The following is a 144,179-nucleotide window of genomic DNA, read 5'->3' as shown; positions in this document are numbered from 1 at the left end:
ATCACTTTATTTATTTGCATTACCATAGTTTGACACCCAATAGCCGATGTATTTTTCGTGCTGGGGTGTCGTTAAACATTCATTCATTTCCCACAGACAGGACAGCACATACCACAGCCTTTGATATACCTGTGGTACACTGGTTGTGACTAAAAAAACAACAATCCGAGAATGGTGGTCGTGGGGAAAAATAAAGTTGCAAGGGATCCTTTATATGGATAGAACAGTACATACCATGGCATTTAATATAGCAGTCATGGGGCCCTAGTTGGGATTAGGGAAATAATCACAGAGTCTATAGAGTTTTGATCCCATGACTAATCACATCTCTAGATTGTCTTTCCATGACAGTGGGTTAGTTGTTAATTCGTTAGTAAGTGAGAAGTTGGTGTAGTGGTCTTACACCTACCCACTGAGTGGGAGACTGAGTGGGAGACTACCGGGAAGTGAACCCAGTATCTGCCAGCCTTAGGTCAGATGGCTTAACCACTACACAACCAGGGCCTGTTGCTCCTTGACAGCAAGGGGTCATATTTCTATACAGGTAAAATGTTCCTTCTGTACACCAGTTTGCCGTACCTAGATACCTACTCCAACCTGAGTACAAAGGCCACCTATTTCGCTTTTCATTCTGTTATCTATTATATGGTTACACATTTAAAAAATGGTTTGCCTGTCACATTAGGTTACATGTCAATTCATATATTTAACATCAGGCAGAATGTTGTTGTTTTTTAATGCTAGCACTAAGTAAGGACAGTCCTATGGTAAAAAAAAAAAAAAAAAAAAAAAAAAAATAAATATATATATATATATATATATATATATATATATATATATATATATATATATATATATATATCAGCACAAAAGCAAGATGGTCACAAAAGGTCAGGCATGTCACCTGGCCTGAATACCTGTCTTAGATGTAGGTAGGTAGCAGACCGACAAATACCTGTCCACACCTGTGAACTAAACACCAAGAAAAATGAGCACAGTGTGATACCTGACCCCAGGTACAAAGTTTAATTGTTTTTACCACCAAATGACAGCAGGTCTTGCACCAGGCTTTTAACGGCATGTTCAAGCCGCACCACACCTTTCAGGAGAGACGAAAGAAAAATAATTGCTATTTCCCCCCTGCAAATTGCCAGTATAAATCAATGACCTGCCTCCAAACTGGGAGCGTTATGCATGCGTTTGTGCTCCAGCCACGCGCATGCAGAGAAAGGCCTTTTTATGCAGTTGATTACTTTACCGCAGCATGGCGTCCATGGGTCCGGGTTGAGATTATTCAAATTTTATCTCCTCACTCACAGCTTGTCTATTTATTTTCTCTCCAAGCCAAAATTATTAATTAACTTGAACATAAGCTCACACGTCTCAAAAATGGCTTATCTTACAGCATAAAAAATGCATGTATATTCATTATTTATACACTTGATTTGTTTTGAATTGGGGGGGGGGGGGGTTCCTAGCTCAGTCGGTAGAGTGCTCAGTGTACCCATTCTCAGGGGAAGGGAGGAGGGTTTCGGTCCCAAGCAGTGCCCCATGACTGGTATGTGCTGTCCTGTTTATTGCAAAGTGCAAATAAAAGACCCCTTGTTAATGGAAAATGTAGTGGTTTTCTATAAAACTCCATGTTAGTCAGAATTATTAAATTTTTGACATCCAATAGCCGCTGTGCTCTAGTGGTGTTGATAAACAAAATTAAACTTTATTCTGAATGGTATTGAAGATACCATGTAATTTTGCTAAATGTGGCTGAAATAACTGGATGGACTACATTCTCTCGGATTATGTTTTCCCCCATCCCATGTATTATCCCGTATATAAGCCCTAATCTTGCCGGGTTATTGACAGTAGTGACAGCTTGCTGTAATATTTTGAATCTGATCGAATTTAAAAAAACAAAAATCACACAACAGGTGTCTAGACACTGACTTGTCTGATTGGTGTAACAAAGGTTGTGGTATGTACTGTCCTGTCTGAGGGATGCTGCATATAAAAGATCCCTTGTTGCTAATAGGAAAGAATAGTCCATTGTGTGGCAGAAAGCAGGTTTCTCTCATCAAGCGTATGTTCCTTAACCAAATGTCTGACGCCACATAACCATGTTAAAAATGTAGTTCCTCAAGTGCGTTGTTAAATAAAATATTCTTTCCTTCCTTCCCGACTTGTTCTGTGTCATAGGTCACTTGACACATTGTTGGTCCATTGTTTTTCTTTGATGCCAGACTGTAGATCAATGCATGTCGCCAGTCAAGTGTCTTGTTTCTCGGTCAGATTCATTTCAGTAGTGCAAAAACATACTACAGTGAAACCTGTCAAAACTGGACCCTCTGTAAACCGGAATTCCACCAAAACCGGACTTTTTCCACAGTCCTTTTTTAAAAATCAGTATAGAAAACAACCTCTCTAAAAACGGATACCTCTTAAACCAGACATTTTACTTGGCTCTGAGGGTGTCCAGTTTAGAGGGGTTTCACTATACTTATTACTTTCATTTTAACATAATGACTGGATCCAACGATTAACAGACAGATGAACAAACATTTAGAATTTTTGTCAGTAACATTAATTTTTAAAAACAATTGTGTATGTACATGTAACTTACCTTTCACCAGTTTCAATTAGTGTTGGGAATTGGTTGACATTCCATCATCAGTTATAATCAGTTTGCACCAATTGATCAACTTTCAATTACATAGTCGATTAGATTTATATGAACGTAAAGAAGGATTTTAATTATAAGGACCACGCACCAATTGCTGCGTTCACTAAGATACAGACCCTACCTTCAAAAGGCTAATTTTACGTAACATCAATAACTAACATTACACATAAAAACAAACACTGGTCAATCCCAACACATACAGTAATTCCATCATCTTAACTGGAGGAATAGTTAGTTAACATTTTCCACGACAATCGAGCATGGCTTTTTATACTGGCATAGGAAGTGTGTGTGTGTGTGGGGGGGGGGGGGGGGGGGGGGGGGGGGGAGCAGCAGTAATGGTTTTATATATTTATATATATTTTTGTGTATGCCCCCCCCCCCCCACTTTTCAGCACCTTCCTACGCCCATGTTTTATAATCGATCATCACATAGGTAGAGTCTATTTAATATAATTTTTATTATAATCGATTATTGGAAATATCACTAGAGTTGTATTTCAGTCTTATTACAGGCTAACAAGAACATGTAAATGTACATACACTACACATTTCAGTTTTGTTAGAACATTCTCTCTTTTTTTTCTTTCTCCAGCACATACACAAACATTGATGTCTTTTTGGCAATTACTTTTCATACACCGTTCATAAAAGGAGGGATTTACCCGAGAACAAAACCTGTAAAAAGTGGCTGTTTGTACAGAGATGTAGTACAATCCGGCCATCGGTGCTCGGAGCATGATCTCTCCATTAACAAAAGACCATTTTCCAATCTTGTCTATCTTGGCCATCAAAGCCATCTCGCATACAGCAAACAAACAGCAAATCAAGTCTTTCATACACAACCAAAGAACGTCTCTGCACTTTTGGTGGACATTTTTGTTGTATATTCAGCTAGAGATGGTTAATACAGTTTTAAAAGAAATTCGAACTCTTTTGTGTAAACATTGTGTGTTTGTAGATTCACATACACAAGTGCATACTGCATGGTGTTATTCACATTTAGCTTGTATTACAACTGCAATGTTCAGGCACATGTACGAGTCCATACACATTTAAACAAAACAAATAAATTACAATTTCAGGCCATAGATTTTAAACTTCATGGGAAACACTTTTTCGGTTCTGTGCCTTGTGATCATGGGAACCCATCGGAAACTGTATATATTATTTTTGTTGAATAGTCGTACACAATATAATAATCATGGGAAACGAAATTTTGGTTCCGTGATTTTGCCGACACGGTAACGGAAACAATAATTTCGGTGAAATCCGAGGGCCTGAATTCGTGTAGATGTATACATGTATGTATAAAGCATGTTGTTTGGCACATTTTGTGTAGATTTAACAATTATATAGAGGATAATAAACAAGTTACCAGTTATTATCAAATTTATGTCCCGAGTGAAAATTATTTCACGAGGGACATAAATTTGATAATAACTGGTATCAAGTTTTTTATTCTATTTATTACCCCAGCTATTTGGGTTTTTTTTAAAAAAGCTTTTATTTTCGATATTGCCTACATCGGTTACACATCCATGTATATAGAAATGATGCAAACTACTTTATTGTTTTGGGTATTGCTTTAACGTTGTATTTTATTCACGGTTCACAGATAATTTTCAAAACCCAAAGTTCTATATATTCTGTAAAAAAAAAAACCTATAATGAATTGCATTAAACTACCATTTTATTACAAGTTTAACACTGAAACCAGAAAGATGTAAACACAAACGTTTTAAACTATGTGACGTCATTGTATGTCTTTTGCCAAATCGTGATGACGTTATATTTAGTACCGACAAGGTGATTGGTTTGTTGGCGTCAAATCGTCCAATAGTAGTGTACGTTAAAACAATTATGATTTTTATTTTCCCCGTTATGAGTGCCTGTTGGGGTAATAAATAGTGTTATTACACAGATAATTCAGAACAAATGTCATAGCCTAATAATAGATAGATACTAATCATTTAAATACTTTCAATATACAAATGAACACAGTAAAACTGTGCACAGACTAAATGAGTTTATATAAGACTGCTCACTGGCTATTACATGTAGATTGCTCCTAGTCAAGTCCCTTGCCCAGTAACGTGATGCTTGAACATTCAGTTAATGTAAGTATTTACATAAGTATATGTCAAAGGATTAAATTATAGATGGATTAGACTGTTAGTTTATCCACCATCCAGTTTGATATTCTATACTCCGAGTATGTGATTATTATCTTTACTTTGCTGTTGAAAGAATTGTAACAGCGATATTTTAGTAATGAGTGCTTAAACTTGTATATATAATTATGCATTTGCTCTTTTTTTCCCAGTAGACAGACAAAATTAATGTTGTTATGCTGAAATATCTAACATTCAGTAACACTTCAGTAACAGAGTAAATAAAAACCCAGATGCAAAACAATTCATGTATACTTACTTAATAACGATCACCTGCAGATCCGACCCACTCTCCAGAATGACGGGCACCTCAAACTTCGATCCGGGATAAACCTGATCCGTCGGTATTCTGAACACAATGTTTTTATCCCGCCGCTCGTCAAACTTATTCTCCGTCGGCAACAAACCCACCGTCGCGATGTACTTTTTCCTACTGTTCGACGAGTTCGAAATTGACCGGGCTGGCACTATTGAGTTCGACGCACTGGCACACTCCTGATTCTGCTCCACCCGTGAAATGTCGTAAAACACGGACACGTCGCTGACGTTGGGGTGCCACCATTCCTGGGGCAGGTCAATTCCCGTCACGCAGGTCTTGTCCTTCTCACTCAGCACGCACACCGATGACAACTGCTGATCCCCATTCTCCACGAACAGCTGTCCACACCATCGCTGGTCATAACCGTCGCCGCCAAAATCCTTGCTCTTCCGCCCAATCGGGTGCGCGTGAATCAGCAACTGCAGCAGCGAACTTTTCGGCGTCAGCTTGTCCGTGACTATGTGAGCACTGACATCCATGTTGAATAGAATCTGGCGATGCATGAGGTTCTGACCGTCGTTATATTCGGTGTGTACAAACAAGTTCGGAACTGCTTCGTAGTCCTCAAACGGCCCGTAGCTGGCCCGCAGTTTGTACAGCTCAGCCGGGTGGGTGAGGATAAATGCCTCCTTCTCTCGAGTACGGTCCATGGGCTTAAACTTTCGGTAGGCCGACTTGAGAAAGAATCCATCCTGCGGGTCATTGAAAGAAATCTTCACCCCATCAACACATCCTGAAAAAACCCAGATATAATAATATAATAATTGCTGATTAACAATATAAATTACTATTACCGTACTAATATGTTATCCCCAAAATAGATCTATACATGTTTATAAGAAATGCATAATTTAATGTGATAATATAAATCACAGAGATATTGTTAATATATAAACAGCTGAAAATAAACAAATGACTTGACTTACATGCAATAATGAATTTATGATAAACGTTACTGAGATAAATTCAAGATGGCATAACACAAAGGAACCACCTACAAAGGGCACCATGTATAACAGCCATCAGTCTCAGGGCACCATGTATAACAATCACCTGTCTAAGGGCATCATATATAGCAACCACATGTCTATCAAGGGCAAATTTAAATTGTTTTTGTTTCATGAATAATATCTAGACTATTGCAAAGTTTGTCAGCTGTTTTATTCCATGAGCGAGGAAGTCATTTGCAGGGCTCACCCTGTCCATTGCCAATTTAGTCAATTGCTAATTTGTATTCAAAGTGGCTACAACATTTAGTCTGGCCTCTAATCATTTTCTACATGAAAATACTCTATATATCTGAAAATTGGCTAAACCACAATTTATTCCAGAGTGAACCCTGCTTTATTCAATGACACCAAGAACACTGCTCATTAAAAACCAATTCTCAATCTGATGTCATCGTTTGTTGAGGAAAATCAATTGTAATTGCAATCTTCACACAGATCTGTTGAATCTGGTGCATCAGGTGTTATTGTAATTTGTCCTCTTCCAGCCATCGTCATTCACAATTGGATGAGTCATGATGAAAGGGGCATTTTGCCATAACAGTGTCCAGCATTTTAACAACGTCAACTAATTTCACAGCTCATCAAATCACGATGGTTACAGACATGGACTTGATTATTTCACGTTACTGACAGACGTGCACTTAATGTTTTCACATTGGTGGCAGTCAGAGAGATGATTTAGGTGTCCGAATTTATTGAAAGCTCTTAAAGCTCCGATTTGCACAAGATTGGCAAAAAGTTAAGGAGAATGACAGCCACTTTGTAGCATGGGATTGAAATGAAATGGAAAAAAAGAGAGGAAAACACTCTAAGGTTTTTGATACAAAAAGGTTCAGAGAAATGGTTGGTAACAGGAGATTAAGGCATTAATGAAACCATAGTATGGAAAAAAAAACTGTTTAACAGTAACTTGGCACCTTTTATTTTAAATAAATTGTTATTATTATTAAAAGTTTGTTTTGTTTAATGACACCATTAGAGCACATTGATTTATTAATCATTGGCTATTGGATGTCAAACATTTGGTGATTTTGACATTTAGTCTTAGAGAGGAAAGGCGCTACATTTTTCCTTTAGTAGCAAGGGATATTTTATATGCACCATCCCACAGACAGGATAGCACATACCATGACCTTTGATATACCAGTCGTGGAACGAGTTATGATTATTACATATCAAACTGGTACTGATGACACTTGGTATAGCAAAAGCCATAGGAAGCAATAAGACTGGTCAGGCCAGAAATTTATCCTGGTGGGTTTTTATTTAGCTTTTAAACCATACTGCATGTTGTTGTCAATCCTCTTGTCATCAATCCAGTTGAAATAATTCTCACTGGACTAACAAGCTAAGTAAGTAATATTTATTTTATTACTTTTCGTTTACACGTTTACATTACTGTTTGTTCTTATGGGAATTGCTGATACATTTCACCTTAAAATGCCCCCAGAATGAAGGAAATGTTTTATTTAACAACGCACTCAACACATTTTATTTATGGTTATATTGCGTCAGAGCCCCCAGAATGAGGCAAAAAGCACTTACATGTCATGGGCGTACATAGGATTTTGAAAAGGGGGGTTCCAAAATAGATTGCAGATAATGGGCATATATTTCTATGTTGAGTAAATATAATAATGTCAGATATCAATGTCAGATATATTAAATTATTAAAAAAGCGATTTGGGGGGGGTTCGGTCATCGAACCCATCGAACTCCCCCTATGTACGCCCATGCATGTTTGCCTTGCCTGCAGTGTGTTCACAAGTGGTACTGTAAAAATAGACCCGTATCAATTTAATGTTTTGCTTCCTATGAACCTGTGTAGAATCGTAAAAAAGAAACCCTTGTGCTGTAAAATCAGCAGTGCTCATTTTTCTGTTCATTATAGACAGCTAGGATGGCATATAGCTCAACTAACCTAAAATTATCTGGTGCAATTATCTATGGACAAATGCATAGAATGATGAACACGGTCAATTTTAAAGTTTCATGGTCAGTTTTACAATTCCTTTCTGATATACTGCCTGAAATAATGGGCAGACGTAAGACAGGAAAATGTAACATGGAGTTCAAACCAACATTTCTATGTAAAATATGACAAGACAAAAGATAAATGAATGAATGGATGAATGAATGAATGAATGAATGGATGAATGAATGAATGAAATGAATGAATGATTAAACTGTTTTAACAACACTCTAGCACAAAAGTTCACATCGCCTATTTGGTGTCAAAACAAAGGTAGGTATATGAACAGAATTATTAGTAGATGGCAATAAACTAAAATATTTTATACTTATATTTAGAGAAAATAAAACATGGTCTAAAATATTGGAATTTTTAAAACTGTAATTCAAGGTTGTGTGAAAGTACATATCGTACACCCAATATAGTCTAAGGTCTCACTACACAGTTCACGTCTGGGTGAGAGTTCATTCATCACGTTCCACTATAGTTCCTAATTGTGACACATGTTGTGGTTCACATATTCACTTCTAGGAATTGAGAAAGAATTAAAACAATATTTATGTTTAATGGTAAGCCTTCTGGCTGTATTTTGCCCTATTTTTTTGTAATATTGTGCATTGATTTTTGGGGACATGGGTGTATAGTGCAAGAGACAGCCAGAGTGAATCGGTTAATGAACCACCTGTTCGGACCGGTACTACAGCCAGATGTGGTCATATAGCAAAAACCTGAGACGGAAATGTTCTCAATTTTTTAATCTCAATTTTGGAGTAAAAATAAATACTTATATAAAGTATGTTCTCAATGGTGTATGTTGTTAGTGCCAACGAGAATCCGTTCTATTGGCAATTTTCATTTTAAGTTGGGCAATTTAACACAGATTTCAATGGCAGATGACATCTGTGAGACCTAAGGGCTAAAATGAAGAAGGTGAAAAAAATAAATGTTTCTGGCCACTGACTGTACATAATACACCATGTCAATGTTACTGACTCTGCAAACCAATATTTCTTTGTACCTGAACGATATGTTTTATTCATATGCCATAAAACCTGACCCAGGGGACATCTTCACACGCTGGAGTTTCATACAGCCAGTACCGTACATCCATGTATAATACAACCACCAACATGGCTGGGCACAACTTGCGGGCCGCAGACTGCTATAAGAGAGGTTTATTGATTGGCTGGTGACTTTTTCTCTGGAGATCTCATCACGAGTGTTATAAATCTTGTTGTGCCTGACATCAAAGCAACATGGCTGACAGTTCAATACCAAGTTTGTGGAAGATGAATGGGATAAGATGGCCAACTAATGAACAGCGAATCACATGAGAAGACACCATGCATACAGACAAATTACAAAGATGTCCACATTTTATACCTTGTTTTCGTCTTTCTGAACATTAGCCAGAACAGATGAGTGGGAAAATTATCAGGATAAATATTAAAGTAATTCTGAACGAAGCTCTCCTTAGACAAAAGTAAAGCTTATTTGCTGTAATCTGACCAAATCATGAAAACACAGCAATTCATTAGCACAGGTGGGTTTTTTCGCTTTTAAAAAAAAAAAAATTCTCCACCTGCTCAATATTTTCTTCATTTTCTTTGTGTTTAATTATCTATTTTGGCTGTAGTTTCTTTTCAGATAATTAAATATATAATTAAAGTAAGAAAGATAGTGTACATATTATGTACATGACACATGTATATAAATAATAGGAAATTATTTTAAAATAAAAATACAAATAAATCAAAATAACAAGTAAAATGAAGTTTACAACAAACATCTGTTAAAAAAACACAAAAAAACTTTGACATTTTTTTCTTTTACATACATGTTTTTCATTTTATTTCAACTTATTTTCGTGCTTATATCCAATTAAGGTTCAAGCATGCTGTCCTGGACACACACCTCAGCTATCTGGGATGTCTGTCTAGGACAGTGGGTTAGTTGTTAGTTGGTTTGTGGTTAGTGAGAGAGAAGAGGGTGTAGTGGCCTTACACCTACCCATTGAGCCCTTAAGAAGTCGCTCTGGGTTGGAGCCGGTACCGGGCTGCGAACCCTGTACCTACCAGCCTGTAGTTTGATGGCTTAACCACTGTGCCACTGAGGCCGGTACATGTATGTAAGGATTTATTAAAATGACATTTACAACACAGCAATTTAATAATAACGAGTCTTTAAAGGCGCAGATCTTAGTTTTAACACTGAGTTACAAGCCTGTAATTCATTTGGATAACATTACAATAGAGTGAAAGAAGAGTCTGTGATGTTAAAACAGGAAATATCCTTAAACATAGACTAGAACTTGAATCAATAAACCGCTACTGCTGAGACGCGTTTTTAAAAATATGAAAAATGCTATTTTTGGTACTACAAACACCAGGATGACCAGAAACACTTCGGTTCTACGGAAATGAATAAGCTAAAGAATAAAATATAAGTAATGTTTGATTTCAGTGATCATAAACGGCTCTAATAGTGAAAAATATGCTGTAGTGTTTAAAAACTAGGGTCTGTCCATGTAAGCTTTTTTATAGTACAAATGTACAGCAAAATAACAAAAGTTAAAGAAATTCTAGAAAAAATAACTCCAGAACTATGGTTTTTAAATAGAATATTTTATGCCTGAAAAAAAGGATAGCATTCTAGTATTATTTGTCTCCTTTGTAAATAAAAGATTCATACAATTTTTATTAAATGTTACTATATTTTCATTGAATAAACCTAATATTTTAAAAACAAATTCACTTACACACACACACACACACACACACACACACACACACACACACACACACTGTAATATTGAAAAGTTTCTATAATTTCATTTTTTTTCATAAAATCACTCCCTGCAAAATGTATAAGGCGGAAGGCATTACCATCAACACACTATACACTATAGCACTCTGGTCTATAAAGGGTAATTAAATTTTGCATGCAGTGTATAGGGAACTCAATTTTATTTGTGCTACAAAAATAAATTATTCATGATCTACCGAAAGAGGCAAATTCATAAACTGCAGTGTGCTGTTGGTCGCTAATGAGCTTTCCGGCGAAAAACCATTTCACAGTCAAACACATCCAACGTGCAGGTCAAACACAGTCTGCGTCTCGTTTTAAAGGCCTGGAATGAAGCGAGTTTACTAACATTCAGCGTACCTGGGTGATACAAAAGCATCAAAGCTGAATAGAAAACGTCAAGCACAACCGCAAGTGAATAGCAAGGGTAAGATCCATTACACCTTGTTATGGTATATTGAAAACTCGCACACAAAAGAACGGGTACTGAACCAGGCCCGAGAATACCATGGCGAATGAACCATCGATCAGGTCGTCTCGGTGGTTACCTTGGTTCTCTTTACCACAACCATGATTTAGAGACAACAGCAAGTCATCAATATATGTCTGGTACATGGACAAACTAAAACAGTTTACCTGAGGGTGGAATCTGGCTTAGTAGGTAGAGTACTTGCCTGGGGTGCTTTGGTCACAGGATCGAAACCTCCTTGGTGGTCCCATTCTCCGACTGGTTTCCCCCCCCCCCCCCCCCCCCCCCCCCCCCATCCCAACCAGTGCCCCAAGCCTGGTATGACTTTAATTTCAGAAAGTGTAATTGGACACCATATATGTAACTGGCATTTTGCATGAATTTAAAGCTGCATAACCGATGTGCAAACAGAATGTTTTTTTGTGAAATATTCTGCCCTGAGGCTTCAAAGGCTGAGAAGACCTCAGAGTGATGTAAGCTATCCCAGAGTGATGTAAACCACCCCAAAGTCATGTAAACCATCCCAGAGTGATGTAAACCACCCTAGAGTGATGTAAGCCACCCCAAAGTGATGTAAGCCATCCTAGAGTGATGTAAACCACCCCAGAGTGATGTAAACCACCCAAGAGTGATGTAAACCACCCCAGAGTGACAAAAATAACCCCAGAGTAATGAACACTACCCCAGAGTGACGAAAACATCTCAGAGTGATGTAAACCATTTTTTATACCAGTTGATCAATAATCATTAACTATTTTAAATTATCAACATTCAGTAAAAACGCAACATATATTAAACAGTACTGCAGATGAAAAACCTTTTAGAAATCTTCTCTTTACAAAAGAGAGGCACATAATATACAGGCATACATATTCTCTTTAATTTTAATGCCCAACAGAACTGAACATTACATCATTGATTCTGATCCCAAACATAACATTAGAGCAGCACAGCCTCATTGATTATCAACTCCACTGATTGACAGCAATTCAGCAAGACAAGCAATACACATTAAGGGACTATCGGATGGAGAGAAAAAAAAGGTGGAAACACTGCCACATGCCAACCAAATATCTCAATGACTGGGCAACTGTGGCAATCCATAAACATCTTAACGAAGAAACCAAATAATTTCAGTCCAAAGACGGCCATTTAAGCAGAAGTAATGCTCCATGGAGTTGATCAATTTAGTTCTTTGTCGCAGACAGGCAGTGGGTCTATCGCGACTCTTTTGTGTTGTGGGTAGGAAGTGGTGTGGCTGGTATGAATGGCCCTTTGATGTTAATACACTGCAGGAACACAGGGTGAAAGAATAACACTATAATTTGTATGTGCAGTGGTGGTGGTGGTCGTTGTCGAAAAGAAAATCGTTACTTTATGTCAAATTCAGATTTGAAAGATTGTCATGAAATAAATAAATAAATATAAAAAAAAATATATATATATATATATATATATATATATATATATATATATATACACACACACACACACACACACACATACATACACACACACACATTCATTATTCAATATTAGAATAATAAAAATAATTAAAAATTGTGTTTTCTCTCAAAGAAAGTTAAAGTTTGTTTTGTTTAATGGCACCACTAGGGCACATTGATTAATTAATCATTGGCTATTGAATGTCAAACATTTGGTAATTCTAACACGTAATCATCAGAGGAAACCCACAACATTTTTCTTAATGCAACAAGGGATCTTTTATATGCACTTTCCCACATACAGAAAGTACATACCACGGCCGTTGACTAGTTGTGGTGCACTGGCTGGAATGAGAAAAAAACCAATCAGTTGAATGGATCCACCGAGGTGGTTCGATCCTGCAATGCAAACACCTCAAGTGGGCACTCAACCAACTGAGCTAAATCCTGCCCCTCTCACGAAGAAAATATTACACATTTTTCAAACATACCGTATTATCCTACTCTAGGTGGGTTGTCATCTACTGACCAATGACCATGTCAGTATGACTATTATATACATGCGAGACATAACAATTTGTCACATGCTAATATCTGAAGAACACGTCTTTAATACTAGTCTGTTTCTAATGTTAAACTGCTAACACAATGGTATTATATATGTTTGGCATCAACTGTTGTATTTATCTCCATGTTACTGGGCTCACCCTGTCCAAAGAAAGAAATGTTTTATTTAACGACACACATTTTATTTACGGTTATATGGCGTCAGACATATGGTTATGGACCACACAGATTTTGAAAGGAAACCCGCTGTCGCCACTACATGGGCTACTCTTCCAATTAGCAGCAAGGGATCTTTTATTGGCACTTCCCACAGGCAGGATAGCACAAACCATGGCCTTTGTTGAACCAGTTATGGATCACTGGTTAGTGCAAGTGGTTTACACCTACCCATTGAGCCTTGCGGAGCACTCACTCAGGGTTTGAAGTCGGTATCTGGATTAAAAATCCCATGCCTCGACTGGCATCCGAACCCAGTACCTACCAGCCTGTAGACCGATGGCCTACCACGATTCAGTCAAACTCAAGTCATAAATTTCTGTTTAAAATGTCTGAATACAACATAAAACAGTATATACTCTTACAATGACCCGCTATTGAATTCATATGACAATGACACTTTCAGTGTAAAATTACATGACAGACAGAAAACATGTGGCCATCGTTTCGCAAAGCTTCTTCAGTGCCTTTAACTGAAATTAATCTTGAGACAATTTAATACCGGGAATACTCCCATATAGTCTTTGCATGACTGGTTTTTATAGCAGCAATAACAAAAGGACCGAGATGTTAAGAACCTGCATGTGGCCAGTCTTTTCAGCCTGAGTTTCACCAACACTTTCTTGCAACAAAGCAACGAAACACAAATACATACAACTTGGTTCCATACTGGATATATATCTTCTTAAAGGCAGGTTATTTACTGTCTGTACCAGGTGGAACTCATAAATGAATGAGGGGTGGTGGTAGTTTTAGCTTATTAAACTTTAAAAGTCTGGCATCTACTTTTGTAGTTAAACACCCAGTCCATTGCCAAATTAGCTAATTGCTAATTTTTATAAATGTGGCTACAACATTTAAGTGTTTGGCTAATAAAATGTTCTTAAAATTTTGAATAATTTTGAAGTTAATGCCCTACATATATCTGAAAATTGGCTAAAAAAGGTTTGTTAAAGTTTGTTTTGTTTAACAACACCACTAAAGCAAATTGATTTTATTAATCATTGGCTATTGGATGTCAAATATTTGGTACAGTTTATGAGAGAAAAACCCACTACATTTTTCCATTAGTAGCAAAAGATATTTTATATGCACCATCCCAAACAAGATGGCACATACCACAGCTTTTGATATACCAGTTGTGGTGCGAGAAATAGCCCAATGGATCACCAACGGGGATTGATCTTACACTAACGTGCATCAGGCGAATGCTATACCACTGGGCTACACCCCATACAAAATAACTGGGGTGGCACTTTATAAAATGACATGAGGGACGGGATGCATACAAAACTAAAATAAAACAATATTTAAAGGTAGAGTAAACTCAAACAAGAGATTTATGTGTTGTAAAGATGCATACCCGGACCACCAACACATACTGACACTTTAACAAATGAAAAACGCATAATTTTCTAGTTAATAAAAAACCATGATTATTCCTGCTAACTGGGGGCAGCCATTTGTTTTGTTTTTGTGACGTCCGGTGGAATAGCTTGGGGCAAAGTGACGTCAGCTCCGTCCAGCTGCTCTATGCACAGTGTAAACAAATCCTCTAATTTACGACAAGGCGCTTCGCTTTCATCAACCTGACTTGTAAAACAACATAAATGACTTGATAGTATAATAAACTATTTAACTAAATATATTTCAATTTGCATTAATAGAGCGAAATGGAGTTATAGTATATTTCTTTTTTTTTAAATCCAAAGAAAGAAATGCATAGTATTAGGCCTATTGGTATGCTACGTTCGAGCAAAAACGACCACTCACGATACCCAAGTGATAATTTTCTTTTCTTTGGGACTACGTAATTGGTCAGTTTTATGATTTTAGATAAGAAAGTCTACTTAATCAAGGGTTTTACAGAATTACTTACAGTAATAAAACAGGACAGCTGATCGTTTACGATTAGAGGGGTGTCCGTGCAGTTAACAAACAATACCTGTGATCTTAATAAAAAGAGGCACATATTTTTAGTGTGTCTAGACACAGTGTCTGGGGATCGTCTAAATATACACATCACAGAATATTGCGATGCATCCGCAAAAATCAGGTATGTTTTGTTTCTTCAGTTTGAAGACTAATTCCTGGCGTGACACATTAGGTATTACGTAACCACCAGCTCGCCAGAGGGCGTATTCACTGGAATGATACAAAATGGCTGCGCCCGTTATATATAATAGCTGTCACATTTAACTGTTTTATTAATTAACTATACGATTATACTTGTTGATATTAAGCAATAATGTGCATTATATATTGTTGAATATGCATACCAGGTCAAATGCCTTGATTGTCCCTTCCTTGAATGACACCTCTTCACATTTAGGACTGTTCATCAATTACATAATGCTCTAGGGTAGGAGGTATCATGGGATGCATTACAAAATATTATTTTGGTGAGGGGGGAATATTTGTCAAATAGTTAAATAACATTTTCAAAAAGTGTCTAATTTTTTTTTTTTAATGAAGAAAAATTCATATTATTCATATTCAAATTCATATTATTAACAAATTATTTTCTATTTAGTATTACATACATGTATTACCAAACTAATCAAACATAAATACAAAGAACAAAATCCAATAACAATGGTCAATGATAGAGAAAGCTTGTGTGGGGGTGGGTGTGAGCAGTGTACTGACAAGCATTACAAAGGGGAGGAGTATAAAAATGGCAAATTATGTGCTATGTATCTGATAATTGTTGATCTGCCCTGTGTTCTTTTTTTTCTCTTTCTTATTTTTTTAACAAATATATGTATTAATGATAATTGCAAGAAACATTTGATGTATCGGACAAGTGGGCATGTCTATCTGTACAGCAACATGAACAGTGTTACCGCAGCCTAATATCTCTTCACATGGTCTTTAGGTATAGGGACCGGCCTCGGTGGCGTCATGGCAGGCCATCGGTCTACAGGTTGGTAGGTACTGGGTTCGGATCCCAGTCGAGGCATGGGATTTTTAATCCAGATACCGACTCCAAACCCTGAGTGAGTGCTCCGCAAGGCTCAATGGGTAGGTGTAAACCACTTGCACTGACCAGTGATCCATAACTGGTTCAACAAAGGCCATGGTTTGTGCTATCCTGCCTGTGGGAAGCGCAAATAAAAGATCCCTTGCTGCCTGTCGTAAAAAGAGTAGCCTATGTAGTGACAGTGGGTTTCCTCTAAAACAGTGTCAGAATGACCATATGTTTGACGTCCAATAGCCGATGATAAGATAAAAAATCAATGTGCTCTAGCGGCGGCGTTAAATAAAACAAACTTTTTTTTTAGGTATAGATGCACCAACATGTTACAGTTTATACACACCCTCCAGGATTAACATCAGAAGCTCTAGCTAAAAGACAAACGTACCGAAATCACACCTTAAATTCCCTGGTGCAGTGGTAATTTACACAAACAAGGAAAGGCACGGCTAAACCTTTTCCCCTGTAAAGATATCTTTGGGTCGCCAGCGATCTGGCCGTGGACACGCTGATGTCTGGAGAGACAAGATAAAAAGAAACCCTGTTCAAACAATCGGCTGGAAACTGTACAACTTAAAATCTCGCAGCCAAGTTCAGTCTCCAAGTGCGGCTAGACACTGGTTTACAATTCAGGGTCAAGTGAGAAAACACTCCAGGAACCTGGCGGTAACAATACCCACTCAAAGCTTACCAAAGAATAAACATGCAATAAAAAAATATCTAACTGAACAGCTATAAACATACCATTTAAACATACATTCTGACATATTAAAAATATTAAACTAGAAAAATAAACAGAAAAACCTTTTAGTGTGACATTAAAAAATATTACACTAATAAATTTAACATACATATATATATATACATACATACATACATACATACATACATACATACATACATACATACATACATACACACACACACACACACACATACATACATACATACATATATATATATATATATATATGCATACATACATACATACATAATACACACACACATACATACATACATACATACATACATACATACATACATACATATATATATATATATTAATACTTTTACACTGGTTAGTAAATTACCAGTACCATAAAATGTTGGATGTGACATATTAAATTAAAAACATTTAAGTTAACTACTAAATAAGCATGTAAATTTCCTTGGTACCATGTATATTTTAAAAATAATGCTTGGGGGAGAGACAAAACTTAAATGTAAGACATGGAAAAAATGAATTATTTAATTACTTTCAAGAGACCTCTGCACATAAAACATAACTGTGAAACTTGGTCTAGTATGTTAAGAAAGAAAAAAACAGCTGCCTCCATATATATTTTACATTTATAATATGCACTGCCCTTAAATAATACCTGTAGGGTAGCACATACCATAGTCTAAAATATCTCAGTAATGAAGAACTGGGTGGAAGAGAAAACCCAATAAATTTCTCAGTGTGGAGTGTAACTCAGTGGTAAAGCAATCTAGGATCGATCCCTGTCAGTGAACCCACTGAGCTATTTCTCGTTCCAGTGCACCATGACTGGTATATCAAAGGCTGGGGTATGTGCTATCATGTCTGAGGAATGGTACATGTATACAAAAGACCCCTTGCAGGTTTCTTTACTAAAACCATGTCAAAAGTACCAAATGTTTGAAATCCAATAGCCAATGATGAATAAATCAATGTGCTCTAGTTGTGTAAATACACAAAACTTTAACTTTTTTCTCTCAGTGGGGATAGAATCAACAGCCAAAGGCTTTTCAAATAAACATTGTAAACAAATATTTTTGAAAACCGTCTGAACTAGAATTTGTACAATTCAGATGTTCTGTCTATGAAGCAAGTGATTTAACAAACATATGGAATTCCGTTAGGCCATGAACACTATTATGTTCTTTACTGCAGCATATGGTCTAACGGCATGCCGTCACTTCCAAATGGATCCAGGCCAAAACCAATATATGATATCAGATCAAAACAAATCTACACCTTGTCCTTAGGCCAGCTTTTAAAACAAAGGTTGTGATAAGCCCACCAACTCATACATAACATGTAAATCTCACACTGAATTTCTACGAATATAATTTCTACTAAATCTACCCTGGTAAGATGGTGAATCATAGGTCATAGATACAAATATTTTAAATGATTGTCTACCTTGAAAAGAATACTCCCAAAACTTCAAATATTACATCTACTGGTATACAGTTAAAGTTTGATTTGTTTAAATAATGACACCACTAGAGCACATTGATTTATTTATCATCGGCTATTGGATGTCAAACATTTGGTAATTCTGACACATAGTCTTAGAGCTGAAAGCCGCTACATTTTTTTCATTAGTACTAGTAGCAAGGGATCTTTTATATGCACCATCCCACAGACACGATAGCACATACCACAGGCTTTGATATACCAGTCGAGGTGCACTGGCTGGAATGAACAATTTCCCTATGGTCCACCAGTGGGGATCGATCTTAGACTTACTGCACATCAAGCGATTACTTTATCATTTCATTTTATTTCAACTTATTTTCATGCTTATATCCAATTAAGGTCCAAGCACACTATCTTGGGCACACACACCTCAGCTATCTGGGCTATCTGTCCAGGACAGTGGGTTAGTTGTTAGATGGATAGTGGTTAGTGAGAGAGAAGGTGTAGTGGCCTTACACCTACCCACTGAGCCAATAAGAACTCGCCCTGGGTAGGAGCCTATACCGGGCTGCGAACCCTGTACCTACCAACCTATAGTCCGATGTCTTAACCACCATGCCACCAAGGCCGGTAGCACTTTATCACTGGGCTGGTATACAAAGCCATGCACATCAGTGATGCGTTTGTAGTTACAGAAAAAAACGTATTGTGAAATCCTTATTATAATGGCAAAAAATGCACATGTATATAATATATAACAACAACAACATGACGCAAATTATGAAGTTGTTGGGGGTGGGGAATTGATGGGTTTTTTTAGAAAAAAGCCCCCCCCCCACCCCACCCACCCCCCCACAAAAACAACCCCAACATGATTTGATGGATTGAAGGCAAACACTTAACTGTTTTCAACTCACTACCCCACTTCTTTTGGCTTGATTTTTGTGTTATAATGATGCTAAATATGTAAGTGCCTTAAAAAAATCCTGGGGAAAGGCCTGTATATGTAACAAAATGGGGATTAAATTGGGTAGAAAAGCTAGACAGCTGAACGGAGTAAATTAAATCTTCCTTGCCTAGAAGGTTTTCTCTTCCGGTTTCCAACAATTTGATCTGTCATTTTTAATTTACATGCATATATGACATATTTTTTATTATGTGTAGTGAAATCTCTCAAAACAGGACCCTCTGTAAACTGGAATTCCCTCAAAACTGGACATTTTACAGTCCCTTTTTAAAAATCAGTACAGAACTCAACCTCTCTAAGCCAGATCCCTCTTAAAACCAGACATTTTTCTTGATCAGAAGGATGCCCAGTTTAGAGGGGTTTCACTGAATAAGTAAATTCTTGAAAACAATATTGGATACTTTATGTGGATCATTATAATTTTCGGCTTAATCCACCTTTAGTGTGCAAGATCAGGTTTTGGGGTTGGGATTGTTTTTGTTTTTTTGCTTTAAGTTGTTTATCTTTATTAAACTTAAATTTAAGCATCTAATAATAATATATGAGCTACTATGTATATGTAGTACTGGATTAAGTCCACTTTGAAACAAATTTAGAATAAAAGGACAGGATTCAGCAATGAACCAACATTCGATTACAACTGGCCTCATGTTAAAAGAAGGGGTGGAATTTAGCTCAGTCGGTTAAGTTCTCGCTTGAGGTGCTTGCATCGCAGGATCAAACCACCTTAATGGATCCATTCAACTGATTGTTTTTTTTTCTTGTTTCAACCAGTGCACTACAACTGGTCAAAGGTCGTGATATATGCTTTCCTATCTGTGTGACTGTGCATATAAAAGATCCCTTGCTGCATAAGGAAAAATGTAGCGGATTTCCTCTCATGACTATGTGTCAGAATTACCAAATGTTTGACATCCAATAGCCAATGATTAATTAATCAATGTGCTCTAGTGGTATTGTTAAACAAAACAAAACCATGTTAAAAGACATATTGGGACTACTATATATACAAGTCACGATAGAGTAGACAGCTGGGTTTTCAAACATTTACAGTAATTTAAACTCGACGTATGTGATACAAAAGGTAAACATATTTCTTCAATCAGGAAAATCATGGGAAAATTAGCAAACAACGTGATAAATACTCATGAAAAGGCAACAGCAATCTCGCCCAGACCTGGGCAAACAAGACGGACTTCTTGCAGACTTTCAATATTAAACTTGGCCCGATGATCAAAGCGTGTGTCGGTGAGCCGATATCCCTGACAAAGACCCGAGATTACCCCACACTGCTGTATACCTTGTGCACGCAGCACACTGCTCATCGTGCCATTGGCCACTTTAGGTGCTACTTTCCAAACAAATCTTCCTCCTCGTATTAATTTAGTGAACTTCTGCGTAAAGACCAGAAATTTAAATTCTAGTATTTAAGACAAATAATTTAAGAATAAACGAATCGTCTAAATGTTCAGGTATTAATATTTAAAATACTTTTTTCTGTTAACAGAAAAATCTGATCATTTATAACATAAAACAAAATAATGTGTGGAAAGTTAAGAAAATTAATTTAAATGAGTTTTGTTTTGTTTTTTATTTAACAACACCACTAGAGCACATACTGATTAATTAATCATCTGCTATTGGATGTCAAACATTTTTCCTTAAGCAGCAAGGGATCTTTTATATGCACTTTCCCAGACAGGAAAGCACATACTATAGCCTTTGACCAGTTGTGGTGTACAGGATGGCACAAGAAAAATAAAATAAAAAATCAGTTGAATGGATCCATTGAGGTGGTTCGATCCTGTAATGCAAGCACCTCAAGCGAACACTCAACCGACTGAGCTAAATCCTGCCTGAAAGACTGAACAGCAATCTAGAAAAATTAATTAAAACACATTTTAATATTAAACTTCCAAATTTGTTTAGTTAAGGGACAAACAAAATATGCACTTTATTTTTAAAGTCAAAAGAATTATCAATTTAATATGATTTGATCAGCCAGTATTATTACAGCCATTATGTTAAATTTCAGAGTTCTAACTCTAAAACTCGCATACAGCTAGGGCAAATCGAGAAAACTTAGAATAAAAGTGACTACAAAGGGTTGAGTTTTGTTTAAAAGCACACCCTCTCCATTCTATATTCCATAAGTTTTATAAGAAGAGATTCACCCCCCCCCCCCCCCCCCCACCAACCTCCAGTTTTTTGTTTCTTTAAATTTCAAGATGAGCTGGGAGAAAACATCTCTATAACTGTTTCTAAACTGTCAAAATTAAGTTTCAAACATGTTGTCCTGGACATAGACCTTAGCTATCTGGGTTAGTGACTGGTGTTAGAAAGGTATAGTTGCCTTAAATACATGCCTACTTTTGATTAGCAGACGTTACTAACCAAATGCAAACTGATTGTCAAAGTTTTGTTTAACATTTCAATGTTTTTAGTGATCTCTCAGGGCTAGCTATGGGTGAACAAAACAATTTGCCAAATTATCTTCAAATATGCAATAATCCACTGTTATTTTTCAACAAAATACCAATTATTACATGAAATGTTTTCGCCAAATCAAAATAAAATTTGCCAATTGTTCCTGAAATTTGCAACTGGCGAATTTGGCGAGTGGCAGAGCTAGCCCTGTCTCTGAAACTTGCATTTAATGAATCGTGACACAATACTGAACACCGAAATGATTCCCGACACGTACCTCTCATATCTGAGACATTAAATTCACTTTGAGCGAGAGCTGTTACTGGGATGTGAACACAGTACCTGCCAGTCTTTTGAGTCTGATATTTTAACCACTCCACCAATGGGTCCATTTAGCACACTGTCCTGGGCAGTCTGACCAGCACAGCAGATGATGGATCACTATTAGTGTGAAAGGACACACATTACTGCCATATGAGTTAGTCTGACCACTTAGCACCAACAGCTAGCATATTCCGACAGCATATACCGGCCTCGGTGGCATCATGGTTAGGCCATCAGTCTACAGGCTGGTAGGTAATGGATTTGGATTCCAGTCGAGACATGGGATTTTTAATCCAGATACTGACTCCAAACCCTGAGTGAGTGCTCCGCAAGGCTCAGTGGGTAGGTGTAAACCACTTGCACTGACCAGTGATCCATAACTGGTTCAACAAAGGCCATGGTTTGTGCTATCCTGCCTGTGGGAAGCGCAAACAAAAGATCCCTTGCTGCTAATCGGAAAGAGTAGCCCATGTAGTGGCGACAGCAGGTTTCCTCTCAAAATCTGTGTGGTCCTTGGCCATATGTCTGACACCATATAACCGTAAATAAAATGTGTTGAGTGCGTCGTTAAATAGGGCATTTCTTTCTTTCTTTCAGACAGCATACCCACTGGTTATGAAGTGCTCAATGGTTGTCAACTTCACTGGGGGAAAAGGAAAGGAACGTTTGTTAATAACACCTTTACACAGGTAATTAGATACAACTGTTGACTAGCCTTGGTGGTGTAGTGGAGGTTAATGGGTACTGGGTTCACACCCCAGTACCACCTCCAACCCAGATCAAGTTTACTGACTCAGTGAGTTGGTATAAGGATACTGCACCCACTTCTCTCTCACTAATCACTAAACCACTGGTCCTAGACAGATAGCTGAGATGTGTGCTAAAGACAGTGTGTTTAAACCGTAATTGGATAATATCATATAAGCACATTTATAAGTTAAAGGGACAGACTCTAGTTTCAACCTGTGAAATTTAACACTAAGTTTAGTTAATCCACAAACCTGTAACACATTTGGATAAAGTTACAATTGAGTGAAACATAAGTCTGTGACTCTGAAATGGTGAAACAGACTAAAACTCGACTCCATAACTGTTACTTCTTAGACACACATGACATTTTAAAAATATGAGAAATGGATTTTGTAATATTAAAAACACCAGGAACACCAAAAACACTTCGAATAATCGAAGTAAAGTATGACTTCAGTTATCAAAAACAGCTCTAATAGTCAAAAATATGCCATAGTATTTAAAAGTTAAGATATGTCCCTTTTGAATTAATGAATTCAGTTGTAGCCCTCAAAATATGTGATGGAAGTCAGCAGTGCCACTACAAAAAGCTGTTGCAAAATTTATTTGTAATGGTATTTTTTATCATTATTGGGCATCTACTTTATTATCTGGACTAAATAGGCCATCACAAGTTGATCCAAATTTTCACTTTGTTAGTGAGATAGAAGTCAGAGTACAGCATCCTCACTGATTCATTAACATTCTTGTTGGGAGGTAGTACATGTGTGTGTACACCCCCCCCTTTTTGGCACCTATGACACTGAGCTACTCTTTTCAATTTAATTAGTACTAATAGTAGCAAGGTATCTTTTAGATGCACCATCCCAAAGACTGGAAAGAAAAATAGCCACATGGGTTCACCAATGAGGATTGATCCTAGACTGACTGTGTATTAGATGAACAATTTTACCACTTGGGCATCCATGCATGCAACACATTCACACTCACACAAACACACAGAGAAAGAAAGAAATGTTTTATTTAAGACCCACTCAACACATTTTATTTACGGTTATATGGCGTCAGACATATGTTTAAGGACCACACAGATATTGAGAGAGGAAACCCACTGTCGCCACTTCATGGGCTACTCTTTTTGATTAGCAGCAAGGGATCTTTTATATGCACCATCCCACAGACAGGGTGGTACATACTACAGCCTTTGATATACCAGTCGTGGTGCACTGGTTGGAACGAGAAATAGCACACACAGAGACACTAAAAACATTTCATTGCAAGGTGAAAATGTGATCAGTACTTGAATGGGCTAAGTTTGTAAAGCAAGAGAGTCTCTACAACAGGGTAACAGAAGCAGTGAGCAAACATATACTGTTATCCAAAAAGCAAATAAAGCGTTTGAAAGAGTAGCTGATCCACTTGTGTTGGCCACTTAGAGAGGGGTTGACAGCTCTCGCACCGAGAGTAACACACACGATTCCGAGTTTTAATTGGCAATGTTGTGCGAATAACCCTCACTTCCATCCCATTCTCACCTTAATCGGTCTACATTGATTTTGTCATATTTACCTGTGAACAACATATATACATAAATCTGTGTCCCATCAGGGTTTTTTATTTATTTTTCATCTGGTATAACTCTCTGGCAAAGTCAAAGGATGTGTTTATAACGGAAATGCTTGAACAGTGGCGTAGGAAGGTGCCAAAAAGTTTGGGGGGAGGGGCACACACACACACACACACATATCTATATATATACACCATCGTTGCTGCTACTGGATCAAGAAAAGTGCCCCCTACTTCCAACGCCAGTGTTGAACAATTCCCGGGTGAAAGCATGATAAAATATACTCACAGTATTTTTCAATGACATGGACAGAAATCCTATGTCATATGTAGCCACATGAAAGTATTAAGTTCAAAGCAGAATTAATTAATATCAGGGACTTTTATCTCACTAATTTGGGAAAAACAGGGTTTCTTATGTGTTCTCATCACAGAAAAGCCTTTTTTAGTGCTGAAATGTTACTAACAAGATTCTGAATGGTCGTAGATAACACAAAATGCATTTCAAGTTTCCACAACCTTCTGAGTACTGCAGGCGAAATATCTCGCCCGACGTCACGTCAGTCGACATACTGTACACTGTATACAGTGCATTCCCCAATTCATATTTCCTGCCGTTTTGCACACGACACACAGGAAACGGAAATATATAATAAAACAAAAAAGATTTTTTTTCAAAATGGTGGCTTTTGTTTTGATTTTTTTCAATTGAAAATACCTTGAAATTTTGAGTTCAAAAAGTAGTTTTCGGCAAGTATTTTCGCCTGACAACAATGGCGGCACGTCGCGGTAATTTTCAGGGATCGATAGCTGATTGTGACAGCTAATTTGATAATAAATTTGATCGTTTTACCAACAACGAAAATCACCAAATGAATCGTAGTTCGGTTTAAAAAAAAAAATTATGGTCAGAAAACCACTGTTATCGGGAATAATGGACATAAATACTGGACAGCTGGCCATAAATGCCCGTAAGTAAACGCAACTTTTTCGATTTTTTGCCTAATTTTAATCACCATTAACCGATCTAAAAATAATAAAAATTACAAAAAAGACACAAAAATAATACTTAACGATTCATATATGAACTTTATTTCATGTATTTATAAAATATTTAAGTGAATATATTTGAGTAAAAATTATAAACTTGTACCCACTCAACGTGTTTTTTGTTAAAAGTTAATCCAGTAGTCTAAAGGTTAATTAGATAGCTCAACATTTAATGAAGTCTATGGTTTACATGTATTTACATGCACATATACCTAGTCTCACAGAAATGTGCATGTGTCTGCAATGTCCTGAAGCATCGGAGCTTTGACGTCTACCAAATTAAACGCCCAAACCAAATGTTTGATAGTGCTGATATTAGCTATGTATAGTCAGATGTTACGTGAATCAGACACATATATATGTATATGTTTAAACACTGTCAATATGAGCCATATGTTTATTTTTACTCCCCCCACCCACCCACCCCACACACACACCCCACCCAAGTTATTTTAGGCTGGGTAAATCCTTACTCATTTCCATTTTACTATAATTTTGACATCCTAAATCAGTTAAAAGTTGGATTTTTTTCATGACACTGTGACCATTAGAGTACTGACATTGATTTTATAATCATGTCAAAGATTTAGTTGATTCTGACATTCAGAGAAAACTTGCTACATTTTTCCATGAGCAGTATTGACAGTAGTACTAGTATTGTAGGTAATCTGTTGGAATTCCGTCATCGATCATCAGCTATAATTAGCTTGCACCAACCGACCAACTTTTGATTACAAGATCAGTTAGAATCATATGAACATAAGAAGGCTTTGACTTACAAAGACCATGCACCGACGTACCCCAGTGGTAAAGCGTTCGCTTGATGCGCGGTCAGTCCAGGATCAATCCCCGTCGGTGGACCCACTGGGCTATTTCTCATTCCAGCCAGTGCTCCACAACTGGTGTAACAAAGGTCATGATATGTACTATCCTGTCTGTGGGATAGTGCCTATATATAAAAGATCCCTTGCTGCTAATCAAAAAGACTAGCTCATGAAGTGACGACAGTGGGTTTCCTCCCTCAATATATGTGTGGTCCTTAACCATATTATGTCCAACGCCATATAACCATAAATAAAATGTGTTGAGTGCATTGTTAAATAAAACATTTCCTTCCTTCCATGCACCTACTGTCGTGATCACCGAGACGTAGTCTCTACAAATGGCTAATAGCATCTATTTAATATGTTACTTCTTTATGTATCCATGAAAACAAACACCAACCCCAACATATTTATTATATCAAATCCATTATCTAAACTGGAGGAACAGTTACAGAACACATTTTCCCATACAACCGATTATGGATTTTTGTAACTGATCATCACATCAGAAGAGCCAAACTGATCAATATTCTATTACAGAATCAATTATCGGAACATCACTAATTAGCTGCAAGGGATCTTATGTGTGTCCGATTGCCTGTAAAATATAATGTATCACTCCAACTGTTGTAGGTCACTGGTTGAAATTGAAGAAAACCCAATTATGGATGGGACAATTATTCGATGAACATTACAGAGAACCTGTGCACCGTTTCCCAATTTGCAAGCCACGGTTCATTTCAATTTTGTTTTGTTTAAATGATACATGTATATAGGTGCCATTCGGATCCTGCACAGAACATGGGAATTTCTTGCTGGGACTGTAAAAATTGTAATATCCCAAAATAGGGACTGACCTCAGTGATTAATCCGCTGAGAGAATAAACATTTTTAGCATGTTTCGTCCCAATTGTCAAAATTTTAAAAAAGTAAAGACAAACGACCATTAAAATGTCTTGCTATTAAAATAGTTTTTAAAAATGTATGTATGATATTTGGCATACTTGTACAACTTGTAAAATACATCGTGAATAAATCGGACTGTGAATTAATCGAACTGTGGACCAAAAATCGAACCAAATTTTTTTTAAATGAACCGTCCCATCCCTAAACCCAACCATAGAACAGGTCCACATAGTGATTTGATCCTAGGAAACAAGCACCTCGGGAAAGCACACTCTGAGTTATACCCCACCCCCTATAACTTTGTATCTTTTCATGTACAGTAAACCGCAGGGCTCGACCTCAGTGGTAGCCCAGAGTATTTTGGCTACCCGTTTGGGCTACCAATGTCTAAACCCAGTAGTCCCCCGGGTTACTAGAGTTGTTTTGCACATCCAGTTACTTCGCAATCAACAAGACAATTAAATGACTAAAAAAAACCCCACATAAAATAGCATGTTTAAATAAAAATAAATGATATTGCTTTTTTCTCTCTTTTTTTAATTTATTAAAATTATAGAGCTACTAATTTTTACTGAGGACTATCAGCTTTTATAACCTGGTAGCCCATTTGGTCAAGACTTGAAAACTTTACTAAACCAGACCCTGAACAAACTGAATCCTGTCAAAACTAGACAAGTTTCATCATCCCAAATTTTCTAAATTCTAAAACGCCTCTCTCTCTTAACAGCTGCCCTTTAAAACAAGATCCTGTCTAAACTGGATAAATATTAGGTCCCTAGCGATCCAGTTTAGACAGGTTTCTCTATAAATGATTGGGGCAGCTCGACAACCATGCAACACAAAACAATGCATTTTCATACCTTGTCTGTCTGCTTCTAAAATTGCTAAATAATTGTCATCACCCTACCCTTCCCTGCTTATTCATCCCTATTTTTCAACAAAATACCAATTATTGCTTGAAATATGTTCGCCAAATTATCTTTAAACAGGCAAAACCACAGCTATTTTCAACAAAATACCAATTATTGCTTGAAATTTGTTCGCCAAATTATCTTTAAACAGGCAAAACCACAGCTATTTTCAACAAAATACCAATTATTGCTTGAAATTTGTTCGCCAAATTAAAATAAAATTCGCCTAAAATTTGCAATTGGCAAATTTGGTGAGTGCCAGAGCTAGCCCAGGTTGTGGGTTATATTTTTTTATCTGTGAAAATGTCCTTCACAGGTGAATTTGAAAGGAGAGTCTGGCAATCTTCAGCGTACCACTATGTTTTTTTACACTGTCACTGTGCCACCTTTGTATCTATAGCAGTGACTGTGTGGTCTGCATCACACTTGTTTTGTGTTAAACATGAAAGAAACTTGTTAAATGTATTTGTTTAAATGTAATACACTGTATTATTTTGTGCAATATCTTTACACATTAACATTGTAATAAGGTGGTGTTGTCATAAGGATTACATTCTAATATATATTTAGTATTAGTATTACTACTCAAATAACATATTAATTTACTGGCAATAATTACACACAGTGACACACACATTCCGAGGATATAGCATAACGATGCACTGTAGGTACAGTAAGCGGAACCCAGTAAGCACTCCGAGTTTGTATCATGTATGTACAGTTTGTGTACACTGTACCACATCATGGCACATGCCAATTGAATAACATCAAACAACATTCGATCAACTACTCGGCAATTAACACCTAGCTTTCTAATCCGCAGTTAATAAGTCTAATAACCGACTAGCAAACGCGATCGGTGTTGACGGAGGTTGCCGCCAATCAACAGGCTTGATCGATGTGTATCACCTATCAACTGAAATAGAGACGGGAACGTATATCGAGCCAGAAGATGCGAAATCGCTTTCTCACCTAGTATCATAACAAAGCCCAAGAACCACCAAAATCCTTCGCTCTTCGCCATCACTGGGACAATGTACATATCCAATAGAGTTCTACATGCGTATATCCTTCCCGATTATTGCACTATATCCAAATTCACCCGAAAAACACACGACTATCGGCGTTTCTGTCACCCATATTCCAACATCACCGTGCGGTAAACTCTTCCATGCTGAACATGGGAACTAATTTCCATATCACTCCGCGATCATTAAAAACAATCACAAACAGCTTTGGAGTAAAATGAAACCAAGCAAACGATTAAATAAAATTAACATCGACTATTTATTTCTTTATCATTGTTGTTTGTAGATATGTTACTGAAGTTTGAATTATATCCGCCGAATTATGTAGGACTATATTTTGAGTTCAGTCAATGTCTGGTAATGCATTCAACAGAGGCCATCCGATCTAATTATAGGTCGTGTGCTCTTGTGCGGGGAAATGAGATCGGTTTCAAAAGAAAGCAGTTACAAACAGTGGCCCACGGTTTCTGTTATTTTGATACAGGCCGCCGCTTCAACCACCTTGCGGTTGTGCTTCGACCTTATTCATATACTGCAATTATTTTTAAAAGTCGATAATCGGTATCGCTGGATTCAAAATGTGAATACTATAATAAAGTGATAGGGCGACCTGCAGGATTTTTCTAGCCCTGTCAAAAAAGGACATCTCTAAAAACAAAACAAAAAGGTTAAAATTTGTTTTGTTTAACGACATCACTAGAGCACATTTATTTATTTATTTATTATCGGATGTCAAACATTTGGTAATTCTGCCATAGTCTTAGAGAGGAAACCCGCTGCATTTTTTTTATTAGTAGCAATGATCTTTTATATGCACCATCACACAGATAGTATAATACTAATTGTCAAAGAAAGAAAGAAAGAAGTGTTTTATTTAACGACGCACTCAACACATTTTATTTACGGTTATATGGCGTCAGACATATGGTTAAGGACCACACAGATTTTTTTTAGAGGAAACCCGCTGTCGCCACATAGGCTACTCTTTTACGACAGGCAGCAAGGGATCTTTTATTTGCGCTTCCCACAGGCAGGATAGCACAAACCATGGCCTTTGTTGAACCAGTTATGGATCACTGGTCGGTGCAAGTGGTTTACACCTACCCAATGAGCCTTGCGGAGCACTCACTCAGGGTTTGGAGTCGGTATCTGGATTAAAAATCCCATGCCTCGACTGGGATCCGAACCCAGTACCTACCAGCCTGTAGACCGATGGCCTGCCACGACGCCACCGAGGCCGGTACTAATTGTCAAAGTCTATGATATAGCAGTCGTGGTGCGTGCACTAGCTGGAACGAGAAACCGCCACCGACGGGGATCAATTCTAGATCGACCATGCTTCAGCTTAGTGCTTTACCAATGTTATACATCCTGCTAAAAAAATAAAAAAAAAATAATAATTAAACAATAATAATAATAATAATAATAAATAATAATAATAATAATGAAACAATAATAATAATTAAAAAACCCTTCACAAAATAATAAAACTTGGTTGTTGTAATGTCTGTAAGTAGCCCAAACCGAATTTGGTCTCCCAATAATTACATACTTACGAAAAAATATATATTTGGAAATAAAATGAAGTTTGAACTCTTACAAACAACAGGACGAACAAAAATACGTTCCTTATACAGCCATAAATATGTTAAGCAGAATTTCTAGGGGTTTCTTCTTTTTTTTAATATACAATTTTAGCAATTAAAACGTTTATGTTACAGTGTTAGTCTGCAACAAACTCGGGACAGTCTGACTTTTTTTTGGGGGGTGGGGGGACTTGTAGTGTGAGGGGGTGGGTGCGCCTTAAAACATCTCCATGGATTTGCATCCGAAAATACTTAAATTACAAAATAATCGAAAGTGAAAAATTGTAGTTCAAATGAGACTGACGTTTTGCCTTTTATAGGCACTTGGCACGTATTGTTATAGACGGGGACATTTTAGTAATATATTTTGGTAAATGTATTTCCACTGTTTGCGTTTAATATCCAGATATGATATATTACTTTTGTTGTCTTTTAATATGTGTTTATTTATTGCATACATTTCATCCCTTCGACACAATCAATATTAATAGTGTCGAGGGAACGAAATTTAACTCAAAACAAATGCATGATAAATTACTATAAAAGTAATATATATATAGCGAGAGTAAACGTACATTTTATATCAGATTTAGGCTACCATATTTTACCTACAAACACTGTGCCTGTTCGTTAAGATTATTTACAATATTTTGACTGACCATAATAAAATAAAGTTTGTTTTGTTTAACGGCACCACTAGAGCACATTGATTAATTAATCATTGGCTATTGCATGTCAGACATTTGTTAATTATGACTCGTATAGTCATGAGAGGAAACCCGCCAAATTTTTCCATTAGCAGCAAGAGATCTTTTATATGCACTTTCTGAACTGAAGTGAACTTTACACTCTGGCAGTAATTCAACGGCATATGAGGTACATTGTAAAAATATAATTAAATAAATAAATAAATGACAAGATGGCACATTCGTCTTAATAATGTACATCAGATAAAACAAGTGTATATCTGTGGATTCATACTTGCATTTGAAGACATACACTGCATATACAAATAAAATGAAATTGTAAAAACAGATTTCAGCCATGGGACTTAAGAATATGCATAATTTGTTTACAGAAAACTGCTAGCTTTCTGAGAACACCAGTTTTTTTTTTTTACTGTCAAATAGCATTCTAAATTTACAAACATTTGGTCTAGACTGGCAACACTTTGGCAGAAGTCTTGTTCTTTCATCTTTAAAAAAAAGGACAACACATTATATAATGAAATTCATCACCAATTTCGTTATTTGTACACAGAAAGCATGTTCTATTTGTTAAAGACAGGAACGATAAAAAAAAAAAAAAAAAACCAACAAAACAATCTGCTGAATGGATCCACCGAGGTGGTTTGATTTTGCGACGCAAGTACCTCAGGCGAGCAATAATAAAATAAATGCGAAATTTCCATCCACATTTTTATTTTCAATTGAAGAAAAGGGAAAGAAAAAAACAAACAAATAAACAAACCAAACAACAAAACAAACCAGGGGCGGGCCTTTATTTTTAGGGCGAGGATGAAAAATCTAGGTTTTATTTAATTATGGCCTAACGTGTATTATTTATAGTGACTGACTTTCCCATATCATTTTTACCGTAACATTATTTATTTATTTATTTATTTATTTATTTATTTATTTATTTATTTGTGATCTAAACACGCTGCCTGGGCACGAATCCTACATGATCAGCAGGGCCTACATGTATGGGTTTGTAAAATAACTGTACTAATAACAGCAATCGCAACAAAATTTACCTGTTATATTACTGAATTGAATTTTAATATGTGTTAATATTTTAAAGTTATAACGACCACCGTGTCAATTTCAAAGAACGTAAAGACAAGAAAATCTATGACTCAATCATAATAGGTATTTTGCGCCAGGGTGAGATTGCTATTAGTTTTTTGATGTGCGGTCAAAACGGCCCCAGGATGAAACGGCCTTGAACATGCATGTCAAAACGGCCGAAGAAAAAAGTCAAAACGGCCAAAGGAAAAAGTCAAAACGGCCAAAGGAATAGTCAAAACGGCCAAAGCAAATAATTATCGTACCATAACACTAAATTAATTCTCATTACTAATAATGTTAACCGATATAAGCAGGCAGTCCCAAAATATATGTATAAAAACAAAAGTATCACTGGTGACACTTTAATACACGTTTCTAACAGAAACTGTATCACAATAACATTTTATTATACTAATTTACCACATAAATACTACTACTACTACTACTACTACTAATAATAAAAATATACACACACAACAGCTCATTATAAAGACATTTTGACTATAACGGCGAACGACTTAAAATTCAAACATACCCCCCTCCTCCCCACATTTTAAATAAATACTAGTAATCAAAATTTACTCCATAACATTAACTCTACCCTGGGTCAGGCCACTGGTCATACCAGCATAACGAGCTACGAGGTAATATCGTGTATCTTGCACGAGTGAACTGATGTTGTCCTTCTCGAGCCTTTGGCTTTTACACTTTGGCCGTTTTGACTTTTCTTAGGGGCCGTTTTGACTTTTACACTTTGGCCATTTTGACTTTTTGAGGGCCGTTTTGACCAATTATTGTTAGTGCCGTAACGTTTTGTACTGGGACCGTCATGACTATGATTCAGTTTTTCTCCTGCTTGGGGTATTCAAATATTTAAATTATTATTGTGTAGACAATACGCAATACTTTCACAAACATTAATATCTTTTAATTTCTTAATAGAGAATAAATAATAATACATGTAATTAAAAAATTCCACCTGTAGAAGATCATTGCTGTACACACTTCACATTATTTAGGTGTTTTTTGTTTGTTTGTTTCATGGGCGTACATGGGGGGGGGGGGGGTCGATGGGTTCGACCGAACCCCCCTGAAATCGCTTCTTTTTTTAAATTTAATATATCTGACATTGATATCTGACATTATTATATTTACTCAACATAGAAATATATGCCCAATATCTCTGCAATCTATTTTGGAACCCCCCTTTTCAAAATCCTATGTACGCCCAAGTGGGTTTTTTTTTTTTTTTTGTACAGTTCTTTACACAGTTTTTATTTAAATCTTGAATTCTTATATTGATGTTGATCATCACTTTATTTGTTGGCATTACCATAGTTTGACACCCAATAGCCGATGTATTTTTCGTACTGGGGTATCGTTAAGGTTGGACTATACCAATTCAAATCCCATAGGCGACCATGTTAACGTCTGCGTTTAAAAACACTATATGCAATATATCAACCAAACTGTGACCCATAAATATCAGTACTACAACCCCAACCTCAAAGTATTAACTGCAGAAAATGGTACCTTTCATGGCTCATTTTCGGTATAACCAGATGTTTCTGCAACACCCCTAGTTTCGCACAAAATTTTAGTACTTTTTTTTACAGGTACCCCATACATGTTCCAAGCACAAGGCTACTTGACACGGTGGTACTACATCAAATAAAATTGCATACATTTTTAGCCCAGATGAAACTCATTTTTTTTTACAACCAACACACTCACATTTATAACCAATCACAGGACTTGTGGTGTTAACTTCTCTATCAAAAGTCCGGTCCACCTCGAACTTCGACCCAGCCGGAAATTAATTGGTATAGTGCAACCTTAAACATTCATTCATTCATTTTTGTCCGTATGTCAGTCCCAGTTCGCGTTTGATAGAACTACTTCCGCATCATGTGATCAACGCATTCACGTGACAATAAGTTTGTCTTTAACCAGGAAGAGGAAATGTTTACGTTTTTTTGGTAGCCTATCCGAGACCAAAGCTTTAAATATAACTTTAGAGAGAATGTACGACTGTTTTTGTTTTGAGAGACATTTTTAAGACACTAGCGAAGATGGATGCCCAGGGAAGGCACGAAAGAAGTCCTCTTTTATCTCGAGTGCAAAATGAAAACGGAAGACCAAGAAGTCGTCATGGTCATAATAGTCACACTCACAGTTCCACCCGTAATACGTGCTCTGTGCGTTTAGCTGCCGGGGCGATTTTACTGTTTGTGGTTCTAGAACGCATCGCCTTCTATGGAATAGTTGGAAATCTAGTATTATTCTTGAATAAAGAACCATTTAATTGGGAATCGTTTCACGCAGTGACTGTCACGTTTTTCTTCTTTAGTGTCACTTACATCACTTCTTTATTTGGAGGTTGGCTGGCAGACTCCATACTTGGACGGTTTAAGACCATTGTTCTGTCACTGACTGTGTACATCATTGGGTATGTGATGCTACCCTTGTTATCCCTGCCACAAAGTGATAAAAAGAAGATACCAGCAATGTGTCATGCCCCCGGCATGATGAACACCACATCTCAAAATGACACCCCCATCAGTGATCCTGATAGGAACCCGTTTGATGAAAACTGTGCCTGGTTGATATTCCTAGTTTTTTTAATAATAGGAATTGGAACAGGATCAGCCAAAGCGAGCATGGCACCCTTTGGTGCTGATCAGGTACATGGATAATACGATGCATGTTTGCTTGAATTTGTATGCCAAACAAAATAAATTTCTGGTCTCTGGTCAGCTCGATTTTGACCTCATACGTCAACTTTAAACAAAAAAAGTCTTGTAATATGATGTCGATTTTTGTAAGAGTAACCTGTGGGTTGTACAGAACCCCACGTGCTACTGTTTAAGAAAATATTTAGGGTACCAAGGCAAAGGAGGGGGCACCATGCATGGTCATTGAGGATGAACCAAGGCAGACGAGGACAACATAAAAAACTAAATATACCAACCTTTTCTATGCAATCCATGCTTAAAAAATAAAATTAAACATGCATCGACACATTAATTCGTAAATTTTGGTCTGACTAGAGATCTTTTTTCCGCGGCCTTATGTAGTTTGGTGTACTCGTTCTATATTTGTTTTTCTCCTGCCTCATTTAGTATATATATTAAGGGCCACATAGTACCGGTATGTGCTTACCTTTCTGGAAAAGTGTATAGCAAATTTCCCTTTATGTTTAATTATGAAAGCATGTATCAAAGTTCCGCAGATGTCTGCCAGAATTATCAAATGTTTGACATCAAATAGTCTATGATTAATAAACCAATGTGCTCTATTGTCCGAACCAAATTGTTAACAACTACGAAAAATTACTCTCCTACCTTTAATTGCCGTTAGGTTTCCTCCAAAGTCTGTCCAGACAGAAATCTTGAAAAAACCATTACAATGACACAGATTCCACATACCAGATGATAACTATGTCACCTATATCGACTTCGCTGAGAGCGCATAGGGAAAAAAGCATGTAATTTTGTATCAGCTGCCATTTTGACTTTTTATGGAATATTCTTCAAGAGGGGTGAAAGGATAGGACTTAATCTAACAACGTCATAACATGTTATGATATAAAAGCAAACGCGATGACATCATATTATTATTATTATTATTATTATTATTTTTTTAATGATACCACTAGAGATAATTGATTTCATATTAATTGTGTCACATACTTTGGAGGCTTTCACCCCTCTTGAAGAGCATTCCATAAAAAAAAAACCATGGCAGACGGCAGAAAACTGCATATATTTTTCCGTATGCAATCTCAGCAAAGACGATATCGGCGACATCATTGCAGTCTCGGGTGGGGAATCTGTATACTTGTAGTGGTTTTTTTGCGATTTCTGTCTGGACAAACTTTGGAAGAAATCTAATGGCAATTAAAGGTAGGAGAGTAATTTTTCGTAGTTGTTAACAATTTGGTTCGGACAATAGGACAACCTTTAAAGTCACAGACCCTAGTTACAACTCGTATAAATGGACACTGAGTTTGGTTAATCACCATTGTAAGGTGTATGGAATAAAAAGAGAGTCTGATACGTTAAAACAGAGAAATACTCTTTTAAAAATAAAATAAGGCTTGTGTCCAGTAGTACTTCTACCATTACTTCTCTGAAGATGTATGTGCATTTTTTATATTTAAAAAAAAAAAAAAATGCATTTTGTGGTATTGGAAATATTAGGATCACCTAAAACACTTATAATGTATGGAAATGGATAATCTAAACAATAAATATCAAGTGATGTCTGATTTCAGTGAAACATTTGCTGTAGTGTTTAAAAACTAGGGTCTGTAACCATATATATTTGAACATCAAACTAAAGAAAAGCTGTGGACATATTCTAAAATAAGCATTTCTTTCCTTTTATTTGACTTTAAAATGACGATACAAGGTCTAAGTAAGCACTGAAAATTGCCTGAAAACTTAAAAGTTATATTTTTCATTATATAATTTACAAATGGCTTTATAATTTTAATTAAAACAATCCAGGGCTTGTAGAATTTTCATAAAAATCTTCTAGCCACGGGGTCAATGATTTTAAAACTTTACTAGTCACGATTGAAAATTAACTTTAAGTAAATATGATTTTACTAATAGTAATAATGTTACCTAAAGAGGAAGATGGAGCTTAAAAACCCTTTGATTGGAGGGTGGGGGTGGACAGGAATTTCACATTTACCAAATGGACTTAAATGTAGCATTTAACCAATTGTTTTTTCACTAGCCATCAGGCATGGTGATAGTAATTATTTACTAGCCCAACATTGAATATCACTAGCCATGGGAGTTGGGCTACCATAATCTAGAAGACCTGGATACACGATTTTGCCTAATAATAGTTATAAATATATGTCTTCTTTTTCCCTTCATTTACTAAGGTAGCTGTAGAAGGCCACCAAGCCACTCTGGGATTTTTCAACTGGTATTACTGGTGCATCAACCTGGGAGCGTTTATCAGTTTGTCGGCCATCACATGGGTGCAGCAACAAATCACCTTCTTCGACGGCTACCTTGCAGCTTGTGCCTGTCTTGCTGCTGGCGGATGTATTTTTCTTTTTGGTGAGTCTACTGTGCATCAGGGGTGACAAAAAATAAAATTGTCAATCGGTCCCACTCGATGTCATCACTACCGGGGGGGGGGGGGGGGGGGGGGATTATTATTATTTTATTTTTTTTAAACGATATTTGCCAAATATTTTTTTTTAAATCATAGTGATATTTGTATAGTTTTATCTTGAATCATGAATGCGAAACGATAAACATGAAAACATAAAAATAAATAAATAATAATAATCACATATGATCAGTGAAAACCCCCACAAATTGTATATATTTTACATAATAGAATAAATAATATAAAAAAGGAATAAAAGTTATGAATTTTAATTCCCATATATGTAAAAAAAAGTACGAGTATTCCGTACTGTATCTTGAAAATTAATAAAAGATGGCACCGTTGAAGCGTTTGACAGCCTGAGCTAGCACATGTTTAGACAAAGAGAGTAATAACGTCATCACTGATTGGATGAAATTTGACCTCCACTGGCTCTTGAGATAACAGTACATGTAGCTGTTCTGCTTACTCCCACTTGTTAAAAAAAAAAAGGTGGAAACCTTTTGTTAATTTTAAAATCCTTTATAATTATTGGATACACTACATTGAACAGTCAACAATAAATACATTTATAGATTATTTCATTATATTTTATGCTATTTTAAGCAGTTTGTATTGCACAAAAGCCTCTTGCTTCGGACTAGGACACTCGACCCGACAGAGCTCCGTACACAGGTTTTGACAGGTGTTGATTGTAACCAGTTGCAAATTCCGGGTCCTTTGTTTCAATTGGAGTGCAATACCTTGATGGCTCTCTAAACCAAGAATGGTGCTATCGTTAATGTATGTGTAATCTCTTGACCGACTCAGTGACTTTGACAAATGTCTAGCCTAGTGACAGTCGATTGACACTACTCAGCACTGTAGGTCCGACTTCAGTGACTGGCGATATACTTAGGCAGACATTAAAATCACAAACGTCTGAAACACCAGCCATATTAACCACTATTTATTTATTATTTTAAATCATGCACGAGATACCGATGTCTGGGCTGGTCGGTCCACTTGACCGATAGGAATTTGTTCCAATAATAGAAATGGACAGGTGCTTCGGACTGACAAGAATAACAAAAGTGGGACCGGCAAACGCGCGTTTTTAAAAAATAATTTCGGTCTCAGAGATCGAGAATCGGTCCCAGACCGGGAAAAAAGAGCTTTTCCCCACCCCTGCTGTGCATGATTTATTTATTGTGATGAATATCATTTTATTAATGCTGAAGTTAAATTTTGTTTGTTTTGTATAATGACACCACTAGAGCACATTGATTAATTAATCATTGGCTGTTGGATGTAAAACATTTGGTAATTCTCACATGTAGACATCAGAAAAAACCTGCTACCTTTTTTTTCCTTTAGCAGCAAGAGATTGTTTACCCCGTATATGCACTTTTCAACAGACAAAAATGGACACACCATTGACCAGTTGTGGTGCACTGGTTGGAACAAGAAAAACTCAATCAGTTCAATGGATCCACCGCTGTGGTTCGATCCTGTGATGCAAACACCTCGGGCAAGTACTCAACCAATTGAGCTAAAACCCCACCCCAGAACCAATTCTCAGATTTTTTTCTGCCCACCATTGTCATCATACTGGTATATCGAAGGCTGTGGTATGTGCTGTCTTTTTTGTAGGGAATGAAAGATCCCTTGCTGTAGATGGAAAAATTAACAGGTTTTTACTGAAGACTATTTGACACAATTACATGGCTCGTGCTTATAAAACTTAAAGTCTAGACTTTAATAAAGTCCAGACTTTAACGTCATGGCAACGCCATTCAAATAGCATTATGTTAAAGTCTGGACTTTATTAAAGTCTAGACTTTAAGTTTTATAAGCACAGGCCCATATGTTTGACATTCAGTAACCAATTGTGATTCATGTGCTCTAGTGGTAAAATTTTAAATCCTGAGGTTTGCTTTAGAAGACAAATATGTTTTTATAATACATAAGTGAAAACAGAATATTTGGATATAATAAATTGATTAGATGATATCACTAGAAAGTTGACCGACATTGAATTGATGTATCCATTCAACTAATTGGGTTTTTTCTCTCATTCCAACCACAGTGCACCACAACTGGACAAAGACTGTGGTATATGCTTTCCTGTCTGTGGGAAAGTACATATAAAAGAACCCTTGCTACTGCATTAAGAAAAATGTAGCGGGTTTCCTCTGATGACTGTCAGAATTACCAAATGTTTGACATCCAATAACCGATGATTAATTAATCAATGTGCTCTAGTGGTGTCGTTACACAACAAAGTTTAACTTTGAATTGATGAAAAAAGAAATATTTACAGTTCTACAAGACTGACACAATATTGACTTTGTTGATGTTTCTTTATACTACCAAGGGGCGAGATGTAGCCCAGTGGTAAAGAACTTGCTTGATGCGCGGTCAGTTTGGGATTGATTTCTCACTCCAGCCAGTGCACCACGACTGGTACATCAAAGGCCGTGGTATGTGCTGTCCCGTCTATGTGATTTGTGCATATAAAAGATCCCTTGCTGCTAATCGAAAAGAGTAGCCCATGGAGTGGCGACAGCAGGTTTCCTCCCTCAATATCTGTGTGGTCCTTAACCATATGTCCGATACCATATAACTGTAAATAAAATGTGTTGAGTGCATCGTTGAATAAACCATTTCCTTCCTATACTACCAGGGGACAGGATTTAGCTAAGCTGACTTGGTAGCGCTCACCTGACCTGCTTAATTAATCTATTGGTGTCATTAAGCCAAAAAATCCCACCCTTTTTAACTTCTAATTCTTTTTACTACCAGGGGCTTTTGTATTCATCAAGAAGCCTCCATCAGGCAGTGTACTGACCAACATCTTTCGCATTATCCGTGAGGCTTGTCGGAACAAACGGCGAATGAGGTCAAGAAAATACCAAATAACTGAAGCCGATCAACAAAGGTAGGTATTTACTTTCCTTTCCTTTCAACAGATCTGTGTTTCAGTGTTTTTCAACAGATCTGTGTTTCAGTGTTTTTCAACAGATCTGTGTTTCAGTGTTTTTCAACAGATCTGTGTTTCAGTGTTTTTCAACAGATCTGTGTTTCAGTGTTTTTCAACAGATCTGTTTCAGTGTTTTTCAACAGATCTGTGTTTCAGTGTTTTTCAACAGATCTGTGTTTCAGTGTTTTTCAACAGGTAGGCAATAGCTTAGTGGTATAGCAATTGATTGTGGTGTGACAGGCCGCAGGATCTAATGGCATTGATAGACTTTGGATTTCTCCCCATCCTAACCAGTACAGTATGGTATGTACTGGGCAAGCCTTTGAGATATTATATATAAATGATCCCTAACTGGGTGTTTTTAGAAGGTAGGGAGGCAGGGAGGTAAGTAGGTAGGTAGGTAGGTCAGTCAGCGTAATGACCATAATACCTCCCTGCTGAGTCGATAAAACTGACTGTGTTGGAGCCTGGGTGGGATCTAACTCGGTTGACTGAATACCTGAGGTTCTTTGATTGTATCAAACTCCCTCGGTTGACTGAATACTTACCTGATGTTCTTTGATTGTATCAAACTCCCTCGGTTGACTGAATACTTACCTGAGGTTCTTTGATTGTTTACCTGAGGTTCTTTGATTGTATCAAACTCCCTCAGTGGACTGAATGCTTACCTGAGGTTCTTTGATTGTATCAAACTCCCTCAGTGGACTGAATGCTTACCTGAGGTTCTTTGATTGTATCAAACTCCCTCAGTGGACTGAATGCTTACCTGAGGTTCTTTGATTGTTTACCTGAGGTTCTTTGATTGTATCAAACTCCCTCAGTTGACTGAATACTTACCAGATGTTCTTTGATTGCATCAAACTCCCTCGGTTGACTGAATACTTACCAGATGTTCTTTGATTGCATCAAACTCCCTCGGTTGATTGAATACTTACCTGATGTTCTTTGATTGCATCGAACTCCCTCGGTTGACTGAATACTTACCTGATGTTCTTTGATTGCATCAAACTCCCTCGGTAGACTGAATACTTACCTGATGTTCTTTGATTGCATCAAACTCCCTCGGTTGACTGAATACTTACCTGATGTTCTTTGATTGCATCAAACTCCCTCGGTAGACTGAATACTTACCTGAGGTTCTTTGATTGCATCAAACTCCCTCGGTAGACCCCTGCGTGTGCTGTAACCTCACCGTGGTGCAGGGGTGTAACATTCTCTTCGAGAATGGCCAATACAGCACAAATTGAAGTTTAGAATAAAAGTCAGTATCTGTCTGTGATATTTGTATTTGTATTTTTGCACAGTTCTTTACACTGTTTTTATTTATATCTTGAATTTTTCTATTGATGTTGATCATCACCTTGTTTGTTTCCATTACCATAGTTTGACACCCAATAGCCGATGTATTTTTCGTGCTGGGGTGTCGTTAAACATTCATTCATTCATTCATTCCCTCGGTAGACTGAATACTTACCTGATGTTCTTTGATTGCATCAAACTCCCTCGGTAGACTGAATACTTACCTGATGTTCTTTGATTGCATCAAACTCCCTCGGTAGACTGAATACTTACCTGATGTTCTTTGATTGCATCAAACTCCCTCGGTAGACTGAATACTTACCTGAGGTTCTTTGATTGGATCAAACTCCCTCGGTTGACTGAATACTTACCTGAGGTTCTTTGATTGCATCAAACTCCCTCGGTTGACTGAATACTTACCTGATGTTCTTTGATTGCATCAAACTCCCTCGGTTGACTGAATACTTAGCTGAGGTTCTTTGATTGCATCAAACTCCCTCGGTTGACTGAATACTTACCTGATGTTCTTTGATTGCATCAATCTCCCTCAGTGGACTGAATACTTACCTGAGGTTCTTTGATTGTATCAAACTCCCTCGGTTGACTGAATACTTACCTGATGTTCTTTGATTGCATCAAACTCCCTCGGTTGACTGAATACTTACCTGATGTTCTTTGATTGTTTACCTGAGGTTCTTTGATTGTATCAAACTCCCTTGGTAGACCCATTATCTGATTGGGGATTTCTTTCATTTTCCCATCCCAACCAGTGTCCCATGACTGGTATATCAAAGGCCGTGGTATGTGATGTCCTGTCTCTGGGAAAGTGCATATAAAAGATAACTTGCTACTAATAAACACAAAATTTACCTCTAAAACTATATGTTTGACATTCACTGATTAATAAATCAGTTTGCTCTTGTGATGTTGTTCAACATCAAACCAACTTTTAACTTGAACTGTGTTTCTGTTTTAGTCCTGTTGAATGTGTAGATGATTCGGGACCACACAATACTCGTGTGACGTTCCTCGACAATGCCAAGCACATGTACGGGGGAGCGTTCCACGACACTCTGGTGGAGGATGTGAAGAAACTGAAGAAAATCCTGTGTGTGTTCGCGGTCCTCATTCCATACTGGATCGTCTACTTCCAGGTAAAACACTGCTCCAGAACCCATCACACGACACTTGTGACACACACACACACACAGAGTAAAGTAGAGTGCTCTTACAACAAGCCGGAAGGGACCATGGTAGTTCATTATAGCAGTACTTGGTACCCATCTTGTCTCCCTCCCTCCCTCCCCCCCCCCCCCCCCCCCCCCCAGCTTTCTATGCCAGTATTTGCTATGGTTAACAACAGGCACATTTCGCACCCTTGTTTTGGGTTCTTACACAATAAATATTACATATTTTACTGTAATTTTAATTCCAATCTATATTTCTTTTCAACTTAACCTGTATGGTTGAGGTCCGGTTAAGTACTCATAAAAGAGAAAATGATCCAAGTAGTACAGTTTTTTTTTTAATTACGGTACACGTTTTTCTTTTCAAACACAAGACAGATGTATTTGTAATTTTCAAACAAAAATATTTTAATAGAAATTTTTCATTGGATCCTTTCCAGCGTTCTGAAAATAGAAATGTCATGCACCCAGTTTACTGTTATTGTCAGGAGATGCAAAATGATGTCATTAATAAAAAAAGAAGCTATATTATTCCAGTACTTCACCACATTAAAATAAAAACTAGTCGAGTTACCTTGCCCCCCACATTAAAATAAAAACCAGTCAAGTTACCTTGACCCCTACCAAAACAGTTCCTGGAAAATCAAAGGGTGTGGGGTTTATACCATTGGGTGAATTGACACAGAATGAATGACCTACCACTGGTATGGCTACTGAAGCTGCTTAGTGCTCTAAAGGCATTGTATAATAATTCCAGTTGAAATTTAGAGGGTTTTTGTTTTGCTTTAAAATATTGACGGGATCATCCTGCCTTGATCAGCATAGTGTTAGTTTGTACTACTGTGTAAACCCTTAAAACTGGACACCCTCAGTACCAAGTACAGAGTCTGGTTTTAAGGAGTTTTCCGTTTAGAAAGGTTCTGTTCTGTACTAATATTTAAAAAGTGAAAACGAACATGTCCAGTTTTCAGGGAATTCCAATTTACTAAGTGTCTGGGACCTAATTCGCTAAACTCTCGCATCTTTGCGATCTCGCAGTGCAATGCTAAAAGACTTGCAAAGAGGATGCTTTGTGGTCCAGCATAGCCTAAGAGAGTTTTGTGAATTAGGCCCCTGGTTTTGAGGGCTTCTCTGTACTTCTCACCTCATATGTCATCATTTGTTTTCAGATGCAAACCACATTCCTGGTGCAAGGTCTGCACATGAAACTCCTGTTCATGAATGAAACGAGTGACAAAAATCACGAAGAAAAACCCCAGGTTTGTACACATTAGCCTGGTTACCACACATTTACATGAAATTGTGTAAAAATGGGTTTAGTATCAAATGGGGGAAAATGAAGATCTACATCACAACCTGGTAGAGGACATGTATCGCTTTAGCAGTGGTTTCTGAATGCATGTTATTTTTTAAATAGATTTAGATTAATCATAATATTACATGACAAATATATATATTTTTTAATTAATATTTATTTTTACATCAAACCCGTTTATGGTAGATAAGACATTTTGTTACTTGGATTTATTGTTTACTGAACATTCTTGATTGACAAGGATAAAAATCCATATCCTGTGAAACACCTCTAAACCGGACATCCATGGGACTAAGTAAAAATATTTTTTTTTAGAGGTATCTGGTTTAGAGAGGTTCTGTTAAAGGGACCTTGAAAAACATCTGGCTTTGAAGGAATTGAGGTAATTCCAGTTTACAGAGGGTCCGGTTTCAAAAAGGTTTTGCTGTACACAAAATAATTCCTCTCTGCACACCCCAATTTTAAATTCTGTTCCTTTTGTTCAGATCGTTCCTGCCTGGTTTTCTTTATTCGATGTCATTGTTCTGATTCTACTTCTGCCATTGTTTGATCGTGTGATCTACCCGAGAATGGCTAAGGCAGGCTATCCGTTTTCCATGACCAAAAGGATTGGTTTAGGAATGGTGTTTGCGATAGCGGCCATGCTGGCAGCGGGCGTGGTAGAGCACTTCCGACTGAAAGCATTCTGGCCGCATTCTGGCAATAAACAGTGCACAAATGCTTCAATTAATCAGCATATAGGTAAGACAAGAGTTTAAATACAGTTACTGTATTAGTTGAACCATTTCAGATTCAATTTGACAAAAAAGTGCAGCCCAGGGGCCTAACTCACAAAGGTCTCTTAGGCTCTGCCAGACAACAAAGCATCCTCTTTGCAAGTCTTTTAGCATTGCACTGCGAGATCGCAAAGTTGTGAGAGTTTAGTAAATTAGGCCCCTGGCCTGGTGCTTATAAAACGTTTAGGTTTTAGATTCAAGACTTTGACACTAACGTCATGACAACACGGTACAAATTGCATGCGTATGACGTCATTAGAGATTGAGTCTGGACTCACATAGTTTTATAAGCACAGGCCCTGGGCTCAAAACAGTGTTCTGCAGAAAGAGAAAAATAGACTAAATAGTCCATATATTAGATTTAGCAGGTGAAGTAGAAAAATAGTCCATATATTAGATTTAGCAGGTGAAGTAGAAAAATAGTCCATATATTAGATTTAGCAGGTGAAGTAGAAAAATAGTCCATATATTAGATTTAGCAGGTGAAGTAGAAATTAACTGACTAAAACGACCAAAATCACAAGTCATTTTTAAAGAGATAGATGTATGTACGTACCATTATCTCAGACAAACACACACACACACAGACATACGGACATGGACACAAACACACATGCACAGACACACCCACCCACACCCACAGACATGGACACACACAGATACAGACACAGACACACGCCACACACACACGCCCACACACAGACACATACACACGCACACACAGCCACAGACACACGCACACACACACAGCCACACACACACGCAGGGTCGGTGGGTAGGGTTGGGTTTTAATATTTTTTAGCTATAACAGCATTTCAATGTATCAGTTGACGAAAACGGTGTTATGATGTTACAACCTGATAATAGGCTATTTGGTCCGAACGTCCACTATTAAATATTGAATAATGTAAACAGTGCATGTTTGTAATGCTGTTTTAGCCATACATTTAATTTTTGCTTCTGTTTAATCTATATAGCCATACATTTTAGTGCAGTTTGAGCCAATGCTAAGTTCCATTTTGTTCAGTTTGGTTCCGTCTTCATTTAGGACCGTTTTGGCATGGTTCCTTTTTCGCTATAACCCATTTCCGGAATGTCATGCTTGTGCAGTTCGGAACGCCGAAGTAGTCTATTGGCAATACAATTCAGAATGACGACGAAATTCACAACAATATATGAACCGTTTGTTTGAATGGTTAACTTTGAAATTCTGGCATGGCTGACACGGAGCCACGGATTCAATGCAAAATAATAAAATAAATAAATAAAATTACAATCGGTCAGAAAAAAACAGATCGCCCATCGGACTGGTTGTTGCATTTTTTAACTCCTCGTTCAGAATTTGGCGAGCGGGTGAGTATTTTCTGCACCCCTGATGTCATGGCTGTCAGGGTTTCTGCCAGAAAAAATTATTTGGGTACATAGTTATGAGTTTGTGATCACGCCTTATTGGGAAAGGTGTCATGGGGCCCTCCCCTCAAAAAAATGGAGAAGCAATTTCCCAGTATTTGGAGTTTGAAATCCAGGCCAGCTCATGGTGATATTTTCCATGTTTTGTAGGAGAATGAATGACAAATGTAACAGTCAGCAGGAAATTTGTAAACTTGCCTTCATCATTCGGTTTCACGTGTCGAGTACAACCCCCCCCCACCCTCCAAAAACCTCCAAATCTAGCAAACGTAAGCCACAAACGGTTGGCTGAAATTTAGCCAATGGGATCAGGTTAAAATGGAACCACTACAAAAAACAAACCATTTTCATTGGCGAAAATAACCGACTTGGCAAAAACATACCTCAAAGTATTGGCTCAGTATGGTTAAAACGATAGCCTACCTTTTAAACATATTCTTATTATTGCATATAATAAACAGGAACCATTCATAACTACTCATGTGCAGGTCTACGCCGAAATACAATTATTTAACATTTTAAACAAACTTCATTTTTATTTTTTATTTTACCCTAACCCAGACTGGTTACACTGGTACATTTGTCATGAACCCCCTCCCTCCCATACACTCTTTGCGTGTGATAGTCAACCCCTCCCATTCATAGCGCGTACATATTTTATTTAGATGTCCGATAACCTAATAACATCATAAAAATAACAACAAAAAGGTTTACAGCATCAATACATTGTATTTGTGTCATTAGTTTCATTTTACTTGGGGTTTTTTATGAAGAAAAAAAACAATCCTGGCCCATCAAGATAAAATACATTTCACATATAAACAAATGATAGAGAATCTATAAATTACATTTATTACTACAATATTTTTCACAAATATACAAAGTTGATCTTATGAAACCTACAGCTACTCGTACTTAATTATGGATTCATGTAATGAAATTACTACTGATAATGTATTAAGCACTCCAGGAAGACATAAGCATAATTATAAACATTTTTAATTAATTAATTTATTGTGGGTGTGGGGGGGGGGGGGGGGGATGTGTGTGTGAAGACATAAAAAAAAACCTTGTTTCCATTTTAGTCATAGATTTTGGTGCGGTTTCACTCAACGCTAGATTCCGTTTTGTCTAATGTTTACACTTGGAGCTGTTTTGGCACGTTTTCGTGTCCCAGTTGCACATCATGGACATCTTTTCACTTTGTATTTTTGTTCAAGAGAATGTGTTGTTTCAACAAAGGACATAGTTTTTCTCCAAGTCTTTGTTGAAGACTTAAAACCCCAAAGTGTGAGACTGATATGGACTGTATGGTGCAAAAAAAAAAGAAGGAAAAAAGGATTTATTTTGGGTACATAATTTTACCCTTTTACCCTGCTGGCAGAAACACTGGCCGTTATGGAAATGTGTTGAATAAAGCCAATTTGCTGTTTATTTAATAGAGTAGCTTCTTGGGTATCAGCTGGCTGGGATGTGTTCAGTACCGCGCAAACACCCACTAACAATTTAAGGTTCCCATCTTGTCACATTTATTTAACATTAAACACATGCACCAGTAAGACCCGAAGTTAGCAAGGATTTTGTAATGCCATGTAACGCGCCCATCGGCCGACTATGGGGCAGGTTTCCTATTACACCAGACCAGGTGTCACAATTGCCCCACATGTTTGACACCTAATATGTTAAGCATATAAGATTTTCTTTCTTTCCTGACCACAACTGGTCATTGGTCGTGGGGTGTGCTGTCCTGTGTGGGAAAGTGCATATAAAAGATCCCTTTCTGCATTAGGAAAAATGTAGCAGGTTTCCTCTGATGACTACATGTCAGAATGACCAAATGTTTGACATCCAATAGCTGATGATTAGTTAATCAATGTGCCCTAGTGGTGTTGTGAAAAAACCCAAACTTTAACATTTTAACTTATCACACCAGACAAGGTGACACAATCGCTCTATGTGTTTGACACCTAATGGGTTAAACATGTAAGATTTCTTTACTTTCCTGACCAACACAGTTTTCATAGAACTTATAAATCAATCTCATTCATTTTATTCATTTAAGGTTCTCATCTTGTCACATTTATTTAACATTAAACACATGCACCAGTAAGACCCGAAGCTAGCAAGGATTTTGTAATGCCATGTCCTGGATAGACAGCCCAGATAGCTGAGGTGTGTGCCCAGGACAGAGTGCTTGAACCTTAATTGGATATAAGCACGAAAAAGAACGATGTTTCAGCCAAATGGTTAGGTCGAATTATCCGATGGGTCGAACACTTTCTAAGGCACCGACAGGGTTCGAGCCAACGGGATTCAACTGTATTTGTAAGATTTGTTTGGAGACGAATTTACAATAAAGACTTTCAGTTGTATGTGTTATAATTTCAATAAACACTTGTTTCAGAACTCAGACCTGATTTGATGAATAAATTATAAAGACATGTGTTTTTTCCCCTCTCTCAGGTATTTCAGATTACGAAGCAGCGGATTTGAGTATCCTCTGGCAGATACCGCAGTACATTCTCATCGGCATCAGTGAAGTCTTCACAAGTGTTGCAGGTCGGTCAACTACATACATATACCAGAGTCACGGGACTTAATTGTTAAGCAGTTATACACACAAGTCAGAGACTGAATATAAGCATGTTAAAACCCTGTCTTGATCCAGCAACCATCAGTCGATCTATTTTAACATTGGTGGAAAATATGCACATGAAAAGTACCCCCTCAGTAAACTCCTAAATTATACAGCAAATACTGATACATAGAGTGTATTACAGTATCGTCAATATATATTAGGAATAAAAATTGTATTAAGCGAGCCTCTTATACATTATTTCTAATGTATGATATTGACGATACCGAAAAACACAAGGATAATAAACTCTTTATCATATAATTTCAAGCTTAATACAACATGTTTTTGTGAACTGTTCATGCATCTTTAATTCCAGTCCACCATTACTAGATATTCAAATGAATTAATAATATGTGGCGCGGTTTCATTTTGAATGGAAATGACGTCAAACTTGAATCAGATCATTTTGGATGTCCTTATATCAACATAAACTAGGATTAACGTTTTTTGTTTTCTGAATGCTGGACAGCTTTCAGTGTAAAACTGCTATTGAAATGTTTTTATTTGATGACTATGAATGCATACGCCAATTATGGAGTGTCACCCTAGTACATTTGCTTAAATGTTAATAAACCTAGTGCCATGACCTCGAATAATTTACATCTAATTTGCAAAGTTATCAAATTCTTAAAGTATGTGTGATCTGAAAAATATCACATACTTTGATTGCACTGAATATGTAAGATATTATATGATAAACTTACTTACTTACTTACTTACTAATGCCCATTGTCCTTCCTGGGGCATAGGCCATCGACAACCGCTCCCCAGAGTCTCCTGTCCTGGGCTCTTGTTTCCAGCTGTCTTTTTGATGGCCGATACACTAATAGCAATTTATTTGAAGCAAAACTATTTGTAAAACGTGGCCAACATACAGATGAAGGTAAAGATTGACAACTGGTGTTAACCTAATTTCACAACCAGTGCAAAGGGAATTATGTCCATTGTATATATAGTGACTCTAGTGTCTAATAGGAAAGTTTTTTTAATATTAAGATAACGAGAATGACAGGCAGAGGGTGATAGATGAGAAAGATGAATGAATGTGTTAGCCAGCTTTGACGGGATTTGAACCACTGATGTCGGCTAAATGAAGGTACTGGGTTTGCACCTCAGTACTGGGTTGTGAGTTGTACAGTCAGTTGTAATAGCTCATTAGCAGGACTAGCTCTGCCACTAGCCAAATTGGCCATTTGCGAATTTTAAACACAGATGGCAAATTTTATTTTAATTTGGCGAAATAATTTCATGTTGTAATTCATACAGTGTTGGAAAAAATAATGGTGGGTTTGTGCAATTTTTGAAGTTTCATGTCTAATTTGGCGAAATTGTCTGCACGCCCAGAGCTAGCCATGCTTAGTAGGGAGATGTGAGGCCATATCCTTTCTCACTAATCACTGAGAACAAAAGTTTGTTTTTGTTTAACGACACCACTAGAGCACATTGTTTTATCATCGGCTATTGGATGTCAAACATTTGGTAATTCTGAGGAAACCTGCTATACTTTTCCCAATGCAGCAAAGGATCTTTTATATGCAATTTTCCACAGACAGGAAAGCACATACCACAGCCTTTGACCAGTTGTGGTGCATTGGTTGGAACGAGAAAAACCCAGTCAGTTGAATGGATCCACTGAGGTGGTTTGATTCTGCGACACAAGCACCTCAGGTGAGCGCTCAACCGACTGAGCTAAATCCCTCTCCAACACTGATAACAAAACCATTAATCCATTGTCACTCACTAGACACAGCCACCCACTTTGAACAAGGTCACTCACTAGACACAGCCACCCACTTTGAACAAGCTGTCTCATATCTTAAAATACATTGCACACCCTGGTTTATGGATTTCGGCATTATGGTCACTAGGAGCTAAAAAAAAAAATTAAATGATGATCATCATGCATTATTTTCGATATGTGTATTTAAGTCATAAAAACAGACAAAATAAGACATGAATGCTCATGGTCAGACAATTGCATTTATTGATATTAAATGCACATGGCTGTTTAGGAACGTTACATGTGACTAAGGATAAAACACGTCATAAATTCAGCCCTGTAGTCCGTACCATTCTCCTACAAAAATGTTGGGTTTTTTGGTAAATAATTTCAGTTTGTTTTGACATAAGAAGAAAAGTAAAAGTGCTTTAGAAGTTACAAAACAATTGGCTCAGAAATAAATAACTTGTAGTAAATTCCATTGTATGAAAAAAGGTGTTCCTTGTGGGAAGAATTGCAGAAAACATTCGGTTTAGAAATAAATAACTTGTACTACTTGTAGTAAATTCCATAGTATGAAAAAAGGCGTTGCCTGTGGGGAGAATTATAAAAAACAATCGGTTTAGAAATAAATAACTTGTAGTAAATTCCATGATATGAAAAAAGGCGTTGCCTGTGGGGAGAATTATAGAAAACAGTCGGTTTAGAAATAAATAACTTGTAGTAATTTCCATAGTATGAATAAAGGCGTTCCCTGTCGAACAAACTATAACTGTTCATACTTTACACATTAATTAATAAAAACCATTGCCGGTACTTATTTTTCTTCTGTTCCAGGTCTGCAGTTTGCTTGCTCCGTGTCCCCGAATTCCATGAAGGGAATCATAATGGGGCTCTTCTACTTCTTCTCCGGTATTGGCAGTTTCCTGGGCACGGCCATCATCATGACCTTCAACAACATAGGTGTCTGGTTCCACAGCTTCGACGCGGGCAACATAAACTGCCGTATATCGTGCAAGAACGCCACCAGCACGTACACTCAAAAAAACGACTGCCATCTCGACTACTACTTCTACTTCCTAGGTGGTGTGGAGTTCGTTGGGCTCCTCCTGTTCATTGTCGTGGCAAAATTATTCTGTCTGGAAAAAGACCCCGAACGGCCGAAAGTTCTTCGAAGCGAATCCCTGAGGAATCCGTCTGCTCCAGTACCAAATGGACGTGGACTCATGGAAGGACTTAACTGAGGACATACGGTTGTGCTGGTTTTTTCCAAATCAACCAACGCAGGGCTTGAAATAGGAAGTAAAATATGACCCGATGGGTTTTTTTTTTGGTTTTTTAATAAATAGCAGACAAATAGAAATATGTCCTGCTAAGAAAAGAAAGAAAAAATCTGCTGAAAAGACAGCGTGAGGTAAAGGGTGGGTTTGGGACAGATGCATGGTTTCTTGAATGTTGGGGTGTCGTGTTTTTCCACTGTTTTACGAGTTACTGTATTCTGAATGGACAATGTGACTAAAAAACTGAATGTTGTCCTTCAATAAACCAAAAAAAGAAGAAGAAAAGAAGTCATTACGTAAAACAGCTTGTGGAAAGGACGTCAAAAACTGATTTACCCGTATGTGTATTTTTGACTAAATAAGCTGTGTTGTTTATATTTATAAAAAGTGTTTGTAATTTTTTGATGAATTTATTTATGTACGCAATGCAATTTTATCCTATTTGTGACTGTTATACATCGATAAATTCACACAAAAATTACAAACTATTCTTATATAAAAACTGTAGAGCAATGATGATCAGAAATTAGTATTAAAGTCACAAAACATAGTCAAGTGATGTTATGCAATTTTTGTTTACTGTTATATGTTGATCAATCTTGTACAACTAAAACAAAAATGGAGCTCAACTACAAACTGACTTGTCTTCTGTACATTTAAACTGGTGTCAGTGTTCTTGCTCAAATATATGTGTGAAAAGGTGAGGCCTATGTTAATCTCATAATACTATTGGATATGAAATTTGCGTTTAAAAACAGAGACGTTGTTGTGATGTTTTAACACATACTTTGATTATTTATGTCCATGCAAATGTATACACACATACTATAATTAGTGTTGCTTAATACTCTGTTGCACCATAAACTATGAATATGGTAGGTAAACAATGATGCAACTATTAATGCTCTGGGTTGTTTTGTATTGTGAACTATACAGAAGTGGTGTGAATTCAGAGAGGCTACATGGCAACCACAACAGTGTTATATGGCCTGTACCATGCTGCATGGCTACCATAACAATGCTACATGACTCCCATAACAATGCTACATGGCGGCCATAACAATGCTACATGGCAGCCATAACAATGCTACATGGCTCCCATAACAATGCTACATGGCTCCCATAACAATGCTACATGGCGGCCATAACAATGCTACATGGCTCCCATAACAATGCTACATGGCTACCATAACGATGCTACATGGCCCTCATAACGATGCTACATGGCTCCCATAACGATGCTACATGGCTCCCATAACGATGCTACATGGCTCCCATAACGATGCTACATGGCTCCCATAACGATGCTACATGGCTCCCATAACGATGCTACATGGCTCCCATAACGATGCTACATGGCTCCCATAACGATGCTACATGGCTCCCATAACGATGCTACATGGCTCCCATAACGATGCTTCATGGCTCCCATAACGATGCTACATGGCTCCCATAACGATGCTACATGGCTCCCATAACGATGCTACATGGCTCCCATAACGATGCTACATGGCTCCCATAACGATGCTACATGGCTCCCATAACGATGCTACATGGCTCCCATAACGATGCTACATGGCTCCCATAACGATCTACATGGCTCCCATAACGATGCTTCATGGCTACCATAACGATGCTACATGGCTCCCATAACGATGCTACATGGCTCCCATAACGATGCTACATGGCTCCCATAACAATGCTACATGGCTCCCATAACGATGCTACATGGCTCCCATAACGATGCTACATGGCTCCCATAACGATGCTACATGGCTCCCATAACGATCTACATGGCTCCCATAACGATGCTTCATGGCTACCATAACGATGCTACATGGCTCCCATAACGATGCTACATGGCTCCCATAACGATGCTACATGGCTCCCATAACGATGCTACATGGCTCCCATAACGATGCTACATGGCTCCCATAACGATGCTACATGGCTCCCATAACGATGCTACATGGCTCCCATAACGATGCTACATGGCTCCCATAACGATCTACATGGCTCCCATAACGATGCTTCATGGCTACCATAACGATGCTACATGGCTCCCATAACGATGCTACATGGCTCCCATAACGATGCTACATGGCTCCCATAACGATGCTTCATGGCTACCATAACGATGCTACATGGCTCCCATAACGATGCTACATGGCTCCCATAACGATGCTACATGGCTCCCATAACGATGCTACATGGCTCCCATAACGATGCTTCATGGCTACCATAACGATGCTACATGGCATTCAAACAAGACAACACATTTATTACTCTATGATCCTTACACAATTTAATTAAGTGTTTAGTTTTGTTCTCACGGTCTTGACTTAATGTAAACTAGGCTCAAATGTCATACAGATTGTATGCAGTTTTAATTGTGCTTGAATTCAATAAACTATATTGATGTTGTGATGCCAGACTGAAATGGTTTTATAAGCAGAGACAAAGTCAAAGACTGGTGTTGATTCAGTTGTAATAATGGTGATCCGTGTTCCAGTGTAATGTGTACTAATAATTGTGAAACCAATTTCATGTGCTGGATTTATGATGCCTGTTTTCCTCTAAATGCTGCTGTTTAAGCATTGTAAAGGTGTGTGTAGTTGCAAGATGAAAATAGTATTTTTAATTTCAGCCAATAAATTTATGTTTATTACATCAAACTGAAAGATGGATCATATTAGAGGTGAAAGAAAATTATTTATATGGATGTGAAATTATTTATTTTTGTACTGTTCATATTATAAAAAGTGTTTTTAAGTGTAGATTTATGTTATGCTTAAACTATTTTGTGAAACTAGTCTCTAGTATGGATTTTGTTTAAACAAACAAATTAAAATAAAATTCGCCAATTGTTTTTGAAATTTGCAATTGGTGAATTTGTCGAGTGTCAGAACTAGCCCTGACAAAGTAAAGGTTATCTTTGTTCCTGTTCAGGCCTGCATGGTGCTTATACTTTTAGAGTCTAGACTCAAGACTCTAACAGAGTCTGAGACAGTAATGCCATGACAACGCCACACAAAGTGTATGCATGTGACGTCATTAGAGATTGAGTCTGGACTCAATTTATAAGCATGGGCCCTGGTCTCAGTTGATTAACTGATCGTGACGGTGGTCCTTGTTCTATCGGTGTGTTCTGGTCTGTGTTGATTGATCGATCACAGTGGAATGACTCTTATTCCAGTTATATGATCTGATGATTCTAGTTTTGGTTTTCTTATTCACTGGTCATAGTGCTGATGATATTTGACTGTGACTGTATCCTGGATACTTTCTGATTCCAGTAGTCCAGTCAATTGACAATTGGGGCTGGTGTTTATTATAGAATTTATAAAAGTCCAAAGCCCTATTCCATGAAGCAGATCATATCCTGGATAATTCAGATTCCAGTCAGTTGGTAATTGGGGCTGGTGATTATTGTAGAATTTTAAAAGTCTAATGCCCTATTCGACGAAGCAGATTGTATCCTGGATAATTCTTATTCCAGTAGTCCAGTCAATTGGGGCTGGTGTTTATTATATAATTTTTAAAGTCCAAGGCCCCATTCCATGACACGATTTTACTCTTCACACTAAGATCGCCATACATGTAAATGCATCAGGTAATTATGCACTTAAAATGATATTATTGATATTAGTGATACGATCGCTTCATAAAACAGGGTCCAGTCTGAATTGCTGCATTCAGTTTGTATGGTGTTTCTATAATGTTGGAAGTCTCCACATATTAAGTCTAGTCTCCACATATTAAGTCTAACTTTTAAGAGTTTTTACAACTGGTCAGGTTGTGATCCAATGTATAATATCTGATGTGATATGTGTTAATATATTTATTGTTAGGCCAAACAAAATAAATTTCTGGTCAGGCTCCCATTCCACTAAGTGATCTTGGCCCTATCAACTTAAGTGCATAGGGTAGCTATGCGCTTAAGGTAATTTTAGGGCTAAGATAGCTTCATGGAATGGGGCCCTGGTCAGTGCTCACATCGATTTTGACCCTTGCACATCAACATTTGTGTTTTTTAAATTTCTCATGGTATGATTTCAATTTTTGCCAGGCTTTTCTTGCTGTGTTGTAAAACCGCATTTGGAGGCAAAATGCCATCGTGCATGAACTAGAACATGCATTCTGATTTCAATTTAAATATGTCCCTTATTTCGGTATCAAATATACCCACCTTTTCTGTGCAATCTATGCTTTAAAAAAAAAAAAAAAAAAAAAAAGGTCGCATTTCCGTATCAATTCTGGAACTTTGGTCTAAATTTATTTTTTGGCCTTACTGCCAAAACATGTCTTTTTAAAACAGTACGATTCTAGATGTCCACTTCCACACATTATAACAACGAGCATCACATTAACAAATAAAGCAAAATGATGAAAGGCAGTTGCAGATAGTAACCACTTTCAATTTTTTGGTGGATATGAAATCAAAAGATACCAGTACTGTGCTATTAATCTAGCAGGGCTTCTAGATTATGGTAGCCCCACTCCCATGGCTAGTGATATTCAATGTTGGGCTAGTAAATAACTACTATTGACATGCCCGACGGCTAGTGATTTTTTTTGACAAATGTTGCAGTTAAGTCTATTTTGTAAATATTAATATCCTGACCCCACCCCAACCCCCAATGTTAGTGTTTTTAAGCTCTGTCTCCCTCTTTAGATGACATATCTGATTATTACTATTATTTAGTAAAATTGTATTAACTTAAAAGTAAGGTAGGGCTAGTAAATGTTTAATCATGGTTAGTAAATTTAAAAAATCACTGATCCCATGGCTAGTGAATTAAAAACAAATTCTAGAAGCCCTGAATCTAGTGATTTATACTTCAGGCCAGACATGTTTGATATCTCACTTGGTGCCTAAGTAGTTAAGCGATCATGTTTAACGCTAGTAGGTGCTACGCTAGTAGGTGCTGGACCTGTATCCTATTAACAGCTTCATTCCATTGTGAATTCACAGCTCAGTGTGGAGGTATAAGACTTTCAAGTCGACTTCTCTCTCACTAACCACTAACGTCTATCTGAAAGTGACGTCTTAATTAAATGATACGAGGTGGGAGCCCACGACCAAAAGCTGTGTATATGCAGCACTGGGCCTAGGGATACTGTAGTTGCAACATTACACAAGTTTCAGACACTGTTTTAGTTTTATAAAATTATTTGCAACAAACAGAGTGTTGCGGATGGGACAAAAACAAGACCCTCTGTTCATGCTTCAAAATGGTTTCATCTGAATAACATCTTAATCATGATTTTATTTGTTTTACTTAATAGACTGATAGGGGGCGAGACGTAGCCCAGTGGTACAGCGCTCACTCGATATGCGGTCAGTGTGAGATTGATCCCCATCAGTGACACTATTGCGCTACTTCTTGTTCCAGCCAGTGCACCACAACTGGAATAACAAAGGGCGTGGTATGTACTACCCTGTCTGTGGGATGGTGCATATAAAAGATCCCTTGCTGTTAATTGAAAAGAGTAGCCCATAAAGTGGCGACAGCGGGTTTCCTCTCTCAGTATCTGTATGGTCCTTAACCATATGTCTGACGCCATATAACCGTAAATAAAATGTGTTGTTAAATAAAACATTTCTTTTTTACCTTTTTTTTAATAGACTGATACTAACAACATTTGTGCATATTTCATATTTTTCATTGATACCTGATTAACAGAAGTGTTCATACATGTAAACTTGTGTTTAATATTTGCTTATGATAATACATTTAAATATTGTAGTTTGTGATATCAGGAATAGAATTGAAGTGATTTTGAATTGTGATATGTGATAAAAATACAACTCCTTCTAAAATTGGTATTTGAAGAGTGAAATTATTTTATTCAGATCATGTACATAATAATTACCAAAGTAACAAATTGCACATGCAAATGTGAACATTTACTACCGGTATTCAAAATATTCAATACTGGTATTCAAAATATCTATTCCAAAATTTGTATCAATTGTTTTATGCTGTGTTCTATTTTTATAATCAATAATCTTTTCATCCTCCAGTTTTTTTATTTATGCACTATTTGTTAGGTTGTGAAGTCTGCTACCTCTGTACACTGTTTTCTTTATCTTTCTTTCTTGTTAAAAATCATAACTAACCCACTGTCCTGGACAGACAGTCCAGATAACTGAGGTATGTGTCCAGGACAGCAAACTTGAACCTTAGTTGGATATAAACATGAAAATAACTACCATATAAATTTAAAAAAAAAAAAAATTGCAGTTGCACATGAAATGTCTAATGTATATATTCAAGGAAAGAAGATTCATATATTTAAGAATAAAATAATAATAATATGCCTTTGAAAAAAAAAAAAATTGGAGAAATAAAAAAAGGCTGTTCCATTCAAACGGTTTTGAAACCGAGTCATTTTCACAAGATTTACTAATGAAACAAAACTGTTTCTGTAGTTATTTAGTTTTTTGAGGTTAGTGGTTTGCATGTATTTGGATGTAAGATAATGGAAATACTTCACAAAAATGGTTTTATAAAATGCGTTCCATAACACTTTAACACAAAGATCAACTGTTACGTTCATTTATATAAACAGTTCATTTATATAAACAATTGGTTATGTATTTGGAACAGTATATTTGTGATATATTCATATTATTTATGCATATAACTTTGGCTAACTATGAACATATTTGTGTTATCGTATTTATTCCTCAACAGATGGTTGAATTTCATGTGTCTCATTTTTATAGCCCATTTTAAAATTGACTTATTTAAAAAAAAATGTTTATATCATCATGTAATCTGTCTGTTAAAATTTATTTTTGTCTCAGTAGTACAACTTGAATGCCAAGTTTGGTAATATTTGTTTGTTTTCTTTTTGTTTTTTGCATAAAATGTTGCCAATGTCAAGTATTTCTTCAAGGCACATTTACACTTGGTAGTGTTGCGAGTATTGATACATCAGACATGCCACTTTTCTACTTACAGGTCTTGACATTAGGTTTTTTCAGTTATAAAATCTAGTAGCCCTCAGTAAAAATTGGCAGCCCATAACTTTATAAAAAAAAAAAAAAAAAGAGAAAAAAGGAAAATAATTTATTTTTATTTAAACATGTTGTTTTAAGGTGAATTTTTGTAAATCATAAGCATTTAGGCCTACTGTGAAATATAGACTTATTAAAACTACATAATAGCACCTAATGAACAATAACTTAGCAGTGTCTCATTAATAAGTCAAAGGGCCCATTGGGCTATTTCTAGCCAGTGTACCACAACTGATATATCAAAGGCCGTGGTATGTGTTATCCTGTCTGTTGGATGGTGCATATAAAAGATCCCTTGCTACTAATGGAAAAAAATGTAACGGATTTCCTCTCTAAGACTATGTCGAAATTACCAAATGTTTGACATCCAATAAATCAATGTGCTCTAGTGGTGTCATTAAACAAAACAAACTTTTTTCTTTTTAACTGAATAATAAATTGACAGTGCACCATTTTATAAGTGTGACAAAATTTTGAACTTACTGTTCACTTGTGTAGGAAATAGATACATGTATGAGTCATTGCTATGGTAACAGTGGTCATTACAACAAATAACAATAGGGTTTTTCTGAGGGAAGTAAATTTGTAATGACTAATGGGGCTTGATGCTCTTCCCAGGAAGAGTTTTAAAATGATGCATTTTGATACCTATTCCTGTTCAGGTTTCAAAAGCTGTGTAATTTTAAAATATTACAAATAGCACAGGAATACTAGAAAGATAAACTGAACAACAAAAGATATGCAAATATTATTATTTTTAATTTTTTTAAATTTATTTGATATAAAAATTTAAAAGAATTGTTTCTACTGAAACCACCTAAGTTAAAAGTATATAAAATTAATTGAAGTTTTGTTGGTAAAAAATCAATTAATTTATTTAAATTTATTAATTTTGGATCCCATTAAAATTAATGCCATGTGAATATTTTAAGCCCATTTTGACAGTAATAACTGAATTAATTTTATCATGAACAAAATACATTTTAAAATATTCACAGTTCTTTTGTTGTTCTGTATAGAATATATGCAAACAAAAATCCTTGAAACTTACAATATTAATAGTGGGTAGGATTTTTCTGATTAATTTTTTAAAAGTAATGTGTTGGCCAAGTAGTAAAAACAACTGATGCACAGTAACTATAAATGCATCAAATGTTTGTTTTTTGTACATAAAATCAGTGTGCTCTAGTGGCGTCGTTAAATAAAACAAACTTTACTTTTAACCTTTTTTGTACATAATCTAATACTCATATATAGCTAGATTTTATTTTTTAGACATTGAGACAAGTATGTAATTGTGATGTAACAACATTAATTAACCACAACAATGCCGAGGTGGCCAAAGCTTATATGTATTGGTTGTGAAAGTTACTGACCACATAGATATAATGAAATATTAGTTAGGGCTGTACGTAGTTGGTGGGCATGGGTGTGCAACTGGCCTCCATGACTAATGCCCCCCCCCCAAAATGAGAGAAAATAGCAAAAAATAGCACTTTTGGTTTTTTTTAAAAGAGCCCATTTTACATGTTTAAAAACCTCTTTATATTACAGTGCACTGATTCTCTCTCTCTCTCTCTCTGTCTGTCTCTCTCTCTCTCTGTCTGTCTCTCTCTCTCTCTCTCCCCTCCCCCCGTTTTTGGCTAGATAAGTCTTTGTAGTTGAACCATTCCACATCTAAATGCTTTTAGTTATTTTTGGCTTGCATGCAAAGTTGGTTGTTTGGCCATTTGACCAAGCAAACATTTTGTTGAAGTCAAGTTAAAGTTCAGTTAATGTTCATATACTATGACCACATTTCCACTTCTGCTTTAGTCCTTGATTTTACAGACATGTTTCTGATATACTTTGGATATATTTGCTCACACATTTGCAGAATTTTATTTAGGTTGAGTAGATTAATGTTTGTTAAAGTGTGGTTAAAGTTTGGTTGTGGTTTCTCGGATTGCCTTAACTTTTGAATTGTTTATTGGATGGCTTTTCTACTTGGCATGGCTGTTCACCATGTGATAGTCTTTTTACTGTACAACCAACACTCATAACATTGTGACCTCAGGGCAAAGTCATGGTCATTTAAAATTTGGTTAAAGTTTGGTAAACGTTTTATGGTTGCATTTATAAGTTATTAAATGGATGTTTAATGATATATTTGATGTAGATATTCACCAAATCACAATAAACATCCCCAGCCCCATAAATGTGGCCCCTTAGCAAGGTGAATGTTGTTTAGAATTTGGTTAAAGTTTTGTTACACTTTTTCTAATTGCAGTTCACAATTATCTAATACATTTCTTTCATTTGTATGGATGTTCACCAAATCATAGTGGACTCCCCCCCCCCCCCCCCCCCCATTACAAAAGGATTCTGGTGTTGGATTACTGCACCCTACCCACTTTAAAAATAAAAATAATAACTTCTCCCTATGTATTACAAAGTTTATATATTTCTGGTGTTAGATTAATAGTTAATACTCACATATGACAGACCAGTGATCATTGCTTTGCCGCTGTAAAATGTTAAACAATGTCTTTCATAAATGTTATATTTTTTTTTTTTTTTTTTTTTTTACTACATGCTGCATATCCAGTAGAATGCTGAGAACATTGTCTTTCATAAATAAATATCATATGTTGTACTAATCACTTTCTACATTATGTTAGGGGATGTTCGGAACTAACCTCTGTCACCAAATGTTTGACATCCAATAGCCAGTGATTAATAAATCAGTGTGCTCTAGTGGTGTCATTAAACAAAACAAACGTTTAACTATCACCTGTCTTCTGCAGCTTGTTGAGCCTTTTTTAATGATTAAGGAGTGGGACATAGCCCAGTGGTAAAGCACTTGCTTGATGCGCGGTTGGTGTGAGATCGATCCCCGTCGGTGGACCCATCAGGCTGTTTATCGTTCCAGCCAGTTCACCATGACTGGTATATCAAAGGCTGTGGTATGTGCCATCCTGTCTGTAGGATAATGCATATAAAAGAAGTCTTGCTACTAATGGAACAATTTAGCGGGTTTCCTTTCTAAAACTATATGTCAGAATGACCAAATGTTTGACATCCAATATCCGATGATTAATAAACCAATGTGCTTTAGTGGTGCCGTTGAACAAAACTAACTTCTTCTAATGATTAAAATTACATTTCAATTACATTTGTGTTTGTTTAGAATATGAGTGTCTGCTTTGAAATGTTAAATGGTAAAATCCAGTTTCAGTTATTACAGGAACACATTAGAGATACAAGCAGTGATATTCAAATGAAGAAAAGATAATTGGTATGTAAGTTTAATTCTTACATACGTTCAGTTAAATGGAAACATGTTAAAATGGCTGCTAATTCAGGAATAGCTCTTTATTGAATTATTTTTTACACTGTTTTATGCCACATTGAATGTATCAGTGCAAAACTTAGAATTCTTTAGTTTTTTTCACAACATTGTAAATATTTAATTTTAGGTGTAGGCCTATATTGTTATGTTCTAACAACAGAAATGCTGAAATAAATCGTATTTTAATATCAGACTGGATTGTTATGATTATATTTGTTACTTACACATCCATTGGTATGTTCTCTGCACTCATCCATAGTTTATGGATTGCCACATGCAGTATATCCTTTGACAGAGGCCTGCCTCGATTAGATGCCGGGTCTCAGAACATCATTAAAAAAAAAAAAGAGAAAAAAAAAGAGACCTGCCTTGAATAAAAGTCTACCTTCTAGGGTCTCCACAAGTACTCGAGTACTCGGGCACGGGCTGAGTTTAGCAAGACTCGAGTACTCGGGCACGGGCTGAGTTTAGCAAGACTCGAGTACTCGGGCACGGGCTGAGTTTAGCAAGACTCGAGTACTCGGGCACGGGCTGAGTTTAGCAAGACTCGAGTACTCGGGCACGGGCTGAGTTTAGCAAGACTCGAGATCATTTATAAGATTCGAGTACCAGTACAAGTGTAGGTCATGTATTCCAGCAGTAACTAATCGGCAATACAAGTTACGCGAGTGCGAATAATTTTTGCATGCTCATATACCACTAGAGTTTCGAGCATGTCCGTCCCGGGACCTGTCTCTGGATAGCCAGGGGCTTGTCCCTGGACAGAAAAAATTAAGCAGACAATTTTGAAATTTACATCCAAAAATTAAATAGTTGGCCTTTAAAATTTTGATGCACATTTCTAATTAATATAATTAATAAAGAAAATTCTACTCATTAAATTTGGTCGCTAGATTAGATCGGGTGGACAAGCTACACAATAATTATATGATCTCTTTTTAATCTGGTGCTCCGTCTGTCACAAAACTGAACGTATCAACCGGTTTCTAAGTGGAATACAATGACATGATTTGGTATTCATGTTCAGCACTGGAATTAAGATGTATAATGCAATTTTACTTCATTCCTCAGTCTTATAATCATTTAGTAAGGTCTAGTAAGTGTCGGGTACTTGGGTCCAGGTTGTGTTTAACCCTCTAGTACTCAAGTCCAAGACTTGTGGAGGCCCTACTGCCTTCTATAAAGACCAACGTCTGCAACTGTAGCTTTGTCAGGTTAATGACCACATTATACGTACTCGTCATTTCCATTGCATATCGTTGAAAGTTACAACCACATGGTGAGATCAGGAAAGGAGATGGGGGTTTTCATTTCTCAGTGAGATAGGGGGCGGGACGTAGCCCAGTGATAAAGCGTTCGCTTGATGTGCGGTCAGTCAGGGATCGATCCCCGTCGGTGGGCCCATTGGGCTATTTCTCACTTCAGCCAGTGCACCACGACTGGTATATCAAAGGCCATGGTATGTGTTATCCCGTCTGTGGGATGGTGCATATAAAAAGATCCCTTGCTGCCAATCGAAAAGAATAGCCCATGAAGTGACAACAACGGGTTTCTTCTCTCAATATCTGTGTGGTCCTTAACCATATGGCTGACACCATATAGCTGTAAATAACGTGTTGAGTGTGTCGTTAAATAAAACATTTCCTTCCTTCCTTCCTTCTCAGGGAGATAAGAGGTTTCCACTTGTACAAAAGAGTTTAGAAGCCTACATTAGAATATAAATGATCTAGAGTCTTGCTAAACTCAGCCCGTGCCTAAGTACTCAAGTACTAGTGGAGACCCTAGAAGATAGACTTGTATTCAAGGCAGGCCTCTATTATTTTATTTTATAAAAAAAAAATTGTGATGTTCTGAGACCCGACATCTACCCGAGGCAGGCCTCTATGCAAGGATTTACTGCATGTAGAAATCCCAAATGTTTGACATCCAATAGTCGATGATTAATAAATCAATGTGCCCTAGTGGTGTGGTTAAACAAAACAAACTTTACCTTTTTTTTGCTCCCCCAGCTCAAGCTATGCCACTAGATTTTAGAGGGCTACAAAATATAACATGAACAGAAAACATAAACAGAAAAACTCTGACTAATGTAACTGGATTATCAACAAAACCATTATCTTATTAGTGCTGACATCATCTTGATACACCGGCCTCGGTGGTGTCATGGTTAGGCCATTGGTCTACAGGCTGGTAGGTACTGGGTTCAGATCCCAGTTGAGGCATGGGATTTTTAATCCAGATACCGACTCCAAACCTTGAGTGAGTGCTCCGCAAGGCTCAATGGGTAGGTGTAAACCACAAGCGAGCACTTTATAACTGGGCTACGTCCTGCTCCTTATTAACAGGAGTCAGAAATGATGTAAGTGATTTGTATGTGACATACGGGTACATAAACAGAAGCTTACATTCATTGTTATAGAAATGAAACAACTGAATATGGTTTTGGTATATGGTATATGGTATTGGTATATGGTATATGGTAGCTGGTATTTAGTCGTATCCTGTGGTATTATTAGCAAGAAAAACAATACTGCAACTCTATTGTTTACAAAATAGTGGAGTAATAATAGCTTTCAATGGGATCTAGCTCAGTCGAAAGAGCATTCACCTGAGGTGCATGAGTTGAAGGACCGAACCCCCACAGTGGACCCATTTTTATTTATTTTTTTGTCCTAACAAGTGCCCCTTGAATGATATGTCAAATGTCATGGTATGTGCTGTCTTGTCTGGGAAAGTATCATATATATATAAGATCCCTTGCTGCTAATGAAAAAATGCAGCAGGTTTTCTCTATGACTTAGAATGATCAAATGTTTGACATCCAGTAGCCTTTGATTAATAAATTAATATGCTCTAGTAGTGTCGTTAAACAAAAAAAACCTTTTAACTTTAAGCTTTTTATAACTAATAATAAGGAGGTGGGGGTGTAGCCCAGTGGTAAAGCGCTCACCTGATGTGTGGTCTTTTTAGGATCGATTCATGTCAGTGAATCCATTGGGCTATTTCTTGTTCCAGTCAGTGCACCACGACTGCTATAGCAAAGGATGTGGTATATTATATAATGTGCTATCCTGTCTGTGGGATGGTGCATATGAAAGATCTTTTGCTATTAATGGAAAAATGTAGTAGGTTTCGTCTCTGAGACTATATGTCAGAATTATCAAATGTTTGACATCCAATAGCCGATGATTAATACATCAATATGCTCTAGTGGTGCTGAGGGATGAGGTGAATTCTCTCCTGGGATGCTTGCATTGCACCTTGGTGGATCCATCCATCTGATTGGGGTTTTCTCGTTCCAACCAGTGCACCACAACTGGTCAAAGGCCGTGGTATGTGCTTTTTTGTCTGTGGGAAAGTGCATATAAAAGATCCCTTGCTGCTGGTGAAAAAAATGTAGCAGGTTTCCTCTATTGAATTACAAGTCAGAATTACCAAATGTTTGACATCCAATAACTGATGATTAATTAATCAATGTGCTCTACTGGTGTCATTAAACAAAACAAACAAACAAACTAGTTGTGGTGTTAACACCTGGTGTTAAGCAGAACGACAGTTGTTATAGAATTACTGGTGCGCTCTTTTCGTACTGGAATTACCACTGATAAAAACAAGAACCTGAATGCGCCGGGTTAAAAGGTCCATTGTACATCAACCAACAATCAAGCATGGCGGACATGTGGGAAGAAGTGTCTGTTGTGAAGAAAGAAAACCGGCGAGAATTAACTCTGCACGGAGCTGAAATTAATGAAAAGATCAAAGCTAGCGGCTTAGATCCGAACATTTACAAGTTAACAAATCTCAATTTCTTGGCTATCACGAACTCGTGTCTTACATACGTTTCTGATTCTGTCGTTGGCCTCGTCAATTTGAGTTCCCTTGTGTTGCGCAACAATCAGCTGAAATCGTTACCATGCGAAATCGGTAAACTGAAAAAGTTGAAAATGCTTGATGTTTCAGTAAACAAGCTAGAATCTTTTCCACAGGAAATATCTGAGCTGGTTGAACTTCAGTCGCTGAATGCCAGCATGAATAAACTGTCAAGTTTTCCAGATGTTTCGGGAATGACAGCATTGCACATACTTAATTTATCGCATAATCAACTAGAAACTTTCCCAGATGGTATAACACATGATAATTTATGCCATTTAGCTGATGTCAACCTGTGCAACAATGCCATTGGAGAAATTCCAGTTGACATATCAAATTTGGTTCATTTGACAACTCTGAATTTATCGGAAAATACAATTAAAAATGTACCACTTGAGATTAGTCAGTGTCCGAAGCTAAAAGAGTTGGTTCTTACTGGTAACAAACTGAGTGACCGCAGACTTGGAAAAATGACCGAACAGTGTCCGACCAAGGTGGTGCTAGAATATTTGGCAAATGCTTTGCAGAAGCAGAGTGGAGAGAAAAAGGGGAAAAAAGATAAAGGAAAGAAAAAGAAATCTGGGAAAAAGGCTGATGATGTTGAAGAATTAGCCAAGAATTTTTTCAGTATTCTACATTTTGATGGCGATGATGGTTTGACCATACAAGTCAAACAAGAAGTCCTGGCAATTCGGCCATATTTTGTTAGCTGCATTGTGAGAAACCTCAACTTTAACAAGTCTCTTAACATGTTCAAAAGATTCATCAATCTTCAGGTATAATCATGGCAGCTTAATAAATCAGCTTTTATTTATTTTTATTTTTTTCGGGGGGGGGGGGGGACGTAGCCCAGTTGTAAAGTGCATGCTTGATGCACGGTCTGTTTGGGATCGATCACCATAGATGGGCTCATTGAGCTACTTCTCGTTCCAGCTAGTGCACCGAAGGCCATGGCATGTGCTTTCCTGTCTGTGGAATGGTGCATATAAAAGATCCCTTGCTACTAATGAAAAAATGTAGTAGGGAAGGTTTCCTCTCTAAGACTATTTGTCAAATTACAAAATGTTTGACTTCCAATAGCCGATGATTAATAAATCAATGTGCTCTAATCTAAGTGGTGTCATAAAAAGAACACCAAGCTTTATTTATCTAGATAGATTCATTATGGGAGAGGGTCGTTAAAATTGGGGTAAAAGCAAATGTCTGATTCTGCATTATGCTAATTTAATGTTGATCTTTGTGGCCATTAAACAATACGTAATGCAAAATCTATCATTTTTCTTACCCCATCCCTCGTGTAACGGTTTCTTACTGCTGAGACCACCCCCACTCCTACAAATATATTGCATAACGCTTAACATTCCCCGCCATCATGTCCCTATCAGTCGTGATGATTGCGAGATTTTCTTTTCATATTTTACTTTGGGATCTTTAGTAAAAACAAAACGGCCATGACTGGTTGCATTTTACTTTATGAATTAAAATTATGCTGCACAACTACAACCACCCCATTCTGCACCCCCCCCCCCCCCCCCTCCAAATTACGTTTTGTCACATATCCCATAATTCCCCCTCTCTTTGAGTGCACGTTGCTTAATTCTCAAATGGCCCCATTATTCAGTCGTAAATGATAAAGAAGTAATATACTGCTAGTCGGTAAATGTAAATTTTTGACCAGATCAACTTTATTAAGTTTTAGTATCTGTAAAACGCAATCTAATAATCTCCCAGCAGAACTATTACATTGTTACCATGTACAAACTCGCACATGCTGTTAGCCACATGATGTGACATTGGGTACGGCCATTACTTCAAAGGGAATGAGTAGCACATTTAAATTTTACTGTAGTAATATTTGTTTTTTTAATTACAAAATCCATACCAAAAATGATTTAAAAAATTAAAATATTTGAAGAAAAAAAATATGAAACATGTACTCATCTTTTTGCAAAATAAGATTGTCTACTTAAAACAGCACAGCAAATAGTAGTGCAGGGTGCACATAAAGTCAATACTTTACTTTCTACGTCTGTTTGAACTAAGCATATAGTGGATTGGACTTGTTGAGATATATCCCAAATATGTGTTGACGCAAATGGATGAATTAAAAAGTTGTATTCTTCTACCAAAAATGTACTATATCAGACAATGTAGGCATATTACTAAAAACTTAGATACTACAGACTATCGAAACAGGATACACCTAATTTGCATATCCAGGACAGACTTGTTTGTCATGTGATTCATAATTGATCGGAAAACCAAAATGTAACTTTTTCGGTGTCATTTTTTTGTTTAATCTACAATTAACTAAATTTGTAAAGAAAACACTTAGCATACCTCCTCCCATGCAGAACTCTATTCTGCCAATAGCACATCTACACACTATACCCAGTCATGCATAACAAAGGGTTGATGTCATCACTAGGCATTGTGGAATCAACACCAAATTACAAGATAAAAGAATTGCTCACAGAGGGGGATATGAAGGGGATTATGAGTTCCAAGTGATTACAATAGAGCAACTTTGGAAATCTTAATTGGGAACCTGTTGGGTTGTAACTGGGAAAAAGTTTGGTATTGGATTGGGAATTTACATTTGGGGAATGGGGCCGACCAACAGCCCCAAAATGTATAGTAGATTATACCCTGGATATGGCCGGACTAAAATGTGATGTTTCCTATTACATGCCTGGCTGTTAATTTAGTAGGAGTCTGTGCTTCTACGAATCCCAGATTTTGGATCAAAAACATTAGATTATGAAAATGAATCCCAAGATATCAATACTACATAATTTGCCTGTGTACTCATTTAAAACCAACAAGAATATAGTCAGCAGGATAAAATTAGGGTAGATTGGATAACCGTAAAAGAAGAAAACCAATTATGTTGCACCTAATCACTAAATGTTATCTTACAATATCATTACTCAGTACCTTGGATTGTAATTATTACTAGGAGTAATTCATTAAGCAACTTCAAGTAAAAAAACAAAAAACAATCTTTCTAACATCCTACAATAATTGCTGTTTATTTTATATGTACATTTATGAACTTACATTAATTTTTAAAATTTCAGACGAAGCTTCATGACACAGTTTGCCACAAGCGACAAGCTGCAACTATTGCCACCCACGACCTGAAACTGATTAAATCTCCAATGATTTATACAGCCCGTCCGCCAAAAGACATCAAGGTAAAATTCAATTTATAAATAAGAATCAATGAATGAATGTTTAACGACACTGCAGCACAAAAATAAAATAAAAATAGTACATTTAAAAGATCTTTTGCTGTCAATGAAAAAATATAGGTTTTCTGTGAAGTTATAAATACCAAATTAACATCCAATAGCTGATGATTCATTATCAACGTGGTGTAGTGGTGTCATTAAATAAACAAACTTTAAATTGAAGGTGAATGTTTGTTTTTTTAGATTATTCCTTTGTTCAAAACAAAAGAATCCACAGCAAGGGAGTTGGTTGCTGTGCTGAGGAAAGAAGCAGATGACCTGAGGAAGGAGAAGAAGAGGAACAATGTGGGTGGTGTGCACAAGTATGTGTAACTATTTATTATACATCGATAAATTACACGCCCCCCCAAAAAAAATTCTACATTTTATCGATGGATAACATTAACTATTTTAGTGATATCTAACCATGATTGAGTAAATCGTATAACAGCAAAAGGTTTGTAATTATATAGAGAATAACTAGTTAATGACGTCGAATATCTGCTTTATCCTGTGAAGGTAAGAATTTCTCATTCGACCTGAACAGAATAATGAATGAATGAATGTTTAAGGACACTCCAGCGTAAAAATATACATCGGCGATTGGGTGTCACAAATGGTAAGTATATGAACATATTACTTATATATAATTATGTAAGGAGCTATGAGGGGAAAATATAATACAATACATAAATCAAGGTCAGTATATTTTAAAGCTTTGTATAGTAGTCGGAAGTGTTTTTAAAAACTTTACAATTAATTCTGGATGGAATTTAAAAGATTCCAAAACATTTCTGTTGCCAAATATATAATTTCTCGTCGTCTTGAGATGATCACAATCCACCAAAATGTGGCGCCTAATCAGTGTACACTGACAGTGTTCACACTGAGGAGGAGGGTCCTTCTTTAAAATAAATGAAAGCGTCAAATATGTATGGCCGATTTGGGCATGGCACAAGACCACTTCATCCTTCCTGCACCGCCTGTAGGATGACTCCCACTCTCCAAGGACTAGCTTGACAGAATGAAGGTTCTTTGCAACCGCACCGTCCCAATCATCTTGCCAATGCAAGATAAAGCAGATATCCAATGTCATTAACTAGTTATTATCTTTATTCTACAGACCACAAAAATTAAGGGGAAAAGATATTATTTCTGCTATTTCAGCCACATTGTATGATGACCTAGAGGTCAAATAAGCGATTTTGTAATGTAGCTATGTGTGTGTGATGTCACATGAGTGACGTCAAAAGTCATATCCTGCTAATAACAGGATATGACTTTGCTTTATCCGTCATCATATTCTGTCATAAGAAAGGTGGTTGCAGGATAAAAGTGATTAATCATCCAACATAATAAATAAAAGTTCTGTTAAAAGTGCTAGCAGTAGCTGTAACAATTTCAACCACATCTTATCGAAAAATACTTTGTCACTAGTATGTTAAAACCATGATATATAATGAATTAAAACTTTTTTTTACTTTTAGTTACATTGCTGAACTTGCAGCTTAGTGTTTTCTATTCCAGATATCTTGACCTGCTCAAAGACAAGATGTTTTATCCCTGCCTGCTTGATGGAGAGAATCAAGTCATTTCCTTTCCACCTATCACGAATAGTGATAAAACAAAAGTAAGTAATGAAGCTTTGTGACAGATGTGTACATGTACAAACGTAATGATTACTTTGTATTTTGTAGGTGATATAGTTTAAGATTCAGTATTTGTGTAATCAAAGTTTCTTTTTCAAATGCAAAACACAAACAGTGGTTACTTATCTTAAGTTTTTTTTTATATTAAGATAATGAGAATGATAGGCAGAGGGTGATAGATGAAAGATGAATGATATTAATTCAGTTCTTAAAGATATTAAGCTGCAATTTTGTGCAATTTGTCATGTAGAACGTTGCAGGATAATTTAGACTTTACGGGTATTTTTTGACAAGAGTTATGGCCCTTAAACTTAAAATATATGGAAATTTGTTGGGTTCAGTAAGAGATATGTATTACTTTTAGCAGCGGTGGACCCATTGGGCTATATCTCGTTCCAGCCAGTGCTCCACAACTGGTGTTACAAAGGCCATGGTATGTACTATCCTGTCTGTGGCATGGTGCATATAAAAGATCCCTTGCTGCAAATCGAAAAGAGTAGAGTATGAAGTGGTGACAGCGGGTTTCCTCTCTCAATATCTGTGTGGTCCTTAACCATATGTCTGACGCCATATAACCATAAATTAAAAATGTGTTGAGTGCGTCATTAAATAAAACATTTCCTTTCCTTTACTTTTAGCTGTACTCTTGTGTTCTGTTTTACAGATCTCAAAAGACACCACTGAAATTCTAGTTGAAGTGACAAGCTCCAGCAATCTGGACGTATGTAAGGCTGTCATGGACGAGCTGTTGAAGGAAATGCTCGAGATGGGCGTGGGGGCTGCAGTAGAAGATGCAGCGGCTGGCGACCACAGTGAGGCTGTGGGTGGGGCTACAGAAGACGATGTCAGTTCTGCGGTGCCCGAGGCACTTACAGTGGAACAGGTTCGAGTGATAGATGAAGAGGGAGGCTTGAGAGTGGTGTACCCATCGAGAGCCGATTTGAAAGGGGACAGTTACGAAGTGAAGAGAGACTAGTGGAAACATTCAGTTACCCTCCAACGTCTTTTGTGCTAATGACTTCTTTTTATATGGCATGTTGCTGACAGGTTGCTGACAGGTTGCAATGTCACCATGTTAATTCGTTTTGTCTTCTTTCTTTTTTTTGTCATTTCTTTACAAGAGATTTGTGCATTTTGATTATGCCCTTGGTGGGTTATTAGTCATGTACTAATGTACATTATAATAATCATGTGTTAAACACTTCAAAAGTTTATAAAACAAAAACTTTACCTACCAGTTTATTGTAATTCTTCAAGCCACATAAAATATGTCTGGATTTCGGCTATTTTTTTAAAAAGAAAAACATTTATGCTTTGAATATTTGGTAAATATTAAAATGCATGTATCGCTTGCCCCTTTAAACTTGAAGTTCGTTATTGAAATCTAGCAATTAAATTTGCTTCCAAAATATCTCTTCCACTGGTTCTTAACATTTTTGGCCCAGCGTCCCCATTTCTTCCATTTGCATGGTGAGCCCTTCATGCCAACATTCTTTGCAGGCTAGTTGCCCCAAAAATGTTCCCATGCCCCTTCCATTTCATAACAACCAACATATGTATGTGTTAAGTGTCCTCGTTTACACTGGACTGTTCGAATATTGATTTTATCCAATCAGTTCCAATTAAATAGGTCTGTAATCAAGATTTGTTTGTTTTATTCTACACCCAAGAATACCATAATTATACGAGCTCGTTTTGTTCTATTCAGCTGTGGTTCAAGCATGCATCTGCTGCCTGTTGAGTGTAGCAGTTAATGTAATGAAAAGCCATGATTGTCCAAAAATAAATTTGTTAAAATAATTTTAATTATAAACTTTATGAAATCATAACATGGTAAAGCTTGTACCTCTAGCTATGAATTTCTTGTTCCAGGCAGTGCACCAAGACTGGTATAACAAAGGTTGTGGTATGTGGATATAAAAGATCTTGCTATGAATGGAAAATGTAGCAGTTTCCTCTCCGAGACTGTGAGAGTGCCAAATGTTTGACATCCAGTAGCTACGATTAATAAATCAATGTGCTCTAGTGGTGTCGTTAAACAAAAACTAACTTGATGTCTCTGCGTAATTGTCTTGAGATCATCAATGTGTGTTAGAAGCTGTGGAATTTCTTAATGGATTTGTGCTATTCGAATTAAATACTTGACAGCCTTTTAATAGCACGTCTACATGTTATGTAATTTCATCAAACATTTAAAAAAAATTTAAAAGCTGCTGCAAGAATGACCATGGTTTGAAACTCATTTGGTTTTCTTTATACATGTGTATTTGCATCACAAAATAAAAAACACAAAAAAGCGGAAGTGAAACAATATTCACATTTATTGAAAAAAAATGAGACCAACTTTGCAGACAACAACGGACCAAGTTAAAACCAGTAATAAGTACATGTAGCTGTATGAGCTGAATGGCACTATTATCATCCCATTCACATATCTACATCAGAGTGCTACACTAAAGCAGACAGCTGTTGTAAGAGTTGGACAAACACACACTCTCACACTAGATCCACAAACTCTCATTCAACATGTACACACAATGATTGTCAAACAATCCTCAGCACATACAAGACTATTAATACAATCTGTCCCACGAGCAGTGATGCAAACACACCCATCAGCTCCCCATCCCATCTGCATACTGGCCTCACCTGATAAATATAGCAGGGTATATTTTGCAAAAAACAACTGGTACATCCATGTAGGTTTCTATTTGGGGGGGGGATCTATTTACTTTTGATATAAAAGGCGACTTCTGGCTTAGAAATAAATCGTTGTTAAATTCAGATTTTCCCAGGTAAATGAACAAAAAGAGGGAAAATAATGCACTGAATTGAACATTAAATTGTTCGAGATTACCTAAATTGAGACCATGTCCTCGAGATGTCATCTTGCCAGATGCTTGAATAGTACAGAAGGATGGAAATTCATCTGGATGAACTAGAGTTGGGTAATAGTATTTATCTGAGGTCACTTGAAGGTGCTTAAATATCTAGACTGATTTGCCATATAGCCCTGTACTATGATTACATACATCAGCTTACTACTTGAATTCCATGAACATTGAACCCCTCCAACCCCCAAAACAAAGCCCAAAGCCTTATGAACTACATTTAGTGTATATTTTGCTTTTTATTTCTAAAAGCCAGATACCTTTTCCAGTTCAACAATGCTTAAATTGAACTTTATTTAAAAATGCATAGCTAATTATATACAATTTGTTGTAGCCAATGAAAACAAACACCTTAAATATGCTAATCATCAAACTAGCTTTCTGATGAATACATGTCTATTATGACACACTTTCCAACTTCAACTTGATTTTTTTTTTTTTAATCTGATGAACAGTATCTTTCACCATGTCTAACAACTGTCTGCACATTATAACAAGCATACTATATTCAACTGTACAGGATTACAAAATGATTGACAGAAGGAATGTTTAAAATTATGCTAACAATCACAACTACTAGTACAACACCAGGAATGTCATGCTAAACAAAAGTCGTAAAATATATCACACACACAAAAAACTGGAATGTCTCATAGTTATCTAGTTCTCAAAATCTTTACATTATAGTTCTCAAAATCTTTACATTCTAGTTCTCAAAATCTTTACATTATAGACCTAACACCTGTACTGTTTTATAGTTTGGAGTATAAGAATAAAAGGTGTGGAATTTTTTTTTAAATGCTAAAATATTAAAAACCGTGAAAGGTTAGCTCAGGCACTTACTAAATTTGCCAACTGCAAATTTTAAAAATAACTGACAAATTTGATTTCAATTTGGTATAATAATTTCATGTAATAATTGATATTTTGGAAGAAAGAGGGTTTTGCAATTTTTTTTGTAAGTTTAATAGATAATTTGACGTATTTTCCATTAACCTAGAGCTAGCTGTATGACTACAAGTGAATTTCACAAGCACTGGGGAAAAAAGTGACATATTGCTGGTGGATAATATAAACAAAATAAAAGCCAAATCTATATTATATAGATAATTATTTTATATTCACATAAACTATCTCTAGAAGCTATTAATACTGCCAAGATGACCATGGCAGTTTTGAAAGATGATGAATTTGGCTTTGAGTATCACAAATATGAACATCTTTCTTACATCTATATTTATATACTCGTGAAAAAAAGTTCCTGTGCACATATTGCACATGATAGGTCTATTAAATGGTATTGAAGGAAAAATCAAATTTGTTTTCAAAAAACTATTTATTGACCATTCATAAATATGAGATGATTTAATAATTATTATGATGTGTCCACACAAGTCACAATTTTCAGCCATTTTATTTTGTGCATGGGAACTTTTTTCACAAGTATATAAATGTGACTACACTGAAGTCAAAATCATGCTTAACATGTTACAAGTTTTAAAACATGTAGACGTGCACACAACATCCAAGTGTGGAACATCCTAACAAGATAAAGAACACTTTAAACAGTGGTCTCAGGACTTCTGGACGGACACTGTAGCCAACACGAAATACACCAATGGCAGCACAGATCTACATAATATACACCAATCAGATTTCTGTACTGAAAAATACTGCAGAGATCAGAAAAAACATACACCTTTAACCAAAATAATCTTCTATATTATAAAATTTCACGTTGTACAACACTGGAAGGAAGTGGGGTAAAACTAAGATAAAACTATGTTATTTAAATTCAGGGTATATACTTTTCTATCGTCTTTGTAATTTTGAATAGTTTTTAAAAAAACAAAACAATCAATGACTTGATACTAAAATTTAAATCAAATGTTCCAAAATAGTTTTCACTGCATTGAATTCAAAACCTAATTTTCACTCGGTACTGTTAAAAGTTCCACAGAATACACCAATTATTTTACCAAGTCTTATTTTTGCTGATAACAAAACTCCATGACAAACCTAATATAAATTTGAGTCAAACTGATATCATTGTCAGTTTGAGCAATTTGCTCACAAATTTATATACAGGCACTGTATTTGGCAATATATAGAGATTCTCTTTTTGTCTGTAAACAGGTATTATTCACAATAAAAAAAGCTATATAATTAAAGCAACAGTTTTGCAAGCAACAAACAATTTTTACGAACATCACACTAACCACTTTGATATATGTATATTTGTACAACTTATCGGCAACAATCACTAGATTTTTCTCTATCCATCCCATCCTGAAAACCCCCCAACCCAAACAAAAAACAATAAGCAATTTCTTCAAATTGGATACAGAATGTGTGTGAATTTGCTTGTTGTCGAGTGTTAAGAATGTAGTAAAACAAAAGTATTCTTTTTCATTATGAACCAAATTGAAGCAGCATAACAAAATGACGTACTTATATTTATTATGGCTCAAATGTAAGCAACAATTACCTTCCTTACAGTTGTGTCTAAGCCGAAGAACATAAAAAAGCCTTTAAAAATGGAAAATGTGGAGAAGGGTTTCTGTCATGTTTATGACTGGTCCATATATATTTTCTGAAGATTACAAGCCATTCAGTTAGTAATTGTTAAGATTATTATGACGAATTCAACCCATTCACACAGGTTTATTCTTCAGTCATTTTAATTTCAGCTGGAAACCAGCTGAAAACCTCGATGACAGTTCATTGACAAGTTAGTAATTATTCACAATATTCTCACTGAAACAAATTACACAGATATATACAAAACACATGATCAACTTTATACCAAAACAATGGTAAGAGGTTAAAACATTTACTAAAAAGAAAAACCCCACAATACATTTAAACAGAATTTCGACATTGCCGCTTTAAAAATATTTTATTTTGCTCCATTCACTGAATACATAACAATTGGGTAATGCAGTCAGTGCGGATCATAACAAAAAAACCCTACTCTAAACAGTTTGCAGTGTGTGTGAGTATTTACATAAAATAACATGTCTAGACTGAAGATCAAACATGACAATACCCAAGTGATAACTTCAGTACAATGTGCAACTGGTGTCATCTGTATTAAAACCATCCGAGTGAAAACAACACAAAATTGAAAATCAGCAGCCGACCATCAATATTAAACACTCAACACACTAGCCTATTTACTGATAATTATTCATTCCAATCAACATCTATCTTGTAAATGTTTGTCGGCCATATTAGTCCACATATGTGAAACAAAACAAGACAATAATATTCTAATCCAATGACTGAACATTTGTTTTGTTTTTATCTATAACTTGAGACCTACACTGGTGGAGTAATCAGGAGTCTTAACGGATACCCAAATTTAACCAAATAATAAACTAAACATAACTGCATCATAACGTATTCCTTGCACCACAAGATTGTATCTAGCTAAAACAAATGACCATTTCGACCTCCTATACTAACGTTAGTGGTGTACCAGTTGTATGCACAACTGCTGTAATTTTATCAATTCTGAAAAGATGTACTTTTTTTAAATTCCTTAACAATTAAACCACAAGAACACGGGACAACAAATCTGTACAAAAATGTCAGAATAAATGTACATTGTACATATGTGAAACATAAATTCAGGTGAATTAAAAATTGTAATTAGTACACATAACATGCATAATTATACCGGCCTCCCCCTCCCCATCTTTTACTATTATATGTGAATAACAATAAGGAGACATACTATTATTAACTGTCCTGGGCCCAATTTCACAAAACATCGTAAGCCTAGTTTTGCACGTAAACGTAAATCCACGACTAAACCACAATTCTTATTACTATTATAGTTCAACAAATATAGTTAGAAGAACACATATTTCATTTTCTTTCGTCTTTAAATTACTCCAGCCTCCGTAATGATGTAATTTTCTGCGTGAAATTGATGCCAAACACGTGTGAACGCACAACCGGTATAACTGCTAGTAGCAGACGTAACTTACGATGTTTAGTGAAATGGGCCCCTGGGCTTCGTTTCACAAAGCAAAATTAGCAAAATTAGCTCTAAGATCAACTACATTAACTAACTTATGCACTTAAGGTGATCTTAGCTTTAAGATCGCTTCGTGGAATGGGGCCCTGGTCCATTTCCCGACAAAAGATATTGTCTGTAATCCAAATGAACAAAAGCAACACAAAAACATGCTGTATATATAATGCATTTGAATATGAATTTGGACTACAATCCACAGAAAAGGTGAAAATATGCAAGAACAATGGCAAACATAGCTAAAGAGTGAACACCAACTAAAGAAAACAAACAAACAACAAAAAACCCAACCCTATAAATACAATTATTGAGCAGGTGCAACATTAAAGGTAGCTGCATTTGTTACAGTGATGAAATAGAGTAGAAAATTTGGAAATGAACCACGATTACAGGACATGACTATTAGGGGTAATGGCATTTAATACATTGCTCATTCTGACGAAAATAGCACATGTCAAGAGACTCCCAATTGGGAGAATCATAATTCTGATTTGCATAAATCATGAAGCAGTCCTAATTGGGGTTACTGTATGTGGAAATCGTACTTCGGTTTATTGTATATGCTGCTTAGTTGAATATATTTTTGTTGCATGAGGCACATCCAAATAAGTGGATTTGACTGTATTATAGGATATGACTATTATGGGTAATAACATTAAAAACGTTTGCTCATTAGGCATCTTTTAACACATGGCCACCGCAAAACAAAACTTAGTCTAAACATGAAACCAGTCTGGTTGAACCCTGCCATGTCAACATTTAGAACAAATTATCTAAGATGGATATGTGTTAACAAAACAGACTGACCGTGTGCTTCTAAAACTTTTAGATTCTAGACCCAAGACTCTAATGGAGTTTAACATCAAGGCAATGCCATACAAACAGAATGCACATGACGTCATTAACGATTGGAGTTCAGACTCTGAGACCATAGCATCACAACAATGCCATACAAACAGAATGCACATGACGTCATTAACGATTGGAGTTCAGACTCTGAGACCATAGCATCACAACAATGCCATACAAACAGAATGCACGTGATGTCATTAACGATTGGAGTTCAGACTCTGAGACCATAGCATCACAACAATGCCATACAAACAGAATGCACGTGACGTCATTAACGATTGGAGTTCAGACTCTGAGACCATAGCATCACAACAATGCCATACAAACAGAATGCACGTGATGTCATTGACGATTGGAGTTCAGACTCTGAGACCATAGCATCACAACAATGCCATACAAACTCCATACATGTCATTACATATTTGACATCACTCTAAAGTTGTATAAGCACGGGTCCACAAATGGATATGTACTGTAAAGTGTTGTGTGGTAACACACACTGGAATGTTGGTTACTTTGGTATAGCTGATAAAATCTACCTTTAGTTGGATGAAAATATTAATAGAACACACACAATAAATAGACAAAAACAAACTGAACTAACGCATGAAAGAACAAAATATGTTGCCAAAATTCACAAAGATGTTGCATATATGTTCTCCTGTATCACATTGCTGCATAAGTACAATCTCAAAAAGAGAAAAAATGTGCCTTCCCACCCAAAAATAAAATACACTAGAATATCAATATATATATATATATATATATATATATATATATATATATATATATATATATATATATATATATAACTTCTTGAAACCTGAGCCATTTCCAGGAATTCTTGTGACCAAATTAAGTTAAAACATACAAACACTAGAAAATTCCAAGGAATGTGTGTACATTTTAAATTAATTATAATGGATCTAAACTGTTACTTTTTTTCTTTTTAATTTCATGGAATAAAAAATGAGTTAAAGCAACAAGAAAAATAAATTAATTAACTACCAAATGATATGATGGTGCATTTACCTAATATAAAACTCACTTAGTTGGCAAAGGGTGTGCGTGAATAAAAAATACTAATGTTTTCGACTTTAGTATTTCTAGGTAAACGGGTTAATGGGGTAAGTGCTCATTGCAGTTTTAGCAATAGATATGCACATAGTATAGTCCTGAATTTTTTTTGAAATGGACGTCAGTAATATTGACTGCAATAGTCCTAAGATATCAAATCCTATTAGCTTTAGCTAATTAACCCTCATTATATATTTAAATTGGCACAACTTCCCACAAGGACAAAGACACATGACTTCACAACATAAATATCACAAAACACATAATTTTTAGTTAAATTACTATACTAATGACAAAATCATGGAATATATTGATAAGCCAATATACATATACAGAAAAATAAATAACTTTTATGAACATTGGTAATAAATTCCCATTTGTGGTAAAACTAAATAAAAATTGCATAACACTGTAACTCATAAAATGTTAGCAACCGTAAATTATAGCGATAGGTAACTTATTGATGTTTTAGTCATAGAAATACAACTAAGTCAGCATATCGAACATTAAAATAAAATGTAAAAAATTTGATGACAAATGTCATGACCTACTTCTGGTTGTAAATGGACGAAGAGAATTAACTGTACTCATTCATCTTTACTTTAAAACAAAAAACTGGGCAGCCACATTAATGCAAAATGTAACCCCCATCTCTTGCTACTATAAAGAGCTATAGCTGTTATAATTTACAAATTTTGGTAGAGTTTAAGAATTTCAAACTACTACTTAATTGCTTGTATTTTATGCTCACCAATATTTTCTGATTTACAGTATATATATATATTAATTTGTCTATTAGACTGCACATAAAAACAAAGATATATATTTACAGCATGGCAGAATGCCTTTAAATGTCTTGTTTTACTGTAATCCAAATCACTGTGATCGCTGTGAAATCCCTTTCAAACCGATAACCTTTCCAGAATCCAAATTATTGTAACATCCATTCCCCTTGCTAACAGTACACACATAATAAATATATATTACTGGAGGATTTTCACACCTAACATTAGATGAATGTGATACTACAGAAGACAATGATACCAGTATGGCAGTGCTTGGCCTCCCGAATAAGTGGTGAACTACCGCACGTTTCACCATTTCCTTTCCATGTAATGACATCTAAATAAAATGGAAAGTTGAGAGAATTGTAAAGATATTATACCTATTACTATCGTTTATTTAAAAGTCTGACCAAGATAAAGACATTAGCAATGTTTTTGATCTCGTATATTATATGCCCTATTACTCTGGCTTACATAAACATTTTTACTACATTTTTTTTTATATAACTGATGCTAAAAGGAAATATGACAAAATTATAAAGTGCTTATAAAAACGTTTTAAAAACCTAAACAGTAACACATGAAAAACATGTTTAATGTGTGCAATATCAACTTGAAAATCCGTTTTAAATGAAATTTGTACCAGTAATATACTTTTAAAAATAATATCTTATCAGTAAATTATTTTAATACCTTTCCTGTTAACATTAAATGAGCTAACAAATAAATTCAAAATTTGGATCTCCAAAGATTATTATCGAGTCACAAGTTATTACAATAAACACAAGAACATTATTGGGAATCAGATGAAACAGGTCTTTTTAGGCTTCCCCATTGTATGCGTAGTCTGCCTTATTGTGCATTATCAACTTCTCCTCCACGAAGTAGAAGCTGTCAGATTTTGTTTCATATGGATGATCAATCATATCTTGGACTGAAAGAAAAAGAACAAGAATCAATTAATTCATAAATCCTATCAAATTGGTTCAGGACACATTTTAAGACTAACGGATTTAAAACACATTTTAATTATTTTAAAAACAAATGGACTGGCCACAAGATTTCTGACTTACCAAGCCCTTCCCACAAAGCATATAAGGCAAAAAAAAAAAAAGTTGCTCTCTGGTCAGACCAAAGTTCCAGAATTGATGCAGCGATGCAGCTTTTTTTTTTTAAGCATGGATTGCACAGAAAATGTCGGTATATTTGATACCGAAATAAGGGACATATTAAACTGAAATCAGAATGCACATCCTAGTTCATGCGTGATGGCACTTTGGCTCCAAATACGATTTTATGTCTTTACATGAAAAGCCAACATTTTTAAAATGTCATACCGTAGGAAATAATAATTAAAAAATGTTGACGCATGTGTCGATCAGAGACCAGAAATTTATTCTGTTTGGCCAAATACTGGCAACAATGAAGATGCATTTATATATATTAACAGTATTAAATGTGTTTTTAACAATCTTAAAATGTTTTTTAAAGGGATATTTATCTTAAAAATTGTTTAAAGAGGTATTTACAACTTAGTAGCCAGTGTAAAATGTGTTTGGCTAGTAGCTTTTTTAACAATAAAACTTTCATATTCAGGGGACAATATTTCAAAATCTTTGGTACCCACAAGTCTGTTTATGTGACTGTTACCTCGGTAACTGATTATTCAGTTACACAAATTACACATTAGTAACCTATTCAAAAATTCACATTTTAATGACTGTATTTTTAGCCAAGATTGTAAGTATTAAAAGCAAAATAAACTATAAAATAAAATATTTTATTTCATTAAAGAACAGTTTCTTCGATACATGGTAAAGAACATGTGACAGTTTACTACAGTTCACATGAATTTAAATTTGTGTAACCAATACGCGAACGGAATGATTGTTCATGTGAAATATTTTGCCCCGATATTAATTCCATAATTTTTCTTAGGATATAAACAGTGCACAATTTTACGATGAGATTTGGAGCCCTGTACTGGCAGAAATCAGGTCCGACTCATTACCTTTAATAACATTTGACTTTGACGGTCTCCTGTAATTGGTCTAATAGTAATGTAATTTTTTTTTTCTTTTTTTTAAAAAGAGTCCTGCAGTCTTTGAAGTGACAAGGAGTAAACGAGTAGAAAACCACAGGAAATGGAAGGTAATGATTTCCCAGGAAAGCATTTCTAAGTTTGATCCACATCACAAAATTAGCTGAAAGGTTTTTGGGAGAAAGTTAAAAGTTTTATTGTATATTGTATTATGCTGATACGTTGTAAAAACATAAAGCAATAAAGAACTTGAACTTGCTACATCTGTACATTCATGAGTATTTATAGCCATGTAGGGTATTGGTTGGAATTTCATCACTGATCATGGATTATAATTGACTGGCACAAACTGAACAACTCTTAATTATACAAAATATAATTTAACAAAATTGATGGCAATCTAAAAAAATGTGGCTGCCCAGTTTTTGTTTTATAAATGTCTTTTATTCATTAAAAACCCTATTAATTGCTTATGATACATTTAATACCCATTCAATATGTTTTCTTTACGTACACAAGAAAACAAATCTATAGCCCAGCATATTTACATCAATTTCATCATTCAAACTCTGACAATCGAGTACAGATTTTTATAAACAATCACTGCATCGGCAAAGCCCAAGAGATCACTTTTGTTTTATTATAACTGATCATCGGAACATTGCTAATTTATGGCACTTCAAGTTTTCATTGTTAGACAACTTACTTTCATCAGGTGAGAGGTTTGGAAACTCGTATATGTGCTCTACGGTGTTCCGGCTTCGTGGGATGCAAAAACCGAACTCAAAATCAAAACATTTCAGCATTCTGTCACGAAAGTAGTGCTTCTCAATCATCCGAAACTTGTTGACTGCCTTGTTTCCAACCACAAACTCAACACTAAAAGAAAAAAAAAGTGGTACTTAAAGATCTGAGACATATATTTTAATATTACTCTCATTTGTCATATTGTTATTTGAGCAAAGCCTTTTAAAAAATTCTTCATCTCGGCAATAACAATAGCAAAAGTGCAAAACAATTCCTGCATGGATAAAAAAACTGATTGCTGATATTGCTAATTTATTCTACTCAAAAATACTTTGAATTTGACACAGAGAAATGGCTCTCCTAAATTATATCAGATCAGTTTAGCACAAAACCCGACAAACAATTCTTATATAACAGAGTAAATAAGGTAACAGTGTTCACAAAATCATATAGATTCCAGTTCGCAAGAGAGATTCTTTATGACTTTAGACAAGGATATTGAAAAATACTAAACATATTGCTGTCACATGTAAACCATTTTAATACTCAGCAAAATGATTTGAATGTGATTTGAATGCAACACATGACACTATACAACTAGTTAAAGGAAGACACATACGTAGCCCCAACACTTCTCAGTTTCAAGAACTGTGGTGTGAACTGGTATCGGACAAATCTGCCTGCGTTTGGGTCCATATCCTCTAGTTCATCTTCACCATCTTCATCATCTAAAACACAAGAGAAAAAAAATAAAAATAAAAATAATAATTGAAAAAGAAATAAAAATCATAGAAAAATTTAAACAAATAAATTCAGGCCTTGACCGTAACCTTTTTTAGGTGTACCAGGTTAAAAAATCTGGTAGCCCTCAGAAAAAAATGTGTAGCCCCATAATTTTAATTTTTTTAAAAAGAAGAGAAAAATTAATAATCCTACCACTGACATAAATACTCTTTTGCTTCATTAAATCATACTGTACAATCGTCACCTAAGGGTCAGACCAGAAGAGCAATTAACACCGTTAGAGCGACTCTTGGCAGCAGAGCACATACATGAAAGGTGGGATTTCAGACATTGAAGGATATGTTTTATTTAACAATGCATTTCAGACATTGATGAATTAAGTGTCTTGTTGATTGTGGAGTAACTGGACATTCAGAAAAAAGTCTAGTAACCCGGCTGACTACCGGGTTTAGACATTTGGTAGCCCCAGTTAAAAATCGGTAGTCAAAACACCCCAGGCCACCGCTAAGGTCGACCCCTGAAATTGAATACCAGTATACATAAATAAAACAAAAACTGTTCACAAGAGACAGGTTCTATTTGATCCAAAGGAACGGCAAGAACAAGAATATTTATTTGAATACTAACATATCCGTTGGGGAATTCACGTATATACACTGTAAATGAGGAAATGTTAGCGCGGTAATACAAGACGCTAATATTTCATGACACTAAATTTAAAGAGACATACAACAGACTGTTCCAAAAACCTTGTGTGCGATTGTTTTGTCTGTGATCAACTGAAGGCACAACAATGGTTACATGCTATGATTAAACCAAAAGGATGCACATTACTGCAATCTTGTACTAAGTTCAAGATGTCTGTAAGCTGCATAACATCAAGATTCGTCAAAAAAGATTTTCAGCTGATCCTACAACTTCAAGCTTATTAGTTTTTTAGTTTCTGATGATGACCTCATTAAAGTTCTATGTTGTTAATATGTGACCCATTTGGATTTCGCTGAATTTTAAGATCGTCAATATTTTATGATTTACAGTAATTCAATTGCATACAAACCTGAGATGTATTACAATTTACAGTCAACCATTAAATTTATATTGTAAATTGATGGTATGTCCTGTAACTTGAGTGGTCAATTACATTGTTTTCTGGGCATCAAATAGATAGACCGGCCTCGGTGGCGTCGTGGCAGGCCATCGGTCTACAGGCTGGTAGGTACTGGGTTCGGATCCCAGTCGAGGCATGGGATTTTTAATCCAGATACCGACTCCAAACCCTGAGTGAGTGCTCCGCAAGGCTCAATGGGTAGGTGTAAACCACTTACACCGACCAGTGATCCATAACTGGTTCAACAAAGGCCATGGTTTGTGCTATCCTGCCTGTGGGAAGCGCAAATAAAAGATCCCTTGCTGCTAATCGGAAGAGTAGCCCATGTAGTGGCGACAGCGGGTTTCCTCTCAAAATCTGTGTGGTCCTTAACCATATGTCTGACGCCATATAACCGTAAATAAAATGTGTTGAGTGCATCGTTAAATAAATCATTTCTTTCTTTCAAATAGATAACAACACCCACAAAGCTAATAATTCGATAAAAAATGACATTCATGGGCACCAAAGAAATTATATAAATACCAATTAAACAAAGTGCTGGGGTGTTAAACAAACATTCCTTTCATCTCATTACTAGGTAGTTAAGTAAGTATTGAAATCATGGATCTCAACTCACCAGACGGGGGCGGTTTGGCTACTTCAAAAAGCACTGTTTTCGTATCCATGTCTCGGAGTTTGAATCTTGTGAAATCAATCCCATATATGTTAGCTTCGGGGGAACAGAGATATTCTGAAACAAACAACAAATATTTTACCGGCTACAAATAAATAAGTTAAATACGGCAGGTGACTCCTTTTTGAAGCTGGAGTATCGGAGATGTCGAAAAACAACAACAACAACACACAACACAAAATGACTGCCCTCTTTTAGCAGAAATAATCATGGCTTTTTATTCAGGCTAAAACTAAGTAAAATGGCACGTTTTTCATTTGTTAAAATGTCAGCATGTGTTAGCATGTTTTTAACACAAAAGTCTCACATTAGACCTGATTATCACTTTAAATGATGTTAATTCAATGATGTAAATAGTTGGCATTGTAGGTGAAGTGTTGTATTTGTTTATTGTTATTAGTTATGTATTGGTGTTTTTCTGTAACCAACACTTTGATCAGCATTCTAGGTCCATTTAAAACAAAAAAATTTAAATGCTGGGGGATGTGTGTGTGTGTGTGTGTGTGTGTGTGTGTGTGTGTGTGTTTGCCACTCCCTTTGGGCCGATTTCATATGTCTCGGTTTCGTAACACCAGGTTATATGAAAACCTAGGTTTAACACTGGTTTACATAAAACACTGAACAACTTGACCAAGACCTACACCCGTGGTGCATTTCACGTGTGTGTTTTACCCGTGTTTATAAAACCACGCTTTTTGCATGGGTGACCCGCGGATCTGGAAAGGGACATAAGCGAGGGATAGCTTACACTTTATAACTGAAACACGTTACCGGTATATTATTAGCATTCACCTACGAGGTGGGGGATCAGTTACCTCCTCCCCCTCCTCCCCCAGTCTGGGGGCAAACCTTTATATTTGGCCAAAATAAGCTGGCCTGAAACCTTTTCACCGTGTATTTCGATCATTCTACTCACAATATTAGTTGTAATCCATGTAAAATGCATACAAAACCCTACATAGCTGTTGGTAATAATGCACAGATGAATAAACATTGTTACCCAGAATTGGGCATTTCCCTTTAATTGGGGCAAAAACCAGCCCCCCACCCACCCCCCACTCAAAACAAAAAAGGGATCTGTATGCCTGATGGTACTGAGAAAACGTTTTGTTAAATTTTCAAACATGTAGGCCTATCTCGCCTTTTTTCCCCCTTTATTAAGACGAGACAAACAAGACAGCATGTCATTATAAGACTGCAGTCTGCAGAATTTGCGTTCATGACTCATGTTTTTAGTGACCGGCCTCGGTGGCGTCGTGGTTAGGCCATTGGTCTACAGGCTGGTAGGTACTGGGTTCGGATCCCAGTCGAGGCATGGTATTTTAAAGCCAGATACCGACTCCAAACCCTGAGTGAGTGCTCCGCAAGGCTCAATGGGTAGGTGTAAACCACTTGCACCGACCAGATATCCATAACTGGTTCGACAAAGGCCATGGTTTGTGCTATCCTGCCTGTGGGAAGTACAAATAAAAGATCCCTTGCTGCTAATCGGAAAGACTAGCCCATGTAATGGCAATAGTGAGTTTCCTCTCAAAATCTGTGTGGTCCATAACCATATGTCTGATGCCATATAACCGTAAATAAAATGTTTTGAGTGCGTCATTAAATAAAACATTTCTTTCTTTCTGTTTTTAGTGTTAAATTTATAACAAAATGTAATTTTAATGCAATTCATTATATATATTTTTAGCAGACTAAAAATAACTTTTGTTTCTGAAAATTCTAAAATAATGCATTCGTGTCTGTTAGATACCATTTATATTACAACTTACAAACGTATCCAAATCGCTTTCGCTTGTTAGATATATTTTAAAACAACTTGCTGCAAGATAAATGGTATCTAACGGACACTCATGTATTATTCTCTATATAGTTTAAAAAAAAAAAATTAAAAGACAAAAGGGCATCTTGTGTAAAAGGGGGGTCGACCCCCCTGATCCCCAACCCTTTGTCTGCTACTGTAGTGCGTTAAAATGGTCTCTAAAAATACATTCACATGTTATGGCTCTTGAGATACTGATGTAAAACACCATTTTGCTGGCGAAATTATCTATGAAGAAATTACTTTGAGCAAACCCAGTGAAAAACCACCTCAAAGTCAGGTTTAAACAAGCAATACAATTATAACCCAATGTTAAACTAGGGTTATTGAAAACTAGACATGTGAAATGCACAGTAAACATCACCCTAGGTTTAACCTGTATGTTTTCCAAAACCCACCGATAACCCAGACATATGAAATCGGCCCTTTATGTTTAACTGCCCCGTTTATTTTTCTGTTCGACACTTTTTATCCTCCTCCTTTTGGCAAACTCAACATCACAGGAAACGAGTCTCTTGTCACATAGTTCCAGAATAGTTAACTTTCCAAGTCTCTAAATACCATCCTGGAAAGAGGGGTTCGTTAATATGTAGTCCACCTAAAAATGTCTAAGAAAATACAACATAATAGTGGTATACACAGAAATGCATTGGCCATATTTCAGTCTTTCATAATAATACAAGCAATATGCATTTTCACAGGAATTCGAGGCTAGTAGAAAAAAATAGGTATTTTGGAGAAAATGTAGGAAACATAGGACGGAGACAAAAAGTAGGAAAACCTAGGATCACTGGACAACCTGGTTGGCCCCCTAAAACACAAACATTTTTGGCTGCTTATTATATTTATCCATTAAAGGCTTTTGTAGGAAATATCGCTGGCACTATAATTTGCGATATAGTCAAATTTTAATCACAAGACATTATTTTGTTATGTCACTGTGTATATTTTAGTGACGTCATGCCATTGTCGTTCTGCTAGTTAAAATGAGTCTACTGCTCCCAAATATAGAGACATTCAACCCAAATTACTGACATTCAACCCAAATTACTGACATTGTTTACCCCCCTCATGTCTTGTGATATCATAATTTATCAGCACTTGTTGGTAAAAGTATAAAAATACTTGGCAAGCCTTGGATTTCATATTTTTACATCAACTCGTGCTGATAAATTATAATATCACAAGACACCTGGACAGTATCCTCTATATACTGGATAATCAGTCAATTGAATTATTATCAAAACTAATTTTTTGGTTCTTTTACAAACATTACTTTTTGGATATTCCGAAATAATATGTCGTAATGAATGTGCAAAATTTTGGTTGCCAGATGGGCAAATCACGATAAGGTTTTGACTCGCCCTATTTTTCCCCCACTCACATGGGGCGACCGTAAAATGCACACCCTGGAACAATAGATATAGTCCATTCAGAGCAACTGTAAATAATTTTGAGTGCATAAATGGTTTTAATTAAGAATTTATACGTCCATTCAAATGTTTTTATTTTACAAACTATTCACTGGTATGAACATAATGCCTATCTGTATTGACATCAAGTGTTGTTAGAGATCATGAGGGAAAACTGACTGCTCTTGAAAAACTGTATTTTTCCTTTTAAAACTTATTAATCAAAGTGTTCGTCCACTGTGCATATTTAAAAAAAACCCATATATTTTACCATGTAGTGGCTTTAAAAAAAGGAAGAAGTGACAAACTGTGCATGCGCAGAAAGGTTATTTTTCAAATACATGTGACTGAACGCAGTTAGAAACCATAACACTTTCGGAAAGACTTCCGAAAATTCCAGCATGCATGCTAATACTACAACTAACCCTAACCCTGAATGGTGGAATGTTTGGAATTCTTGCCACAGTTTCTTGTTTTCTGGATGGTGTTACACTTTTGTTTATGAGTAAAAGTGAGCTATTGTTTTAACTTTACAATTAGTGATTAAAATAAAAACATGTTGTCTTATGTACATGTATAGAACAAATCATATAACAAAGGTACCATAATGAGTAGTTCTTTGCATTGGGAGGCTGTACGTTTTAAATAAACAAGTAAACAGGGTAGGTAAAAACATCAAAGAATTAGCCGTATTGGGCATTAAATCCTCAAAACAAACAACAATCAAATTTTAAATGTCTTGTCTCTGATGTTTGGTGTTAGTAAGTGGGATTCTTAATTAGCAGACTTTCGTTTTTAAAAAACCCATGAGTGCTAAAAATCTCACTCCTCAAAATGCTTATGATGAGGGGGATGGAAATCACACTCCTCAAAATAATCAGAATTAGAAGCAAGAGACCAACAGGAATTGCATCTATGAACATGATTAAGTTTGAGGAGTACCATATTTGACCGGAAATAAGCCCAGGGGGCCAAGACAACTCATTGTGAGCTTAGCATGGGGTGGGCTTATTCCCAGACAAGGGGCCAGTTTTGTTGAGAATTTTTTTTTATAATAATTAAAATAAATAATAATAATTAAATGAACTAGGAAGAAAACAAAAAACGTTCAGTAGCATATCTATTAATTAGTGTTCCATTTGTTATTAATAAATAATAATTGTTTATTAATTAAATTGTTTTTTTTTTTTACTAGTATCTAATTATCAGAAACACACCTTCTATGTTACAATTACTTACCAGTGAGGTTTATTTACATCCAAAATTTAAGGCTGAGAAGACTTAAAACAACATCAATTAACAACAAACTCAATAGCGTATACACACGTTTCTGACACAGGCATCCAGCTTACACTACAAAAAATTGTCAATCTAAGGTCATTGTTCTTAGCCAATCAGAATATGGTATTTGCTTAATTAGCATTAACTGCGGACCCAGTGTGGTGGTAAAAATAGACATTAGTTTTTAGTTCATACTTGGGCTTGGATACTTCAAAGAAATACTGCAGGCATGAAATTGAAAACAATGTTACACACTGTTATTGTTAGACTGCTAAATCTCACTGGTGGTAAAATATTGTGTTACATTTGTGTTTAATTATCTGCAGGAGGTATGACCTTTTAAATGAACTTTGAGCAAACTTGCAATTTCGTGTTATTTATAAGGTGACGAAGTTGGGGGGGGGGGGGGGGGGGGGGGGGGGGCTTATTTAGAATGAGGGCCTAATTTCTTAAATGCTATCAAAACGGAGGGGGGCTTATTCAAAGACATGGTCTTATTTCAGGTCAAATACGGTAATAGTTTCTAAATTAAATATCTTAATTTAACTAATATGATGGTTGTTCTCAAAGATGGAAGGAATGGGTCATTGCAGTCTTACACAAGAAAAAGAAACATCATGAACACAACCATTGTCAATTTCTTATATATTATATGCATATCATGTTGCATTAAAATTCTGAATCATGATAATCTGTTGACTATTTATGAATAATTGAAACTGATTTGTTTGTGCTTATTCTGTTTTATTTAAACAAGTACAATAATTTTAGTTTTCATCGCAAAATGATGATTTCTCCATGGACACAAACCTGTGAACTGAATGTAAAAGTATAACAACAACATGGCACAGGGTTATCACATTTATCATGATATCATAATATACATGTTATGTACCTGCAAATTATCTAAATTAAAAATAATAAAAAAAATTAATCACAGAGAAAATGTCAACATGTACTGTTTTATACCCAAATATATCTTACTACAATTTTTATAAATATATATTTTTACAAACAGGATTAACTTTGATTATCGGTGTACTGTAGTTAACACGTCATTTATTATACTACTAACTCGAACCATAGCAACCCATATAAAATGTTTTTAAAAAAACCTAGTGTAATTTTATTTTAAAATATACATGCTTTTACTCTTGGTAAATTCGAATTACTGGGTTGAAATTAAATCGGTGTAGGTTTGTTTCAGGTGCCTGTCAACCGATTACATGTACTAGAAATCTGACTCTAACAAGGTCAACGTCCTTGGCTTTAAATCACGTGGCAGTATCATGAAACAGAAAGCAGAAATATCCGGAGTACGTCGCTATGCTATTAACGAAAACAAAACCTGCTTTACTAAATTACTTTTTGGTAGGTGTACGCGTTTAATGTGATATCAACATGTGTAAACATTATACACATCATAGAATTATTGGACAACACACCTACCGTATTATATTTTCTGTACGTGATCAAAACAACGATAGTGTAAAATATATTTTGCAATGTTACCTGCATTGTACGAAATTAAACACAACAAAACCGATGAGATCTTAATAATAAGTGAACTCCTAGCTGATTGGCTCAGTGTAAAGATAACCAACCAATCGTGTTTCAATTTATAAAAAGTATTCTAGGAAGTTCATTGTGAACAGAATGGAAAGGTTTGTAGCGTTGTGGATTGGACAAAAAGAAAGAAATGTTTTATTTAACGACACACTCAACACATTATTTTACGGTTATATGGCGTCAGACATATGGTTACGGACCACACAGACATTGAGAGGAAACCCGCTGTCGCCACTACATGGGCTACTCTTCCGATTAGCAGCAAGGGATCTTTTATTTGCACTTCCCACAGGCAGGATAGCACAAACCATGGCCTTTGTTGAACCAGTTATAGATCACTGGTTGGTGCAAGAGGTTTACACCTACCCATTGAGCCTTGCGGAGCACTGACTCAGGGTTTGGAGTCGGTATCTGGATTAAAAATCCCATGCCTCGACTGGGATCCGAACCCAGTACCTACCAGCCTGTAGACCAATGGCCTACCACGACGCCACTGAGGCCGGTCGTTGTGGATTGGATTCAATAAACAATAAAAAATTTGTGATTTGTTCAATTTAGGGGCACGTTATTTCACGCCCATCAGATTGAGTTGACGGGGGTTCATGAGCGTGATAGCGCTCGTGCCCTTCAAAAACGAGATTTAGTGGCCTCTTTGATTTAACATGGATATCCTTACTGGGCATTAAATCCTCAAAACAAGACAACAATCAAATTTAAATGTTTCTATGAATTTGTTATTATAAGCAAGATTTAGTAGCCTGTTTGATTTAACATGGATAAATATAAACTATATAAACCCAGAGAGGATTCATGAGAAAACACTAACAACTATGACTGATTTAAGACGAGACATCTGCATTTCCTGCCAGTGACCCATACTACTGAGACAAGAAGGCCTGAATTAGAAAATTTGTTTCTAATTTTCATTATTATTCATACTTACCTAGTGCTAGCACAACAAATATGCTATTCAACCTGAGTCATACCTACATACTGCAGAATTCTCTCCCTTGCCGGATATGCGCAATGCTATCCTTGCACGGGCTACCTGTAACTTCATTCTCGGTTCAAAGTCCACCCACCGAGGGAAAGCCTCATAGGGGTGGGTGGGAGGTATAGTTTGTTGTGCTAGCACTAGGTAAGTATGAATAATAATGAAAATTAGAAACAAATCTTCTAAGTCTTATTCAACTTACTGTGCTAGCACAACAAATATGCTATAACGGACGTGCAATGACACCGTTAGAGCACGTGAATTCAACATTAATGGGAGGAGGTAAGAAAATAGAGGACTTACCCGTACCCAAAAAGCTCCTTTGAAGTAATGACATGGAGATAGCACGAACCACGACATACGGTAACAAAAACTTTTGGGAATAAAAAGGGGCTTCCCAAAAGAAAAACTCATCCCCATGAAAGGGAGGAAAAACAGCTCCCCAGGGAGAGGAAACGTTAGACAACACTACAAAAAACCCCATCCCTCAGAAAAGGGTGGAGTGTTAAACATGTCCGAAGCGTGAATCGATGGCAGTCGGACGGAAAAGAGGTCGACCCCTTTCCGTTGCCCTGCGCACAGACACGACGTGTTGAGCCGCAATGACTGTCTGGATCCTACGCGTACCGTCAGGACCAACCGCCATATCCCGGAAATAGAAACGGTCAAAAGTGTGCCGTCCTTTCCAAACCCCTGCATTCATGACCTTTATAATATCTAAAGAGTCGTGAAAATTCAGGGAAGCAGAAATGGCTCGGATCTCATGTGGTTTAACAGAGAAATTCCGTAACACATGATCACCCGCCATCTCATATGCTAGCTTGATGGTAGCTGCTATCCATCAAGACAAAGCATTTTTTGTGACATCACCCGGCCTAATGGTATAAGAAATAAATAATCTCTTTTTACCCTGCCGCCGGTTTTTCGTACGCTCCAAATAATACTTCAATGCTCTCACTGGGCAAAGAAGTCTATCCGAGTTATCAGATGACAGTGTACGAGATAAACTGTGAATGACAGTAGGTGGAAACTCTTCCCCCGGAGACTGGTTTTTAGCAACAAAAATAGGGTCGGTACGTAAAGTGACAGACCCGTCCGAATTGTAATCAACCAAGTCATGCAAAAAAGCATGTATCTCACTGATCCGACGACAAGCTGCCACCAGAAAGACATTCCATTTCGGTAATATGGAAGGTGATTGAACCGTGGGATCCCGTAATGCGTTCGCCCAAATCGAACCCACAAGAAACCAGAAACAGAGTCTTCCACGTCAAGGCACGAAGACTAGCAAACTTCAACGGCTCATAAGGCGCACCCTTAAGAGCATGTAACACCAGAAAGACATTCCATTTCGGAATAATGGAAGGTCGTTCAACCGTGGATTGTAATGATTTAAGTAAATCATGCAACACCAAGTTGTAACACCATTGAAGTCTCCGATTTGGTTCCACCCCAACGATTGAGATATGCCACTACCGACGTATTGTCGCATCTCAACAGAATTCGACGGTGTCGAAGAACACACCGGAAATGAAGACAGGCATGATGAAATGTGTTGATCCAACAGATGCGCCCCGTACCCGTGCAGCGACGCATCCGTGAACAGGATCAGATCCGGAGCAGGGGGGTGCAATGGAACCGATAGGGACATGCACTTGTCCGACAGGCACTCCTGTATCGGATGAGTGAACCATGGGCCCAGAGGCACTATCGTGTCCCAATTGTGACCGTCCCACCGTGGGGACAAATGCCACTGGAGTGGTCGTTTCAATCGTCTGAACCGCACGATCAATGAGGCCAGAGATTCGAGGTGGCCCAACACCACGTGGAGAGATCGTACCGCAGTACTTTGCTCCCCCATCAAACGTCGCGCTGACGTTTGGAAATTGTGGATACGCACATCGGTGGGACGAACCGACGCTACCACAAGATCGAAGACCACTCCGAGATATGTGAAAATCCAATTGGAGGATCGTGTCCAAAACCAACCCGACATTGGTCTGACACTCCTGTTGCGACGAAGCTGGGATCAACCAATCGTCCAGATAGGTATGCATTCGAACCCCTAACAAATGAACATGACCTACCACCGCTTTTACCACACGTGTAAAAGCATGGGGACTCGTCGCCAAACCGAACGGGAGCACACGAAACTCGTACGCTTTCCCGTCGAACAGGAAGCGCAGAAACTTCCAAAACGCCTTGTGCACCGGGACATGGAGGTATGGGTCTTTCAGATCGATCGACGCAGCCCACTCCCCAATTTGACCGAACCGGACCGGACCGAATGAACCGTTTCCATTTTCATGGAAGGAACATCGACGTAGACGTTCAGTGGCTTCAAATTTAGGATTGGTCTCCATTCCCCATTTTTCTTCCGGGCGAAGAAAAGATGAGAATAAAATCCCGGAGTGTCCTGACTGACTCTCTGGATGGCCCCTTTGCCGAGAAACTCGGCAATCATACTCTCCACTAAAACGCGCCGATCCGCGGACGGTAACGGCGGCATTCTCGGAGTGGAAGTAAGAGAGGGGCTCGAAGAAAAGGGTATTTTGTAACCGTGTCGAATGACCGATAGAACCCAGGGGTCGAGACCAGGCAGCTTGCACCAATTTCGAAGGAAATGGCGGAGCCTTCCCCCCTACGGGTATGGTTGCTAACGGTACCTCCGAAAGCAATTGCCGATCGTTCACGTACCCTCACCCCAACCGCTTACCACCCGTAGGCGCAACGCCTTTGGTGGACTGAGAACGGAACGCAGTATGACGTTTGCGTCCTCGCTTAGCGGAAGACGGGTTGTTACCTGGTTGCCTCCTAGTGTCAGGAACCCTAGGGATCTGAGCCGACTGTAAAAAAGCAGCCTTTTTCACAGGAGGCTTGAACCCCGAAAACGTGGACTGACGTTTACCAGAGGTTGAGGGTCGAATGTTCGGGACTGGTCGCGACAAATCCTTGTCTAGGACAATATTAAAATCGGGACCGAAAAGTAAATTTTCCCGTACCGAACATGTACGAAAAAACGTCTTCGCAACGTTTGGCGCACTCAAACCCGCCAGGTAATGGTCACACCGTAACAAAAGACTGTTTGCAAACAATCGGCCAGATAACTGAGTGATATGCTAAGAGGCTTTTGACGCAGCCTCCAAACAGCCTTTCGCCAGCCTTATCCAAGCCAAATAGGAACGTACCTAAATGGTTATTAACCTGGAACAAGCAGCTCGGACACTAGTGGGAACGACCGCCGGATGTTCGAGAAAATCCGCCCCCAACGTCTCATAGGAGTCGGCACGAAAAATGTGCGCTCCCGTTAAGATTTAAAATTAAGACATTCGGCCTGGTATGCATATTCATGCTGTTGACCATGGGTACGAAATTAACAAAGACAAAGGAATAAACAAAAACTGCAGTTAGGTATTCACTGATGCGAACAACTATTGTTTTTCTACAAATTTACATCAAGATTTACTTTTGCGTAATCATATTGTTTAATGTCCGCAACGATGTCTCTTGACATGCGAGTGTCAGCTGACTCTGAAGCGTGATGTATTTTCGCACCGAGAGCTGTCCTCAGTTCAGCCAACGAATGTTCGCAAACTATTTGATTGGTGTTTGCCGTGTTCATTTGGTTTAACGTGAAGTGCACAAACCTGTCTAGCGAACGTTTTCTTTTCACTCGGTCTGGCTAAACTGAGACCTTGACTCGGCTTGAGATCGCCTACATGTCTTTCGGCCCTGAACTAGCATGTGTATTCAAATCGACACGCATTGGTGGTCTGTTTTTATTACTTTGGTTCAAAGATTTTACAAAGTAAAAAGTTACGGAACTTCCAGACATTGCTGTCATACATCTTGAATGTATACCGTTAAAATTAATAACCGTGATTATTAAAATAAGCAAACATTATAAGGCCTACGCTGAATTCTGCATGACACCGTTTCTCGTTACCGGTTGCGAGATCGATATTACGCTAATTAAATATTTGGTATTATTATTATGTTTGAGGTGTCATATAGATTATGTAACGGAAGTCTTTCTGTTTTGGTTAACTGATTGGAATATATTTTATTTCATGTATTGTAATATAGAATATTATTTCCTTAAGTATAGTATTTGTGCAATTAGAGATGTCAGTGATATTACTGATTGTCAAATGAATGTCTGGTCACGGTTGCTAATCAACTTTGTACCACAGTAATTTTGTACCATTGTAAAAAGTAATTTTGTACCCTGGTCATTTCGTACCATAACTGAAAGTCATATCATACCATAACAATAACCCCGGTAGTGTCTTTTACAAAATAACCATTAACCATTTAATCTTGTCCCTAAAAAAAATCTAGTCATTTCGTACCATACACTGAAACAAATTTGTGGTTAATTTAATGGATATTTTATCAGCAAAAGACTAAACATTATTGCCACTTTGTATAAACATGGTCCATTATGTTGTTTTGTTGTTTTTGAGAGTTAGACTAATTATCTGGAGCCATTTCACAAAACATCGAAGTTGGCAGTTAGTAGTAAATACCAAATATGGCTCTTGTCAGGTAAAATGAAAATAACAGTTGACAGGTATTATGGGTATCAATAACGATATGCTTCACAATAATGTGTTCCGGTTTTCAAACTGTCCAAATAAAGTTTAAAAACAACAAAACAACACTGCATTTATGCTATGGTCGATTCGTTTTCTATACACTGGTACAAAATGACTGGGGTACGAAATAACTTTTCTCAATGGTACGAAATGACTTTTCTCAATGGTACGAAATGACCAAGGTACAAAATGACCAGGCAGCATGGTACGAAATGGGTGGTACAATATGACTATTGTCCGAACCAAATTGTTAACAACTACGAAAAATTACTCTCCTACCTTTAATTGCAGTTAGATTTCCTCCAAAGTTTGTCCAGACAGAAATCTTGAAAAAACCCATTACAATGACACAGATTCCACATACCAGATGATAACTATGTCACCTTATCGACTTCGCTGAGAGCGCATAGGGCAAAAAGCATGTAATTTTGTGCTGGCTGCCATTTTGACTTTTTTTGGAATATTAGGATAGGACTTAATCTAACAATGTCATAACATCAGACCTTCGTTTTTGAAAAACCCAGGAGTGCTAAAAATCGCACTCCTCAAAATGCTTACGGGGGGGGGAAGAGAGAAAGAGAATCGCACCCCTCAAAATCGCACCCCTCAATATAATCAGAATTAGAGGTAAGAGACCGAGAGGAATTGCACCCATGAACATGATTAAGTTTAAGGAGTAATGATTTCTAAATTAAATATCTTAAGGGTTAATGTTTTGTGTTTTCAAAATAAATATCCTAATTTAACTAATATGATGGTTATTCTCAAAGATGAAGGAATGGGCAGACCTGTCAACCCTCCCGGATTCCACGGGAGTCTCCCGGTATTTGATCAAATCTCCTACTAACCTGTGCAGGAGACAGTTTCTCCTGTTAAATGACATTTTTGTAAGCATAAAAAAAAATCGATCCTCTTTTGTCAAAATAACAGAAGGGAAGTAACTCTGCCTTTTTTTCTCATTCGGTTTCTGAGAATGTAACAGGCCGAATTGTCCCGACTGTTTAACCTTTGCCGAAGTGAGAATTGTGGGATAGCCTATTCATATTGTTAAAAAAGCACATGGAGTTTATAAAATGACGTGTTGTTATAATGTTTGTTGTCATCGTAATGGCTACGAAGCGTGTTGCCGCTAATTCAACAGGCTGTGTATTGACATTCAGTGTTGCCATATAAAAAAACAAAACTATCCAATTTAGTTCTAATAACACCTCTGAATTGTAAAATGTCTTCCCACTGGATTACATAATGCAACTATGACGAATATGAACTGCCAGACTCCGAGTTGACAGTGATACACACGATGCATGTTAAAATCACATGTCACAGCAAGACAACGAAAATACCAATTAGCTGTATAAACATACTTGTGTCAGTTAATGTTGTATGTTTGTGCAGTAAAATGTTGGTTATAAGGGTATACTTCAAGAAATTATTTTTGTACAATTAAAAAATATTGTGTTTGACATTGACATAAAGTTACTCACGGAAATGGGTATAATTCCGGTATATTTCACACTATGTCCGTAATGAGGTTTTACTTACGATTAATTAAAATACAATGTTTATTGCATCATTATAATGATTTTAAATAAGTACAACGCCACCGTTCCTCATTATAGTAAAAACTGAATATTAATTTTTAAGATTTATATAAATTTGTCTTTGGTACTTGGGTACACTAACCACAAATGATAATGTAACGCAACCTGTAAGGCTGTAAGTGTAATACCGTAAATGTACTAATTAATTTTTTTATTTCTTGTTCATGTTCTTAACATTTTTTGATAAAATATATTTTTTTTTTAAATATGTATTAAATCATAATAATATTTAAACTTAAAAAAAAAAATTATAATATTTTTTTTTTTTTTAATGCCAAGATCTAAGGTTAAGAAGTATATATGACACTATAAAGTATTCATATAACTTATTGTAATAATGTTTTTTTTTAAAGCTTGCGATTTTGGGTTAAATTGTGTGAATTTAAAAAATCTCCTGCTTTTTCAACACACACCTCCTGCTTTCTCTTGACTAAAGGTTGACAGGTCTGGGAATGGGCCATTGCAGTCTTACACAAGAAAAAGAAACAACATGAACACAATATTTATCGATTTCTTATGTATTATATGCATATCATGTTGCATTACAATTCTGAATCATGATTGCCCATTGGACTATTTCTCGTTCCAGCCAGTGCACCACGACTGGTATATATCAAAGGCTGTGGTATGTACTACCCTGTCTGTGGGATGGTGCATATAAAAGATCCCTTGTTGCTAATCGAAAAGAGTAGCCCATGAAGTGGCGACAGTGGGTTTCCTCTCTCAATATCTGTGTAGTCCTTAACCATATGTCTGACGCCATATAACTGTAAATAAAATGTGCTTAGTGCATCGTTAAATAAAACCTTTCTTTCTTAATCATGATAATCTGTTGACTATTTACGAATAAGGAATTGAAACTGATTTGTTTGTGCTTATTCTGTTTTATTTAAAACAAGTACAATAATTTTGGTTTTCATCGCAGAATGATATGATTTCTCCATGGACACAAACCTGTGAACTGAATGTAATTTGTAAAAGTGTAACAACCACATGGCACAGGGTTATCACATTTATCATGATATCATAATATACATGTTATGTACCTGCAAATTCTTTATTTGAAAAAACCCACCGTCATAACAGAGAAAATGTCAACATCTATTGTTTTCTACCCAAATATATCTTACTACAATTTTTATAAATATTTTTTTTTACAAACAGGATTAGCTTTAATTTTCGGTGTACTGTAGTTAACACGTCATTTATTATACACTCGAATCATAGCAACCCATTAAACAAAACAAAAACAAACCTAATGTAAATTTAATTTTAAAATATACATGCTTTACACTCGGTAAATTGGAATTACTGAGTTGAAATTAAATCGGTGTGTTTGTTTCAGGTGCCGGTCAACCGATCACATGTACTTGAAATCTGACTCTACCAAGGTCAATCTTCTTGGCTTTAAATCACGTGGCAGTATCATGAAACAGAAAGTAGAAATGTCTGGAGTACGTCGCTATGCTATTAACAAAAACAAAACCTGCTTTAGTAAATTCGTTTGCTGTTGGTGTACGTGTTTACTGTGATATCAACATGTATAAACATTATACACATCATAGAATTATTGGACAACGCACCTATGATTTTTGTCTGCACGTGATCAAAATGACGACAGTGTAAAATAAATTTTGCGATCATTACCTGCACTGTACGAAATTAAACAAAACAAAACCGACGAGATCTTAATAGTAAGTGAACTCCTAGCTGATTGGCTCAGTGTAAAGATAACCAACCAATTGTGTTTCAATTTATAAAATGTATTCTAGGAAGTTCATTGTGAACAGAATGGAAAGGTTTGTGGCATTGTGGATTGATTCAGTAAACAATTAAAATGGCAGAGTTAAAAAAAATGAATATATATAAGCGTGATTTGTTCAATTTAGGGGCGCATTATTTCGCACCCGTCAGATTAAGTTGACGGGCTTGTTAGCGCTCGCGCCCATCAAAAACGAAGGTCTGTAAGATGTTATCATTTATGATATAAAAGCAAACGTGATGACGTCATATTAATTGTGTCACATACTTTGGAGGCTTTCACCCATCTTCAATAGTATTCCATAAACAAGCAACATGGCAGACAGCAGAAAACTGCATGTATTTTTTCCTATGCAATCTCAGCAAAGACGATATCGGTGACATTGTTACAGTCTTGTGTGTGGAATCAGTATATTTGTAGTGGTTTTTTTTGCGATTTGTGTATGGACAAACTTTGGAGGAAATCTAACAGTAATTAAAGGTAGGAGAGTAATTTTTTGTAGTTGTTAACAATTTGGTTCGGACAATAGCTTGAATAGGTGAATAGGGTACGAAATGACTATGATTTCTGGTCACTGGTGTAACAATTGGGCCCAATGCCAAGAGAATCAGACATCTGTTTTGGTTCATCACTTACTTTCAGTTGCTCTTGGTAACCTTAAAACGTCATCTGGAGTAACAACATCTTTTTTTAACAACTCTTCTTCCGATATACAGTTCTCATTCTGTTGTTTATTAGCTTTGGCATGACGAGCTAAAAATCCACCTCCTTTTTTCTTTCCAGCACTTGTAGTCCGTGTTTCTGAACTCATACTACGGGTTAAGGCACAACACTAATTTAATAAGCACAAATGAAGCATCAGAGTGTCAACAAATCACCAGCTTTTGTCAGCTGTTCTTTGTTGTCTTTGTCAACGATTCGCTACCTGCATAGCGTCACACCTTGATTGCAAAAAATATGGCGGCGGTGGCAACGGGAATTATGGGACAGAAAATGTACTTCCGATATTTTGTTGTCTTTCTTTTTTCGAACCTCTGTGAACAGAGACCCTCTCAAAACCAAGCTCTTTAGTCTAGAGTATAGGGTCTTTGATTCTTTTGATTTAACACGATTATATTGTACCACGTGCCATTAAGAACAAGTAGCTAGCAGTGATATCAGTAGTGTGTGGGGCGGGTGGGGTGGGGGTGGGGTTGGTTTGGTGGTAGAGTGGTTTTGGTATCTAGCCCACGTTGTTGACGTCATCAATGGTTTGACGTCATATCATTATTGCGGAGTTTATGGAACCGCTTGGTAGATAGGTGAGTTTTTCTTTTGTTTTCTTCTTTTTCATCTGCATTTCAAGCCCGTAGAAAAGACAGGGGCAGCGCAGACGGTACTTTTGTGTGTGTGTGTGTGCGTGTGGGTTATATTTGTTGTATCTGTGAAAATGTCCTTACAAGTAATTTGAAAGGCGAGTCTGGCAACTACAAGCCGTACCACTATTTTTTTTACACTGTGCCGTCCCTGAAAGATGTCCGAAGTGGGCTGAGGAGGCACTATCTAGTGGGGAGCACAAATCAAATTGTTTATCCTTATTTATACAGAATAGAAAAAACAAAACAACAACAACAACAACCCAACAATCGTCCTCAAATGGGAGTGCCTGTGCCTCCCACCTACTTCTCCGGTTTCTGTGCCTATGGGCCTGCTTTCTTCCTTTTCTTGTTTATGTTCTTGTTCTTTGTTCTTTTTTTTTCTTTTTCTTAGTAGTCGTCGTCTTTGTGTTTCATGCGTGTATTTTATTATCAGTTTTATTTAATATTCAAAAAAATTGTTGTGTATTTATTTATTTATTTAATTTTTTTATTATTATTATTATTATTTAATTTTTTTTTTTTTTTTTTTTTTTTGGGGGGGGGGGGGTATGAGCGCTGCAGTTGTTGAACACTGCGTGTTTTTTTCTTTTCTTTCTTGTTGCTTATTTGTTTGTATAATTCTGAATGAAATGTAACATACGCGATGAGGGACAGGGGCCTACCCAAAGTCGTATCATAGTTAGGGCCTCCACGAGTCCAAAATATGGGACTCGAGTACTCGAGGGTCAAACTCGACCCGCACCCGAGTACCCGAAACTTACACTAGATGATGATGAGATTAAAGAATAAAGTTAAATAGAATTATGCATTTTAATTCCAGGGCTGAACATGGATGCCAAATCATGTCATTGTATTGCATTTAGAAACCGGTTGATATATTTAGTGTTATGATGGATGGACGGCCAGTTTAAAAAAAGAAACTAGCGCATGATCTTATAATTATTGTGTCACTTATATCGTTGATTATCTAATCCTGAAATTATTGTCCTGCATTGTTCAGTGTATTATAGTTGATTCCACCTTGTACGGGTACTCGAGTCCTGTGAACGGACTCGAGTCTTGCTAGACTCGACCCATGCCCGAGTACTCGTGGAGACCCTAATCATAGTGCACATGTCGACTAGGGTAGCAGTTCGCTCATTGGGTTTGCACAAATCCATATGGTTTGGAATAGGAAGGCGCAGACCCTAGTTTCAACCCGTAAAAATGGACACTAAGTTTACTTAAAGGGACATACCCTAGTTTTTAAACACTAACGCATATTTTGGACTATTATAGCCGTTTTTTGATGACTTATATCACACTTTACTTAGATTTTATTGTTTAGATTATCAATTTCCGTACATTCGAAGTGGGGTTGTTTTTTTTGGTCATCCTAGTGTTTTTAATATCACAAAATGCATTTCTCATATTTTTTTTAAAACGCACGTGCGTCTGAGAAGTAACAGTTATGGAGTCGAGTTTAAGTCTATTTTTAGAGGGTATTTCACCATTTCAAAGTCACAGACTAATTTTTTCATTCAATTCTAACTTATCCAAATGTGTTACAGATTTGTAGATTAACTAAACTTAGTGTTAATTTTCACGGGTTGAAACTAGGGTATGTCCCTTTAATATACAAACCTGTAACACACATTTGGATAAGCTTATAACTGAGAGAATCTAAAGTATGTAGTGTTTAAACGGAAATACCGTCTAAAAATAACTAAAGTTTGACTCGATAACCATTACTTCTCAGACGAAGATGGGTTTTTAAAATTATGGTTGTAAATCTTGACTTCACGGACAGCTAACTACGTCTTCTGCACAAATCGCCATGATATGATGCCTGTAGCATTACGAATGCTATAACCATTCTTAAGATAATAATGACATAGCCGTCGTTATGTCTTTGCAAACTCTTGTTACTTCTAGATTTGGAAAATTGAAAAATATTAAAGTGCTAAGTAGTAGTAGCCTCTAGTTTCAGGAGACATAATAGTTCAGAAAACAGCTATAAAAGAGGCTTAGTTTTTTTGTTGAGTAGATGGTCATGGAAAGGTAACATTTGGCCTCATGGCCAGAAATGATTATTGGGGTGTTGTGAACATGAAACAACTTTAAAAATGTGTGCAAAAAACCAACAAAAACAAAACAAAACAAAATGACGGCCATAACATGAAACCACTTGATGATAGCGTCAAAAATGCGTGCCAAAAATGGCGGTAATTTTTCAAGATGGCGGATGTTTCAGAATGTAATATTCATAAGTCGGTGGCTGTTCCAGCTATAAATATGTTTTTGGTGTCAAACCCTATGGTTTGTTTTGGGTGAGATAACATGAACATAATATTTGTAAGATAATTTGGTGTAAATTGTACAGAGATTAAAAAAAAAAAACCCCACAAATTATGGGTTATTTCCTTTGTAAAAATGTTGAAAAATGGCCCTCCTTTTTTTTTTTACGAGCTATATATCCGGTCCCATTTCCATCCCGTCTGCATTAAGGAACTCATACCAATGAACTCTACTTTCCTCTAAAACAGCTTAAATGTTAGGAGTTTAAACAAGCCCATACAGAATCACAACTCCTCTCTCCCCACCCCCCCCTCCCCAAAAAAAAAAAAAAAAAAAAAAAAAAAAAAAAAAAAAAAAACCCACACAAAAAAACAAACCAAAACAAAACAAACATTTGTTTTCTAAGTAGTTCTCCTAGTCTCCATCAACATGTCCTAGACGGGTCTGAACATCTCTGTGTCTGTCTGATATTCCACTGTGGTGAACTCACTAAAATCAAAATTGTTATTGGGGCTTTTTCTCAACTCTCGATCTATCAGCACTCTCCCTCCCGGCGATCATCCAACCTCAGAAATCGCGGAATATTTTCCGACATACTGACATGTGCTGAACACTCTTTACCAGTTCAGCTGTTTGAGAGACTTAACTGGCCGGTCTTCTGACAGCACCCCTACTGTACCACCGATGGTGACCACACATATCGTTGCTCGATCCCTTGCAGCATGAACTATGTGTGGCATAGCATGATCACTAACAACGACATGTTCTCCATGGCAGGCTCCATCATGAACTCAATTACAATGCATCTAAACCGAACAGTCGAATACAGATAACCAACACTCTTCTGCTACTGTCACTTTTTTTACTCACATTATTGAGATATCTTGCTCTCCTATGGTCGACATACCCGTGTACGAGTCTAATGTCGCTCCACAAGTACTAAAAATTTAAGACCCCACAATATATTGTCCTTCAAGGTGTCACACACATCGGACTCTCAAAGCCACTCCAACCCAAGGTCAACCGGACCGGGTCGACAATGGTCTCGTCCATTCGCAACTCATGACCCGCCATATTGACCGAATGGTCTTTGGTTTTATTTTCAACGCCATATTTTATCCGCTATCTACTCTGGACTCGACCCAGCACCCAGTACATGCACCGATGATATGTGGCCAATACTCACTGGTTTAGGCCTGATGATTGGAATGAATGAATGAATGAATGAATGAATGAATGAATGTTTAACGACACCCCAGCACGAAAAATACATCGGCTATTGGGTGTCAAACTATGGTTAATGCAAAACTAAAATGATGATCAACATCAATATAAAAATTCAACAATTAAATAAAAACACAGTGTAAAGGACTGTGCAAAAATACAAATATCACAGATAGATAAAATTAAAATTTACAATAAAAGTCAGTATCACGTAGAAACTGTAAGATAAGTTCTGGATGGAATCGAAATGATTCCATCACATTAGTTTCTCCAAATATATCTTTTCGAGTTTCTCTGAGCTGAGGACACTCCACCAAAATGTGGCGTACCGTCAGAGTACACTGACAGCGCTCACACTGAGGTGGAGGATCCTTCTTCAAAAGAAATGAATTGGTGAAATATGTATGACCAATGCGGGCACGACACAAGACTATTTCATCCTTCCTGTACTGTCTATAGGAGAACTGCCACTCTCCCAAGACCAGCTTGATAGCATGAAGCTTGTTCGCAACCGCACCGTCCCAAATGTCGTTGCCAAGTCGAAAAGATAAATTGGTTGATATTAAGTTTAAAATCAGTATAAGGTACTCCAACCTGGCATGAGGCAAATCCAAAGCAGACTTGGCAGCAAAATCTGTCTTTTCATTACCCCTGATGCCAAAATGGCTGGACACCCAACAAAATATAATATGTTTATTGGCAATAGATAAAATGACACACTTTCGTATCACCATCCCAATTAAGGGATGGTCCAGCTTCATATTGCACAAAGCTTGGAGACACGAAAGTGAGTCAGTAAAAATAATAAACTTGGATGCTATGGAATCTTCGATTTCTTCTAAGGCTTTAATGTCTGCCCAAACTTCAGCACTAAAGATTGATGCCGAGTCAGGCAGTCTCATGGAAAGTATTGTGGCTGATGGAAAGACTGTAGCACAAGCCACAGAATTTCCATCCCGTGATCCGTCTGTATACACAGGAATGTAATCACGGTACCTGTCTTGAATTTCCATGAACAATTGTTTATAAACTACAGCATCTGTACGATCTTTCTTCAGATGCAACAGATCAAACACAATTTTAGGTCGTGTAATACACCAGGGTGGTAAAACAAAATATGAAGAACTTTCCAAAGTGTCAGTTAAATCAATGTTGGAAAGCGACAAAAAGCGACAAAAAGCACTTAATGCGAAGACCAAATGTACGAATAGCATTTAGCCTTGCATCAAACAACTTCATATATTTGTTATCAGACACCGCATCATGTGTTGGATGTTTTGGTAAAGATTTAATCTTGGCAGCATACTGCAGAGAAAGCTTGGCACGTCTAGCACCCAAACAAGGTTCGTGTGCATCAACGTACAAGCTCTCTACAGGAGATGTTCTAAATGCACCAAGACAAAGCCTAAGTCCCTGATTGTGTATAGGATCTAGCATCTGCAAGTACAACTTGCATGCCGACCCATACACAATGCATCCATAATCTAGTTTAGACCTCACAAGAGATATATACAGACGGAGCATAACCTTTTGGTCTGCTCCCCATTCCGTATTACCAATAACTTTTAAAATATTGAGAGCTTTCAAGCCCTTCTTTTTAACATATTTAAGATGAGGCACAAAAGATAACTTCCTATCAAATATAATCCACAGAAATTTAGTCTCTTCCACAACTGGAATTGGATAGAACTGTCTATTTCTGAATCTCCAGGGTCTGCCCCCCCCCCCCCCCCCCCACCCCTTTCCCGGACAAACCTTAAAGGTCCACAATCATGGCACATTATTAATACACAGTATATATATATATAAATACATAAAGATTACATTATTAACCATAAAAAGCAAAAAATACCACCCCAGTTATTGATAAAGCAACTTTTTGTAAAACGCTGGTGGGAAAAAAACACTGATCCAGTCGATTTGACACGTATCTGATCTGTGACGTAGCATCAGGTGAATTCCACTCATTCATTAGTAGGTTAGCATGGCGACAGAATGTAATGATTCTTCGGAAAATAGCTCATTCTTATCGGACGTTAGTTTGGACATTTCGGACTTGTCGCATTTGTCTATTTATTCTAATGCGACCTCGATTGGTGAGGAGGAAGAAGAAAATCCGTTAGGGGTACTTCCCTATCAGTTTTAACCGTAGTACACCGACGATGATCCGTCAAGCCAAATGCGGTCAGCCTATTTGCAGCCCGGAGCCCGGACGTCGCCCGGTGACAAAAACAAAGCCCGAATGTTAATGCCGAGGTGTACATTGTTCATATTTGGCACAAAGATACACCTCAACACGATGCCTTTATATATGTTAAAAAAAAAAATGTAGGAATTAGTTTTTTTCTCTATGAAAATTTGGGTATGAGCAAAATCTGCGTTCACTGAATGCCGAGAATGTCGACTTCTGAAATGAAACCAAAGCAGATTCGATGTTCGGAGGAGAATCTCGAGCTGATGAATCTGGACTGGGAACGTTTTATGCAGCATTTAGTAACCAGGTATCAAAAATAGATTCTTTACTATGACCCTGAGTCCAAGCAACATTTGAAATGGTGGAAAAAACGCCAATTCTTTAGCACCAAAGAAATTCAATTTCCATCCCATTGCTAGCATGACCATGTGCAGCATTTTCTAGGATGCCAAGATACTAATCGATATCGACTGTATGCATCATATGTCCATATTAAGGGTCAATATTACGCTGATTTGCACAGGCATTTGTCAGTCAATCCGTCGACAACAGCGAGGGAAGCTGTCAACCACCCTTTTGTTGATTCACGAAAATATACCAGCTCATATGGTACGAGTTGTAAAGGGGGTTATGCGAAATTTGATTAGAGTTGTTGCAGCACGCACCCTACCCCGGCTATGTTCTCCCAAGTCTATCCGGGTTTGGACAGTCCGATCCATATATCACCCTCAGAGACATGGTATGATGCCGGCCTCGGTGGCGCAGTGGTTAAGCCATCGGACTACAGGTTGGTAGGTACAGGGTTCGCAGCCCAGTACCGGCTTCAACCCAGAGCGAGTTCTTAAGGGCTCAATGGGTAGGTGGAATGCCACTACACCCTTATCTCTCCCACTAACCACTAACCAACTAACAACTAACTCATTGTCCTGGACAGACAGCCCAGATAGCTGAGGTGTGTGCCCAGGACAGCGTGCCTGAACCTTAATTGAATATAAGCACGAAAATAAGTTGAAATGAAATGAAAAATGAAATGGTATGATGTTACAAAGGGGACGTCTTGTAAGGCTTAATCATACTGACACACTTAATCATACTGACAGAGGACATACATGCACACATTGACTAAAGAATTGATATAATCAGGCCCATTGATTATTACAGCAAATATCAAAATTGAAATTAGGTGTGAGAAATATACCAGAAGGTGAGAGAACAGTCTCAGAAAATACCATGACTAAATTTAGCTTTTATAATATCCCAGATTACGACCACTGGGTTTGAACCCTACCAGATCACTCTGAAACACGAGTTTAAAGTAAACCCGTTATTTTCAAATTATATGGCGGAATTGTTTAATTTTCCAAATGGCAAATTTGTATGGAATTAATCACATGTAATCATGACATGTTCCAGGGAAATCTGTATATAGCATTGATAGTATGATATTAGTATGTAAAGAATACAGTAATAAGTGCTTCATGTTTGTGAAATCATCTCGAAAGGTGGTTCAGAATACATCTAATTGGTCTGGAGGCATGGTTTTCATATTCCTCAACCCCCAAAACATATGTTTTGATACCAAAATCACCTCAATATGTAAACAGGCGGCAAATATATATATGGCTTTCTTTAATATGGCCGCATACGAAACGCGCGCATATTTGGACGTGTCATTAATGCAATTCACAAATAGGTAAGTTTGAATATAATAACAGTTTGTTATTTTGATATTTTAAGTTGTGCCTTCAACAGTATGTCTGTTTGGATGTGGCCATGCTATAAATTGTTAGTATCCTCCATGGACTCTTTGTACAAAGATATAATTTTAAACAATAATACCTTTGTAGTTATGGTTATATTACAAAGATAACAATAAATGCATGATCAATATGGGTTTTAAAACAATAACGTACACTTTTAATCGGTTTTAGTCTAACGAGAGCTCATTGTAATGGCATCTCACCAACACGTAACGTCAAATTCATTTTAAATATAGGACATAATCAGTATTTAGTAGTCTAATGTAGATCTGTATGCAATAAAATACCTGAAACTAAACATTTGAGGGTGTCACCCTATACTTCAAATGAAATTGCTGTTGTGAAATGGTGGAAATTGCATTATGTAATGTAAAACAGTGTTACGTGAGACCATAACCCTCTATGAATGACACGTTTGCTTCTATTTCTGAAATTTATATTCCAATAACTTGATTTTGCCTTGCCCATCCTAACAAGGTCTCACTACACAGATGTCATCTGCCATTGAAACACATGTTAAATTGCCCAACTTCAAACGAGGATAGCCAATAGAACGGGTTCTTATTGGCACTAACAACATACACCATTGCAAACATACATTGTATAATCATTTATTTTCACTCCAAAATTGAGAACATTTCCGTCTCAGTTTTTTTGCTATATGACCGCATCTGGCTGAAGTACCGGTCCGAACAGGTGGTTCATTAACTCACTCCGGCTGTCTCCTGCGCTATATAGCCATATCCCAAAAGGTCAATGCACAATATTACACAACAACATGGCCAAATACAGCCAGAAGGCTGACCATTAAACATACATATTGTTTTAATTTCTCACCATTTCCTAGAAGTGAATATGTGAACCATAACGTGTGTCACAATTAGGAACTATATTGGATGAATGAACTCTCACCCGGAAGTGATCTGTGTAGTGAGACCTTAAATATTTTATAATGTGTTTTGTGTAGTCACTGTTAACAATTCCATTGAAATATTTCTGTTGAGGAAATAGGAGTAGGGTTATAAAATGTGTAATTATACAGCAAATTCAGCAACAAAACTATAGGATGTAAATAATAACTGGATGTCCAAATGATCTTCTGTTGTAATTAGAACATTTAAAAAGAATATTTGAGGTGCTGAGCCTAAACGTTATGTTAAATTTCTACTGAAAATAAAACTGTGTGAATTGTTATACGAGACCTTAATTCTCAAAGGGCTTCAATATTGGTAACATGCCTGAATTTCTCAATCCATTAACTCCCAATCCTCCAAGTTTTGTATTCCTAAATATCCTGACAGATATGTTAAATGCTTTTAATATAGTCACCCTTTAGCAATTCTGTAAAAATATAACTTGTGGTGGAAATGGGGATGGGTCACAAAACGGGTAGATACACACAGCAAGCAGTGAGTCCTGGAATGCTATCATATATTTTCCATTCCTAGGGATGTAGGCCTCGACACTTTGAGCATTCGTCCCCAAGATGGTACTAGAAAGTTGTATTAGTTTATTTACTGCCTTCCCAGTGGCCTGGCATGTTTTCTTGGCCAGGCTTCCAATGAACAAAAACATTCTGTCACAGCCGCCAAAGGAACATAGGCAATGAAAGACACCTGTCAGTTTCTAAAATCCATGGACATCCTGATATTGAAAAGTTCAGCCTCAAAAGCAACTCATAGCTCTGAAAATACTGAGTTTCTTAAATGTTTCTGCTATGGTCATCTTAATAAATATGTGCATCATGTCATTGATAGCTTGGACTTCAATGCCTCATATATATGTTGCTTTTTCTAAATATATTTTCCATATGGCCCAACTTGATATCTATCAGAAAGGTCTTGTGGGTGTATTTGCTCTGTTTATAGTGTCTGAGAGTTTCCACCTTTTGACTGATCTTCATAGGTGACTTAAACTCTCCTATTGGTTGCATGTTACTTGTCCTTATACCATTCAGTACCTGAGATATTAGCTCTAAGATTACCTTAAAAAGGTAAATGCATAACTACCTTATTCACTTAAGGGGACATAATACTACTGCACGCAGCGCCACTACATTTGGCAGCGGTAGACTTGTTAACTAATAAAAAGATAGTGGCGTGGCGTCACTAAGTATAAGTTTAGCACTGAAACATACACAGTGACATAACAAAATACCGTCCGTCTATGAGATAAGATAAAGTTTATTGCATATAAACATTTCACATTTGGAACTTGAAAACAAGAAACAATTTTGGCAAAAAGAGATGATGTTCTGTGAAATGAAATAAAATTCGATCAAACATTGTATGATTGATTTAAGGAAACTGTGGTATACTTCCATGTTAGTCCTAAAACGGACGGCAATCACAGGACTGTCATTTTGTCTTTGTATTCAATAAAACATCACATATCTTAGTGTACTTTGTTTGACTAGTTCGTTACGTTTGACAGGCAGGTAATTTTTAGTATCAGTACATACAGATATGTGGGAATAAAGACTCCCCCCCCCCCCCCCCACCCCATCCTCTACCCTGACCCCCATTCCCACGCACACCCACATTGGAATATTTGATGGAAAATAATGTTATTTGTACTGTGTGTTTTTAAGAACATTGCTGATCACTCCAATGAAGCTGGGTTTTTTTAAACAAAAGTGATCAAAAGATTTATGGTGGACTTTTTATGAAGTTTGATCTATGTATAGAGTATTTCAAGCTCTGACTGTAAAAAATATTTCATCGATGACAGTACATTTGTATTATCTCATATTGATTTACTCTCCCAGCATTACTATCTGTGCAAAAATTATAAAGGTGTAATGACTTAGATCCTGTATACAATTGTAAAGTAAATAGTAAATGTTTTGAAAAGTCACTTTTTCCTTCATTTCCAATATATTTAAATCTGTTTGCTGGATGTCATTTTAAGCAACACAACTAATATTCTCTTTGTTGCATTACAGAAAAGTTTTAAATTAAATATGGTTAATGGATATAAAACATGATTAATTCAACTACTTACGGAAAAAAGGAAACGTCAGTGATTCATACACCTATTCACTTTATGGCCCATGGATCAACATTTATTCGGTGACCTATGATTGTTTTTTGGACATTCCAGATATTTTAGGATATCTTTATAATATGTGAACATTTCAAGAAGGTGTAATGACTTTTACAATTTGACCGAATAGTATCATTTCCTCTTAAGATGATCTTAACGCTGAGATTTCTTCGTGGAACGGAGTCCTGGTCGATAGCAACAGCAGAGAATGGTTATATGCTTTCTTCACTGTGAAGTGCTCTGCCAAAATTTAGCATATACATCACGGTTCAATTCACTGTGTTGCCAAATCTTACAAATGGACTGAAAGTTATCTAGTTCGTATTGTTTCAAGAAAACAATAATGATAAAATATTTTCTAGAATACTTAAATATATATACTACTCAAAAGAATTTAAGGGTCAAAAATTTATAACCAAATAAGTTTCAGAGTGTATTAGATTGATGATGTAAACTACACCAAATTTTTTATTTATTGTTCCATATCACTGTATACAAGAAAGTCACATGACATGCTGTCAAAGTTGAAGGTTGTCAAACATGGATTTTACACATTAGAACATTCGTTTAATAGTGTGTGAATCCACCCCTGGCGCGAATACACTCGACACATCGTTGCCTCATGCTGTTGATCAGACGTCTGAAGAACTCTTGGGGAATGGCCTGCCACTCTGCCATAAGAAGTTGACCCAGATCATGAAGGTTGGCCGGAGGGGCATGGTTATCCCGAACTCTCCTGCCTAATTCGTCCCAGGCGTGCTCTATTGGGGCCAAGTCAGGCGAATATGCTGGCCAATCCATCCTGGCGATACCTTGTTGTCTGAGAAAGTCCGTTACCACCCTGGCGCGGTGGAGTCTGGCATTGTCATCCTGCAGAACTGCCCCGCCGCCAATCTGCTGAAGGCCTGGGAGAACCAACGGCCGGATAATCTCATTCAGATAGCGGATTCCATTCAGATTGCCATCCACCACATAGAGGGAGGTCCTGTGGTGGATAGAGATGCCGCCCCACACCATGACGCTGCCACCACCGAACCGGTGACATTGTCTAACGTTAACGTCAGCGAAGCGCTCCCCAGGACGTCTGTAGACACGAACCCGACCGTCGTTGAACTGGAGACTAAACCTGGACTCATCAGTGAACATCACTCGACCCCACTGAACATGTTGCCACCGCAGATGAAGCGTGCACCAGTGACGTCTGGCCGTTCTGTGACGTGGTAGGAGTGGTGGTCGAACAGCCTGGCGACGGCAGCGTAGATTATTGGCTCTCAGACGATTGCGTATGGTTTGATCAGACACTCGAGTTCCAGTCGCAGTCCGCAGATTGTCACGTAATCGGCATGCAGTGGTTGTGCGTTGACGTAGAGCCATATTGGTGATGTAGCGGTCCTCTCTATTTGTAGTGCTTTGGGGTCTTCCCGAACGTGGACGATTTCGAACAGAATTCGTTGCTTGGTACCGTTGCCACAGTCGGCCAACGACACTCTGACTGACACCAAGTCTCAGAGCAACATTTCTTTGCGTATTGCCATCCTGAAGCCAAGCAATAGCCCTTCCTCGATCTTCGATAGTCAGTTGAAGTCGTACCATTGTCGAATTTGGAATGTGCACCGTACACGAATGCAAGCTCCAATTATACGGAAATTCAGCATTGGGAACATGGAATACACGTGCAAAGCGCGCAAATGAAGAGCTTTGTGAAAAAGCAAGTTATGGGCACTTAGCAGACCTTTCGCTTTCGCCCTAATTTACGTGCAAATGTAAGCATGTTTTCGCCATTAGAACTAGTCGACAGTGTCAATGACAGTGGATTTTAATTCATTTATGGGTTGCTTAGACCCACTTTCGTCAAAACGGAACAATACCATGCGTGACATTATGGTCTAGCTAATATAATTGACATTCAGAAAATAATGTCGAAAATATCGTCTGACCCTTAAATTCTTTTGAGTAGTAATAGGAAATATGCTTCTCAAATTGTTCAGAGAAGGAACATTACTTTTATTTCAAACTTCCGAATTGGAATATAAAAGTAGAACGGGGTACATAATTCAGCTATGTGACTACACCAGTCTTTGATCTACATGATATATACGTCATGCATGCCTTCTACAGTAGGATGGTGGGGATGTGTCATATTAGCGGCTTTTGGGAAGAGAGTGTCGTTCCTGAAGAGGCAACTCCAGCCTATACAGTGACATCCATTAATTCATTGCCACTTTGAGAGCTGTCATCTTCACACGAAGGCGTTTAAAGTGCACAATTAAGTGATATTCGCTAAGACCTATACCTTCGATCCAAATTTCATTGGCATACAAAAGAGCAGTCCTGGATGATTATGGACATTTGGTTGGTATTCTGAATGTTAACTTCTGTTTTCACCACACACATGGTGTGATAAATAGGTTGCGTCACAGAAAAGGCATAAAAGACAAATCATGGCCATATTCCTCTCAGGGGTGGTACTCGCTGGCTTATGGTTATCATAGAATACAACTCTTGAACTAATCTCACCCTCATCCCCAATACACCATCCGAACATTATTCAGTGTGCAAGTGACTGATATGCCCTACAAGGTCCCATCTTCATAAATCAAGGCTAATATTCGTTCCTCGTATTCAGCCTTGATACATGTCGTTAAGAAATCGTGCCACAAAATGCTTAAATTTCATTGGATGCGATGAGCTGATTGCAACGAATCGCAACGCTCCTTATAGATTCCCTTGTTATTGTAAACAAAGATGGCAGCGTCAACGTCCGTGGAAACGTGTCATGTTTGTCACGATATGTTAAAAAAAAGGTTTCGGCGGTTAATTTTTGATATTGCTTTCAAAATTGTCACATGTTACCGATGCTGTGATTGGTCAGCGATGTCATCATGTAAGGGACATAATCGGTGTTACAAATTTTCTTCCAATAGAGGGCGCTAGTAGTGGATATCAGTAATCTTGACTACATGTATCAAGGCTGAATACGAGGAACGAATATTAGCCTTGATTTATGAAGCTGACAAGGTCCATGCCTGCAATGTGTGTAATATGAACCCTGTGAATGTTTGCAACATAATTAAATATGTTAGTCACTTTCTCCAAAGATATAAGGTGGACATAACACTTCTATAAGAATTGCGTTTGGCATTAATTCTGATGCTGCCCCTGCAATATTTCTTAAATAGAACCCATACAAGATTTTAAATATAATAGTCTTGTATGGACTTTGTACATCTTTAATGTCAGCTATTTAAAAACAAAAACAAAAAAACTGAAGTACAAAATGTGGACATTGTTCTCACTAAACAAATAACTATGTGGCTTTTAGTTTGGATCTACCCCTAAACTGGTCATTAAGCAGTAAACCTACACAATTTGTAATGGAATAGTGTATATTAATCAGCGTAGTTACGTGTGAAATAACAATGAATATACGTTACTATATCAAACATATATCATAAGGTATATCCTAAAATCCTAAAAGACACACATTTGACTTTGATGGTGATGTTTTTGCTTTTTTTAATTGTTGAATTTTTATATAGATTTACTGTTTGCATTTACCACAGTTTGACACCCAACAGCCGATATATTTTTCGTGCTGTGGTGTCGTTAAACATTTATTAATTCATTAATTCATTCATTCATTCATTCATTTTTGATAGTGATGAGTTGGATGACAATTTGAATAGTAAGTGAAAACGTTTACTTGAAATGCACACATATAAATACTGAGGCCAGGTAATATAGTATGCTCATAATAAAAAACGTGATATGTTCCTTTATGTCACCTAAGAAACAAAGATAATTTAGGCATATATAAATTTGATATTGTCATATAAACTAAATACACAGGTTTCCGAAAAAAAGCTATTTACAACTATAATAGAAACTGGCTATTAATATGTTTTATTATCCTGTAAACAATATTCTTACATAGTATTGACTTATCTGTACCATCTTCACCACAAGCTATCCATGGATATACTACATGTCTATGTTCTGAAGAAAACAATACCTCTCACATTGATGCTATAAGCTGATTTTGGGTAGTTACCTTGAACAACGTCTCCGACGCCATATAACCGTAAATAAAATGTGTTGAGTTCGTCGTTAAATAAAACATTTCCTTCCTTCCTTTGAACAACGTCAAAATGACTTTGACCTTCATCCGGAAAACAAAATGCAACCATGTATGTGTGTGTGTGTGTGTGTGTGTGGTGCCCCCCCCCACTTTTTGGAACCTTTTTACGCCTATATATATATTTATATATATTATGTGTATGTGCATGCGTATTGTCGTCTCTTACATTTTAGTCTGTTTTTGTCTTAAACATTCTGTTACCACTGTTCAGTTTGAATGTTTTGTTCAGTTTCTACTGTTCAATTTTCATAAATCATTTCTGCTAGTTTGTTCAGTTCTTATCACTGGTTTCTATTACAGTTCTCTCTATTAGCTTTTGTCAAGTGGTTGTTCAGTTCGCAGTACTGGGTTCTGCTGCATTTTATTCAGGTTTATTATTAATTATTTTACAGTTTGTTCAGTTCTCATAATGGTATTTTTGTAACAGTTTGTTCAGTTCTCATAATTGTCTTTTTGTTACAGTTCGTTCTGTTCTCATTCGTTTCATTCGTTTGTTAAGTTTGTTAAGTTGGCATTTCTGGTTTATGTTAAGTATTCAATTTATTCAGTTCGCATTGTTGAATTCTGTTACAGTTTGTTCAGTTATTATTATTAATATTTCTGCCACAGTTTGTTCATTTCTCATTAATTTATGCTACAGTGTATTCTGTTCTCTTCATTGCTTTTTCCTAAAATTTATTCAGTTCACATTCGTTTTTGTTTATAGTTTAGTCATTTCTCACTATTGTTTTGTGTTACAGTTTGTTCACGTCTCATTACTGTTGTTTGTTACAGTTTGTTCAGTTCGTATTATTGATTTCTGTTAGTTTGTTTATTTAGTTTATGTTACAGTTTGTTCTGTTCTCAATATTGATTTATGTTATAGTTTGTTTAGTTCTCATTCGTTTTTGTTTACAGTTTTTTCATTTCTCAATAATAGTTTACGTTACAATTGTTCAATGTTGTGTTCTGTTACTATTTGTTCAGTTCTCATTATTGATTTGTGTTAACGTTTGTTTAGTTCTCATTCGTTTCTCTTTACAGTTTGTTCAGTTCTCATTAGTTTATATGGCAGTTTGTTCAGTTCTCATTATTGATTGCTGCTAGTTTGTTTAGTCCTCATTTTTTGGTTTCTAGTGCAGTTTAGCCGTTCTAATTACTGATTTGTGTTAAAGTATATTCAGTGTTCAATATTCGTTTATGTTACAGTTTGTTCAGTTTGCATTATTATTTGTTGTGTTCAACTTGCATTACTGGTTTATGTTACATTTGTTCAATTATATCATTATTGGTTTCTGTTAGAATTTTATTCTTATCACTATTGGTTTCTGTTACAGTTTGTTCTGTTTTCAATATTGATTTATGTTATAGTTTGTTTAGTTCTCATTCGCTTTTGTTTACAGTTTTTTCATTTCTCAATAATAGTTTACGTTACAATTGTTCAATGTTGTGTTCTGTTACTATTTGTTCAGTTCTCATTATTGATTTGTGTTAACGTTTGTTTAGTTCTCATTCGTTTCTGTTTACAGTTTGTTCAGTTCTCATTAGTTTATATGGCAGTTTGTTCAGTTCTCATTATTGATTGCTGTTAGTTTGTTTAGTCCTCATTTTTTGGTTTCTAGTGCAGTTTAGCCGTTCTAATTACTGATTTGTGTTAAAGTATATTCAGTGTTCAATATTCGTTTATGTTACAGTTTGTTCAGTTTGCATTATTATTTGTTGTGTTCAACTTGCATTACTGGTTTATGTTACATTTGTTCAATTATATCATTATTGGTTTCTGTTAGAATTTTATTCTTATCACTATTGGTTTCTGTTACAGTTTGTTCTGTTCTCAATATTGATTATGTTATAGTTTGTTTAGTTCTCATTCGCTTTTTGTTTACAGTTTTTTTCATTTCTCAATAATAGTTTACGTTACAATTGTTCAATGTTGTGTTCTGTTACTATTTGTTCAGTTCTCATTATTGATTTGTGTTAACGTTTGTTTAGTTCTCATTCGTTTCTGTTTACAGTTTGTTCAGTTCTCATTAGTTTATATGGCAGTTTGTTCAGTTCTCATTATTGATTGCTGTTAGTTTGTTTAGTCCTCATTTTTTGGTTTCTAGTGCAGTTTAGCCGTTCTAATTACTGATTTGTGTTAAAGTATATTCAGTGTTCAATATTCGTTTATGTTACAGTTTGTTCAGTTTGCATTATTATTTGTTTTGTTCAACTTGCATTACTGGTTTATGTTACATTTGTTCAATTATATCATTATTGGTTTCTGTTAGAATTTTATTCTTATCACTATTGGTTTCTGTTACAGTTCGTTCAGTTCTCATTTTTGATTTCTGTTACAGAGTGGCCGTTCTATTTACCGATTTGTGTTAAAGTATGTTCTGTTTGCAATATTAATTTATGTTGCAGTTTGATCTGTTTTCATTATTGATGTCAGTTCGCATTGTTGATTGTTGGACCTATAGTTTGTTCAGTTCGTATTTCTGATATTCGTTAGTGCTCAGTTCCGTTATAATGTATTCACTTCGCATTGTTGACTTTTGTTGCAGTCTGTTCCTTTCTCATTAGAAGTTTACATTACAGTTTGCACAGTTCTCATTAATTTATGTTACAGTTTTTCCAATTCTTACTATTGGTTTCTGCAACAGTTTGTTCAGTTCTCATTAGTTTGTGTCATAGTGTGTTCAGTTCTCAGTATACTATTGTTTTTTGTTAGTTTGTGCAGTTCTCGTTATTTATGACTGTTACTGTTTGTTCATTTCTCATTATTTATATCTGTTAGAGCTTGTTCAGTTCTCATTATTGATTCATGTTATAGTTTCTTCTGTTCTAATCATTGGTTTCTGCTACAGATTGTTCATTTCTCATTCGTTTTGGTTTATGATTTGTTCATTTCTCATTATAAGGTTATGTTACAGTTTGTTGAGTTTTCATTATTGATTTCTGTTACAGTTTCTTCAGTTCTCATGATTGTTGTCCCTTGTAATTTATTCAATTGGGATTGTTGACTTATGTTAAAGTTTGTCCAGTTTCCATTATTGATTTGTTACAGTTTCTTCAGTTTGGTTGTGTTATTGTTCAGTTCTGATTATTCATTTCTGTTACAGTTCGTTCTGTTCTCATAAATTTTGGTTAGTTTATTAAGTTCTCATTATTGATTTATGTTAATGTTTGTTTAGTTCTCCTTCGTTTCTGTTTACGGTTTGCTGAGTTCTCATTAGTTTGCATTGCAGTTTGTTCAGTTCTCGTTATTGTTTTCTGTTACAATTTGTTCAGTGTTCATTAGTAATTTTCGTTACAGTTTGTTTAGTTCTTCTCATTTTTGGTTTCTGTTGCAGTTTGGCCGTTCTAATTACCGATTTGTGTTAAAGTATGTTCGGTTTTCAATATTAGTTTATGTTGCAGTTTGATCTGGTTTCATTATTGATGTCTGTTACAGCTTGTTCAGTTCGCATTGTTGACTGTTGGGCCTATAGTTGGTTCAGTTCGCATTTCTGGTGTTTGTTAGTGTTCAGTTCCATTATAATTTATTCAGGTCGATTTGTTGACTTTTGTTGCAGTCTGTTCCTTTCTCATTATAAATTTATGTTACAGTCTGTATGGTTCTCATTATTAATTTATGTTACAGTTTATTCAGTTTTTATTATTGGTTTCTGCAACGATTTGTTCATCTCTCATCATTGATTTCTGTTACAGTTGGTTCAGTTCTCATTATTTATTTATGTTACTATTTGTTCAGTTCTCATTATTTCTTTATGTTACTGTTTGCTTAATTCTCACTATTGATTTCTGCTATAGTTTGTTATGTTCGTATTATTAGTTTGTTTTATAATGTTCAGTTTACATTACTGGTTTATGTTATTTTTGTTTCATTATCAATATTGCTTTCTGTTATTTTTTTCAGTTCTCAATTTTCGATTCTGCTATGGTTTGGCCTATCTAATTTATTACAGATTTCTGTTAACGTTTGTTTTGTTGTCAATATTAGTTTATGTTACAGTTTGTTCAGTTCACATTATTGATGTCTGTTCCTGGTTTATGTTACAGTTTGTTCAGTACTTATTATTGATGTCTGTTACAGTTTGTTCATTTTGCATTATTGGTTATTGTTACAGCTTGTTTAGTTTATTACTGGTTTTTGTTACAGTTTGTTCAGTTCTCATTATTGATTTCTGTTATAGTTTGTTATGTTCTAATTATTGGATTCTGCTACAGTTTGTTCAGTTCTCATTCCTTCCTGTTGGGCCTATAGTTGGTTCAGTTCGCATTTCTGGTGTTTGTTAGTGTTCAGTTCCATTATAATTTATTCAGGTCGATTTGTTGACTTTTGTTGCAGTCTGTTCCTTTCTCATTATAAATTTATGTTACTGTCTGTATGGTTCTCATTATTAATTTATGTTACAGTTTATTCAATTTTTATTATTGGTTTCTGCAACGATTTGTTCATCTCTCATCATTGATTTCTGTTACAGTTTGTTCAGTTCTCATTATTTGTTTATGTTACTATTTGTTCAGTTCTCATTATTTCTTTATGTTACTGTTTGCTTAATTCTCACTATTGATTTCTGCTATAGTTTGTTATGTTCGTATTATTAGTTTGTTTTATAATGTTCAGTTTACATTACTGGTTTATGTTATTTTTGTTTCATTATCAATATTGCTTTCTGTTAGTTTTTTCAGTTCTCAATTTTCGATTCTGCTATGGTTTGGCCTATCTAATTTATTACAGATTTCTGTTAACGTTTGTTCTGTTGTCAATATTAGTTTATGTTACAGTTTGTTTCGTTTTCATTATTGATGTTTGTTACAGTTTGGTCAGTTCACATTATTGATGTCTGTTCCTGGTTTATGTTACAGCTTATTTAGTTTATTACTGTTTTTTTGTTAGTTTGTTCAGTTCTCATTATTGATTTCTGTTATAGTTTGTTCAGTTCTAATTATTGGATTCTGCTACAGTTTGTTCAGTTCTCATGATTACTGTCCCTTGTAATTTATTCAGTTGGCATTGTTGACGTCTGTTATAGTTTGTCGTTTTCATTATTGATTTCTGTTACAGTTTCTTCAGTTAGGTTTTGTTACAGTTTCTTCAGTTCTGATTATTCATTTCTATTACAGTTTGTTCTGTTCTCATAAATTTCTGTTAGTTTATTAAGTTCTCATTATATTATTTCTGTTACTGTTTGTGCAGTTCTCATTATTGTGTATGTTACAGTCTGTACGGTTCTCATTATTAATTTATGTTACAGTTTGTTTTCAATTCTCATTATTGGTTTCTGCAACAGTTTGTTCAGTTATCATTAGTTTATGTCACTTTTTGTTCAGTTCTCGGTATACTTTTTTTTTTTTGGTTAGTTTGTGCAGTTCTTATTATTTATTACTGTTACTGTTTGTTAAGTTCTCATTATTTATATCTGTTAGAACTTGTTCTGTTCTAATTATTGATTTCTGCTACAGTTTGTTAGTTCTGATTCGTTTTGGTTTACAGTTTGTTCATTTCTCATTATAAGCTTATGTTACACTTTTTTGCGTTTTCATTATTGATTTTTGTTACAGCTTGTTTTGTTCTCATGATTGTTGTTCCTTGTAATTTATTCAATTTGCATGGTTGACGTCTGTTAAAGTTTATCCACTTTTCATTATTGATTTCTGTTACAGTTTCATCAGTCGGTTGTGTTACATTTTGGTTAGTTCTGATTATTAATTTCTGTTTGTTCTGTTCTCATAAATTTCGGTTAGTTTGTTAAGTTCTCATTATTTCTTTCTTATATCTGTTACTATTTGTTCACTTCTCATTATTGTTTATATTACGTTACTGTTTGCTTAATTCTCACTATTGATTTCTGCTATAGTTTGATATGTTCGTATTATTGGTTTGCTTTATAATGTTCAGTTTACATTTCTGGTTTATGTTATTTTTGTTTCAATATCAATATTGCTTTCTTTTAGTTTTTCAATTCTCAATTTTCGATTCTGCTATGGTTTGGCCTATCTAATTTATTACAGATTTCTGTTAAATTTTGTTCAATATTAGTTTATGTTACAGTTTATTTTGTTTTCATTATTGATGTTTGTTACAGTTTGTTCAGTTCACATTATTGATGTCTGTTCCTGGTTTATGTTACAGTTTGTTCAGTACTTATTATTGATGTCTGTTACAGTTTGTTCATTTTGCATTATTGGTTATTGTTACAGCTTGTTTAGTTTATTACTGGTTTTTGTTACAGTTTGTTCAGTTCTCATTATTGATTTCTGTTATAGTTTGTTATGTTCTAATTATTGGATTCTGCTACAGTTTGTTCAGTTCTCATTCCTTTCTGTTTACAGTTTGTTCATTTTCTATTATAAGTTTATGTTACAGTTTGTTCAGTTATAATTTATTCATTTCGAATTGTTGACTTCTGTTACTGTTTGGTTATATCTCATTATAGGTTTGTTACAGTTTATACAGTTCTCATTATTGGTTTTTGTTACAGTTTATTCAGTTTCAATTATTGATTTGTGTTACAGTTTCTTCAGTTGGTTTTTGTTAGTTTGTGTAGTTCTCATTCATTTTTGTTTACAGTTTATTCATTTCTCATTAGTTTATGTTTACATTTTGTTCACTTTTCATTAGTTTATGTTTACAGTTTGTTCCGTTCTCATTATTGATTTCTGTTATAATTTATTCAGTTCCCATTATTGGTTTTTGTTCAAAGTTTGTTTTCGGGTTTTATTGGATTGTGTTGCGAGTTATTTTAGTTCAGATTATTAATGTGTGTTGGTTTCGTTAATTTGAAAAAATTGGTTTCCTGTACAGTTTGCTCAGTTCACAGTTTGTTCATTTCTCATCACTGGTTTTTGTTACATTTTGTTCATATCTCATAATTGCTTTTTCTTAAGAGTTCGTTCAGTTCTCATTGTTGGATTCTGTTAGTTTGTTCAGTTCTAAATTATAATTATTATTGATTCTGATACGGTTCAGTTCTTATTCATTATTTCTATTATAGTTCAGTTCTAATATTTCTTTCTGTTAATTATATTCTCATTATTTCTTTAGTTTATAAGTTAGTTCAGTTTTCATTAGTAACTGATCATATACTTTGTTCAGGTTTTGCTATTAGTTTTTGTTACAGTTTGTTCAATTCACTTTACTGATTTTAGGTACAGTTCATATTGTTTGCTACAGTAAGATTGTTCAGTTCTCATTACTTTATTTTGTTCGTTCTCTGTTGATTTCTAGCAATTCGTTCAGTTCTTCTTATTATTTTTTGCTACAGTTAGTTCCAATTCTCATTATTGATTTCTGTTACAATTTCCTTTTTTAATTATCATTAATTGTCTGCTAAAAGTTTGTTCAGTTCTCGTCATGGTTCTTATACAGTTTGTTTAGTTTTTTGTTTGGAAACTGAGAAGAAAACGTTTGTAAAGAGAAGGACAACAATAAGAAAAGAAGGAAAGAAGAAGATGAGATCTGTATACACACCAAACACACACACACACACACACACACACACACACACATCCACACACATGTATACCACACAGACACACACACACACACACACACACACACAAATGCACACACCACACTCAAATGCACGCGCGTGCGCAAGCACACACACATACACACACATACACACACACACACATTCACACACACCACACACATAAAACGTTAGTTAAGTTCTCATTGGATCATATTAAAGTTTTCAGGTTGGGGACTGAGAAGAAAATGTTGAAGAGAAGAACAACATTAACAAGAGAGTAAAATGAAACTGCAAAAATAATAAATTAACAGTGCTTGTTCAAAATTTATAGTCAGGAATAATATATTAAAAATGTAGAAACATATGATTAGTGGAACAGTTAGTAATTTGGTTTTAAAGTTAGTGCAGTCTGAGCACTGCGTCATCAATATTAGATTAAACACGTACTTCCCTAGGCATTTTTTGTTTGCCTAAAGTGGCAATTCAATTGATCTAACATAATTTGAGGATAATGATTAAAAAAAATATATATATAATATATATATTTATACTTGAAAATTCAAGATGGCCGCCCACATCATGTATTAAAACATAATGTCTAGACTTGTAACAGGTGCATTCATAATATTAAATCCTATGGTTTATATGTCTCTGAATTGATATATTTTACCTTTGAAGTGTTTTAGTTATATATATATAAGTGTTATATATATATAATAAATTCAACATGTCTGTCATTATAACCAACAAACTAATTAAATTCTACAAAACATTATTTCAGCTGGTAGCGTCTAGTAGACATTAATACTTATAAATGCATAAATCTCCGTTTCCATGGATGAGGATAAGGTTTACCCTTGTTCTTTGAAATATTACATATACATCCAAGATGACCACCATGAACCTACCAAAATAGGAAATGTAGTATTGTGGCTTCTAACTGGGACAAATGTTCGATATTAGTGGCTATGTTTATTCCTATGTTTTGTACATGACGACGTTGATATATGATGGGCTTGCAATGTTTTAAGCAGTCACATTTTCATAAAAATAGCATAAACGCGGAAATGTCCAATACATTGAAAGCACAGGATTAACAGATGCATTAGTCTTTTTCACTCAAAATTTGATAAGAATAATACATTAAACTTATAGTTAATAGTATAGTTAATAATTTGAACTTTGGTTGGAGGAGATTCCTGATAATGTCAGGGTCGTATTAAGTTATAATAACTTTTGGAGAACCTTTGACAATAACCAATTTCTGTTGCTTGGCAAAATAAGGTTTACCAAATAAAGTATAAGATGCAGAATAACATTCCAATACAACACGCATAAGAAATTTAGATATTTGTTTAAAGCACCGTGTATGTATTAATGTGTTACATTACAAGACGAAATGTTACGTATTTGACTCTTGTTCATATTTGATATATTCATTGACAATTCAGCATTATGATTTATTTATATACTGACCCACATTGAAACTTAACAGAACTAGGTTATATATTTGTTTATTTGTAATACACGATCCACATTGTTATTTTGTGAGTCAGCGTGTTATCCCAAACCTGAAACAATCGGTGTATTCACAGATTTTATAACCAGTTTATACATCTATTGCAACAATTAAACGCTGTTGTTTTTCTAGATGTCACAGTATTTGTGAAAATATGGGCGTTTTCATTCATTATGGGTCAATATGTTAATAGCAAATGTCATCTCACTGCATATGTAATTAAAAACAAATGAGATGCATCATTTTCGTTATCACAGTCAACCAAAACAAAAGCTACATTTAAAAGCATACCATACAAACCTGACTAGTATTACAATATATATGAGTATACAAATGTCTAACTATTTTGAAAATTTGATCTGAAATGTACGGGGACCAAACAGTACTAATTGATACAATGTGGGTCTCAATTAAAAAAAAAACAATTTTTTAAATTTTTTATTTAACGGCTCACTCAACACATTTTAACTTTCAACACCATGAACTGCTCGGCCTCGGTGGCGTAGTGGTTAAGCCATCGGACTACAGGCTGGTAGCAGTGGCGGATCCAAAAAATCTATTGGTGGGGGGGGGGGGCAATGACATGAGGCGGAATGCCAAGGGAACTATGGGGGAGGTTTGGAGAAGGGATGAAAATTAATATATAATGCAATTATAACTCGTAAAATTTAGGTGGGGGGGGGGGGGGGCATGGGCTTCCCTAGATCCGCCTCTGGGTAGGTATAGGGTTCGCAGCCCGGTACCGGCTTCAACCCAGAGCGAGTTCTTAAGGGCTCAGTGGGTAGGTGTATGGCCACTACACCCTCTTCTCTCTCACTAACCACTAAACAACTAACAAGTAACCCACTGTCCTGGACAGACAGCCCAGATAGCTCAGGTGTGTGCCCTGAACAGCGTGCATGAACCTTAATTGGATATAAGCACGAATATAAGTTGAAATGAAATGAAATGAACTGTTCTATTCCATTAAAGGGGCATTCCTGAGTGTGTTGCATTGTAAGATGTTTCCGACTAATAACATATTTCTACGATTAAACTTACATATTAAATATATTTTCTTGTTTAGAATATCAGTGTCTGTATATTCAATGTGTTTCTGGTCGTCTTAATATTTGTAAGAAGCCCAAACTGGAGTTTGTCTTCAAATAATTTCGGAAATTAGGAAATAAAATTAAATTTAACCTAGTACAAATATTAGAACGATCAGAAACACGTTTGATATACATCCACTAATATTTTATGCATAAAAATATATTTGATATGTAATTACAATCGTTAAAAAGTCTCTGTTAGTCCATAACATCTTAAAAATTGCAGCAAACTCAGGAATGTACGTTTAATAGCAACTGATCTTTTATATGTCCCATCTCACATAAAACTCCTACCACATTACCAGGATTATCAGATGGCGTCCAGTATGTCATTGATAGTAGCTCACTTTTACATATGTTAGCACTGCATTAGTATTCGAATAATCACTCATCATTTTCATTGAATATTCGAATACCATTTTCAGACCGAACGTTAAACAATACTTTAAAATCACTATAGTATTTTAAAAGCACAGCAACATCGAATGTTTATTTACTAAATACTTATATTGGATTCAAATGGAACAATGGTGTAATAATCAGTGCAAAAGTGAAATAATATAGGCCTTAAAAATTGTATGTTTGCAGCATCGTGCCCCCACTCCCCTGCCCCCCCCCCCCCCCAAAAAAAAAGAAGAAGAAAAGAAGGTTTTATTGATTACATATTATTTTATTTATTTATTTATTATTATTATTATTATTATTATTTTTTTTTTTTTTTTTTTACAAAATTCACTACTACGGTTCCAGATAAAATGCTATATACGTACTCTTTTGAACTACATATTAACGAAAATAAATCGAATTAAAAAAAAAAAAAGGTTGGCCTTTTTTAATGGGTAAGGTTGGGTAACACGTTTTAATTTTTTTGCGGCTTACTGTAACTTAAATTCTTGATTTTTTTTTTGGATAAATGAAAAAAAAAAAAAAAAAAAAAAACTAAAACCATAAGCGTGTCTCGTACGCTTATGTTTTCATACTATTGATATCTTTGGTGAAACTCTTGCACATTTATTTCACAGTTTGGAATGAAGTGACTGACTTACTACAATGATCTCTGTCCTGTGCTATTTTTAAGTAAACTAGTCTGGAAGTGGCAGTCCTCTTTGGACGGTACAAACGATGTATTGTCCAGTAAAGGATCTCGAGAGTGGCTGTCTTCCTATAGACGAGGCACTAGATAGAGATTCATGGAAGAAACCATATTTTTTTTGGCCAAATTCCTATTCGACTATGCATTGTATATACAAACATTTTAAGGTTTTGACTATGCATAACGGGGTATTTTTTTTCATTCAGATATACGTATTAGTTGTTCATAGGGAATGTGACGGAGACAGCCGTCTGCACATTAACTTTTAACCGGGGTCTAAAACAACTAGAGTAGCGCTTTAATGATCGAACGATATTGCATGGAGTAATTAACCCAAGAAGGTTCCCCGTATTAGTTAGATGGTATCTGTATCGTTGGTAGTTTTAGAGAATTAGTGTGGCCATTATTACGCCACTCGTCCATAAAGGACAGGACTGCCAAAGATGGGACCCAGTTGCCAAAAACTGAAACAGGGGATATAAGCTGGGAGTTCTTTTTGTATAGGGACTTGGGTGGCAAGCACGTACAAGGAGGCGGTGGAAACACTGTCCACTGGGCGAAGTTTATTAGTCCAGTGGACGTAGGCAACTATATTTTACTGCTCTGTAGTAGCTGAAAGGTATTTTGTTATGGCATTCAAGTATTATAAATGTGTATTCTTGTTTTGCTTAGTGTGAGAAAGACAGCTGGTAATCTAAGTCAGACCGACGAAAGGAAACTGTAGGCGTCACTTACCCAATATATATATATATAGAGGTTTATAATATCTATAACTGGTAATCCTAGTCCCATGACTTGGTAAACTGTAGGTTAGTTCAGTATTATTAGTGTGGGAAGGACAGTTGGTAGTCTAAGTCAGAACGACTAAAGTAAACTGTAGGCGTCTCTTACCCAGAAGTTACGAATAGTTATATCTATAACTAGTAATCCTAGTATCATGACTTGGTAAATGGTAGGTCCTCTGAATATTGGATGTAGAGAAGACGGAGAATAGTAATTAATTATTCTACGATTGGGTGATGTTTTAACTGTGAGGGGTCACTATATCCCTAATTGCCAAGTGATTACGTTTACGTGTGGTGCTTAGCCTAGAGGTGGTGTGACGCCGGTTGTTACAGGCCATGTAAGTGCTGTAACACTTACCTGGTATTATATAATACATATTTGAAACTAAACTTGTGTTGCTGTCTTTCTGGTGAATTTAACATTGGTTAATAGTAAATATAAATATATATACGATCCAGTTCCCTGAATAGCCCTAGAGCCAGCCACAGGGAGATCTATATGTATAGGTTGGGATATTTGGAGAAATACTGTTGCACCCATTGCGGGTTTCTGATTCTGTTGCCGGGGAACTGAGTGGTGGGAGCAGTTGCCAGTAACGGCGTTAAAAGCACCGTGACAGGGAACTTGCTGCGACGAGAAAGAAACCCAATAAAAAAATTGGTTCACCGAGGGGATTCGATCCTATGACACATGCACATCAGGCGGGCGTTCTAGATCCCGCCTCTAATAATGAATCATATTTCTCGTTCCAGCCAGTGCACCACGACTGGTATGTCAAAGGCCGTTGTATGTGATATCCTGTCTGTGGGATGTTGCATATATATATAAAAGATCCCTTGCTACTAATGGAAAAATGTAGCGGGTTTCCTAAGACTATGTCAGACTTACCAAATGTTTGACATCCAACAGCCGATGATTAATAAATCAATGTGCTCTAATTGTGCCGTTAAATAAACAAACTAATAATGAATCACGACAAACAAAAAGTAGACCTTTAAATATTTGGTCTCTGAAAAACGGATTTGTTTCCCTTCAGCTACAAAATTTTGTTTTGGATTTTTCCTATATTATTTATATGCCATGAGAAGTATATAGAGGATATTATAGGAGTGTCCATGACAGACGATGTTTACGACACGAGTGCCTAAATTATCATATGTGATAATTTAGGCACGAGTGTCGTAAACATGGTCTGTCATGGACACGAATGTAATATTCTGTTTATTACCGTAGAACTGTACTGCTAAATGAACATTCCAGTCATTGTTTACAAAATAACGTTTCCTTAACGGCGGAGTAATGTTTGTTCATTACTGTCTTGAAAAACCAAATCACAACCCGTTCTAAAGTGACGTCATATTTATACGCCCATAAGTAAAGAGTACACATGTATCAACAGCTGTAAATTGTAAAACATGTTTATACCAAAAAGCAAACATATACACAGTAATTGAATTAATTAGTAACGAGTTAAATGTATTAAGTAATAACCAGGAAACAGGAAATGTTGTGGTTCACCTCATTTGCAACGAACCAGTCAAGCTTACTGTGGTTCAAGTGACGGAGTCACAACACTGCTAGCTGCCGCGGATTTTGATTGCGGATAAACGTTAATATTGAAAGTAACCCCGTATATAGCACCATCTTCATAAATCAAGGCTAATATTCGTTCCTCGTATTCAGCCTTGATACATGTCGTCAAGAAATCGTGCCACAAAATGCTTAAATTTCATTGGATGCGATGAGATCTGATTGCAACGAATCGCAACGCTCCTTATAGATTCCCTTGTTATTGTAAACAAAGATGGCAGCGTCAGCGTCCGTGGAAACGTGTCGTGTTTGAACACGATATGTTAAAAAAAAAGGTTTCGGCGGTTAATTTTTGATATTGCTTTCAAGATTGTCACATGCTACCGATGCTGTGATTGGTAGCGATGTCATCGTGTAAGGGACATAATCGGTGTTACAAATTTTCTTCCAATAGAGGGCGCTAGTAGTGGATATCAGTAATCTTGACTACATGTATCAAGGCTGAATACGAGGAACGAATATTAGCCTTGATTTATGAAGATGATATAGCACCTGAAAAAAGTGAATGCACAAATTCGGAATTGGAAGTGTTCACAGCTAGAGTGTGCGACTGTGAAACGGGCTGTGAAGAGGACACACCATTAACAACCGCACGTGTCGACACGATTTCATGGGACGGCGCGACTGGTTCGTTGCAAATGAGGTGATTGAGTGCCCTGTGTTTATCATCTGTGACGCGGGAGTAATTATTTATACTTTGAATGTTTTTGTGTCCTGATATCTACATAATTTCAGTGGGTGGCACATTTGCACTGACTAACTTTTGTATAAGATGCTTGCGAGCGCTATGGTTTGTGTCACAACTACATCATAATGTAATACAAGTTATCATTAATAATCATAATGTAATACAAGTTATCATTAATAATCAATTAATCAGTACGGCATGTCGTAAACAGCTCGTGACAAGCTTCCACTCGTAGTGAAAATGTATGAATGAAGAAAGTAGTATTTGTGGAATGTGTCAGCCAGTCAGAAATAAATGTACTCTTACAACAGCCAATCGTTAAACGACAATGCTAGGAGGATATACGATTTAATTATGACATACGAGGGAAATCGTACGATAAATATGACCCTCGTTATGCTGTACCTCGAAGGTAATAAACCAATATCTAATATGTGAGTTTATAATGAACGTACTCTTGAACGAATCGTAGGCAGAAATAAATTAATGCATCCAGTAGGACTGATATGAAGGCAAATCAATAATAATAATAATAATAATAATAATAATAAAATTGAAATACTGCAGACCCGTACATGTTTTTTGTTTTGTTTGTTTTTTGTTTTTTGATAAATGTTGACACTGTAAAAAGCAATCACTGTAGACCTCGCGGCTTCGTGTATGGGTACGAACCTGCATACTGTATTTTACTAACATTTTTAAAGATTTTATCTCGATAACATGTTTTGGGGTGGGGGTTTTTAGCCATTGAGGTGTTATTATTTTTTAAAAATTCCATTAATATAAGGAATATTTTGTTGAAAAAAAAAAACCCAACAAAAAAAAACCCAACAAAAAAAAAACCTTCACACTTAAAAAAAAGGTTCTAGCGAGGTTCGAACTCGCGACCTTCTGCGTGTGAAGCAGACGTGATAACCACTACACTACAAAACCAGCTATTATTAAAGAGACTAATCCGAATGTACTGTCACTGTAATAAATATAACTGAAAATATGCACTCATGAATCACTGTCAGGTGTTCGCGAAATATGAGCATAACCTGCCCAACACATATAGCTTCTATTAGAAATTCGCGAAAAAAAATAGGCAGAGTTACGTCCCCTAACAACTAACCACTTCCGGCGCGTTCCGGTTAAAGCAAGAATGGCCGATGACCACACTTGTTTGTGAATCTTTAGCTGAGATTTATGCATGCCAGTTCCTGACATCATAAATGTCCCCACCTATGCTTTAGAAAAAGAATGATAGAGGTAAAAATTAAGTTGATGAAATTGCGTTTTGTTATAACTGACCATGAGTTAAATATAGGAGATGAATATAGCGAGCTGTCACCCCACCCTGACTGTTTTGGTTTTCTTGCTTGGAATTGCAATTCAAGGGCAAATAAGTATGTTTCTAATAGAGGCTATACATCTAGCTCGAGTGACCTCTAGCCCTCCCTTTTATTTTGTAGAGGAGTGCTAGAGATGACTGCGTATAATACTTCGGCAAACGTCGACAATCATATGGTAGCCAGCTACTGTGTCTAAAATACACATTTGTTTCCATAAATCTGATGCCACTGACATTTAGTTGTATTATGTTCGAGTCGAGTCATTACAATAAACTCTCATGTTGTTAAAGAGTACCAACACTACATGAAGAAACCCAATGCCCCAATGCGAATCGAGGCAAAACCGTATTTTCTTGTGGTGACATAGAAGAAAGCGTGTTCACACGTCAACTCAATCAACGGCGTTATCTGTAGGGGTCGTATCATTCAGTAACATGGCGGGCGAATTTTGTAAAAAAAAAGAAAAACAAAAAGAGCTAAGCTCAGTTTGTTTTTGCCCAAATGGAACGAAAATGTCCGAATCTGGATAAAAACGTATGCAGTGAAACTCCTCTAAACCGGACACCCTCGGACCATATAAAACGTCCGGTTTTAAGAAATATTTGGTTTAGAGAGGTTCTCTCCTGCAAAGATATTTAAAAAGGGGCCATTAAAAAACATCCGGTTTTGAGGGAATTCCGGTTTACAGAGGGTCCGGTTTTGACAGGTTTCACTGTATATATTTATATTTGCATTACTACCAAGAAGCTATATAGGATTACAAACAAATCACTATACATTTTTACATGGATTATAACTAATTTTGTGAGTAGAATGATGGAAATACATAGTGAAGTTTTCAGAACAGCTCATTTTGCCCAAACGTGTCCATCGTTTCCCCTCCTCCCAGCACTATGAGATTTCCCCCCTTCTCCGACCTACGCCCACATCCCGTCTCGTACGCGTATGATGTTCCCATCTGCCAGGTATAATAATACAGACCCACACCCCCTCTCGTCTCTTATGCTTATGATGGTAAAAACAGTCAGTGATAATCAATTTCAAGTGTTCTGAAACTATTTGTAATTTGTAACTGCTATAAAAGGCAATTTTTTCATGTCTATTATTCCTGTTAGTTTTATATTATAGTAACAGGTCATCATTGTAGGCTACTATTACTAGTACTAAATACTAGAACTAAGTACAGTTTTCAAGGTTTCATTTCAGGGATTTTCATGAATCATATATGTAATAAGCAAAACATCGGGGATAAATTTCCAGCGGACTAGGAATACTAGGATTGAAAATCCTGTGGACTAGGAGTACCAGGAATGAAAATCCTGTGGACTAGGAGTACCAGGAATGAAAGTCCCACGGACTTACATTCCTAGGAACGTACGTTCCACGGACTTAAATTCTTAGGCATACGTGCGTCCCACAGACTAGGATTCCGAGGAATGGAAGTCTGATCGGACAAAGGTTAATAAAATGTAAAATTAATAAAATCGGATTGTGACTGATGAGTTGTAAAACTCGAGGCAAATAAAAAAAAACTTGACAAAGAACTTGACTTACAGTCAAAACATATCATAATGGCGATATATACCCACCCATTATTTGGTTTTCCCAAGTTTCAGATTTTCATGATGCAAAAACGTCATGACGCAACATTGGATATGATGATTTGGTATAGAACTGGCCCAAAAGAAAAAAAACGAAATGGCTGGAGAAAGTCGGTACATCATGCTGTTCTCTGACAAAGAAAGACAGATGCGATTCACACTATTGAAGCACCTGCCTCCAGACAAAAATACACTGATATAAATTTATATAATTCTGCGCATGCATCTTGTCACACATGATATGGTTAATTGCTTAAGCCCAAAACACACGCAGTTAGAAGGAAGTTTCTACAATACCAAGTTGGCTAACACCACTGACCATGACATATAAGATGAGCTAAGATGATAATGATTCCAGTTTGATACCGATGATGATATCTCGAAATATGTGGAAATCGGAAGACAATACTCGGTACAGTGATGAAAGTAGATGACATTTATGTTTACAGCACTGTTCCATATTATCATATAGTATCCTGTATACATCACCCAACTGAGAGTGAGTGACAACTGACAAAATTACCTGTCGACTGAGATTCATTTTGAATTATGATATACATTTTGTCGTTGAGATTTAGGTAACATTATACTATATATTATATGATCCATATTGTTAGTCTATATCCCTACCCACAGGGAACACCATTTCCTTACTATGGTATTTACTACAAGTTATTTATTACGTCAAATCAAACTGAAATTATTGACAAAAAGCCATGTTTATGGAGGCTATCAAGCAGTGCCGGATTTATAAGGGGGCAATTGCCCCGCCAACCCCCCCCCCCCCACCCCCCACCCTTCAGAGGGGGCCCAGATTAAAGACTTCCTTTATAAAAAAAATGTAATAATTATAAAAAAAATTATTTGTCATGTAATTTAATTTTTATGTTGAAAGGCCCCCGAACCTGAGTGAAGTGTCCCGGCCCCCCCAAGGACTATACATGTAGGTAGTCATATTATGTTTTGTAGTACCCATTTTCAGAAAAAACCCAATTAGCTTCGTTATGTGTTTTCAATTAACTGCTTCAGTACTTTGGCAATAAATATATAAGATAATGCTATTAACGAGATTTGAAATGGATTTGGTGAAAACATTAGAAAATTTCACCGTTTTCGAGGACAGTTTGACTGTTGAGCAGTATGGTGGCCATCTTGGATTTTGAAAAATTATTTGATTGAATTGGCCATCCTTGAATTGATATAAATCGATGCAAAATGTCCCCAAATCGACCAACATTTACATATATAAGTAAGTTTTCATGTTGACACCTTAGCAAATATTATTATTATTATTTATTATTTTATTTTTATTTTTATTTTATTTTATTATTATTATTATTTTATTTGGGGGGGGGGGGGCTTCAAGTGGTCATGTTGGACACCTTTTATATATAAAAAAATCGCTTAGCACCATCGGATTCCTTGGGGGGGGGGGGGGAAATCCATTTAAAATCAACTTCAAACATAAAGTGAACACTTTCCCAAAAGAGACCATATTAGAGACTGACTACTGGGCAAGAAGAAAACAAGGCGTGAATTTCGCAGAGGGGCATCATATTTAACAGCGATCTACACGTTTCCATATAGCTTGTTGGCAAGGTTGTCCACCTAGGTTGTGATCCTAGATATATTAGGTGGCAAACTTTTTACAGCACGCCGGGTCCATTTTTAACACCACCCGTCCCCCTGGGTAATATGCTTTAGAATCGAATGCTTATACTCACCGAAGCTGGCCTTATTAAGCTACATCGTGCAGCTTAAAGGCATATTGTCACAGACCACTCACCTATTTAATAGTCTAACAAAGGGTAATTTGATTTGCCCCTAAAGGTACTTTATTCAACCATCTTCATAACCACCATACTCTATTTATTAATGACATTGTGTAAAAATAATCGAATTATGGCAATGGTCCATAATTCAAAAACTAAAATTGCTGAGAGGTGATGAAATGGATTTCACTCCGATAGCTAGATTTGGTTTCCAACAATTACTGTAATATTTATTTATTATCCATTTAAAAAATAAATAGAAATAAGGTCCTTAAATCTGTGACAGTATGCCTTTAACTACCTACACCTCGTCACCTACAAAATAATGTTATTACTATTGTCAAATTAATGTCTGGTATACCAATTAGTCCCAGTGTCAGGTGAAGAGAATGTGACGTCAGTTTTGGTTCATCACTTACTTTCAGTTGCTCTTGGTAACCGCAAAACATCATCTGGAGTAATAACAGCTTTTTTCAGCAACTCTTCTTCGGATACAATTCCACTTCCATCACTTGTAGTCGGTGACACTGAACTCATACTACGGGTGAAGGCACAAAACTAATTTAATAACCACAAATGGAGCATCAGAATGTCAACAAATCATCAGCTTTTGTCAGCTGTTCTTTGTTGTGGTTTGGTATATTATGGCCCATGGACTAAGTATTTGGCAACCAACGTTGTTGACGTCATCAATGATTTGACGTCACATGATTATTACGGTAAGTTTATGGAACCGCTTGGTTGGAAGATCGGTGAGTTTTTATTTTCTTTTGGTTTCTTCTCCTTTTTCATCATCTTCATTTCAAGCCCGTAGAAAAGCGGGTTGGGGAGGCTCTGTCTCTAGCGGGGATCACAAATCAAATTGTTTATCCTTAATTATACAGAGCACGGGCGTAGGAAGGTGCCAAAAGGTGTGTGTGTGTGTGATACAGACATGTATAAATAGATATAAACCATCGCTGCTGCTACAAGATGTGTGTGTGTGGGGGGGGGGGGGGAGGGGCGCACACCTGCCCCCTTGTCCCCCCCCCGCTTCCTAAAAAATATTCGTCCTCGAATGGGAGTGCCTGCATGTGCTTCCCACCCCTTTCCCCTGTATCTATGGGCCTGCTCTGTTCTTATTCATGTTCTTGTTCTTTTACTTTTTTCTTCTTCTTTTTTCTTCGACATCGTCGTCTTCTTCTTTGTGTACGCGTGTGTGTATTTTATTATCATTTTTAATGTTTTAATTAGTTTTGGATTTTTTGTTGTTGAATATGTCAGGGGCGTAGCGTGATCTGGACCTGGAGGGGGTGGGAGGGTTCGAATATGAACCAAGTGGACATTTTTCTATTTTGTTTTTGCACCACCAGAAACTCCATATGTATAAACCTGTATGTTTTAGTGCTGAAAGCGGACCATTTGCTTCACCATTACGCCCCTGTATATGTGTTGCGGTTGTTAAAGACTGCGTGTTTTGTTTTGTTGCTTATTTGTTTGTATAATTCTGAATGAAATGCAACATGTATACTCATCCGAGGCGGCGAGGGACAGCCTCGTTAGCGCACAGGCCGACTTGGGTAGCAGGATAAAGTTAGCTCCCTTGTATACCCGAAGCGCAAACTGTTCGCTTGTTGGTTTTGTACATATCTATGTTTGAAGGTTAATCATTTGGAATAGGAATTAACTTCTTAAGCTTAGTGATAGTCAAGGAGTTACTTTTTAAAATGACAATTAGTTTTTCACCAGTAGTGCAAACGGTTCAACTGTAATGTCTGTGTCTGTGTCAGATTTACAGTGTTCTAGCTTGCAATGAATAGAAGGGCGCCGCGCCCTGTCATTGTTTTGTGCCGCCCTGTCTAGTTTGTTTCCGCCCTGCCCCTGATTATTGCCACCCTGCCCTAAATTCATTGCTATACCAAACTAATTTAAAAAAAAAAAAAAAAAATAGTGCTTACCGTTCCGCTCATTATGAGGCTTGGTATTCATACACCAAGTGTTTTTACCAGAAAGACATTTTTGGATATGGCGCTACGAAACAAGGGCTATGGAGGGCCTCCCCCAGAAAGAAAATGGGTTACGTTTAGGGTTAGGGCCAAGAAAATCATACTGTAATGATACGAGTAATTAATTTGGTTAAAAACTTAAATTAATTTTTTTTTTTTAAATATGCAAACAATTTGGGCATGGCGCCATACACATTTTACCCTCTGGCAGACACCCTGACACCGGGTTTTCCTTATGACAAAAGTGGGGCGGGATCAATTTAGGTAATTTTGAAACAAGCCGATTTTGTGAAAAATTGAATAACAAAACCTTTATTCAAATGAGGGTTTTTGTAAGGTTTGATGAGCAAAGTTTTCATAAATATATATACATGTATGTGGTATCTGCCAACTCCCGCTTGGGTGTGGTTTGAATGTCAAAAATGCACTCAAGTTATGCAGTTTGGGCACATTATGATGAAAGTAACACAAACATTTAGCTAAAAATATATAAAATGAGTCTTCTTTATAATTATGACTCTTTTTGTAATTTCCTTTAGACTAAAAATACCTGTATCTTTAATTATTTTTAAATCATAGGTGGGCATTTAGGATGCATAAATCTCAGCTGAAGATTCACAAATAACTGTGGTCTTGTACCTAGACCCAGGCCCAGGACGCCAAATTTTCAGGGGCGACAAACAAATAAATAAAAATAAAATAGATGTGATCGCCCGCCCCAACCCCATGCAGAACTGATTACCTTCTACTAAAGTTACATTCTCTGGTTACCATATTATAACATCATGCTCAGCAAAGCACAAATGACAGCCTGTTGTCAGTTTCAGTTAACACGTGCGTTTGCCGATTTCAAATTGTAGGGTTCGTCTCAAAAAATTAAAAGAGAAATATTGCGCTGTACGAAGAACGTTCGGTTGAGGATACGGTACTAGAGTCTTTCGTTAAAACCTGTTTGATCTTGACAACGTATTATCGACAGTCGTACCTTCCTATTTCAGAATTGATATTTTATAAAGTGTTAGTAGAACGTTCAAAGTTTAGTTTGTATACTAGTAACACATTAATTATGTATATATTTTAAAAATAAAATATACTAAAGTAGACAATGAACGTTTTTACTTCTTAATTTTACGTGTTAAAATCGACAAATTCAAATAAATATTATTTCGTTTGGAAAGGGTAAAGTTAGTGGGGGGGGGGGGTGTTTAACGACATCAAAGTTAAAGCATATTGATTTAATAATCATCCGACCCCATACAACCGTAAATAAAATGTGTTGAGTGCGTCGTTAAATAAAACATATCCTATCCTTCTTTCCATCTGCTGTTGGATGTCTAACATTTGGTAATTTTGACATATAATCTTAGAGAAGAATCGGGTGCATGTGCAGGGGGAGGGTATTGGAGGTCGAAACCCTTACTTGCCCAAGCTTAATTTTTTTTAGCAAGGGATCGTTTATATGTACCATCCAGACAGGATATCACATACCATGATATTTTATATACCCGCCGATGGGGATCGATCCTAGATTGGCCGCGCATTTCCAACAAACACCGTTTTAGGTCTAAGTAGTGAATAAAAATAACATATAGTCTTGAAAAATGTTACGTAAATCGAACACAGTACCCTCTTCCTCTAACCCTAGAGCGTTACGTAATTAGTAACACCCCCTTACATGTAACGCGTATGCCAACAGCTGGCCACTGTCAAAATTTCAAGGCAAATCCCCCACCCGCCGACCCCTGGAAAGGCTTTGTACCATCCATACTTGTATGGATATAAATATGTTTTGGAGATATGAGACGACCCCTCAATCAAGACAGTTAAAGTTATTAAAAAAATTGCGAAATCTCACGTGATCTCTTGTTGGGAAATTCCACACTTGTGATAAGCCAATGAAAACCGAGATCGGTAGGAGCCCGTCAAACGTGTCCCACTTTCGAAATACTGGCTTTGTTTTTGACATGCATAAGCCAGCGTAGTGAAACCAATGCGGAGTGCGGCGTCATATATGCACCAAACGTAATTGGATGTTCTGTTCTATATGCTTAAATAAAAAAAATATTCTGGATACTGCCGCTTGAAATAAATAGGTTTTTTTGTTTTGTTATTAATTCATACTATAATATTACGATTATGGTTTTAAGGCGGGTGTGTGTGTTTGTGTTTATAAATTGAAGATATCTTGACATTGAAATCTAAGATGACCGTCAATTACTCAAATATGCCTCTGGGATTACTCTTACCCTCTCATGGGCGGATCCAGGAAATATTTTTAGGGGGGGGACCAAAAAAGAAGGGCACATTGACTCGTCAAAAGGGCACCTTACTACAAGTTTTGATATTTACAATTAATATGAATTCCTACAGTTCTACGTCATAATATACTAGCAATAATGAAGTAAATTGGCGTCACTCGCGTTAGAACCTCAATGGGGCCCCATTGAGACTCAATAACACAGACACATATCTGCAAGCTTGCGCATGTACACGAAAATCTTGATTTCATTTATCTACAATATAATTATTGTTTACTTAAAAAAAAAAAAATTCTACAAACAAAAAGGGCACTTGGACATTTTGAGGGCACTTGAACAATTTTGGGGGGGGACGCGTCCCCCTGGTCCCCCCCCTCCCTTGGATCCGCCCATGCCTCTCCCCCCCCCACACACCCCACCCCTATGCTAAAAGACAACTCCAAGGGACCATCTTAAATTTACAAATGCTACATTTCGCTATTTTTACTTTTATTTGTGATACATAAATTCAAATTAATCGATCCCACAGATACTACATGTAGATAATAATAGTATTAACTCAAGACTATAGCAATTTTAAAGGGACATTCCTGAGTTTGCTGCATTGTAAGATGTTTCCGACTAATAAAATATTTCTACGATTAAACTTGCATATTAAATATATTTTCTTGTTTAGAATATTAGTGTCTATATATTTAATATGTTTCTGGTCGTCTTAATATTTGTAAGAAGCCCAAACTGGATTTTGTCTGTTTGGAAATAAAATGAAATTTAACCAAGTACAAATTTTAGAACCATCAGAAACACGTTTAATATACAACCACTAATATTTTATGCAGAAAAATATATTTGATATATAACAACAATCGTTAAAAAGTCTGTTAGTCAATAACATCTTAAAAATTGCAGCAAACTCAGTAATGTCCCTTTAATCGATCCCACAGATAATACAGGTAGATAATAATATTAACTCAAGAATAGAACAGTTTTAATGTGCGGGTCCTAGGTGTGAACAGGGACCCATTGTACGATTAGATAATTTAAGTCTTGTCAAATTTTAAAAGAAGGGACAATTAAGGCATTTGGCCTGGTATGCATATTCAACGATATATAATGCTGCTGCACATTACTGCTTAATATCAAAAAGTATAATCGTATAGTTAATTAATAACATGTTTAAATGTGACGACTATTATATATAACGGGCGCAGCCATTTTGTATCATCCCAGTGAATACGCCCTCTGGCGAGCTGGTGGTTACGTAATACCTAACGTTTCACGTCAGGAATTAGTCTTCGAACTGAAAAAAACAAAACATACCTGATTTTTGCGGATGCATCGCAATGTTCTGTAATAATATCCATCCCAGTAATCCGGCAACAAGTATATATTATTTTTCAATACAAAATAAGCCACCATTGTCAGTGTTGAAATAACTGTATTATGTTTTGTACATAAATTAAGCCACGTACTGAAATAATAATCGGAGTGTTTTCTTGGTTAATTGATCTTTCCTTTCCGTGGCCTGTACCTGTGGTTCCTGATTGGCAGGTGTATATTTAGACGGTCCCCAGACACTGTGTCTAGACACACTAAAAAGATGTGCCTCTTTTATTAAGATCACAAGGTATTGTGTGATAGCCACGCGGACATGCCTCAAATAATGGACATTATCAGCTGTCCTGCTTTATTACTGTAAGTAATTCTGTAAAACCCTTGATTAAGTAAACTTTCCCATCTAAAATTACAAAACTGACCAATTACGTAGTCCCAACGAAAAGAGAATTATCACTTGGGTATCGTGAGTGGTCGTTTTCGCTCGAACGTACCCTACCAATAGGCCTAATAATAAGCATTTTTTCTTTGGATTTTTTTTTAAAGAGAAAAATACTATAACTCCATTTCGTTCTACTGATGCAAACTGAAATATATTTAGTTAAATAGTTTATTATACTATCAAGTCATTTATGTTATTTTACAAGTCAGGCTGATGAAAGCGAAGAGCCTTGTAAATTAGAGCGTTTGTTTACACTGTGCTTAGAGGAGTTGTACGGAACTGACGTCAGTTCGCCCCAAGCTATACCACCGGACGTCTCAAAAACGAAACAAAATGGCTGCCCCCAGTTAGCAGGAATAATCATGGTTTTTTTTATTAACTCTAAAATTACGCGTTTTTCATTTGCTGAAGTGTCAGTATGTATTGGTGGTCCGGGTATGCATCTTTCCAACACATAAGGCTCTTATTTGAGTTTACCCTCCCTTTAAGAAAGTGGTAATTTTGCGGACATTGATAACTGCAGACCTACAGTCCGTCTCAACTTTCTACAAAAATATTTGTTGTAAATAATTCCAGTTTGGTCTGACGTAAGAAAAAAAAAAAAGAAGTATTTTGAAAAAAACAAAACAACCACCAAAAAACCCCAAACAAACCCACTCTATTTTTGTCTGCAATTTAGAAAACAATCGGCTTAGAAATAAATAACTTGTAGTCAGTGACGTAGCGGGGGAGGGGGGGGGGGACACCGGGATGGTTTCCCTGAGCGCAAAATTCTGGACTGGTGGAAGGGACTGGGAAGGGAGTGCTAACAGTCCACTGGTTAGGGGACGCAATACTTGCCTTGCCCCGGGCGTTGGCAACCCACGCTACACCACTGCTTGTAGTAAATTCCATAGTTTGAAAAAAGGTGTTCCCTGTACTGTAAGAAGGACTATAGTAGACCTAGTGATAAAAAGATTTACATTTCTCCATATTAAATGTGTATAATTAACCGTTGACACTTTATGCAAGCACCAATGGATGTTTATAACTAGTAGGCGTAAGTTTAGTTCCATTCCTGGTATATATTGTCACGGCATCGATGAGCTAACGATGCCTGTGCAAGAAAGCGATCCCTGTATTAAAGGCATACTGTCACGGATTTAAGGACCTTATTTCTCTAAAAATGGATAATAAATAAAAATTACATTAATTGTTGGAAACCAAATCTAGCTATTACATCATCTTAACTGAACCATGATGGAGTGAACTCCATGCCAACCCTCTCGGCAATTTTAGTTTTTGAATTATGGACCATTGCCATAATTCAATTATTTTTTACAAAATATCATTAATAAATGGAGTATGGTGGTTATGAAGATGGTTGAATAAAGTACATTTACGGACAAATCGAATTATTTTGGTCCAGGTAATACTTTGTTAGGCCATTAAATAGGTAAGTGGTCTGTGGCAATATGCCTTTAAAGGGATATTCCTGACTTT

The 144,179-nt window shown here is 36.4% G+C and overlaps 4 protein-coding genes and 1 non-coding gene across 6 annotated transcripts in view; 2 read left to right on the top strand and 3 right to left on the bottom strand.

Moving 5' to 3' along the window:
* LOC121368124 (transmembrane protein 132C-like) overlaps positions 1 to 29,683 on the bottom strand; it is a 116,665-nt gene extending 86,982 nt beyond the window's left edge. The window contains exons 1-2 of the mRNA XM_041492699.1: positions 29,496 to 29,683; positions 5,111 to 5,903 (exon numbers count right to left, since the gene is read on the bottom strand). Of these exons, the coding sequence (XP_041348633.1) occupies positions 5,111 to 5,903; positions 29,496 to 29,565 (863 nt within the window). The 5' untranslated portion in view covers positions 29,566 to 29,683. The remainder of the gene's footprint in view (positions 1 to 5,110; positions 5,904 to 29,495) is intronic.
* A 5,179-nt stretch (positions 29,684 to 34,862) lies between these two features.
* LOC121368123 (solute carrier family 15 member 4-like) lies at positions 34,863 to 55,370 on the top strand. The gene is made up of 8 exons (XM_041492698.1): positions 34,863 to 35,611; positions 37,828 to 38,008; positions 40,848 to 40,983; positions 43,301 to 43,478; positions 44,681 to 44,770; positions 45,312 to 45,567; positions 49,476 to 49,571; positions 52,208 to 55,370. The coding sequence occupies exons 1-8, from the start codon at positions 35,000 to 35,002 to the stop codon at positions 52,612 to 52,614; spliced, it is 1,956 nt and encodes a 651-aa protein (XP_041348632.1). The 5' UTR covers positions 34,863 to 34,999; the 3' UTR covers positions 52,615 to 55,370.
* Positions 55,371 to 66,657: 11,287 nt separating this feature from the next.
* Positions 66,658 to 73,402, top strand: LOC121368121 (leucine-rich repeat-containing protein 47-like). The gene is made up of 5 exons (XM_041492695.1): positions 66,658 to 67,654; positions 69,959 to 70,075; positions 70,316 to 70,434; positions 71,639 to 71,741; positions 72,425 to 73,402. The coding sequence occupies exons 1-5, from the start codon at positions 66,677 to 66,679 to the stop codon at positions 72,734 to 72,736; spliced, it is 1,629 nt and encodes a 542-aa protein (XP_041348629.1). The 5' UTR covers positions 66,658 to 66,676; the 3' UTR covers positions 72,737 to 73,402.
* Positions 73,403 to 74,063: 661 nt separating this feature from the next.
* LOC121368122 (protein unc-119 homolog B-like) lies at positions 74,064 to 137,319 on the bottom strand. 2 transcript variants are annotated; one of them, XM_041492697.1, is made up of 5 exons: positions 137,097 to 137,319; positions 86,667 to 86,780; positions 84,815 to 84,923; positions 84,155 to 84,327; positions 74,064 to 82,341 (listed from the first exon to the last, which is right to left on the bottom strand). In XM_041492697.1, exons 1-5 carry the CDS (start codon positions 137,212 to 137,214, stop codon positions 82,229 to 82,231), a joined length of 627 nt encoding a protein of 208 aa, XP_041348631.1. In that variant the 5' UTR covers positions 137,215 to 137,319; the 3' UTR covers positions 74,064 to 82,228. The 2 variants fall into 2 exon arrangements, with proteins under 2 accessions (XP_041348631.1, XP_041348630.1); XM_041492696.1 differs by lacking the exon at positions 137,097 to 137,319 and adding an exon at positions 102,399 to 102,777.
* On the bottom strand, positions 132,831 to 132,903 carry Trnav-cac. The gene has a single exon. It is a non-coding gene; the product is annotated as a tRNA-Val (tRNA).
* Positions 137,320 to 144,179: the final 6,860 nt, after the last annotated feature.

Source organism: Gigantopelta aegis, chromosome 3 (genome assembly GCF_016097555.1).
Source record: "Gigantopelta aegis isolate Gae_Host chromosome 3, Gae_host_genome, whole genome shotgun sequence".
Taxonomy (NCBI): Eukaryota; Metazoa; Mollusca; class Gastropoda; order Neomphalida; family Peltospiridae; genus Gigantopelta; species Gigantopelta aegis.
Note: the sequence above shows the minus strand (reverse complement) of the source record. Positions and strands in the feature narration are given on the sequence as shown.

Excerpts from the sequence above, each read along its gene's own strand:
- LOC121368121 (XM_041492695.1), top strand. The coding sequence starts at position 66,677 with ATGGCGGACATGTGGGAAGAAGTGTCTGTTGTGAAGAAAGAAAACCGG. Across the intron at positions 67,655-69,958 it reads AAAGATTCATCAATCTTCAG|ACGAAGCTTCATGACACAGT; the intron begins GTATAATCATGG and ends TTAAAATTTCAG. Across the intron at positions 70,435-71,638 it reads AATGTGGGTGGTGTGCACAA|ATATCTTGACCTGCTCAAAG; the intron begins GTATGTGTAACT and ends TTTCTATTCCAG.
- LOC121368122 (XM_041492696.1), bottom strand. The coding sequence starts at position 102,573 with ATGAGTTCAGAAACACGGACTACAAGTGCTGGAAAGAAAAAAGGAGGT. Across the intron at positions 84,924-86,666 it reads AGCCAAACCGCCCCCGTCTG|ATGATGAAGATGGTGAAGAT; the intron begins GTGAGTTGAGAT and ends CTTGTGTTTTAG. Across the intron at positions 84,328-84,814 it reads CTGAGAAGTGTTGGGGCTAC|TGTTGAGTTTGTGGTTGGAA; the intron begins GTATGTGTCTTC and ends TTTTTCTTTTAG.
- LOC121368123 (XM_041492698.1), top strand. The coding sequence starts at position 35,000 with ATGGATGCCCAGGGAAGGCACGAAAGAAGTCCTCTTTTATCTCGAGTG. Across the intron at positions 45,568-49,475 it reads TTCAATTAATCAGCATATAG|GTATTTCAGATTACGAAGCA; the intron begins GTAAGACAAGAG and ends CCCCTCTCTCAG. Across the intron at positions 49,572-52,207 it reads AGTCTTCACAAGTGTTGCAG|GTCTGCAGTTTGCTTGCTCC; the intron begins GTCGGTCAACTA and ends CTTCTGTTCCAG.